Below are 144,179 nucleotides of genomic sequence, written 5' to 3'. Positions count from 1 at the left end.
AACGAGGTGGTGAGATCTGATAGATGCAGGTTCTCTGATCACCTTCACACACACACACACACACACACACGCACAGACACACACACAATAAGCTGAGTGGACAGTTTGTGGGCAGGGGCACGGTGGGCTGACTGCTGCCGGGCTTTATCCTGCGCTGAGTGGGCTCATTCCGGGCTCTGCAGACAAAGGTGGAGGGTTTAGAGGCAGAGAAAGGATAGCTGCCGACCCTAGAATAGAACTCAGAGCTGGGGACACTCACCACCCGGCCAGTCCTAATTTCACCACATCCGGAAGGAGATGGGAAGAGGTGGACACAAAAGTCTATGCTAGGGATTCTATACATCTGGAAAATTACTCATCCCTTAATTTATGCGGATGTCTGGCACTGGATTTAAAAGACTCTAAACCTACCAAGGTGTCACACAAAAATACATCCGTATCCACCCTGTTGCTCACAAGGTACATCCCAGTTTTCAGTGATAATAAAACAGCAATTCATCACTGTATCATCACACTAATAACGTGTTACTTTAATGTAATGTAACAAACTTTTGGTCCAAAATTCAGTATTAAGATCAAAGTTACTGGACGCATAGTTATCTGGGGAGGTTCTCAGTCATCCAGGTCATGGAAGTCCGAGGAAAGCGACTGAACTTTGACCTCTCGATCCAAGAAACTTCTCCTTGATCAAATGGTTATGCAGTTACATAAACCCTTCAAAAAACAGTCTCCTCAGTTTCCAGTTCAACGGTGGCAAATGTGTACATTGCTTGGAATTTATTGCTCATAAGGAAAGAAATGTGACAGTAATGTGCAAAATGTGCCGAGAAACACAAGGCTGGTAGCTAAAGACCACAGACCACCCAAATGTCTACTCAGAATGAGTGAATTTTGACCAGGTAACAAAAGCAGAGATGAACAGGCTTTTAGCATCGGACAAATCTGTGGTACTGTAGTTACTTCTTTTTTTAGTTCACTTCATTTCACATTAAATAAAATACTGTTTTTTTCCAAAGTGAATAAAAATCAAGTTACATCCTAATAGGAGGAAGTGTCAAGAGAAGGTTGTGAAGATGCTGAAGGGTCCTGTTAGAACCACAACCCAGACGACCTGTAGACCTTCTAAATCGAGAGCATGAATGAGTCACAGACCCTGTGAATCTGTATTAATTGGACACTAAGAGGTTAATTTGGGAGGTTTCCATGAAGCCTCTTCAGATAAGAACAGAAAGATCTGTGAGTCCAATTGTCCAAAAAACAACATGTGATCCCTTCTGAGGCAGAGGAGACAAGGGCAGAAATGAGGCCAAAGGTCAGCAGTGGGCCTATTGTCCAGGGCTGGCATGGTACGGCCCGGCTGCCAGTGAGTGGTACCAGGATAAGACAACAGATCCCATTCAATTCGTGTTCCTATCAGCAGCTGCTAGATGGTGGGGTGGTATAAAAATAATAGAGGCCTTGTTTCAGCTGGCTCACCCCACCCCAGCCTCCACATCCCTCAATTTCACATCTGGAGACGTTTGCCCCCACACCTCAAACAGCTAAATAACCACTCGGGCTCATTTCCAACACCAGAACAAGCCTGAATTCACCAGGGACAAAAACAGGCCTGTGAAACAAACAGGAGTAAAATGGAGGTGTTTTTTAAATTCCTCAAAGTAGTAAAATCTAAGCCCTGGTTCTTGTTCTGTCTCCAAATCTTGTGCCTCTCTTCCTTTAACAGCTCGGTTTCTTCATCGTCTGCTGTCTCTAATCAGCCAGGCTTGTTTTCTCCCTTTGTCTTTGTGTTCATTTTGCTCCGCTCAACCTCGCTGACCCGCAGCCACAGTATGATTGGCTTTATCTCTGAGCTCAAATTGGCTCTCTCCTGAGTTCAGCGAGTTAAAGCTAAGGCCTTCGAAACCCCTTTAAATGCCAGCTAGGATGAAATGGAGACCATGTGTACTATAAAAACAAACACAAAGTACTTTGTGACACTAAGCCCTGAAGCACAAATGGTATTTTTTATAACATAATTCAACACTTTTAAACACCTTTAACATTTAAGGCATTTTCTAGTGTTTCAGGGACCTGCAGACATCTGTGACTCTCACCTTGACGTTAGTGTGCAAAGCGGATTCTGGAGGATAAACGATGAAGTGGCGTAATGTGAAACCGAAACCCTGGGAGTTCTTATGGAGGACCAGCGTCCGGGGACCCTTCCAGCCCATGCCGACCCCCTCCCTTCCCGGCCGGGTCGCCATCGGCGGCCGAGGGTTGTCACCGGCTGAGGAGAAACCATCCCTCCGCCCCTTAGCCTGTAAACACAAAGAGATCTGGTTAAAAACATTACCCCCAGCAGTAAAAGCAATTTTATACAAAAAGACTGCATTTTGTCATTTAGTAAGCAGGAATATATGCTTCTAATAAGATTTACGGGCATCAGAAATGTCAGCAATATCAGTTCTTTCCCATTATTCGCACCAACACTAGAGAAAAACCTGCAGTTGTCCAGATTTATGGCTCACTGGAGAAGCACAAGGTGCCTCTGTACTCAGTGACATTAACTCCGCCGCTGCCGGACTGCTCATTAGCAGCTTCCTCGTGAAGTCCTGTCTGCTAGCCTCTGCATGCCACCCAGCCTCAGAACAATAGTCAATAAACACACCTGGGGGAGGGCAGGGGGGACTATCAGAAAGAGGCCACGTCTAGACGGGGCCAAGCGGGAAATGCGGGTATCACCAAATTCAGACTACAGTGACCTTGGTCGTAATTATAGGGAGAGAAGATCCAGGGACTCTGAGAGTGGAGAATAAAGGCAGATTTTCAGCACAGCTCTCTAAATTTCTCATTCCTGCTGCCGAGTAAATAAGTCAGGCAAGCTCAGCTGACAGACACACGTGAGAACTATCACCTGCCTGCTGCCCCATCGACCCACATCTGTCAGTCAAACACAATCACCTGACCAAACAGGCAGGAGTGGGAGTGAGGGAGAGGAGGAAGAAGGGAATCTGAGTGCCAGCTCACAGCTTAAGTCTGCTGCACACATCAAGTCACTGCAAAACTTTTCTTAGTAAAACTGAACTCCCTGCACTCTCACACTCTCCCAAACTTAAATTAAAACACTGTAATGACTAGTCCGACCAAGTCAGCCCGGTCTTTCTTTATTTTGTTTAAAGCTGCAATCTTCTGCATACTGACGGTAAAAATAACTTCTTAGCATCTTACTGATGGACGCTACAGCACGAAAATGCAATGCAAGGCAGACAAAAGTAACATTTTTAACAGTTTCAGAAAGACAGATTATAAACAGTCGGATAATTTTTCTTCTTAGTAAATGATCATTTAGACAAAAAAAGACATTGATTTGTTTTTCATTAACTAAAGATGAGGGCTCACACTGATACGAGCAAACCAGGAGCTGCACGGGGATCTTAAATCACATTTTTACGCCTACGTACTGTTTCGGTTAAATCAACGATGAGCTCAGGAGGACACCAGATTAAATTATGACATTTTATCTAATCTTACTTGAAGATTAGATTACATTAGATGAAGTAAATGATGACAGAGGTAAAGGCAGCCCAAATAAGTTCGTACACTGGTTAAATGCTAACGTCATACACTCTGAGAAATGCTACAGGAGTCTATTAAAAGTAAATGTGATCCACCTCTCACCTACCAACTGTTACATTAATGTACAAAACTGTCAACAGATACAAACAAGTACCACCTGCTTGACCGCCTTCACATTCACCTGGGTTTTGCACATTTACTAAGGCATGGGGCAACTGCTGCTGTGATTTGGCACAATATAAATAAAACTGAATTGAATATACATTTTTAATTTGTGCTATAAGCCTTTAAATTTTTACTCCCCACACAGAATCTTCAGCACATTTTTCAGTTTCAGAACCAAAACTGAACTAATTTAATGACTAACAAAAACATCGGTATACTGGACGTTTTACTTATCTAATGATGTTTTTTCCACAGGTTTTATTGATTTAATATTGGACGAACACCCCTGTCAAATGTCACTTTGTGACATGCCATTACAGCCCTAAATATACGATAAAGGGACTTATTTTATGAGTGTACAAGCCACGAATCAACATACAGAGGCCACAGATGTCATTTTAGGTGTGATTTGATGTGCATGTCACTTGATATGAAAAATGATTGAATACTCTGAGATTCAGATTACTCAAACCACACAGAGATATGAGTCAATGTGCCCTTAAAAGTCGAAATCCTAAACTGTTTTGCGCGTCTTCAGATTCTGTGATTGTGTATGTTGCGTACATGTATGTTTTCGTGTCAGTGGGTTAGTGTTTCTAGACCACATCATCTAGATGCACACCCCACATTCTGCTTCCTGTCCTCCCGATAAACATGCTTACACGCAAACACAATAACGCGCACAGGCCTGTCCTGGCAAATCTCCGCATGGCCACAGAACAACAGGAAGTGGCAGGCTCGAGGCAGGAAGTGGGGCAGCACTGTGGGGCGGGATAACCCTACAAATATAACCACGGAGAGTTATGGAGGCACTTCCATTCTTCACCCCTCTTTCTCCTTCCTTCCATTCTCCTTTTTTAACCTCTCCTCCCTTCCACCTCTTCTTCCTCTCTCTCCACTTCTATTCTTGCAGTGGAAACCTGGCTCTGCCGACATTTACCGCACATGTTCTTTTCCTCTAATTTCACATTCCATCGAGGGAAAAAAAAAAAAAAAAAAGTTTGCACGTATAGGCTACTTTCAGAAACATCAAGATGTTTGCTGGTTAAAACTCTTAAACTTTAAGAAGTATGAATATAATTTTAGTTAATTTTGGCTATTTCCAAACAATCACAAAAGATTATGTTGGAAGATATGATGTGCACGTTTCGCAGACTGTGATATCCATAGATTCTCAAAGCCGGATCTTTAGTCTGGCAGTCTAAACATTGTAAAATAACCCTTCTATTTTCTTAGAGAGGTGTGCAGCGAGGCCTATTATGCGAGCCGCATAAAGAGGTGCGTGAGGAACGCAGGAGAGTGCTTGGAGTGTCAAATTAAAATGATAAAGAAAAAGAAAAGGCCAAGAAAGAAAAAAAAAAGAGGAAATGAAAGAGCAACGGGGTGAAAGGAGGAAGAGACAGAGTGAATTCCTTGGAGGGAGCGGTTTGGTTTTGGACAAGTTGAAACACACACAGCAACTGGCACAGGAGGGGAGGGAGCACAGATAGAGTGAATGAGACGAGAAGGATGAGGAGAGAAGGAGACGCAGAAGGAGGAGGAGTATCGGGCCCCAGCGAGGGACAGGCTCCAGCACGCCGGTTTCGACCACATGGCCCCTCCCGGCGCTGAGAATACTGAACCCTGTGATTACCCAAAACACACAGGGTCTGCCTGGGTCTCTGAGCCAGGAGGACAGTTTCCCACTCTGCAGCTCTGGACTGTGTGGGCTGTGTTTCTGCTTGACCATCTGCCGAATCTAGACTCAACCTTTTCCCCCTAAAACAAGACGAACCCCCTCTCATGCCCTCTGAGCATGATTCGACCAGTTTCCTCTGCCACCACTACCAAAATAAAATGAAAAAACAGTTTAAGCTTGCTGACAGGCCTCTCCAGGACAGGACATTCAGTTTAACCAACAAGGAACTTGGAAAATTGTTTCTGCGGTTTTGCAGTCTAATCTTGACTTCCTACGCAGGCTGGAAGCGCAGACGAGGGAAACCTCGCTCCTGTTTTGCTGAGAAAAGAAGACATTTGGTATTTCCTGCCCTGCAAGTGGGCATTTAAACTGTTTCACATTGTTTTCGCCGAAAGAAGTATTACCTGCTGAGGCTGATTAGCAAATAAACTTCAGTGAGTACAGAGAACTGAAGCATCCTGTTATCACCTGTAGATGATGTCATTAAAATAGAGTAAAAAAATGCTTCATTGGAAACAAGTGAATATGCAGAAAAGCTTGTAATGTCACACCACAGCTTCCTCCTTTGAGTGAATGTTTAGTGGGTAAAGCGGTGTGCTTTGACAACACACAGCAGCAGCAGCCGGCTCTTCCCCGAGGACATTTTCCTCCTGATTTCAATTAAGAACCATATAATTAAGATGCAGGACTGATAAGACAAGAAAGGAGCAGCTCAAGGACAACATAGCATGCTGCATCTATAAAATCCAGAGGAAATGTTTGATGTTTAAATTGCGGCGCCAAAATTTTAGAGCCCCATCAGCTTTATTAGAGAATAAAAACGCTATAAATAAACAGCGGCGGTGGTAATCTTCCCCGAAATCCCGTAATAAAGGATTTTTGAGTCTTAAGAGGCTTTTCTAGGACATGACAATATTGTAAAGCTGACGGCATAATCGTCGGGAACAGCGTACGTGTAGGGTAGCACACGTACACACAGACACACACTCTTGTCCTCGCTCCATCCAGAGGTAAAGCAGTTCAGAGGAATGCAGTGACTGTCAGGGAGCCCGGCTCCTGCTAAAACCCCAGCAGGACAGAACAATAATGCTCTTTTAAACAGCTGAGAGCTGCAACCTGTTTGAAAAGTGGAGCTTTGCGGCTGTTACAAATGCTGACGAGCCTTTAATCCCGATGGTCATAGCTGTCTGCGTCCGCAGCCCGGAGCCGAGCTGCCAAGAGGGAACAGGAGAGGGGACGGCGTGGAAAAAAAAGCCAAACCATCTCATCCTGATAATTCCTGGACTCACCGGCCACACACAGGGAGCGCTCCCCCACCTCTGCACCTCTACAAGCATCCTATGTCTCACAAATGTATGACGTACACGCGAATATCCACCTTTACTCTCTTAAGGAAGCCGGCGGATTCTGTAATTTATATAACGATATGTTTAAGGGGCCATACTTGCAAATGTGTGTGAATACAGAATGTTTGCTGAAAAACCAGTCCAGCCCCACAGTCAGTTCAACCAGGCCAACAGGTGATGATGCAATGTCTGTTAAACAGGGTTTCTTTCTCCTGCATAGCAAAACATGCCTATTTGTCCAACTGAAACCTGCATCACTGGTAGCAGTGAAGTTCATTTAAGCTATTTTAATTCAATCCAAGGCCTAGAATCATTTCCAGGAGGAGCGGTTTTAGAATAACTTTTACAGCATGACTTGATAGCTGAGTGGGCAGCAGCACATGGCAGTTAGTGTGTGACGTGGGTTTAAATCTGACCAGGGACTTTTTATCCTCGCTGCCTCGACTTTTTGCTTTAACAAAGAGGTGAAAGTGCAACAAAACACTGCACTTTATCACATTCTGGCATCCGAGGACCCCTTTTACATGACAGATTTTCACCTTTACAACTCGTGAGGGTGTTGCGGTCGTGCGGGCAACTGAATGTAAAGAAAAAAAATGCAAAAAGAATTGAATGCGCCAATCCTGTGATCCCTCAAACGCAAAAAATCTCAACGATAATAAAGCAGACCAAGATACCAGACATATGATGTGCCAGAGAGATAGTAGAAGTGCATATTTCAGCTTAAAGTAACTGATAGAGACAGCTAGGTGCAACTGCTCTTCCTCCCCCTCTCCTAAAATGTAAACAGTGTACAGTGTCTGTTTGTCCCAGCTGTGTCCGTACAGCCTCTCCTTTTCCTCCCCCCACACTTACATTCCTCACTATGGCATTTTCTAACTGTGTCAATGAGTCTGGGGAAAGGGGATGATGAGAACCATTAAAAAAAAAAAAAGCAGTAAAAAAAGATGCGATATTCCACATAAATGATCACGGTTAAATGAGGAAGTGATGGCCTGGATTCTGAGGGCATTTGGGACTTGGGGGGTGGGGATGCACAGCTGTACAACTGCATGACACCTCGATCAAAGTGGTACTTAGAAGCGACCTTAAACTGTGCTTAGCCAGTAATTAGAAGCTCCCCAGAGGAAGAAAAGGGTCAATATGCAAGCCATTCCTAATCCAATGGATGGAAAACGTGATTAAGCTGGGAAAAAATGAGAAAAAAGGTGCACAGAGAGTCCCACGGTCACATTTATCCATATTTTTATTTGCTAAATGTAGCTTATCTGATCTTAAATTCATAATTCTAAGTATATTTTTGTTCAGAATTAACAAGTCCACAACAAATTCAACAGTCCGGTGTGTACGTGGTCCTGTATAAGTCTTTGCAGGCCAACTGCAGCTAAAAGCCACCTTGACTGTAGGTAACAACTACACTTTCTTAATTATATTGATCCACTCAAAGAAGTCTAAACAAAACAGAAAAAAGAGCCTGAAGGCAACACAGGCATTTCTCCAGAAATGTTAAAGAATCTACCAACAGCTGAGGGGTTAACCAGCTCCAAACAATGAGTACAGTTACAGAGAAGCATTGCTGACATGCATGACTAATTGCACACAGCGGTTTCTGGAGAGTATTGCTGATATCATTGTTTACTGTGTTAATTCTGGAGAACCACAAAAGTCACCATGAGCACGACAAAAAACATCTCCGATGTCTTGGAGTGTAAAGTGGCAGAGGATTTAGCAGGAAGTATGTTAAATGAACAATCTGGTCAATTCATTTGACAACAGAAAAATTAATGAGAAACTATTCAAACAAGCAATGTACAGTTTTAACTGATAAATCTTATCTTTAAAAAAACAGATAAAACAGGAAATTCCTACGAATTTCACATCTTGCTATTAGAAGTTATCTAGCGAAAGCATTTAATTTGGACTCAACTTGTCATTTAACAGCAGCCACTGACTGATGCTTTTAGCCACAGTCACCACATCTTAACGTTAGATGGGTGAAGACCGGTGACCCCTTCTTACCCTGGGCTGATGAGAGCTCTGGCTGTGCCCAATAGGCATGGCAAGTGGCGAAGTGGGTGGCTCCGAGGTCGTGGCTCCACGTAGAACCGCCAGCCAAATGCAACGAGGTTCAGGGGAGCTGCAGTCCACCCCCACCGGGTTCTGGAAGCTCCAGTCAGACCCGGCTGGCGCAGGACACGGGAGCATAGCAGCGGGCATCGGAGCGCTGAGTTTGGTCAGATTCGCATCGCTCGCCACCAACATGGGCTGCACACACTCAAGCACCAACACAAAGTCCTGGACGATGTCCAGACACAGACCTACAATCAAGCCAAGACAGGGTGGCTGCTTTTAGTGTCTTCCGATTCTCCAGTCATTTAACTTCACGCCTCCTGGCTCCAGTCCATTGCTGCTGCTGCTGCTGCTGCTGCTGCTGAGCCTCGGGAAAGTTTAATCCAACAAGTTACACATCACAGCCTGACGCTCCTGACCTCCATCGGTCAGCTCTCCAAGACCCTCATTCGCACTATTGGGGGGTTCAAACCAGAGGAAGAAAAAGGCAGCAGATAGAGGAGTGCGTGTGTGGTGCAGGGATCAGAGGTAGGTCTGGTTTCACTACAGACACACACACAGAGACCAACTGACAGCAGCCCTCCTGTCGGTGTCCAGTGATGTTCTGCATTCAAAGCCACTCTGTCCACCCCCCAAAACACACAACTGCTGTCCCAGAGGGCTGGATCTTCTGTCTCTCCTCCCTCCCACTGCCCCCACTCTCTCCTTTCACCCTCCCTCTCTACCTCTAGTGCCAGACAAACTTCATCTCTCTCTCATCTTAATCCCGAATGTTTACTTTATCACAGCGACCATCAGCTACTCGATCTGTTGCTTTTGTGTTGCTTCTCCTCTTTTGCTTTCTCTTTAGTCCTTGTTTTTGTTACTCGGACTGTATCCAGACAGTTACTGACTCCTTCCACATGAACCGGTCTGGCTGTCATCAGTAAACAAACACCTGTGCACTGTAAAGCGGAACTCTTGAAGCCATACGTTGGGAAAAACCGAGAGCGGGTCAGCTGTTAACAGTCCAGGTGAAGATATCTCCTGTAGGGTTGCTGCTGGTAGGTTAAATCCTCGTTGGATCCTTCCTGTGCTGCACGTGTGCTGCATATGTGTGTGTGTGAGCGACACAAACACAGTGACAGAGCTTTGGTCCCGCTGCTAAACTCCACAAAAGCCAGCCCTGCCTCCACCGAATCCCCTCCACTCAAAGAGGAGACGAAAAAAAAAAAGAGAGAAAAGAGAACGAGGCCAATTTGCAGCACAAAGAGAGAGGAAAAAAAACATTTGCGGCTGCTATGCTTAGTCTTCTACTCCCTTTTTCTTATAGTTAGGAGGGGAAAACACAGAGGAGGGAGAATGATAATGAGAGAACATGGAAAAAAGCTGCCAAAGACAGAGAAGGCGAGCAACGGGCGCTGCTGTGGTTGTAAAAGCTCTGAAAATAACACGGTCGCTACTGGATGTCAACATGACCTCTTTGTCAAGCCTATACTCCCACTCTCACGTGCAGACACACTCCTTCCCAGAGGATCCACCCATATACAACACAGTGACACCTAAAAACCTCACCACTAAATCAGTCAGGGGTGAGTTCTCACCAAACAGCCAGGCGTCCAGGGTACGTGCGAGAGCGGCAGACAGGTAACCATGTTGTTGTTACAGACAGCCAACGTTCCCCTCCGGTTGTCGTCACTGTTAACCTGCCGAGCATCCGTTACCGATGAGGTTAGACAGGTTTCACCTGCTGAACAGCGGGGCAAGTTCCAACTCGACTGGAGAAGGCCGTCATCCGTAAGAAACACCGTACCCTCTGGATATGTCGCACTATGCCAACAAGAACACACACTGCAGGCTTTGATAGTTTATACTCACTGAGGAGGTGATAAATTAACGAGTCTGTTACTTTCACAGGCAGAAACATACCCCAAGAAGAGTGAATAATAGTGGCCTGTCCAATAAAAGTACCAAAAAATATAAAACACAGTTAATATAAAATATGAACTCAAAGCGTTTCGGTGTCATCTAGCACTTTAATATGATATCCTGTGTTTTTCCTCCGTGTGGGTCACTTTTTCTATTTTTTTTTTGTTAATCTTGTGCAAACACACAAGGATTATACATGTGCGTTAGGAAGATATGTTACATTTACTCCAGGAAGTTAAGATATTGTGCAATGTAAGGCTGCAAATGCAAGGCTGAAAAATGAAGCAAATCTGGAAAGGCTAAAGATACTTCCTTGCTGTGAAGTTAAACACCCCCCCTTTGTAAGATCTCTACTTACCAATTTAAATTTTATTATGATGTAAAATTATGCAACATTGAGTGACAGGACACAAAAAAATCATCTGACAAATAGAGTGACTTCTTGTGTGGTCTAACAGTCAGTCAAAGTCTACACGCCAGTTTTGGTGAATGAAATTCAAGCAGCTTATTTTCTGCGCATCATTCTTTCACAAGTATCTGCGTGATGCTAATCGCTTTGCTAATCAAGCTAGCTACGCTCTCATCCAGATGTGATCACTTCGAGATCCCTGCAGTGGTCCTACGTTCAATACAACCATGTTTTATGTGCAGTCTGTGGGATTGGTCATTGAATGATGTAAAGAGTAATTTATTTACAATAAAACTCTGATTTACATTATGGGAGATCTTTGATCAAGAGTCCAGAATGTTATAATTGGCCTGCAGTCACCCACACATCACTCACAGCCATGCTCTTCATGTTCTCAATTTTGCATTACAGCAAACATTGGAAAGGCTTTAAAAAGCTTTTTTATTAATAAGCTCCATGTATTCATACACAGCATGCAAACATCTGATCTTGTTCAGGCCTATTAAAGCAGCAAGGCACTTGAGCTGTATGACTTATATGCATGCTTAATAGTTGCTTCTAATTCGTACGTCATCATAATAACGAACATCATTATTATGGGCGTCACACATTTTCTATTTTTCTACTTCCAAGAGTCACATAGTGGCTCTTTTAATGATCTTTCCTGCAAAAATAACAAACTAGATTGAGGTGGATCCACACCTCACTTTATCCCCAGTTAGTTTATTGAGTCAGTAGACTTTCACTTACACACACACACACACACACACACACACACACACAAAAACCAGTAACATGTGAATACAAAAGGCTGCTTCTCTTGTGCACATGCATACACACAAGCACATGCCACATGTCCCACTGAGTCACTGCTGAGTATAAATACACTAGGCTATGTAATTATGGTTCCACTTAAAGTCAGAAGGCTGTGGCTGCAGGGGGGGTTTGTCTTCTCTCTGTGGTTCAGACCAGAGCTTTGGGTTCAATGCACCACCAGCCAGAACCGCCCTGCTGGATCACCAGGGGGAGGTCCGATTCATCACCAGGAGGGGGAGACGCGACAGAAAGAAAAAGCCAGACGGGGATTTAAAATCTGCATCCATTTCAAAGCGGCAGCACTGAGGTGGGATTTCATATGCCACTTTTCACAATAACAGTTAGTTTTAGTGAGATGGGAGGAGTGCCTAATTTGGAAACAAAAGGTTTCTGGTTGTCTCACACCCTCTCTTTCTCTCTGTCACCCTTTCATGAACCATGACGGCACTTACAAAAACAGGAGGTTAAGTGAGAAAAAAAGAGAGATGGCTGGCAAAAGAAAAATGAAAATAAAGGCATTGAGTTACAGTTTATCTGATGTGAGCCACACGTGAGGAGCTCGAACAAAAGCACATGGTCTACTGGTTAGCTGAAACATGCCCGAGCAGGCAGACATCACCTGCATATGGGCTTAATTTAAATCATAACAGCATACCTTTTTTTTTTATCTAGCTTGTAACGATTTGAATGCTCAGTAAACACACTCGAGGTTTTTTCTTCCCCCTGTTTCTTTTAGATCTTAACCTGGGAGCGCGAAACTCCTGGAAATGTCAGGAAATCAAAGCCCGACATGCACCGCAGCTCTCAGAGGAGCGATGTCTCTGCCCCTCACTGCTCTCCGACAACAAACACATCTGTGGAAAGTGAAAACTGCCCGCTGGTGTAAGGGACAGATTAGTCTGGCGATATGTTTTAATCCCTCTCATAGTCGGATCATGACTGTGAGCCAACCGATTAACACACAGTGGCCTCCCTACCCTTTTTGTTTTCCCCACTGCAGCTTCCTCGCAAGGCAAAACAAAAGTCTGTCTCTTCTCTGCTGCATCTACAAAACAGAGCTGTGATGAGGAGAAAAAAGGCAGGAAAGAGCAGAGTGAAGCCATTCAGAGTGCTGACTGAGCGCTTGGTTGGCCTGTTGCTAACAAACCGCGCTGCAGACACAACCGTAGGGTGTCTTCTCTAAACACAGGCTGCAAGAATTGAGAAAAGGCACAAGCAGGGTCAGAAAAGGACAGACAGGGTTTGATGCTTACAATGACTGACACAACAAAGACAATACATAGATAAAGAACTTTAATATCATTATGATCTGACGTCTGGAAACCCTTGAGGAAAATCCCGTCGCCTTCTGCTGAGACACACTCCGGTGACACACTCAACATGTGCCAGGAAAGGCGATAAAGGAGCGCCCACATGAGTTATCTGTGTCATCACACTGGAAACTAAGGAATGATTCAGATTTTACCACAAATATATGCACGATGCACCGCCGCGGTTACCAACCTCCGAGGGGGTCCCCCAAGATGAGTAACAAACAAATCAAAGCCACACTTTTTCCTTAAACAAAGCTGTTTGTCTTTTCCATTTTCCCACCAAGAATTTGGGACTTTTGTTTTTGCCTTTGTGCTTTAAGAAAACATTTAAAAGAGTGTTCGCAAAGCGGCTGTGAAAAACCTTTCTGTGCCTCAGTATTTCTTAGGTTTAACTAAATATAATCTACAGTTACGAAACATGAGGCTATTTTAATAAAAGAATGAGTGAATAAAAGTTTTATTAGAGCACATTTTACATGTAGCGGTTCAATAATTGGCTCTAGATGGCATCCGCATGGAGTCGATTTCTCCGTCTAGACAGACATTAAGCGTAATCTGCTGAAGTGGATTGTACAAAAGCAAGCGCTTGTGTGAAAAAAGGGGATGTAGCTGATTTAAGATGGTTAATTTTAACTTTAATCTCCAGTAAATCCTCATGCCATGGAACCTATAGGCCTATGTAACAGCATTCATGATGTAGTGAGCAGACAGCAGACACTAGAGGGCAGCTGCAACCCAGAGTCTAAGAGCAGATGGGTGGGGGAAAAGCCCAGAGGGCACTGGGCCACATGGGGAGAGAGCAAAGGGTGATGAGCTACATGCAAATCTACAGTTTTACAACAATAGGTGGCATGAGTGTGCGCCCAGGGCGAGGAAGTGCAAGAAGTCGACCTGTAAGCCGTTATCTGCGATTTGTGGTTGTAAAAGAGTTACAAATGGATAAGCTCGTAGTCGGGGTGGGAGACTGCGGCTGGATATTAGGGAGGTCACACCTGTTGTGGTCTCTGTTGTGCAAAGCTCGGAGACGATAGCAGGTGCAGAGCGAGACGAAACGTGCAAGGGTCAGATATCTAATCAACACACAGCTGAGGTGGTACCAGGGTGGTCTAACCCTCCCTGACTGGCCAGAGGACTTTTACAACAACAACAACAACAATGCATGACTCAAATCTGCAAACCAGAAGAAGCGTCTTCTGTGTTAAACCCACTGCATTATGCATGCACTCCACATGACATCAGGCCCAGTGAGCTGGCTGAGAACTGAAACACTATATAAATAAATATCAACTCTTTAGTCACCTTTTCCCGCCCACTCACTCACACACTTAAGATATTATTAGCTCCATGAAGCTAATAATGTACAAGAAGTCTGTAATTACTGATATGAGTCAGGCCTTTAATCTGAACAGTGCTTTAAAACTGCTTTAAAAACAGGCCACAAAAAGATTATTTCTATAATTAACCAGGTTAAGATTAATGTCTGTTTAGTCCCGAAAATAGTAAAAAAACATTTATGCCCAACAGCGTGAAATCTGAAGCTGTGGTGTATCATAACGGAAGTCTTACAAAACCTGCCAAACCAGTGAATCTTTGGCTTTCAGTGTTATAGCTTGTCACTCTTTTACTGCAGTGTTAATCAACAATCATTCGGCTGGCTTAACACATCAGATAAGTTGATAGTAACAACACATTCTCAATTAGTGACCTAAATCACAGGTAATCATTTAGCACTGATAATAACTTCTTAACTCATTTAACTAGGTGAGCTAAAGCGCTGACTCCAGCTTCCCAAATGTGAGAATCTGCTCCTTTTCACAAGAATTGATTAATCAATTCAATTTATAGGCAAAATGATTCATTCATATAACCCATTTTTTGGAAATTATAACACAAAAAAATGTGACCAGCTGACTCAGGATGGTGGATGTGCCTATTGTGCTACTTCTGCCACAAGGGAACGCTGGGATACGTGAGTCAGCCCGCCGGCCTACAAAGCATCTACGTGGACAAAAATGCCCGATACAGAGCAGGAAGGAGAACACGAAAGGGTGGGGGCGTTGACAGATGTTGGAGAGCGAACACCAGGGTAAAGGGGGGGAAACTTGGAGGGAATAAAAAATTAGGACAGAGAGTGATCTAAAGCAGAAGCAAGAGTCAGGAAGTTGAAGAGAGCAGATGGAGAGGAGACAGGAGAGGACGATTTAAACATCTGGGCTCAGACAGCGGCGGCACAGGCGCGTATTTACGCAGAGACGCACTCTAAACACCTCCTCTATTGTTTCATTTAAATAAAGACTTTAATGCAGCACATAAACGATGACAGTCCAGACTGCACGACTGGAGGCTAAACCACAAAAATGTCACTTCTTTGCTCAATCAAGCTAATTAAAGGCTAAGAAATGAATCCATTAACAGACAGTGGCATCCCAGTCTGCTGACAAATGATTAAACACACTAAGAGATGTGCAAGTGAGTGTTGGGAATGATCTATCCTATGGATTTTTGCCCTATTTTACAAGCCTCTTTCCAAAAACATGTTGTATCGCCTCTTCTTTTAACGGAATTCTGGGAGCGCTTGGGAAGAGAGGTGTAATCTTTAAAGCAAATAAATACTCAAGAGTTTGGGGACTCCTCTGGTATAGATTTTTTATATAAGTCGTCAAATTCTGCTAATGGTTAACAGGTTTGAGTTGCAGGCAGGCAAACTGAGCACATGGACACCATCTTGGTATTGTCTTGAAAAGCATGCTGGCGGAATTGCAGCATATGTCGCTCCAAAACCTGTATGTATCATTCAGCATTAATGCTGCCTTCACAGATGTCCAAGTAAGCCATGAAAAACCATAAAAATAATCTCAGGCACAAAGTAAGTGTCACTGTTTCTGAGTTTGTTTGAATTGCTTCGCTTACGATAAAAGAACCAACTATTCACTGACATGGTTTTCAAAAATGCTCCTGGATCTATAAAATGATTTTCCTGTAAACAGCCTGAATATCAAAACCATCCACAGGCAGTTTACAAGATTCAGATTATCTGAATCTTTATTTAATCCCCATATATAGTTGTGTGAATGCCTCTTAAGTCTTCCACAGTGATGAACTTCTCCTCCAATTACATGTAACGTCCTCAGCTCCACTGGGATGATCTTCTTCATGTTGTTGGCCGGTGTTTTGTTTTAACATGACACAATCTTTGCAGACTTTTGCTCTTGCTGTCTGAACTTTTTTGGACGGGCTTTCTGGAAGCAAATTCAAAAAGTTTCAACATCTGATAGTGTCGCATTTATACTTCTCAAATTTAATGGGTGGGTTTCTCATGGCTATAAATTTTTCATAGCAAGGAGAGACCTGCAGGCCATAATGCATGGGAGCAAAACTGGATGTATGAAGGAAAAGATGGTTTCTATTTGTGCATGTGATAAAGAGCGATGAAGCATACAGGCAAAACACACACACACACACTATGACATACACTAAGTGGAGAGACGGTGCTCCACTTTAACCTAATTAGCGAGAAGTGGCTCCTCTAGTCGACTGCATGTTTTATGTTCAGGTCACTTCAATAATAAAACGGAACTAAAATGAAGAGGAAGCTTCGTCTCTTACTGGATATTTCATGCATGTATTAACAGTTTAACTTTTTGTGTCCGCTTATTTTTTTAGTGAAGGGTGAGAGGGAATGGCACATTAAATAGATGATAATTACAGCTCAAAGTTGCCATGAATACTATCAAGTTGCCTATGTTTGACCTTAATAGTTACTATAGGTCTGAACTTTAAGACACTCAGACTGTAAAACCACTTGGCTCGTTTTAAAGAGCCAGGTGTGAATGCTAGATCCTTCCTCTCTTTTCAGACATGTCTGAAATCTGGAAGTCTGAAAACGTTCCACCTTTTGATGCATGAAAAATGTGTGACAGCCGAGCAGTCACCAAGAATGCTTAAATCAAAACACACTTGCTCCTGCTAAAGATGTGCTCTCTTTCCACAGTGTTTTTAGTCATGTGGCGTCCCCTCACGCTTAGCCAAAGAACATGAAACAAAGAGGACCGAAACAACAGCCACATCCTGCTGCTTCTGAAAGCCACTGTGAGGCGACGGCTGGGTTTTATCAGGTAAATTCCCAGCTGCACCTTATAACGAGTCTTCTTATACTGACGGGATCTATGACGACATCTGGCAGAGAGCTAACTTTGCTCCTTGCACTGTATTCCCCACCCCTCACCGCTCCACTGTACTGACCACAACCGCTGGGAGCAATCAGAGCGTCACGTCTGAGCTCCACTGCAATAAGATGCCCTCCCTCGCTACCCCTCCCTTCTTTTTCCCCTTTTTCCCTTTTCTTCTCTTTCTTTCCTGGTTGTTTTCAGAAGCAGGCCTCAGCAACAGAAAACCACAGGGCTCCAGCAGGCCTTTTGACTCTCTCCACCCCCCTCGCCTGCGTTTGGAAGAAGCGCGGCCGTACTTTGAGCCCCCTCTTCTCGGTTGCTTCCCTCTTCCCTCTTCAGACCCACATGTATATATTTAGCTCATCTCTGCTTCTGTATAATTAACAGATGAAAATTATAACTTTGGGACTCGGAGATGACGTTGCTGTTCTCCTTGGCTGAAGCTGAACTTAAGCTTCAGCCCTAGGGGGGACAAAAACCAGGCGGCGGTCCAACATGTGGGGCGTGGTGGAGTGGAGGCGACGCTAAGCCAGGTTGGGAAACTGAGCGAGGCAGTTAAAAAAGAAAGAGAAAGACGACTGCAGAAAGGAGTCAGAGTGTTTATTAGAGCTAGCGAGATGGCCTGCTTGACTGCCTCCATCAGCCCTGGAGTTTCCATTTGAGGTCATCTGGTTTTTACATTCCTGCCATGCACCACCGCTCACACCACGCCGAGGAAGTCTCCATCACTAAGTTCACACAGGACTGTACAATCCAGCAATTCTCAAAGCTGAGTCTGGGGTGTAGAGTAGCCATTTAGGGAGCTCTCAGAGTAGTGAAGAATAGTTTAAGTTAATGAAAACTTTTCTTATGTTTGGGTCTCACAGATGGAATCTGATCACCTGGGAATCTGTGGGTTACGTCTGGGTATTTGGGGATGTGAAAATAGTTTTAAAGACTGCTTTTGCAGATGCACGAGTACACTGATGCAGCTCTTAACCCAGCTGGACAAATTCCCACTGTCTAAAAGTTCAGGAAGATTTTCCAATATTTCACATAGACCATCTCAAATTGAGATCAGTGTTCTGATTCACATGACTCTCCACGGGCTCACAAAGTCTCTCTTTAACAGTGTACGCATGATGCCACCGGGCAAAAGATAGCAACTGCACATAATCATTTACTACAGTTTGAAGGAGTTTGGAGGCAGACACATCAATTTTTCCCTTTTTTTAAAAAAAACAAACATTCAAATTCTTCTCAATCTAGTCAAATCTGAAGCACAGCCAAACGCATGTGATGCAGAGGTCAAGCGAAACTTGCTAGGCGTGATTTTTCTGGCAGTAACTTCAGCTTCTGTTCTCACTTTGAGATAAACCTGGCGATCTTCAGATTAAATCCAAAGGGGCTTTTGCAAACCATCTCTTCTCTTCAGCATTCCCCAGCAGAGCAAAGATGCTCTGCAGATACTGACTGGCATGTTTCAAATACAGGGCGATCAGCCCACGCTATCACTTCATCTGCTCCTTCCTGTTGACTGTGATGTAAAACCCTGTTTAGTCCTAGTTTTTGAGCAGATCCCAAAGGCACTGCCCTTTTGAGCGCTCCAAGCAACGATGAGATCCATATGCCAAGCTGATGATGCTATGTCTGCATCTTTAACCTCTGTCACTCTGTATTAGCGGCCTTTTAATGCAACCCAGAGACTGTTCACCCTGCAGAAATAAACTGTCCTTTTGTAGCCTCATGACTTCTATCACCTCAGAAAAGAAGGTCAAATTTGCCACCTGAAGGAAATTAGGCTCACGCTTGTATTCTTATTTTGCTTAGCTAATGGGACGCCTGCAGAGGCCTCCAACTGTTAACACAGGAATCATACACTCGCATATGTTTTCACTCTGTTATTCGGATTAAAGACACGTTGCCATTGCTTATAGTAAAGAGGAAAGTTAACAGAAACACACTGGACTGTTAGTTTTCACTCTGTAAACTCAGGGCGGTGGGGGGGTGGGGGGGTTGGATATACAAGAACTGTACAAAAACAAACCCTTCATGGCAAAAACCTACATGTGAATACCCACTGCTTTAAGGATGACATTCTGCTCACAGACGGCACATACAGACAGAATTGAAAGCAGCGGCGGCAGCAGAGTATCCTGAAAGGAGATGCCCAAAGAAGGAAGAAGAGAGGGGATCAAAGCAACGAGTGATTCACGAGGAAATGAAAAAACAAGAAAGCTTCAAATTCGGAAGAAGCCAGAGAAGAAGAAAAAAGTACTACTCTATTAATAAGAACTGTGGCACACGCAGTCACACACAGAGAGGGAAAAAGACCAACAAAGAGTAGAGAAGAGAAGGAAGCCGGAAGAGATATGAGTGAGAATAATGAAGCTCAATGAAGCAGAGTTAGAGTTGAGTTTGAGTACATCTGAATTCATGCAAACCTTCAGCCAACAGAACACAACTGCTGTGTATTTGCCTGAGCAAGTAAGGCTTCAGTCACATCAGCCTAGAGACTGGTCAGCGACCCCCTTTTAACCCCAGGTTGCTAGGGAAAAATGTCTATTTCCTGCTCAGCTGGTGAGTGGTTGTTGGCTGATGCTATGTGAAATACGTCACAAAGAGATATACAGTCTGGAAAACCTCCTTGCCATTGCTTTGGTTGCAAAAAGACTGCCAAAGTTACCTGTAGTTTGCATGGAAAATGCCAATTTATCTGCAAACATTCTTTCACCAGTTGTTAATACAAATTTTTCCCAGTTATCAGGGAGTCACAGAGGTGACCATATCCCAGCAAACTAAATGTTGTGCTCTACTCTTCTTATGCTCATGTATTTCTTCTTTCATCCAAAAATAGCTTTCCCAAAATTTTAGTTGATATCTGGTAATCATTTTTGGATTTCACCTTTAGTTTGGCGGCTTTGATTTTGAGCAATCAGCCATTTTTTTTAAGCTTTTGTGTCTCACATTCTTAAGCCACATTCCTTTGTTTGATTTCACTTTCAAATTAAATCCACATATCTGGATTAAATATGGGGTTTTTTGCTCTAAATTTAAAAGAAAGAAAAATAAGGGACCCAAATTTTTTAAGTTCGCAAACTCCATAGTGTAGTAGTTTACACTTCCACCAGACAAGGATACACAAACCCCTCAATGTTACATTAGGACGGGCATCTGGGATAAAAACTTTCCCATATCAAACAAGAAGGTACAAACTGTAGTGACCTCCTTGTAAATAAGGGTCTGTAACAGCTGGTCACCTATCAGAATCAGCTGATTCTTTCTTTACAATACTTTTAGCATATCTAATGATATTTAAGAGAATATGAATATTTTGGGAGGTGTAGGTTGAAATTTGCTGCTTTTCAATTAGCCTTAGTTGTCCCAGCTTTCTGTGACAGACTGGCGGCCTGTCTAGGATGTACCCCACCTCTTACCTATAGCAGCTGGTAGAACCATGACCCTGAAGTGGATAAGTGGAAAAAAGGATGGATGGATGTCAAAATTTGAAGCTAAAACTTGGATATTTTTTTTTAGCAGGGATGTTTTTTTCTCTTCTGACTGTAGTTTCTTTTTAAGTGTTGAAACACTAATACAAGCAGCATCAAGCTACTGATTTAAAGCTGCACAATAACAAAGAGAGACAACATCTCAGAGTAATGTTACACACAAAACCAGCAAACCAAATAAATCGTATGACTAGGATTATCCATTGAGAGAATCTAAGCGAATATGTAAACAGAGACGATGTTGTGCTCAACCACCAGGCATCAGGAAAACCACAGCGCTTTATCTTTTCCCAGCATCCTTAGCTCATTAGCCTCCTGATAATCTCTGTCCCATGATTTCGCCAGACTGTCAAAACAGCCTTCCCGTCTGAGACCGCTTACAAATAGTACGAAACACACCGTTGCTGTTGTTGTTGCGCGTGCGTGCACACTGCAGCACTGCGGCCTGGGATGTTTGGGAAACAGAGATAGAGGTTAGTGAGTCAGCGCTCAACCTCTAATGAAAAAACAGTGATCTACCGTGTGTGTGACCTGCAATTCACAGTTCATCAACTCACAATTGCGTCTTTGATGGACGGTACCTGGCCGGCTGCCATTTACAGTATAAACAACTCCAGAGCAGCATTTCTGAGAAGTTAAATACAGTGAGCAAACATCATCTCACTAATAAGCAAACACAACTCTTCTTCTTTATCTTCTTTGGATGCTTTAACATTTCGCATCACACCGAAAAACATAAAGTTACGTTAGCGCTCTTGAGACATGATGTGTAATTGGAGATTCGTATCATGAAGACACACTGAAACAAAAATAAACACAATTTCTGATGTTTTCTAATCAGCCTGGTTGGTTGAAACTAAAAGGATTTTAATGGGCTCGTTATGCATCCACTTATGCAATCAGTGCAAATGGTGCATATTATATGATGAGAGGGAGAAGTTGGGTGGTTATATGGTAGTTATAGAGGAACAACCTCTTTTTCTTTCCTATTTCTTTACCTTTCAGTGCTTCCCCCCACATGACTCATCAGGATTCTCCCGATTTTGTTATCTTCCCTTTTTCTTTACCCTTCCTCCACCCTAGTCTCTCTCACATTCCAGTGCAATCCCCACTGTTTGCAAAAAGAAAAAAGAAAAAAAAAAAGAAGTGCACAGCTGATGAGAGCAAGATGCATCGCTCCATATAGTGTTCTGCAAACACACACTTGCTCTTTGCAAAAACAGAACATGTGCAAGAAAAGTAGAACTGTGCACAGTCGACACCGAGACGAAACAACACGCAGGATCAGATGATGTGAATGTAAATCAGTCACGCAGGAGCCCTTGGTTAACCCCTGTGCCCCCCTGCTGCACACAGTGACAGGCGTTCCCGCCTGCCTCTTTAGCCTCTTTACTGGGGGCCAAGTGTGTGACGAGCGGGGCCCCTAACCTCTGAACCTTGACCCTTAGTCAAACCTCACCCTGAGCTGCTGCCTTCAGACTGATCCTGCAAGCAGATACAGACAGAGTCAAGTCTGCATTTCCAAACAAGACCTGGCGTGCTCTTCATTCTTCAATATGTCAACAATAAACCCCTCATGCAATGTAATGTGCTGTACAACAGCCTCATATTTTCCTTCACAGAAACAACACTTCGAGACACACACCAACACAGCGTCTTTGTAGGCACAAATACAAAGAGGTACTGACGCATGCCAGACCATCGACAGGCTGAATCTAATTAGCTCTCATCTGTTTCTGAGAGAGAGGCTTTGTTTTACACCAAACCTCCCACCGCCTGCCAGTCAGACGCCACAGGAAAATCTCCCAGTTGAGGCACAACACAGGCCGAGCGTGCCCTGCAAGAGAAGGGCTAGGTAGGTATGAGATAGGGCTGTGCGATATGACCAAAATCTCATATCCCGATATAAGAATTCTATCGTCCCGATAACGATATAAATCACAAAAATGTAACATTTTCTGTAAATTCTGTGAATCTTGGGCAGCTCGTCTTGCGTGAAGTGTTTCCAGCTGCGCGTCATGTAGCTGGAGTCGAGTGTTTTAACCGATGCATGAAACTATACATTTTTAGACATAAGTTGTAACGGCCGCCGTTTTCTTTGTGAGTATTTATTACACGGCGTGCTGCGGGGAAAAGCCTGTTCTAACGTTTTAGTCTAAGGTTTATTTTTTAACACCTGGCGGCTCTTTTTTACTTCTCATCCGTAAATAATCTGCTCTTTCACGTGATTCAGTTTATTTTGAAAAGTCTCAACAGGATCTTGAGCTTTATTGTGAAAGGTTTATGTGGAACATAAACAAGCGGACACGCGATGCTGTTACCGTCGTTGTTGCTAACCACAACGCATAAAAACAGGCGCTTGTCCGTTCGTAGTGTGGTTATATTAAATATAAGAGAAAGAGAGAACTTTAAGAAATTAATATAGCCACTACAGTGACCATCAAAACGATGAAAAAATATTGCCGTAAACAGCTTATTTTGCGACACCACGAAACAAACGATAGTGTAAAATGAAACGATAGACGATTTTATATCATCATCCGATATATATCGTTATATCGAACAGCCCTAGTATGAGATCCATCACTTTTCACCCAGCAGAGCGTCTCACCAGTGTGTAAATAATTAGAAATTCTCTTAATTCTTTGGCCAGTTTTAGAAAACAGCAATGCCTCCCAGGAAGCAAAAATATCAAGTTATTTGATTATGATGGTTTATATACAAACTTGAGTTCCACTTCCATTAAACTTAATCAAGTAGTTTTGGGCGTCTAAACCTACCCGCTGAGTGAAAGTGAACATAAATAGCGAGTGAAAGCCCAATAACAAAGCACAAAACACAAACAGGACGTGATCTGCAGACTTATGACTTGTGCTATCCTGTAGCTCTTTAAAAATGAACTCTTATCCCTCACTGTCCAGTGCTGCTGAGGCTCTGCAGCAAGAGATCTTGTGGATCTCTACAACTCCCATAGCACCGGGACAGAACAGCAGTATCTACACCCTGGGATGAGAACATGTTGCACATGTGCACAGAGCATCATGCACACCCTATAAAAGTCCTCACCTTTCACCCACTGCATAATAAACAGATACAAATGTAAAATTTTTAAAAACAAAACTAAACCAATTACTGATGCTTAACCGTGGCAGAGAGAAATGCAGACTGGCTGACTACCTACAGGAAGATCAATAAGGAGCCATTAGTAGCAGAAACACGCCTGCTTTGCAGAGCTACAACAGCTGCTCCCCTCGTACCACAGCAAACAAGGTCAATGATGACTGATGTCCTTCGCCTACCTTTATACCGGCTGGCCCATGTTTGTACAACATCAAGGACTTCCTCATGCATACATGGGGGAGAAGGCCAAATTAAAACTCTCACAGAGCTAGTTTTCAGACTGGCCTCCACGCCAAAAAGCATCTGCGCGCACGCGTGCGCGTGTCTGTTGTGTGTACGTTTCATGCACCTGCGCACAGATTATGAGTTTTAGGTGTAACTCTGACCCTTTAAGTAGGATGTAAACAAGCAGGAGTGGCTAATTTTGCGAACACCTGTGTGCTTGACTGTGTCTGAGTGTCATTAACATGTGTCAACAACACACACGTGCACTCACAGGGTTAATAACTGTGGATGTGAGGTGTGAGAGCGGCGGTGCAGCTGTTGTCTCTGGGTTAGAGGAATGCAGCAGGGGTGACGGCGGAGGGGAGGAGGTGTGAGGTACGAACTGACTGATGTAGGATGGTCTATTCAATTTAAGTGATTTTTTTTTATACAGCACCAAATCTCAACAACACATCCTGCAATAATACAGAGAAAACACAAACTTTACTTTACAGTGTGCTCTGTGTAGCTTCGCCGATATTTTGGGTACTGCTCGATTCTGTTTGATTCTGTGGACAATCCTGTCCCATAATGCAATGCACAATACAAGCAAAGAAATTACTTTCGTGGCTGGAATAACAAAAACAAAAGGTGCACAACAATCGTGGAACAGCTTTAATGAGAGATTAATACATTTTGGGGCTTTTTTTGTATAGTTTCCTGACTTGGCTTATCTTTTGACTCCACTGTTAACAATTGAATCGTTATAATAAACAATTTAATTGCAATATATGGTGTAATAAAGAAATATTCACAGCTTATATGTCGTATTAGCCTATGAGTTGTAGTATTAGTACATTGCAACTGATCCTAAACATTTTGTTTTACTATCCTCAAAATGAAACAGTGTAACCAAATGACTAAAAGTACAAATATCGATACGGTAATTTCATCCTATCACTTCCTCAGTACGAATACTTTGGATCCAAATGTGGATATTAAAACTTGAAGGTCCTGTTAGCAGATTCACCTACAGATGTGACTCACAAGAGTCACTGCTTCATGGTGGTGGTGACACTTACCACCTCTTTGAGGGTAAAGTGAATCGACGTTTACTTTAACAGTACAGAGCAGTGAATGAAAGCAAAACATTTTTTGGAAAATGCATATTTAGTAAAATAAAAAAATATTAATAATTAGGAATATCAAATATGTTTCACTTACAGCTACTCATATGCAATTGATAACATTTCAAGTTGTGAGCCAAACATTAGAAAACATCAGTGTGTATTGCAGTCCAAGAAAGCCTAACCGTTTTGAAAATCTCTAAAATACTCAGCACTGCAGCATCTGCTATGCGATGTGCCTACTACGTGGTGAGGCCATCTGCTAATGATCACTGAAATGCTTTCCTCTGCAGCCTCTTACAGCTGCTTTCAGTTAAGGTTCCCTTGACCAGGAGCTGATCCTGGACCTGCAGACTGTTCTGTGGTCTGAGGTCTGCAGCCTCTCTGAGGTGGTTGTCCTGTGATCCACTGGCTGATCCACCAACTGAGAGTTGGTGGATCAGCCAAAGCCTCTGCCAGAAGAGATTTTCTCTGAGGCAATAAGCAAATTCTGAGACTGGACCTCAGTGTGATAACTGTCTCCAGATCAGTAGATAGAACTGAAGGATTTGCACATAATAACAGCTACAGGGTGATGCTGCATTAGTCTGCAGTGTATCAGTGAACAAACACAGGCGTGCCGCAGGGACAAACGTGAGCTTTAACATCGACCAGCTCAAGGCAAGATTTTCATAAAAGTGCTCTCATGTTTCCCATCATCAATATATTTCAGCATCACGTGGCACAATGCAGCATTAGACATCAGGAGTGCCGCTCATCCTGCCCTCTTCCCCCTCCCTGCTCTCCGCTGCCGGTATCGATCTCACCCGCAAACGCTGCACTGCTACATTAGAGCAGAACTGCTAACAACATTAAACCAGTCCCACTGGACATCATCATAACTGCTCTCATCACACAGACACTTTCCACCCTTCCTCTTCTCTGTGCTCGAATGTTGGAGGAACACACAAAGCCTGATTCACTTTGCGCCTCATTTTGACAAATTAGACATTTTATTAGATTCTAGTGTCATCCTGCATCTCGCTAAGGAATAATGTTCAATTGTGCGCTTGCCAATACTCGGGCAAGAGAGGAGAACAATCCCGATCATTTCCATCTGTGCTGATGGATGTATGCGACTCATTTCCTGCACCATCGCATAAAAAATAAATAAAAAAAACACTGCTAAAAAGAAGAGCAGGGTGTTGGCTGAAACACAGGGTTTAGAACAGATCAGGGACTGAAATGAGACGAGCTGAACTCAGCACAGAAGCCTCTGCAACAAGAGACAGCTAAGGCAGTCTTTCTGGGGGATATCAAACCCTTTGAATTTTATGAGTTCCTGTTCATTTCAATTACAGTTTTATGTGGGAACACGCACGGCATCAAAGTGTTTCATGTTTTACTGTGATACTACATAACAGATAAAAGTGAATTCAGTGGGTCCGAAGGGGCTTTCGCAGCTCTGTTGCAGTGACATAAAACAGCAGAGGCTCAATCAATGTGCGACCACACAAGAGGAAGTGTTGCTCTTTGCTGGAGGTGATAAACTCTGCAAGAACAGAGTGGAGGGAAAAAATGTAGAGCCGAGATATAAAAACAGACAAATTCCTAATTACAGCAAGACTGAGCGCGCCGCGGAGTTACAGCGGAGGTTGATTCCTTCAGAGCAATATTGCAACACACGGCAGAGATACTGGCAAACGTAACCTTGTCACACACACAAAGATGAATGCAATTTACTAAAGAACAAAAGCAAATATCTGCTATTTCAGGGAGATAAGGACCCTCAGAGGTTAAATCTGAACAGACACACACAGCACCCGGCCAGTAAACCGAACGCAGCTGTGTAGATCAGGAATGCATAAGTTGTTTTTCTTATATTAATCTCTAGTCCGCATTGAGCCGGCTTTAAGAATGCATGCACACTTGGTGCCATGGGAGTTTGGTCTGGGATCACTGGGTTTAGGAAATAGTAAGACGGGTTTTTCGCTCTGAATTCATTCATAAAAACCCCCTCATGGGGTGTAATATTTCAAGACACTGTCATTTTTCAACATACAAGGTTAATGTCAGCTTTTCAACCCAAATAACATTTTTTTTCTAAACTTAACCAAGTAGTTTTTGGTGTCTGAACCTAACTGCTGAGTGGAAGTTAACATAAATAGCAACACAAAGTGCAAAACACAAACCAACCAAACAGAACATGAACTTCAGTCTTATGACTTGTGCCACCTGATGTGGATCCTGTAGCTCTTTAAACGTGAACTCTTGTCTTTCAGTGTCCAGTACACCTGAGGGGATCTGTACAACTCCAGCACCGGGGCAGAACAGCAGGGAATAGGTACTGCTGAGAGGGCTTGGAGCCTCATGTACTTAGCAAGCTTAGAGAGTGACAGCGGAGGTTGATGATTTCAAAGCAATATTGCAACACACAGCAGAGATACTGGCAAACATAACCTCGTCACCCTGTCAAACACAAAGATGAATGCAATTTACCAAAGAACAACAGGAAATATCTGCTAGTTCTGCATTTTCACGGTGGAGCCATATCACACAAGAACACAAGGACCCTCAGAGGTTAAATCTGAGCAGACACACACATGCAAGCAGACCTCTCATCTCACCTCATGACTTCACTATGAGTGCTTCAATGCACAGCTCCAGAGCCACACCAACAGACATCCAGAGCATTGCTCAGGAGAAAAAAACAACAACTTACCATTGCATGTATATCTCTGTAGGCTTAAAACAGCTGCTGTGTGTGAGTGATGGTGGCCGCGGTATCTTGTGATGCTTATTGAGACCAAGTCACACCTTTCCCATCTTCCCATTTACTGTTACACCACCACTTCGTGTGTCAGCAGTCATCTCCCACCACTTTACAGCTTATTTGTAACAGATTAAAAGCAGCAGGCCACCAGTTTTGATTAAAGGTAGCATCTCCTGATGGAGCTAAATCAATTAAGACTCCCCATGCAGCCAAATCCGCGTGATTAATATGTTTGATTTATGAGGAGAAGCTCGGTACTACTGGAGGAGTGACGCACAATCCCCATTTGGGACGTCCCGTCTGGACTGACAGCCCCTCCGCGTCCTGATGCAGCGAGACGCGGACAAAAGACTGAACCCACCCGGGCGTAAAATGGGTCCGATCGCTTTTGTAAAGCGGCTGATTAAATTCATTCGATTGCGCACCACTTGCGTCCACAGCAGCGACTCAAAAGCTGCAGAAAAACTCTGATCAAACACTCAGTTTCTGTACAGTATGACTGTGAGTGTGTGTGTACACAGTGGCTATGTAAACTACAGTTAATCCTCTTAGGAAATCACGCTCTCTGACCGGCCCGAGCGCGCACCGCTCCACACTAATCAAGCGCAATATGTCCAAGTATCAATACCTCTAACGATAAGTAAGGAGCAAGACCACACTGTCAGCTCGGCGTACTTACGTGGTTCTCAGAGTAGGGAGGTATTCCAACAAGGCAAAAAGCAACTCCATTCATTGGACAGCAGAAACTGTTTGGCTGCAACGAGGAGAGGCAGATTTGTTGCCGCACAGGCAGACGGGGAGCTCTGAGGGTAACAATGCTCCAAACACAAACTTATATATTCGACACTTTTCCAGCTTCCTTCCTCCTAGAAGGAAAAAAACAACTCCCAAGTCTTTTCCCGTTGTTTGGGGCAGTCCGGTGCGCTGCCCCTCCGCCTCCTCCTCCTTTTCTTCTCCTTCTTCTTCCGGCAGACCGCATCAGTTGTACATATCTAAGTCCCTGCGAACTCGCCCTGCCTGGAAACTGACTGTAGCGGCATCAAAATACAAAGAGGGGGTGCACAGGAAGTCAAGAGACTCCGCCTTCAAAGTAAAGCCGGACAGAGGAATGTGCCCAAATTCCCAAATTCAAAGAAACAACTTCCAAAAGAAAAATATTTCTGGAAGCTGTAGATAAACATTAGTGCTGTAGTCATTTCTCGTAAGATTTAACAGTCTAGTTTTATTCGCTAGGGGGGAAAAAGGCAATTTTGGACTTGCCATCAATAGAAACGCTCTAAACGCGGATGAGTTTGAGAGAAGGCATCTAGTCGATTTAAAGCCGTTTTCAAGCTTTTATGGTTGCTATCTGCACCGGAAGTGACCCGTTTTAGAGTACTATACTTCACACGGAGAGAGTCAAATTAAATGAGGGTGCGTTGGATAAATCTGTGCGCTCCGCCCTGCAGACGCGAAGCATGCGGGCTCCCTCTGGCTGTGCGCTGAACGAGAGGAGGGCTCCAAGCCAAAAGCACACCCAACACAGCTCTGATCGGAGTACCTTAGAAACTGAATTCGAGAACTGTGAAAATGCAAAAGCAGCGCCTATAAAAGTCACTGTGGCACAATAATTATCGGTGAAATTAAAAGTGAAACTGCGTCTTTATCCCCGGTTGACACCTGACAAACTAGATCTAACCAGTGTTGTATTATTATATGCAACATTTTTATGGTCTATCATTTTGATGTGGTGCTATTTTAAAAAGTTTTATGTCCTACTAAATATTAAATTCACTGTATAAAGATGGATTTAAATTTAAACGTACTCCTATAATCTGGAAAGTGATTGTAAATGTATAGTTATTACACATTACTTTATATTTTGCTTTCAAGTAGCCAGACTTTCTTGTAACTTTTAAAGTGGCCTTGAACAACAGTTCTCCAGGCTTTCTAAAGGGCTTTCAACGTTTTCCTTTGGGCTTTCAAGCTGCCATTTCAGTCATTTTCAGTCCACTCCTTGTAACTGAGGAATTTGTTGTTGTTTGTTAAACCACTTATCGCTGACCTATGAATCCTTCAAGTATGAAAACAATACATACAATATAAACGTCCCATTTCTTTGCTGAACCTATGAAATGTCAACAATAACACAGTCTGACACAGTGTGTCCCTTAAAATGTTTAAAAAGTAAACTACAGTAGGCACTACAAGTATTTGTCTGACTCTACATTACATCTTATTGATTAAATTGTACTGTGAATGTTGTCATAAGGGAACCAAATCACCTCTGTAACCCAAGGTGATGTGTTTTTTTGTCTGTTTGTCAACAGTCCAAACCCACAAAATACTGACTTTATTCAACAGAGCTCAATTAAACAGAAAATATTCAGATTTTGATAATGAAATGAGTCAGTTTCTGGCATTTTGCTTAAACAAATAGTTAGTTGCCTAATCATCATAGATCACACAGAAAAGCAACCTCCCAATGAGTATTTACTGTAAAAGTAACCACAGGGTTGGGAAAACAATGCATTAGGTATAATTTCAGGAGTAGCAAGAATCTCGGGAATGTGGATATGACAGAAAAAAAAGGCTAAAGAAAGACTGAAAGGATAATTCATTGATAGCTGTTCTAATTCTTTCCCCACCCAGAGCAGTCTGTGTATTCTCGGAAAAGTGTTGAGATTTGTATTTTTGGATGCAGTTCATGTGAATCAATAGACGTAGTCAGAGGAAGTTTACTCATAAATAGAAAAGGAAGTGTAGTCTGCTGCCAGGAGGATACAGTGAAACTACATATGCTCCATGGCATCATATAAAGTGCAAACAAAAACTTCAGCACGAGCTATGGATAAAAAATAAATACAATTTTTAAAAAAGAAGATAAAATTGTTGAGACTGGGGTCTTTGGCTGCTGTGATGACTCAAAGCTAAGGGGGGGGGGGACCCATGTGGCTGCTATTACTCTGAAGGGGTATGAGTATCAGAGAGCCACTTCAAAACCTCCCTGCCTGTGAGGAAACCAACTGGAATCATAGTGGGAAAAAGCTGCTTACGGGACTCTTCCCACGCCAAGAGCCACAGCTGCCAATTCAGCTTTCATCTCTGCGTGTCTGCTCAGTCTCCATTCGTGGACTCCAACCTCTGCTTCAAGCCTGCCTGGAGACACACAATCCCTGCCAAAAGCTTACAGGGGACACTCTTCGAAAGCCAGAGCTATGACCTTCACTCATCCCTCATTTGACACAGACAATTACCATATGTGTCCTAAATCCACCCCCAGGTTACACATCTACAGCGGTCAGAGTAGTTTCAGTGAATATCAGATTGTCTGTAAATCCACCATGGCGGAGCAAGAGACTTAGCTGGAGTATCTCCGTCTTAAGGTGGGAGAGAAGGGCAGATGGTCTCCGAGAAAAAGGGTAATGGTGCAGACGGTCTGGTTCACAAAGCTTGGTTTCTGGTGTGGGGAAAGGGGGGTTTCATGGAGTGTGAGGGATGTGCAGCTGGACACTTTATATCTTCTCTCTGACCTGGAATCAGGATCTAACTCTGCAGCCTCTTTCTGCGATCAGTATGTTTTTAATTCAAGCAATCGGAGGCATAAATCAGTCTTTGCCGTGACATTCTTCTGTGGGAAGAGCGATCCTATGTTGGAGACCCCTCCTGAGTTGGGGCTTGTCCACATCTTATCCCAGATTGCATGCAGATCCACACTCAACACATTAATTTCCCTGTCAGGCAAGCAAAATGGGCTTTCTATTATTGATGGCTGCTGGTAGGCTGAGAGTAAAGAGGTGCAGAGAGGGAGGGAGGGAGAGGGAGAGAAAGATTTGTGTACTTGAGGTGCTGTGTGTTATATCTGAACAGGTGGCTATAAAAGGTTGTTGTTGAAGGACAGGAAGGAGTAGTAAGTGCAGGCAGAAGAAAGCATTTTTTTCTCATGCACTTGATGGCTAACACATCCCTGGGTCAGGCTTACTCACTGACACACATCCTCAGGCGCTGGGTATGTCCCCCACGACTGACTGAGTAAGCCCCGATCTGTGACTGTGATGTGAGGCGACACCCCTCCCTCCCCAATCTCTTTCCCTCGAGGGTCAGCTGGGGATGAGCAGAGAGCATCCAGAGCCTCTCCTCAGCCGTTACATAATCGCGCACACAGCCCGACGCCTTGTGGGACCAACCCATAAACAACCATCATCCTATTTGCTCGCTCGACCGCTCCCCCACCCCTCAACTCCCGCCTCCCTCCGCTGGCCCTCCGCTGCCTGGCTGAGGCTGTAAAGGCGGCAGGACGGATGGATGGAATGGTGGGTGGGCATTCCTCATACCATTCTAGGCCACCTCGCACAGCTTGTGCACTAGTATGCTACTATTCATTGTTATCACTCCATTTATTCCAAGCTAACCCCGCCCAGTCCTCACGCCCAAGGCTTCTATCTCCTAATTCTTTCATATCTCCTCTATTTCACTTCACTTCCCCTAAGTTACTGTGCCCAGCCTCTTGGTAAATGTCCGTAACGCCCTCTGCACACGCTTACTTTATGTCTGAGGAGTCTAGTTGCCAGAACTTCTCAACATCGTTCTCCTTAAGCTTCTACAGAGTCGCTCTATATCCGTCTCCTTGATACTGTTGCATTTAATGATGGTACTTGGAGGGTTTTCCTACTGCTAAGAGCCAAAAGGACACAATGTGGAAATCCTGCCAAGGTACACTATCTCCCACTCGCTTTCAAATCTAATATAAAGAGTAACCTTCTTTAAATCCTTGTTTCAAATGTAATAAAAGGCTGATTAACATGTTCTCGGTTTGATAGCGTGAAACATGTCCGGTGATGATTCTAACCTCCCATATGCTTACGCTGTAGTAATTCTCTCAGCTGCTCATTGCTAAGCACATCTGAACATATGTGAGCGTGTGACTGCAACGCGGGTGTCAAAGATGAGAAAGAGACAGGTTGAAATATTTATGTATGTGTGAGTAAGATGTAGTTATGCAAGCAATTCTGCTGTATGTCTCACTCTGAGACACAAAAGCTCCCGTGGCACTCCTTTGAAGGGTGTTATGGGAAGTTTGAGAGGGAGAGCGGTGACCCTATGGATTCCAACCAGAGCCATAACCCCCACACCCCCGCCCCCACCCCCGCATGACAGAGGAGTCCTCTTTGTCTGGCCGGACAACTGGCACGAGAGGAGGAAACAGCTGACCAGGCAGCTTAAACGGACAGAGAGGGACTGTAACTGTACCGCATACCGCTACATAAATAAAAGTAGTTAAACACCGAGCCTGAATTGCAGCCTTTGCCGCAGCTTTTGTAATCGCTTGATGCTGTGCCAAGCGACTGAACTCCATTCAGAAGATGCTTTCTATTCACGCTACACTGATTTCTAAGAGCTTCATTTACAAAATGATGCAGACCTTTCATTTGTGCTTTTGGATTTTGTAGCCATTTTGCAGTTTCATTTATTTCTGCATGCTTAAAGAGATTGTCAGCTATGCCATTCATTCACACGAATGAATGTGACATCATTTGTAAGTGGTAACGGGGTTTACAGGAAGGTTAACAGGGAAAGTGTTAGTAATGTTTTTATTAATATGGATAAGCATATATAGACTAAGCTTGTGCAATGGTCATATCTCAGTTCCCAAAAGTTGCAAGCTATTCCCTTTTCTCTGCTCATTTCCTGTCATTCTGCACTGTGCTTGTCAAAAAATAATAAACAGCCATTTTCCCAAATGAACTTCAACTTTGGGAGAAACATTGTTGCCCTTCCTCACATCAAAAGATAGTCTGCTTCACACTTGTTCTCACTATTAACCTGCTCAATTTCACTATTAGACGGACTAAGTAGGTAACATCACAGGTATTTTGTGAACAGGTGCTAGGGATGGAGCATAGTCACGACTGTTGAATTACCAGTTCGTTTGATGCCCCTCTGTCAGGTAATGCCCAGAAAGCTTTAGGGTTACACCAAGAGCAGAGGGAACAACAGCTTGGCACATTGAAAGCTCATTGTTTTGTTTTGTTTTTTGTAGCTATGGTCAGTAACGAACCTCCTTGATATTATAACATAGCATATACTCTTTTCCTTGTTTCTCTATTGACCTGTAGACCTCCCTCACCCATCTCTACATTTCACTGTAATCCCCACTCGCTCTTGCAGCTGCCTCGCTCATTCCTCTATAAACAACTAAAGGCCTGTGGGCACCCAATCTGCAAAGGTAGAGACAGGTTAGACTCAGAGCTTTTGTTGCTGGAGCGGACATTGAGCTGGGTGTAGGATAGAGAGAGTGACTCATTGCAGACACACACACATGCAAGCCACACACTACCGCTAGCCTGGGGTTTACACTGGACATGCTGATACGCCATATCCTATAGTGCACAATCCAGTTTCCACCACAGAAAGAACCCTTTGTATCAAAGATAGAGGTTTATGGGTTTTTATGCGTATAAGCCTTTTGTAAAGAGAGTTTAAGTCCCATCTTCCTGTACAAGCTTATACATTATCTCATCTCCACTCATGAACTGCTGGGCCTCCACTTCTTGGAGTTTTCTTTTTGATACAGAAGCAGGCCTTAACATGGAGACAGCTGATAAGAACAGCCATGTGGGAGTGTTTGAGATAAAGGAACAAAGAAAAGGAAATGCCCAGAGACTAATCGATGTTCAGGTGTGAGTGTCAGTACACATGAGTGGAGAATTAGCATCCTGAGATCGCCAGTGTGTCTCCCCATCAATTTATTCCTCAAAGTTCCAGACAAATACAGAAGACAACAAGGGCTGAATAACTTCCAGGGGTTTCCACTATTTCTATAAATGGCCACTGTTACTATAAATGCTTGGCACACATTCTTCAAAAGGACAACCTCTTCTTTTCCCTTAAATCTCTTCTGAGAGACAGAGAAATAAAATAAACAGACACTCATGGTTCCAGTAGCAGAGCATGGAGTTTCCTTCCTGCTGGCTGAATGTGTCTGCTGCCTCTTTACCTTTCACAGATCTTTTTCCTCTCTCTCATATCACTTCCTGTGGCATGAGGGAAAACAATGGCAATGAGCTCGGACGATGAGATATGTTTTCCAGTCACATTCGGGAATCAGTGAGTGCAATATCATTCAACATGTTTACATCAGATTTCTCTGCTGGTTACCGATGAATCAGTAGGATCCAGAAATAACTCGTATATTAATAGAATGACATAAGCTCCAGATCCAGAGGCAAATGTTTGTTCCTTATTTTCATACCTTTAAAAAAAGTCCTGTAACTTAACGTCACATGGTCACATCCTTAGACTTTAGTATTTTAGGCATCTTAGGATGACTATTTCCTTCTCCTAAAACATTTGGGGGATTAAAGTGTGTTTTGTCTTTGGATCTGAGTCTTTGAAGTTAATCCTCTGCCTTCACGGAAGCACTTATTACAAAAAGATGGAGCAAGTTTTACCATAAATAACTCCGTTCAGAATAATCAAGCACCCCCAAGGTCTTCATAACTTATAATCTACAACATAAACATCATCAGACTTTCTGAAGCAGCAAGAAAAATCGTCTCAAGGACCTTACGGCCATGACAGATCTGCTTTGTGGTGCACATAAAGCCACACCTCTTGCAGTATATACAGTAAACTGAATAATCCCGTATGCCTGAAGGGATCATACCCTAATCCCAGCATTTCTCTGGCCTTAAAACTCAGAGATAAGTTTGTCTAGACATGGCCTTAAAGGAGGGTGTTCTCATTTCGGAGGAGACGTGAGACCACACAAGAGAAACGTTTTGACAGATTTCTAACCTTCAGAGAGGTCACCACTTTTTTAATATAACCAACTATAAGTGCTTAAAACAGTTGGATCACATGTGTTAAATGCTTTTGTCACGATTCTAAACTAAAGTCATAGACTGAGATAAAAGGAGTGGATTTGCTCACTTGTAAAATCTTTGAATTCAAAAGGAAAGTCAGCGCTGTTTTCCAAAACACAGATCACTAATAAAGATGTTGATCTACAAGTATAAAGCATAAATCTGAGAATGAGGGCAGTGCTTTTTTATAACAAACTGAGATGTGACACTTTTTTCCTGCAGTGTTTAATGGCCAAGACAGAGAGGATTATATACTTTGCTCGTGGAATTAATGTAAATGTGCACCATCATCATTGTTAATAACAAAATAAGCACACATCGTCTTATTCTAGGTTGGATTCTGTAAAAGGATAACCATCTGTTCCTTTGCTGCTCACCACAGAGATTTCCCTAAATAGATAATCCTCGCTCCCAACCCTGAAAGATAGAAACTGAGCCACAGTGGCATCTGGATGCCACAAGGGGGCTCCATACCTATAAGAGATGGTGAGATACAGTATGAGGGTGGAGAATAAAAAAAATTAGGTCCTTGGATGTATCTCAGATGAGTTTTTCATTTTATTCCCATCTATGGGGTTTCATGTGATTTAAAGTGATGACAAGGATTTTAATGAGCCCTAAAAATGGAAAGAAATATGTGGCCATGTGAGAAACGGGGAAGGGAACAGTTTATTCTGGACATGAGAGCCACAAAATACAACAAGAGAGTCTGAACTCATGATGTGATAGAGTCGGGTCATTGCGGTGAATGAAGGAAAAGTTGGACAGTACAAAGGAAAATAGGCCAAGAGGTCAGCGGGTCATGAAGCTCAGTTCATTACTGATATGCTGCCGTGGCGCCCAGTAACTTTAGAGCATCCATTTAGCTTGTTAGATGATCAAAGTAATGAAACAGCAGCTGTTCATTACAGACTGACATCCTCGTGCAGCACCTCAACCGCTGAAGTCAGCTGCTCTGAGACTCAAGGATGACAGAGCAGGAGTGGGAATAGATAGGGAGTCGAAAACATGTCAAACTGATAACTGAGCACGCCAAACAGGCCCATTAGGTTAAATTGGACTCAAATGGCCTCCTAATTGGACGGCCTCCCAATGCAACCGATAAACCTCATTCCTCTGTTTTGGCTGGTTTATCCCTGCTCAGCTGCTCTCGTCCCGTGTCATCATCCTGCCGTTCCCTGAAGTGGGCTGGACTGATGCAAAGTGCCGCTGACAGGAAGGGCTTTAACCACACTGGCTAACCTTTGACCCCTGCGGGAGAACGCCCCCCCTCCGCTCCTGCCATCTGCATTCATTGCTTGCCACTTAAGTGCACTGAGGTTGAGGTCCTAAGCTGAGCGGGAGATGTTTACTTGCTGGAGATGGGTGTCCTACTTTCTTTCACGGGACAATCTGTGCATTGTTTGCCTGCTGGCCTCTAACAGTTGGTTATCTCCAGCCTTAAAAATTCAACTGAATTAAGAACATGAGCCCTGTGCTAAGATACTCCACATGCACAAACAGCTCTTTATACCTGACATGAACATGATATTTACAATATGTTTAAATGCGTTTCTGCATTTTAAATGTCTTAAAAATGAGTTGAAAGGATTTCTGTGGAAAAACAGAGCCTACAGAATAGATACAAATCTACAATTTTCTCTTTGAAAAATCAACGAGCCAGTTCTTCTAGACTCCCTCAGAACAAGTTAATTTCTTTTGTATATTTAATCAAATTGTGCGAAATGTTACCTTCATGTTATGATAAAATTACTGAGCTACATCTCTCAGTATAGACACAGAGGTGGGTCAAAAGCTCACACTTCTTCCAAGATGTTGGAGCCTAAAGGAAAAAGGCTAACAGGATGCTATTATGCACATATTTCATCATATTCAGGCTCAAAAGTAAGTTATAGAAAAAGTCATGCTGAACAAAAATACGAATTTAAGCTTCGGATGGTGATGCTTAATGTTGATTTAAAACGGGTTTGGTGGCCAGCTTCTGTACACAAAAATTTACAAGAGATTGAAAATGCTGGAAATAATAAAACGACTTCTGTTTGTCTCTTCTGAGCTTCTTTTACTATGACAGCAACGTTTTTCATAGCTTTGATAAATATACTACGGCCACCCACCCATCAATTGATTTTCTTAATCACTTATCCAATTCAGGGTCATGGGTGGGCGGGGGGTGGATCCTAATCCAGCTGGCTGCCAGTCTATTGCAGAGCTAACAATGAGAGCAGACCATTGTGCCGCTCCACAAATAACTAACTGAAGCTGACTACAGGTTCTGAGAGTTCAAGTTTAATTTTTTCCTTTTATAGATTTGGTTGATTTTACATGAAATGGAAGCCTGCATGAAAAGTATTACACTGATAAGCATGTAGTAGTACTGGAGCCTACTTGCTGATGTAGAGACTGTGCATAATATGGTGACAGCCATTTTTACCATAAATGTCTGCAAGGAACTATGTACCTCTGTGAACTCTGCTTTCCTACAGCAGTGTGGATATATGTTATTGTAACTCCCCTCTATTCAGTGTTACAGAACTCATACTGAGACCAGAGAAGCTACAAAAGCTCTAAACATGGGTAAAAATATCAATATAAACACTGAATGACTGTATGAATGAATAGTATTAATCATCTTAGTAGAATGCAAAAACGCTGCTGGGAAATTCTGGGTCTTTGACACTACTTCAACACACAGAAAACTGATAAACACTTCAGAACAATGCACCCCTAAAAGACAGCAACATCAGCAAGATCGGGAGCAGCTTGAGAAACACAACACGGCCAGCTGTAACAAGCATCCATAGGAGGATCTGCCGCCAGACAGAGATCCCGACTCCATGCTCTGATAGGTCAGGGTAGGTCAGAGCTGTTTTTGTGGCCGTGGTTTTAATATCACGTCTGATTACTGCAAGCAGGTATGTGACTGTTCGATTTCAGTTTGGATGCAAACGCACATTCAAAGTTTATCTTTAACAGTCTCTCACTGTTTGCTGCCCCGCGGTGAGAAATTCTTCAGAGTGCAAAGACTGAAGGGCTGTAGACAGGAGGCCTCGGGGTGCCATGGGTGGGACATCAGATTAGACCACCTGTTCTACCATGAAGCACACACACACACACACACACACACACACACACACACACACACACACACACACACACACACACACACACATTCTTTTTCTTTATCCATTCCTCTCACACATTTGTCTTTTACATTCTCTCTCACTATCTCATTTGTAACCTAATAAGACCCTTTCTTCCCTAACACGCACACACACACAGACACACACACTTTCACTCTCATAAAATATCTCCCTCCGTGGCTGCTTCGCCCTGAGCTAATTCTGACTGCATTCCATTTCAGTCACATCTATGGGAAACAGACAAAGCAATTTGCCAGATAACTCTGGCTGACAGCCACAGGAACTTACACACACACACACACACATAGATAAATATATGCACACATATACACACTAAAGTTAGACATGTCGCCCAGCCTCCTTTACTGAGCCTCCAGGGAGCTGTACTCAGACAGCAGCACAAACACAACAGCGTCACCCCTGTCCACATGAATGTGCCTCATCCAGTTGTATCAGGGATTCCCTCTGATGTAGTGACACACTTTTAAATGTATCTATCATGCTCTGCCTTATTTTCTGTCATACACAAACAGCTGCAGTTGTGGATGCTCATATTAAGTTTCACATAATGAGTTCAACATATGTGCAAATAGTGCCGGTGAGCCAAAAGTATAAATTTTTTTTAAGATAAGATAAGATAAGATAACCTTTATTAGTCCCACACGTGGGAAATTTGGGGGCGGGTTTCATCTCTTGGATCTGAATGATAAAAAAAAGATAGTGGATATCCTTAAAATAGCCATGTCAGGCACACAACTAAGACCGCCTGCTGCACCAAAAGTTAGTTTGCGAGACGCAAACAATCAGAAGAGTAGGCGTAAAAGGAGACGAGCTGAAACAACTTGTTTTAGAGAGCGGATGAAGTGTGGGGGGGTGCAACAACGCCAAATGTAAGATAAATAAGGTTTACTTTAAACTGTGAATCCTGCAAATTTACTCCAGTGGAGTCCGAGGATGTTACAGTAGAAAGAGCGATGTGGTTCTGCGTGATGGATGTGGTCATGCAACTCCATATTCGGCCTTCGAGTTCGCACGCCAGCAGTCACCACAAGCCCTGCCCATGTCTCCCTTAATGACTATTGATCACAAAGCACTAATGACCCACGCTGATTTGCAGTTAGTCTAATAGTTTAATCATCCTCATGGAAGAAGTTGCTCTGACTGAGAACATTTATAAGCCTATAAAACCAGAGAGTGCAGTGAGGATGAGGATTTATAGAGCACGGAGCGTGGCAATACTCGGACACAGAAGAATGCATCGCAGACGGACTCTGAGAGTAAGAGGTGTCCTGCTGCTGCCCTGGATTCTCTCTCACAGGCACTTTATCTCACAAGCCTTTTTCCTGTTCCTCACTGAGCCTCTGCCCCCTTTATCACTGTGAATGTACATGCGTGTCTTTCAATAGACAGCTACAAACAGAAAGAAGGACAGAAGTGTGTGACGATGCCGTGTAAACTTTGCAAGCCTTTCGATGACTGCAGTAAAGCCCGCATGCCTCTTTTGCATCCACACAGTGATATTAGTGCATGCTGAGGCTTCCAACTCTCACTGTATCTCTAAACGTTTCTCAGACTTAGACTGTATACCAAGAACCATCTCGCGGCTGCTTTACTGTAAACACACCCAGGAAACAAACAAAAACAGCAGATAATGCTTCACAGTCATGTGAACAGGAAAGTGCTACTGTATAATCATACATTACATCACAATATAGTCCATCTATTAAAATGACACTGACCCAGCTTTAGCACTGCACCAAGGCCACGCCGTGTCAGCATTTCACAGCACTGCGGAGTCTTATAAATAGTTTTTGTTTCCTGTGATCTATACTGCACAGTAAGTGACACCATTCTCTTTTTTGTCATTGTTGGTGCAAAGGTGAACTGATACTTTTCATGAGAATGTGTGTGTAACACTTGGTTAATAAGTCATACGTGACATTTTTAGGTCCTCCAAACACATCGTGAGCTCTCTGTTACTACCTGAAGTTTGCTGCTTGAGTTGCTAGCTTATACCCCTGCCTCTAAGTATATCTCCACCCACAATAACAAAGACACTCTGACTGTCTGGCTAGCAGCAGTCATGACATCATCCCTGCTGTACCAAGGGGGCTAACATCACCCCAACCTGAGCAGGCGGACACATACAGCACAGGCACGCCCCCACCCATGGACAGCATGAATAATTAACCCCGAGGCAAGGGCTGGGCTTTGGGTGTGTCACCTATTTACGCCCGTAATCCCTCCTCTTCTTCATCGCAAACCTGATGCTCACACCAGATCCCCTCTCAGGAGAAGAGAGGACGCAAAGCAACAGAGTGAGACAGGGGGAGGGTGGACACGGGGGATGAGGTAATCAATGAGAAGGAGACACATTTGAGGGCAATGGAGGGGAGATGCGAGAGGGAGGGAGACTTGATTGGTGTTGCTTCTTGTCTCTGCTCCTCTAAACCATCCATCATTTTGCTAAACTACCGGCAGCTGCTCGCCTCCACCGTGGAGACAACACCAAAAGACAGCTGCAGCAATCAGCCTGCAAACAGAGCTCTGAGAAACAGGTCATAAAATACACCAAAGCAGTCACAAACACTGTCTGTTTAGGGCGCAAGAGAGGGACATTCGACATGCATCAAGTTACAGCGTTGAGTAAACATGTGGTGCAGGTGATGAGACCTATTGTAAAGGCTGTGACATGAGTACACAATATTTCGGCTTGCCTCGGTCTCTATCAGTAATGCTCTGGATGTGAACACTGTTGCACGACATCCCATCCACTTACTCCTTCCTGTCTGACTCTAGGTGAAGGTGCCACTCGCTTCACGACATGTTATCCTGTAAAAATCAGCCACACCCCTGTTTTTATTCTGTTCTGTTGCTCATCTCCAAAGTGTTCACCTAAGATACGAGCCGGTGATGTTTTGAACTGTGTCATCTCTCCAGCCTGCCACTTGCCGGTGGCGACACCTTTGCCGGCCCGGCCTGTCCCCCCCCCCCCCCCCCCCCCACCCACTCAGAGTGAAAACCAGCTCGCCAGGGGTGAATCAGAAAACACACACCGTGGGTTCGGCAGCATGCTGTGCAGTTTGTTTTTGCCTCGAGGGAATGAAAACAGTTGTGATGCATGTTATGAATAAACCAGGAGCCGCTGCTGCGTCTGCGCTGCGTGCTTTGTGTCAGAGAGGTGTGGATATGTGGAGCACATTAAAGGTGCTGTTCCCCTTCACTTCCCCTTCACTTCCTTCCCTCCCCTCCTCCTCATCTCCATCCTCACCTGGTCCATGATTTCAACGAGTCTCCTCCCTCCTCCTGTTCCCAGTCATGGCACAAGATCACCGGCTGCCTGCCTTCTCTCTTTTCTTTTCCTGGTTTAGTATTCCCAGCAGAAATGCAGTCCTGCTCTCGTCACACAGGCGAGGCAGCCTGGCAGCCGAGCGCTGCTGCTGCTGCTTCGCCTCTCCACACAGGCATGACTCTGTCTCTGAGTGTGACAGCCTGAAACATCCAGCTAGACACTCATCTTTTGTCCTTGTCTCTGTTTCCTCTTCTTCCCCTGCCGCTCTGGGTGACAGCTAGAGGGGAAACAGTGTGCACGTCCAATCTCGCCTCTCTGCTTGATGGCCACACAGAAGGAAGAGACTCCCGCTCTCCGCTTTCGTTCTCTTTCACTCGTTCCCTGTGTACGCTGGCCTCGCCTCCTTTCCCTCCCTCTCCCTGTCTCCACTTCCCTCCTCTCCTTCCATCTCCCCTCCCCCTCCTGCTGCAGCTGAAGAGAACCAGAACAGCAAATGAGCGAGAAAAAGCAGCCGAGAGAGGAAGGCGGAAGGCTTGAGATTGGCTGCCGGGAGCTCATGTGACTCCTAGCAGAGGACCCTCTACCAGCTGTCCAGCTCATGCTTCCCTGCAAACCTCTGTTGCCATTGACAACAGCTGCCCGTGCAGCTCACCAAACACAAATCCCCACACGTAAAACCATTGGCTGGCAGGATTTATGGCCCCCGCCTCCTATTGTGAGGGGAGCATGTTGGGACGTGTAGTCCAATCTCTTGTCAGGATCTGTTGGGCGTTTAAGAGCAGATATCCCTGTGCCCCCAGGGAGAAAATAGTTTACCCACAATGCATCAGTGTTCCAAATGAAATGAAAAGAAAACGAGGAGTTTGTGGTGAGATGTTTGTATTATTAACACTAAAAACTTTGGCAAAAAATGACTAAAAACCACACACGAAAGGAGAAAAGACCTCGAGAGCCGGGCATTCTCGGTCAGCCAGGAAAAAGACATCCTCTGCCATTTCCCTCACCGCCGCCACAGAGGGAAACTCCCACCCCACAACAACAGGAACTCTAACACTGAAGGCCACGGCTATAAGCACAGAGGCACCCCATTTCCCTTCCCTCATTCTCTTTTCTTTCATTGCCTGGTTTTTCTTTATTTGCTCTGCCTCTATCCTCTCCACCTCCCTCCATCTTCACCTATTGTATTATTATCACTACACTCTCTATCCTCTCAATCCCAAACTCCGGCTCACTGGCAATGCGGAAAAAAGTTGCCGGAGGTTAAAGGTGCCACAGATACGAGATGTTATTACAATCTAGTCACACGGGTCCTAATATTTGAACTTTGAACACATACGTATACATTAGATTCATCATATCACAACATCTATTATCATCACCATCTAAAATCAGGAGACGCCTTCATGAATGGAAATATAGAGATTTTTGAAAAAGATGTAAACTTATTATCCTTTATTTAAGCAGGCAGTAGTTTATGCATTACGCTGTCGATGTGCATTTGTTCCTCCTGGCTTTTCATAACTGTGCAGGATCAATTTAAAGGAAAACTTCACATCGGGAAGGTCTTTCCTTGATCATTTGTTATTCCCACTCCACTGTCCACTTCCAGGGGTTATTTTGGAACGACTTGATGTGTTTTATGATTGTGCTGTGTTCAGTTTGCTCCTAGTTCTCTTCCAGTGACTGATTACTTACAGTTTATTTCCCAGAAAGGCTCCTTAGGTTCATTTTTTTCAGCTGCAGAGTTGACAAATGGAGAACAAGGTGAAAAAAAGCATCAAAGAAATTTTCTGACAGTAAGAAGTCTAAAACGAATGACTTAAAACACACCACGTTATTTGTCTTTAAATCCTAAAAACATTTAGGTTTTAAATCGATGACATTTCAGCCATCAAAGTCCGCACCGGAAGCATCTGGACATGATGTAATGTTGTGCACATTCTTCCAGCTATCCAGAGAATTAAGCAAAAATATAAAAGACAACGAAATATCCTCAGGAATGCCAGGAATGCTGTCAGCAGCTGTAGCAGTGCTAGGGTACTATATGGATTGTTTTTTTCTCTCCTTTTAAAGTAATTATAAGCACATATAAATGTCCTGTGTTACTGCATTAGACCAAAACTATGGCTCCGGGGGAAAGTCAAGGTCTCTGCAGCTGAAAAACAAAAGAGCACCTGTTTCTGGCCTGTCGAGTTTCAGGGGACACAAAACATAGCTGTGACACAATCTGATATGAGGCGAACAGGAGTGTGATTGAAATCTTTCCTTTAGTCCAGCTTCAATGCTTCATTCTCTTTCTAACCCAGATGAAGACTCACAAGTGTAGTGTCAGCTTGCTGCAGTGTCATTTGATCTGGCTGTGCCAAAGATGCTGTTTGAAGTAAAATGACTGCACATGTGTGTGTGTGTGCTCTCTGATAAAACAGTGGGTGTATTGTAATGGTGAGAGTGGTAGCTTATACTATCAGCAGAGGAATTCTGATCATTCCCCAGAGGGGCTCTATCTGCCTATGTGGGAGAAACTTTAGCTAAGTGCTTTGAGGAGGTGGGAAGGAATAAATTAATGAGTAGTTTAACATTTAGAGCAAAAATTTCTGGCACAACTTCACCTACTTCCAAGGTGCATGGAGAGGATGAAACAATTCACAATGCAGGAACTCCAGCAACACCTAAGGGAAGAGGAACAACTTTATTGACTGACCAACGCGTTTCGGCTTGCGGCTTTCATCAGGGTCATCCCTGATGCATCCCAGTTTAACATTTAGGAAATAGATTTATATAGTTTCAGAAAGGATATGATTGAAATTGCTACAGTTTATGTTTACACTGCAGGGCTACAGATATTTAGCTTATCTTAGCATAAAAGTGAGAACAAAGCAGGAAAAAAAGCCTACTTTGTCTTGTCAAAAGAAAACTAAATCTACATACCAGCAACTCTACAGCTCGCCAATTAACATATTATGTTATATTTGTGTAATTCATACAGGTTAAACGTTTTGAGTAAGGGATGAACCAGGTTAGCCATGTTACCATGTTTCTACACTTTGTGCTAATCTAGCTTAACTATCTTACGTTCATATAACTTCAAGGAGACATTACAACGTGTTTTCAGGATTCATTAAAAAAATTGTTAGGGTAAGATATCCACTGTTATGCAGAAGCTGACCTGTGACCTTGCAGAGAGATGCAAATGTTCAAGAGTCCTCATTGAGAAATAAGACAGAGGAGCCTTCATCTGTTGATAAAATAGAAAATTATGAATAAATCCTGTTTTGTGTAACAGTACACTTTGGTTTGAGTAGCGACTAAAATATGCCTTTAGCTGGAATTCAAGCATTTTTGTGATCAACTTGAAAAACTTCACGTGAGTATTTTCTTTATCCACCCACCTCCTGTAACTTGTTCTTCCATATATGCATCTGGATTGTTCTGATCTATTTACAGATAAGCTGCTCTCAGGTCAGGCCCCACAGCCTACTATAGGTCAAGAGCACCATCTGCAGGAGAGCATCTGGCACAAAAATCCACAACAGCTACAGAGTGTGGGGCGGGTTTGGCAGGAAATGTGGTGCATGGAATATGGTACTGTTAGTCATCATTCAGGTCATACCCATTCTTTTTAGAGAAGAATGAATATTTTTCCAACATGCTCAAGGCTTAAAAATATATATCCTGCTCAAATGTTTTCTCAGTAGCTGAGATGTGGATGTGATGTGCAGATATGCCAAAGTTTACAGCATGACATTACTTCACAGAACACTCGAGTGGAATTTTTGTGTGTGAAATATGCCTTTTATTTAGAGAAATAAACATACCACACTAAAAAAAAATACATAATTGTGAAGTATATTGCCTAAGAAATTTCATAATAAAAGCATAATGTACAATTAGGTCTATTTTATTTTTTTGTAATTTTGCCTTTGGATACTTCCCACGGTGGATTTTAAATCTATCAACATGTACTTGAAGAGCAGACTTTCTGGTTTAATTCAATAAGTTTGATAGAAGTTTTGTATTAATTAAAAATTATAGAGAGTTTTGTACATAGTCCCCCATTTTCAGAGGGATGAAATATGCTCTCTCTATATTCAGTCGTGTCTCGAGTGACCAAAAAGCGTACGATGCTATGTTCATGAGCCACACTCTGCTCTTCAATCTCCTTTTCAGAACTCTGTGGGCTCATTTAGAGGTTTTCTGCTAAAGTTTAACCTGACCCTATTGTTCTGGACTTTAACCATTGGTTTGCAGCATGTTTTAAAGCCTCTGCCTTTACATTCAGCTCTTGTTTGGAGACCTTTCTAATATTGAATTGCGGAGGACAACAGTTATTCTTATTCCCCCCCCCCCAGGATTATTCTTTCCTGTAATTTCCAGCTGTGGTTACATCAATATGGCAACACAATCCACTTTTAGTGGTCTGGTGCAACCTCAGCCCTGCTTTTGCTTATTAACCACTCAAGCAATATAAATTTCAATAAAAGTATCTGCAGACAACAACAAATAGTGATTTGGTCTGTCACTCCAACAGCAAATGTATTAAACTTAATACACCTAAGAATAAGCAGGAAAGCCTCCATCTATTTGAGAAGCTCGAACCATGAAATGTTTGTCATCTTCTTGAAAACTGACCGTGACAGTTGTTAGTGCCCAAAAAGGCTGAATTCAACGTTGCTTTCCAACAAGCGAAAGAGAAGGCAGCTGGGTTTACTGGAATCATCTTTATTTGACATTTCACGATTATCAGAAAATTGTGTGTGCATCAGTGAACATTATTTAAATATAACAGATAATATGAAACTCAGATATACACAAACAACACCTCTTTGTGGATGTCATCTGTGGCCAAAATAAATAAGGACAAAAACAGAAAAAGAGCAATGTAGTTGCAAAGCTTCAGGACATTAAAGCAACTGATATAGTGCAACAAATACCATTCCATTCCTCTTAATTTAGTGGACAATGATGATTACAGTGAGAAGGACAGTATAGTGACATCACAAGTCTGAGGCTCTCTAACTGATTGCTGAAACACAAACCTGTGCAAAAACAGCTGATAAAACATCTGAATAATACTGTCAAACTGAACACTTCAAATCAAATCTATCCTTAAAAAAATAAAATAAATAAATGAATAATCTCACAGTGTAAAAAAAAAAAGGCAAATTCTACACATTTATGAATGCCATCCTGGATCCTTATGTGCAGGTAACATCGCTACTCCTCTAAACAGTAATACTGACACAGAAGTACCACAGAAAATGATGATGAGGGTTAAAATTTCTGTTTGGGCATCCTGGTCAGATCTGACTGTTCCAAAGAAGGAAGGAGGGGAATGATTGCAGAGTGCAAAACAGTTTGGCTTCCACTTCTTCTTCTTCATTTGTTTTTCCTCTCTTGCCTGGATCGCTCCTCTCATCCCCACATGAAAGCTCCAAAGGGAACCATCATGGCCTGGCCGTGGCTCTACTCCCTGAAACATGGGAAGCATTAACAGGTCTGTCGCTGGCAACTTAGTAACACTGACGGCGATGAAAGAAACCAATCATCCCAAAATCGATACATCAACAGGAACACCGGCCTTTCTCGGGTATATGCACTTATTTTCCACCACAGAAGGATTTCGCTTAATAACGCCTGCAAATACAACACTCACCTCTGTTTGTGGTGTAAACCGGGGATGCAGGAGAGGAAAAACAAACATCCTCCGTTAGGCTCCAGTATCGCCTGACCAGGACGCATCTTCATCACAGCATGTAGATGATGTAGGAGAGGAAGACGAGGCCCATAACGGCGAAAAACATCAACACCAAGATGTCCACCATGATGGGAGCTCGGTCGGAGACGGACTGTGCGGATGTGAGGAGAACACGCAGCACGAACAGCGACCTTACCACCGGGGTAGAAGATCGGCGAAGATCGGAACACATCGGAGGAACTCGGAAAGCTCCACAAGCCCCGCCCTACATAGAAAGCGAAGGTGCAAGGGGGAAAAGAAAGCACATGTGATTTTCTAACCCGGAGTTTTGGCTTTCAGGCGTGTTTGGCCTCCATGGATCACTTCCCCCCAAATCTTTATTTTTTGACCAAACGGACAGTTTGTAGCTTTAATCAATAATAAGTCAATAACAATGTCTAAAGTCAGGAGAAGCAAGAGAGAACATACAAAGAGTAGAAAGAGTCTATGAGTGTAAATAACTGGGGTCAACCATCCAAAGCAACGGACAGTCGCAAGAGAGGTGAAGCAGAGAGTGTAGCCAGGGGGTGGAGACGAGTTTCAGGGGTGATTTGTGACAGAGGACTAGCAGGCGATGTTGGTGACCTGCTATGATGTATGGTTTTGGAGATAAAGTCTTTGATAAAAAGACAGGAAGCTGAGCTGGAGATGGCAGAGTTGAAGATGTTAAGATTTTCATTGGGATGGCCAAGGCTGAAATTAGTACATTGGAGAGACAGCTCAGGGTGGGCGGTTTGGAGTCAAAGAGGAAAAGCTGAGATGTTTTGGACATGTGCAGAGGAGAGATAGTGGATATACTGCTCAAAGGATGTTGAATATGGAGCTGGCAGGCAGGAGGAAACGAGGAAGACCACAGAGAAGATTCATGGTTGTAGTGAAGGAGGACATCCAAAGGGCTGGTGTGACAGAAGTAGAGAACCTTCCACAAGTTGAATTAGCTTGATGGGTTCTTTTTATTTCTCACAAGATCAACAACAATAGCCAATCAGGATGTTCCACATACCACAACTGAACCAGTAATTCTCCCTGATAACTACATCGTTTTGACCTTTTTCCTGCTTTATAAGTAAACTGGCTTCAATCAAACTATGTTCAAATCTTGTTGCCTAATGGAGCAGTAACCGTCCTCAATGAAGATCCCTTTTAATCTGCACAAATCCCCCATTTACCACCACATTTTCCCCCATTATGCTTGAAAGAGGTCATAAAACTCTCCCCAGCATCTTTTCAGTTGTCCCACCTCTCACAAGTAGGTTCAGAATTTTCCTTTTCGAGGTCTTTTGTTTTTTAAGCACTTGAAATGAAGGCAAATGAACTTCTTTCTGCTTTGTGAAGACATTTTACTTTTCATCCAAGTGGCTTCTTTAGTTCTAGAAACTAATGGAGAGTCTTGGGTATTTTACCCCTTGTGAGATTGTCTCCATTGAAGAGATCCTGAAAGTCACCATCTTTGTCATTGTGAGTCACATGAGCCCAGGTGTGAATCAAGGTAGGCCATTACTGTCACAGAGGCAAAGGTGTGAATCCCATTGTCCTACCATCTCATGTCGGAAATTATTAAGGTCACATGGGTTATGTGACCTTAATAATTGAATCACCTGGAAAGGGATCTCCAGACTGTGTTATAGGTGACTGATGACTGGTGCTCTAGGACACCAGCAGTCTAATAGTGGTCATTCAGTGTGGACATAAATAGCCTCCTTTATTCCCGTGTCCTCTCTGCTTTAGCTGAAGATCTATAACTGCGTTGTGTTACGGTTCTGAGTTTCTCTGACAGACCTGCCAAATGAGGGACAACAATATTAATCCATTTCTCCCTGGTTAGGGCATCTCCACTGATTTAGTGTAGACCCAATTTCGTTTTTGATATGGAAACATTCCCGATTCACTTCTTCAATGCTGAGAAGGGTGCTTTGCAGTTCATATTTAATAAAGCTAGCAGTTCAGGACCTGCCAGATTCTCAAGGTCTTAAATGATAGACTCTGAGGAGCCTGTGTTATCAGTTATGCACCAGTGTTTCCCACTTCTTTTGAATTCTGGCTAGAGCCGGTTTTCCCTCTTCTGCAAGGGGAGTGGTGAAAATTGTTGTATGAAATACTGTTTCTTCTTGTCCCACGTGGAATAGCTTGAATTTATTAGCACAAGCACACTAATGAAGGTCCTTTAATGAACCATTTTGCGACTTAGAACCAAACCCCCAAAAGACTCAGTTAGCTAACCATATTACTTCATTAATCAGCACAATGGTTTTTAGGTATGACAACATAACATGACAAAGTTTTCCTATTTAGCAATTGTCCTTTTTGCATCATAAATTCGTAGAAGCGACATAATGTGACATTTGCTGAAAAAGGCCTTGCACACCTATGTAGATTTGTACGTTTGCGTTGCTATTCATGTGCCCAAGTGAAGAGACTGTACAGACAGAGCAGTCTTGAGAAAAAAAATGACATTTTATTGAATCTGCAGAATCATAAGTACAATTTGAAGTGCTGTATCAGGGCAACAGGAGATGATATCAGGTCCTTAATCTGAGGATGTATTCAGAGTGTTGAATACATGTGTATGTCAATATGCATATGGTATATTTATTTTTTTTCTTTAAAAAAATAACAAAATTATATCAAAAACAATTTAAGATGGAATGCACAAAAACTGGTCTGAATGCTAAACCTGCAATTGTGGATTATATGATTTCACTCTGCAAAGTCTACAGTATATAACCAGTATCATAGAAGCAAGGGATGATTCATCAGAAGAGCAGGAGCCTACGATGAAGGCTGGAGGAAAGAGGGACTGCAGCAGGAGGTTGGACAGCATAAGAAGACAGAAACTGAATGGAAGCAGGGTTATGATATGAAGTTAGGGTTCAGTAGTGATGCCAGAGCAGAGGAGCGGTATTTGGCGCAAAGAGGTTAACTCCTGACTAAAATCCAGGTCAGACAAACAGCTTGCCGCCTCTCATAGACTGGGAAATCGAGAGGATCGCCACCCTCAGTCGCCCCCTCTCCCCCCAGCCTCGCACGCTTACATTTTCGCACACTTAGATTTGACAGTGCCTTAACAAATCCATCCTGAGCCACACTTAAACAACACTGGCTGTCTTTGGCCATTCCCCCCCTCCCTCATTTCATCCACACCACCACCTGACAACAATCAACACACTTGAGATAAAAGAGTTTGGACTGGACGCAATCCGGAATCTAACAGTGTGAGTAGTTTTGTTAATAATTAAATTTGAGCAAATGCACCATCAGCCAGGAACAACAATCATTTCACTCAAAGCCAAACCACAAAATTCCTCAATTTACCCCAGAGATACACACAACCGTGAGCTCTAAACCAGCTTTCCAATCTAGCGTCTGTTTTGCAAATATCCTGTTGTCGAATAGAGATTAATGCAAAATGCAGGAAAGATGCTGTACAGTGTGTTCATTCGTTCTCATTTATTAGAAGATTAGAAGAGTCTTTTTTCTAATTCAGTGACTTTTTTTTTTCATCAGCACTGTCACAATTCATGACATTAGAGACTTTGATTGTTCAACACCAACTGACAACGTGAATCAACCGTGAGTCAGCTTTTAAAAATCACAGAACTTCTCCACCTTCACAAAAATATTGAAACGCTTTTATCTGCAGGCAAGCCACTTCCCAGAGCACCGTGACCTGTAAAAACAATTCCCCCTAACTTACATTTATGATACATATACAATTGTACAATGTCATCTAGCTACATAGTGAGAGCCTCGTTTCACTTAATGAAGCCGAAATCCCCTCCCTCCCCGCTCCCCAGCTCCACTGTAAGGATGACCCCACCCTGATCGCTCATGTCTGTGACAGTCACAGTGCATCACAGGAGAATGAAACTGCAAGAAAAGGGGAAAGGTGCATAAGGTCAGGGGCCTGTGACATTATTTACACCACGGAGGAATGGCAACAATAATGACAATTTCACGTGTTATGGTTTTAACAGAAATACTGTGTCGCAGCCTTTCCGTGGAAGAGCCAGCAACGTAAACGCTTCATTTTACGCTCAAGAACCAGCAGTTTCAACATTTAGTTGCCAGCGAACGGGGGCTGGCTTGTAGTCGGGATTGGCCTGCCACATGTGCCGCCCTAGCTCAGGTGGCACCTGCCTTTAAATGAACAGAGCATACAATAAAATCAACTTTCAGGTGTATTTTAAATGATTTTTTCTAAATTCTCCCTTCTTTGAAGCTGCAGAACAATGAAACGGGCTTTAACAACAAGCAGTTAGCGCGGTCCTGAAACTCCAAGTAATTATCCCATGACTGATCTAATACTGTGACTACAAGAGTCTCCATAAATACTCCTTTTCTGTCTTGCAAACTGAGTTGCTGGTTTATTTATTAAATACACAGATCTGTTTTTTTTCCCTCAAAACAAACATCTAATAACAACAAGGACAGTTCAGGAAGAAAAGAGCGAGAAAAATGACAACATCTACCACAGCCATAAAAAAAATTCTCACATTAAATGAAAAAAAAAGAAAGAAAAAAAAAAGACTGGAATGTACTCTTTCAAAAACAGTGGAATGAATTTCAAATAAAACGATTCACAATATCGAGTTGTGCTTGGCCTCGTCTTTTATAAATGATTTCTGTGATGGTGATTTCTTTTCTTCTTTTTTTTTTAGCAAAGGGGAAGAGCCATTTCCCCCCCAAACAGCTTAATCTTGATCACCATATCTTTGTGATTCTCACAGGACTGAAGGCATTTAGGCTGCAAAATCAGGAATAAAGGTGTATACTGTACATGCAGGCGTGTGTTCAGTGTAACTGCAAGAGAAAGACTGATGAAGTCCCCTAACGTGTCCCTGATCCCTCCTGTTTCCAGGAAGCCTATGTAAGGCTCTACAGGAGGTGCTCTACAGTTAGGTTATGATTCCAGTTTGACAACAGCACAGTGCTGAACATGAGGGTGCCTACTTGAGCAGACTGGCGAGATGTGCGTCCATCTATAAATATATTTAAAAAAACCCTCTCTGTTAAGACTGAAAACTGGCTGACTGATGCAACAGCAACAGCGTTGGAGGTTAAAGGAATGTACTCAAGTGAAAAAAAACTCACGCTAAGACAGACTGAGATTCTATACACTGTTTTTCCCGTCTGGCCAAGATCACGCTGCAAAATTAAAGAAAGAAAAAGACAAATAAATGGGCCCATTTAAAACGCCACTCAAACACACTTTGAGCTAGTTTCTTTACTGAATTGTATCTACAGGTTTACTCACTTCAGGGATATATTTTTTTAAAAAACCAAACATTTTCTTCTGTATTTTTGCATGTTTTGGTGGCAGGATTGCTAAGTGGCGTAGCTAGGATGGAGCTGTGTGACACGGCACGGACCCCTGACATACTGCAATGAACTGTGAATTCATCTTTGAGGACTTTCCATTCCCACTTGCAGTTGCATGAGAGTGGAGTCAGGATGGGGACAAAGACAAAGAGGATGACGAACATCCAAACAGAGAGACATCAGCACAGACGGACGAACAGAGAAGCAGGCAGGCAGATAGACAGACAGAAGGACAGACAGCTAGATAGAGGGTGTGTCTGTGGCTGTTGAACAGTGAGAGCAGAGCAGGGATGCAGAAGGGGAAGGGGTTCAGGGTCTCTCAGGGCAGGTTAGGGAACAAGAGTAAAAATAAGAGAAAGCGGCGCTAAGATGAGATGGCACTGGGCTTTTCCTTTCCTACTTTCCCTCCCTTTCTCTATCTCCTCCTTTTTCTCTCCCTCTTTTTCTTCTCCTCTAGCTCAGATGGCCTCCACGTAGTTGGCAGGCAGCATGCCCTGCTGGCCGGTACGCTCCACGCGGCCATACATCCAGCCTTCATCAATCTGCTGCACGTCTACGATCACATCTCCGTCCATAAAGGAAACTTCATCCTCATCGGCGGCAGAGTAGTCATATACTGCCCTGTATCGCTTCTGTCAGCAAAAAAGCAAAAAAGAATGAGTATGGTTAGTTTATAAACGAGTAGCTGCGGTTACAGTCTGCTGAAAATGAGCTTAATCATCTTGGAAAGAATGTGTTTTGCTTTTGTGTTATTAAATTACAACAAATCTTCTGATTCTTGTTAGGTTTTGGAATCGGTGAATTTAATTAGAAGAGTGAAGGACATACCCCAGCACTGGGAGGCGGGGCAGCGGCTGCCTGGCGCACTGGTTCAGGAGCAGGATCATAGTGGTAGTTCTGAGTGGCTGCAGGCTGCTGGTAACCACCTGGTGAAGGAGTACAGGGATAATGAAGGAGTTAGAATCATAAGTAGTACTACTTATGATTGGTGCTTTAACCTACACAAAAGGTCATTTATGGCTGTATGCGGCTCTGTGATTTTTTTTAAATCATAAAAAGTAGCATCAAATTCTGCTACCTTGCAAAGTTTTAAGAGTACTTGCCCATTACTGTGGCAAGGATGAAGGAGGGTGGGACCACTTAATACACAAAATATTTTAGTTATTATACAAGCTCAAGATGTTTGCATACATTTTGTTTTAACTACAAACAGAAAGTAATAAAGGATGCGAAAAATAAAAACAAAACACTCTTAATACTTTAGTCAATTTGTTGTTGCTAACGTTATTAAAGAGTCACCAGTTCATTGTTTTGGTGCCACTCAAACACATGTTACCGTTTAAAATGTATTTCTTCTCTAGCAGTTCTAAAATGAAGAGAAACTGTCTTTTAAGAAGCGAGATAATAGTGTAAATAAAGGTCATTTTTTTGTACAATACCATATTTGCATAAAAATGACAGAACTGTAATTAAATTAAAAAATCTCGCTTAACAGGTAACAGTATAGTTAATATAAACACAACACCTATTAAAAATGTTCTCCTGTATAAAATAATGGGGTCAGAAATGACCTGACTTGGTCATTTTTGTTGATAAAGGGCTTAAAGGCTTTAAAAACATTACACACAGTAGGTTGCACATACATAAAGTTCACAACTACACAATTCAGGTACACGACCCATAAATAATTAGATAAATGACTATAAAAACTAATAAATATGTGTAGGAATATTGAGACGCAGGAAAAAAAAGAAAAAAAAAAAGCACTGAGAAAAATCTGACTACTGAACACTGAGAAAATGTAAAAAAGCTACACAAAGGCTAAATTCAGAAGTTTGTAAACATTGACTCAGTACAGTCTATAATTAGGCATTCATTTCCATGTATTTTCTATGCATACAAGCTGTGTATTTATTGTTTGTTTGTGCAAAAGCTCTTTCACAGTAAACGTTAAAAAAAACCCTACATGGCAAGCCAAGGCACGCATGCTCTTGATTCACAACCCTCTAAACAATGCCCTTCTGTGTAAAGGTGTAGAACTGGCACACGAAATACAAATAGCAGGCTGACTAGTCATACCTCTTCACTTACTTCCTAATGCTGAAAGCACTGTTCTGACATAACTGCTCCTGTTGTTGTTTGCAATTATTACTGCAAAGTTTCTGTGCCTGAGCTTCAGCAAACAATAGTTTGACTTGAGTAATGAATAAAAACAGATTACGTACAATTATGATTTCAGCTGTGATTGTGAAATAGAATTATGCTTGCAGTAATGTAGTCATTTATGGCTAAGAAGATTAAAAAGCAGAGGAGTGCAGTGAACAACTTGAGCTCCTATAGCCTCTGGGAGGGAGGAACCAAGCGCAGACAAGCCAAGAAAGCTAAAGAAAAACGTAATGCTTTTTGTTCTCTAGTCTTTGTCTGTACATTTTCCAGCTCAGAATCCAGCTACACAGATATTTTTGTGGATTCAGATGGTGCTTTCTTCACTTCTGCCTTCTACTTCTCTGCTACATTTACTGGTAATTGCTGGTCATACCTGCACTGGGGTTGCTTGGCAGATGTTGTGGACCCTCTCCTCCGATCTTCTTCTTCTCAAATTCCTCATGGTACTTAATCTGCAATGCACAAACACAAACAGGTCATTCATGAAGATGAGGAATAATGCACCTTCTCTTAGGAGATTCAAATCCTTTCAAGTCTTTTCTAGATTCAAAAAGGACTTGTAGCTATGTACAGTTCCTTTTCTATCCACCAGGGGTCTCCCACTTGCTCTCTAGCTTCTCAGTGTCTGTGGAGATAGGTGGGGCGCACTATTTGCAGCAAATGCTCAGGGAAGCAGCTTGATGTTGAGAGGAAATGACATCTCAGGTACCGGAAGCAGTGTAAGGACGTAGGTGTATAGCAACGGCTTGTTGACACATCAGACAGGTGAAACATACACACAAACACACCAAAAAAAAAAAAAAAAAAAAAAAAAAAAAGAGCAGAGGAGGAGTACAGAGAACAACTCACTCAAATCCCCGAGTCTTACACACTCTCTTGGAATGACAGAGCAAGACTCAAAAGGAACTACTGAGAGGAAAAGGAGAAGGGTGGGGTTGTATGACTAAGCATATGACATGGAATCAAGTTTAAATCAAAGTACTACAGTCTCAAGTGTAAGTGAATAGAGAAAAAATAGATTTTTTTTCATTCTGTAAGCCATACGCTGAGTTATAACTGAACAAAAACAAAAAAGCAGCACAATTAGATGTTTAGGCAGACTTTATGACCATTTCTCCAGCCAGTGCGACAAAGGCTGTGTTCAGTGTTTCAAAATCAAACAGGCAGCACTGATGAAACAGAAACTGAGTGACTGCTCTGTATAACCCGTCTCCTTATTACCAGACTGATAACAGACTTACTCAACAGTTCCTCGGTCAAGATTTACAACCCTGTATTCTGTTCCCGCTTATGCCCCGGCTCAAAGAGCCCACTGTGCTGCTGGCGTCAGTGAGGAGTGTATTCACCGACTGGATGGGATGACGGAGTGTTTGTGCAAGGACAGTGAAGCGAGTGACTGCGAGAACACAGTGGCTATTCTCAAGTGCAATATGCTAAGTGAGAGTGTGTGAGGGAGATTATTTTAGTTTGTTTTGAAGAAGCAGGTTGAACAGATTGGATTTACAGGACTTGCCCTAGCTGCTGCTGAACTACCCCCGACCATCCCCCCTGATTCCTTTCAATCTTTGCTGGTGGCAGGAAATGGAGAAGGTTGGCCCAAGAGATGTGGCAAAGAGAAGGGCAAAACAGAGAGATGAGACTAGAAGAGGGTTTATAGCACTTTGTTTCTCAGTGTCCAGAGAAGAGAAATAAAAGACACTAATGTTCATCTGCAGTGGCTCCTTTATGATTGGCTGTGAATGACAAATTGATTGCAAGCAGATGTCTCGTTTATCAGCTTCAACTAAAGCCACTTCACGATGCGCCTAAATCTATCCTTAAACAGTGAAATTGTGGCTTGTGTGCGCGCCCATAAACGCATATATGTGTTTGTTTTCCTGCTTTGCAGACTTCCTTAATCTCCAACATGCAAGATCTTCATCACATGAAAACTGTAATTATCCATCACCCTCCACACCAATTATGCCATTAGCGAGGCCGGTGCAGAGCTCGGTATGTATGAAGAGGTGTCTTTGTTTTGTCAGTGTGTTTCACACAGAAAGAAATGTCTTTGCAGCTGACTTAAGCAGATTGGGGGACACAAGGTGAACAATATAAACATTTCTACATTCCTGTCGTGTATTTACAGAGAAATGGCAAATCAATAACAGGGGCAGAGGGAGAGGAAAGTGAAGGCGATTGGACCCAATGAAAAGTGAATGGGAGAGAACTCCTTTACCATGTATAAGGAGCAATGAGAGCAAGTAAGAGGACAAAAAGATTCTTAAAAGCAACAGTATACAAAAAAATTGTAGAACTTGAGATCTTAATCTGGGGAAATTCTCTGAGGCTTGAGCTGGAGGAGGCGAGACCAATTAGGTAATGTAGCAGAAAATGATGACAAAAATGTGCCACGTTATTCTGGTGGCTTCCAAAGAAAAGACTAATAAAATACAAAGCTTTCCTTTGAAGCATAATGACTAAGCTTTAAAGGAAATCAAGTTTTTTTTTTTAGTTTAAAAAAACAAAAAAAACAAAACCTTGGCTTTAATTTTTCACATTTTCTGCCACTTACTTTCTCTACTCTGCTTCATCTCCAGCACTCGCTAAAGGGCATGTAATACGTGTTTAAGGGCAAGTTATTACGCGCTGAGATTATTTCTAAAACAGTATCAAAACACTCATCTGAACAGAGATCGTAAAAATGCTAATAAAATGAAAATGTATTGTTGTGATTACAGCCTGGCGTGGCACAGACAGCTGTCCCCTGGGATTTACAGTTGTTTTGCAGATGCCTGTTATCAGGATTGGTGCTGTTGCTCCTTCCTCAATATAAATTGCTACATTTTTAACAAATTATTTGGTTTGCTTTCCTTGTACAATTTTCTAATTTCCCATGCTGCACTCAACAAACATGGCATGCTCAGTTGCCTAGCAATGCTTATCCATTAGTAAGAGACATTTTGATAAGCAGGCTGTCATATCTTAAACCATAGATGACTAGATTAGATCGATAGATGCATATAAAGTGGTATTTATTTTAGTGAGATAGAAGATTAATAATTATGGGAGTTGTAACTGAAACTGGTAAGAGTAGATGACTGACCAACGTGGAGAACCTAGCGAGTTAAGTACCACAGTAGCTGTCTCAGTAGACTCCGAGTGTGGAAAACAATTCAGACTAAGTCAAGTGAACTTCGGAGTGGACTAACTGAGTCTGGTGGATTCTCAAGATTCTCAAAAGTCTTTAGACAACGTTCCCGGTCAAGTGGAAAAGGAGGTAATGCAGAAATATAGATTTTTTTTAATCGTATTGGCTGATCTTAAATCTTATGTTGTGGTAGCCATCCAGTGTCCTCACTCAATAACTGGACCCATTCCAAACATTTTGGTCCCAATTAAAAATTTACACCCAAAAGATTAAAAATGCCACCGCTTTCCTTTAAAGCATTGAAATCAGTAAATCTTAAAGAACTGAAGAGCCGTTTGCAGAGTACTTCATGTAGACCAATCATCCTCCACAGAAGAAATCCTCAGTTCAATATTGGCAAAGAGATTATAGTCACACAGGGAAACTAATCAACACAGAGCAGACTGGCTTCATACCAGGCTGTCAGGGTGGGGGGAAACACAGAAAGAGCTCCAAATATTCAGTCTGCTTTATTATTAAGATGTTGAGAAATAAACAGACAAGTGGAGTGAATGAAGTACTTGTTTTGGTGACACTTACATTGCTGATTTGGTCCTGCGTTTTCTTAATTCTTTGCATCTCTGGTGTGTCTGCGACCACGCTGAAACCCTTCCCTTTATTCTTCTCAAAATCCTCCCTGTAAAGAACCTGCACAACAAAACAGGATCATGTTAGAAATAAAAGCAAGGTCAACACGCAAGGCAAATTACATGTAAAATGAATTATACATTGACATCAACAATTTCAGTTTAGTGAGTCAACAAGGAAAATCCAGCAAATGCAGTGGAAATGGTTATTTATAGATGCCGTGACCTAGATTCTTTCAACAAATCATATTCAACATTTTGAGGATTCATAATAGAGACTTGGTATTTTCCTGCACCTTTGAAATTAATTTACAACTCATATATAATAGTAAAAAGTAAAAAAAAAATAATTAAAAATCGTGAAAAAAAATTCTTGGTTTTGCTAATGCACCAGTGCTTTGCTGAACTAAGCTTTGGGTTGATAAAATTCTTTGGAAGGAAGGAAGAAAATTCTTTTATTGGCAGCTCGATCACAGCTCGACCACAGCTCAACAACATGAGATGGACTAACATGATAATGTTGACAAGTCGTCTCTGGGAAACTGACATTCGTTTATATTTTGCATCTTCTTCCTTGGGTATTTCCAAAAGAAGGCTAGCTGAAATTTAAACAAATGTACCAGATTCTACTACAACAGCAGCCCAAATCTACACACCGCCTCTGAGGCTGAAAATTCCCCCCACACCACACATGATTCAAGTCCCTGGATCCAGAGGGATATCTGAATGTGGATTATTTTGTGATATATTATTGAGATCGACAAGATGTCTCACATTTTTTTCCTTTTTTCAGTTTGATATGCACACGAAAAGCACTCCAAAAATTACAGGACACAAACATCCACAAACTGGATCAATCACATTAATTACCAATTATAGTTTTATGACCATTTGATTGTATTAGTTTACTTATATTTCTCACTATAAAGCAGAAGCTTGACAACAATATAGCAAAGTTGCTTTGGCCTTTACTAGTCAAATCTTAAGTTTTCTGCAGAGGTTTGTAAATTCAATAATCTTCTATGCATCAAGTAGGCTCTCTGTTTGTGTTTTATGCACAAACTGAGTAGGGTTTGCCCTGCATATATTGCTTTGTCTTCTGTGGTGACGTTAACTTCCTGCCTGCTTGAGTGAGTGAAGGCCTTACATGCAGGACGTGGTAGCAACCATATATGGTTAAAATGAGAGGTACTGTGCAACAAACAGTGTCAGCGCGTGTGTGTGTTATTTTCCAGCCTTCCCACCCTATTCTGACCCTAAGGGGCAGAGAGGAGGAAACGTCCTGCCCATGTAACGTCAGATGAGAATCAGAAATTACAAAGCTCTCCCTCACTGCTACACTGTGGGTGATCACTCAAAGCCACAACCACATACACCACTTAACAAACCTGAAACAGGAAAACACGTTTTATTTCTGAACTAAAGCTGTAACACATTTTAGCGCTTCTCTCTGTCATCTTTTCTGAGAATTTTAGACTCCACCCCCCATGGAGGCAGTCCCTGCCTCCATGGTGACTGCACTGATTTCCTGCACTCCTCCAAGACTGAGGGCGCCTGCTTGCACAGTCCATTACCAGGAAACAAAGCTTCACCCTTGCATCCTCTCCCCCAGATATCCACATAATGCCTGACACTGCTCAATACAGTGACCAATCCTCCCTCTCATCTCCCGGAGCCTTGTGATGACACAATGTTACTGTGATTCACAGCTAATGTGTGCGAGTGCGTAGGTGATGCGCTGTAATTGGTCCATATCTGCCGTCACCCTCGGTGTGACGTCCACTGAGAAAATGAGGCAAAACTATAGCTGATCCTTGTTCAATGAGGAATTGTATACAGCTTTGAGGCATGCGCACACAGATAAGAAGATTAATGTGACCTCGACCCATCTTTGTCCCTCATTCCTTGCTCTTCTCTGTTCAATATGTGAACCCCCTTATGTTTTTTTATTTCTCAAGCCTGTCTCCTTTGTCTTTTGGGATCTATGCAACAGCTTCTTCTCCTCCAATCATACCTCTGCTTCCTTTCCCCACCCACACTCTGCTCTTGCTGTGCTCCTTTTTCATTCATTCATATTTTACTGCTTCAACGGCAACAGTCAGTCATCCCATAGAGCTGGAGCTTTTCCTCATTATAATCTTTCTCGTTGCTTCTATTTGCATTCCACCAGCCTTCCTTCCTAAGGGAATTTCACTTTTATCTCTTACTCTCTCACCACACACTCCTCCCTCTTTCTGGTTGGTGCCGTCCCGTCTCTTCTCTTTTTTTCCATCTCCCCTTGCTCATGTGCAATTCATAGCTCTTCCTCTCCTCCTTCCCAATTCGTTTCTCTCTAGTTTTTTTTTTCTCTTTTTCTGTCTTGTTTCTTTCTGTCTTCCCCCCACAAAGTCTAGTAATGAGGTGTGACAAACGCTGCTACCATAGCAATAAGGTTTCGTAGCAACGCAGCAGCGGCAGCGTGGTGGTGGTGAGGGGTTAGACAGTTACCGATCTCCACAAACAAACCTCCCCTCAACTTTAATTTGATGACACAGAAACACCTAAAAAGCGCCCTTAAAAACACAACTTTAGCTCAAAAGATTCAGCAGTTAACAGGACGTTTTTTCTTTAAGGGTGTCTGCTGAACTGACAGCACAATCAACCCCTTCAGCTAAAAAACACAAAAATGTCTGAACGAAGGTGACAACTTTGCTAAAGGGATTTTTTTTTTTTAAAAAATTATCTTTTTGACAAATTTACCTTTATGTGTTTTTTCCCCTGTGAAATCATATTTTCCTGTCCACTGTGACATTAAACTGCAAATGAGAAGAGAAATAAAAGTCACAACATCCCACACTACTCTTTGTCCATCTCAACCTCGATAAAACTGAAATTCCTGCCCCCGAAACTTCCACCGTGGAGGTCAGTGCTTAAACTGACCCATCATCACCAGCAACACTTTTCCTTTTAACTGAGAAAATCAAACCTTTACCGTCACCCAAAAACTTGGGTGTACACAGTTTATTGTAGCTCACTTTTCACATGTACTTCTCAGTGGCCAGACTTCTCCTTAACCAGCAGATCTGCGAAGACCTTATTCCTTGATCATTTTTCACATCCAGAGGCACTTCTAAGGTTGTTGCACCTAAATCTACAGTTCATCAGTTCAGCTGACTCAGTGGTTCATTTTAAAACACCTGCTGAAAACTCGTTTTATATGGTAGCCTTTCTTTAAACATCGATTTATATCATAAATAAGAATTCATGCTTGAATGCATCTCTGTATTTACTGCATTTAAGGCACATTTCTGATGTTTGTGTTTCATTCAAATCATGAAGCATGTTATAACTGTTAAGAAATGCTATACAAAAAAAATAAATATTAAAATTCACCCATGCACCAGCATTTATTATATGGATCTTATTGGATACAGTAAACCATTAGCATAACACTCTCTCTCAGTATTATGGAGTCTTTGTGGGGGCTGTTTGGATGCACAATCCATGTAGAAAAACACCATCTGTCCCTTGATTCCTCAGTCATCCCCCTCCCCATATGACCGCTATCCAAACCCCTATACTCTGCAAAACCCCCTGTCACATACACACCCCACTCATCTCTAGTGTTTGACACAGACTTTTGGATAAGATATGGATAAGCCCTGCCTGCCTCTCTGTACAGCACTCTCTCTTCTACAACAAGCTGCAAAAACAAGCTTCTCCTTCAGGTTTCCTGGTGGATTGTGTGTCGTTTTCTTTCTCCAAAGTAAAGAGGCTTCAACAGCTGTACCTCTCACATAGTTTTTTCTAATTAGAGACTAAAACTGTGCTGAAAGATTTGTTCTAATCTTTGTGTAAGTCTGCGTTAATGTGTGTTGTTTTTTGTGTTTTTCTGTGCTTACTTTAGTGGACTTAGACAAGTTCCTGGAATTCTATTATACAAAGCCCAGACATCTTACTATTATTTGGAGAAGTGAAACTGAAAATGACAAATTTTAAGGCAGTGGAATGCCTACTATAACAAGTTTGTGGACAGAGATAATAATATTTTAAACTTACTCTATCTATGATTTGACATCCAAATTTAACTGCAAGCAGTTCAAGAGGAAAACTGTCTTTAGCGAGCACAAATCTCCCCGACTCTCTATTATAGCTTTCTCTTTTCTATTAAGGCAATAACGAATGACCCAGTTAAGGAGGATATTTTGGTCAGTGAGGTTTCGTTTTCTTTTTTTTAAAAAACATATTATAATTCATTTGGGTATTTGTAATTTTAGCAACTGCAAGAACAACCTTAGTGTTTTCTGTGGTTACAAATTAGACCAAGATAAGCTACTAATTGCAGAAAAATAGGAGCAGAGAAACTGGGTAGATCAGTGAACCCTGAGTGGAAAAAAAAGCTGTACAACAAGTATTCAAACTACATTAATAATTTGGTGTGGTTTTAAAAGTACAGGAATGTTGGCAAATTGTATCCACATCAATATGCTATGCCAGCGGTCCCCAACCTTTTTTGCGCCACGGACCGGTTTGTGCCCAGCAATATTTTCACGGACCGGCCTTTAAGGTGTCGCGGATAAATACAACAAAACAAAACTAGTACCGGTACCGAAAAAAAGAAGATTTATTCATAACACACGTGAAAAGACCCAGGAAAACCGAGTTAACGAAAAAACGATAACAAAATAACGCTAAAAACCCTGAAAACCACACATTTCACACCCGAGTCTCAACTCTCGCGGCCCGGTACCAAATGACTCACGGACCGGTACCGGTCCGTGGCCCGGGGGTTGGGGACCGCTGTGCTATGCTATAAAAGCGCAAAAATGTAAGTCCATATAATCCAGTTTGTAACCATCATAAATAGTAAACAAAAGGCTATAACACATGAACACTGGTGAAGGGGAATCCTCAAACAAGCTGGTTATTAAAAAAGGCCTAGATACTACATCTTATTTTCTCCCTGTTTACATCCTTCTACAAACACACTGAACACTTTTAACCTAAATGTTTTGAAACAACCGCACGGACAGCGTCCAATGCAACAGTCTGCCCTTCTTGAACCAACTCACTTTGTATACTGCTAAGCTAGCATATTTTAGCATATTCTTTTTAGTAATTTACATTTGATATGAATAATTTGCAAAATAACTAGTAACCAAAGCTTCAACATAAAGGTAGTGGAATAAATTATCTTGCCCACTTTAAACACTGCAAAGTGGGTATCACTGCTAGAAAAAGTGAGGTTGACTATAGCTGTCAGCCTCCAGCCTAATTTACAAAAAAAAAAAAAAAAAAAAAAAAAAAAATCAGCTAAATTTAAACTATTTAAAATAAGCAGTTAGTCTTTTGTTTCGTGGATGTTTATGGGAGCAGGTCAAACACTGACACAATAGCACGCTCATGTACCCACCCAGCTGTGGCGGAAGTGGACAATACACTAGACAGCAAAAAAAAAAAAAAAAAAATTCAAGAAGTAAGGGAACAACAGAAACAGTGGTTAGAAAAAAAGTGGGCAATTTGATGTGAACTTTGACTAAATGTCGCAACGTCTTCTTGTCTAACAAGACTTTTTCTTTTCAAATCTCAATAAAGGGAAACTGAAATTCTTGCAAAACACATTTAAGCGCGGCCCCTTTTCATATGTTCCAATCTGTACATCTTTTCATTATAAATGCTGAGTTGTTTCTGTTCTAATTTGTCTCAGTTTTAGTTTGCATGACTATGGGCCTCCCAGCTTCAAATGTGTTACTTGTGACAATTTCATGCTTGATTTCTCAGGGCTTTGTTTTACAGCTGTGAGCATGCAGACGGACGCTGAAATGGAGCAAGACTGAATATGTTATCTGAAAGCTGGTCGTGTTAGACTTACTACCAAGTTTAACCATCATTGAATTTTTAAATTAAGCATACATTTCTACTGCCTCATATGCACAAACACTTGGCACAGTGTTATACTCGGTATGTTGTACAGCTGAAGTTTAGTTCAGCAGTGAATATTATGGATATTCCCAATGGGTTACCTGGCTCTGTATCTTGCTCTGCTGTTTGAGGCGGAGGTTCTCTGGAGTGTCAGTCACACAGGTGAAGCTTGACTTGGGGTAGTGTCTGTAAAATAAACACAGAACAGCAGAGATTGTAAATACATAGTAGACACACACAGGCAGCTGCCAGCTTCCACTGAGACTCTTACTGTGACGCTCAAGCCTAGAAAAACAGCACAAGTCAAGCAGTGTGCAGTCTGTGGCCCCACTCTGGGGTCATTTGTTATTCAAGGTGGTCCTGAGGTTGAGTTAAGAGCCCCTGCATACAAAAAGCATGTCAGTATAACACACAACGCCTCTGTCAGTGAGAGCCAAGGTACTCTGAGAAAGAGGAAACTAGGTGGGGGTTCAAGGTTGCAATGTTTTGTGGTGAGCCATAGCAGGTGTGAAAAAAAACCTGACACATATATGCACATATAGGCACACTAGAGGAACAGCATGCACCCAACACAGCAACAGAGTCAAAGAGCTCATGGGCGAGTGTAAATGATGTCATAAGCAGCCCCTTCCAGCAAACCGCAAAGGGACCATTTTTTCCCTCCTCAACTGACTCTGGGAATCTTCTTGGCAGTCTCAGATCCGTGACAACCATCGGAACTCCAGCTGCTTAGGAGAAAATGCTCTGTTTGGAAAACATACAGCAAATATAAATACTGTTTTGGTCAGCATAAGCATGCTCGCATGCAGCACACCAAGCAAAAGCTGTTCATTACATACTTACATAATGACTGCATGAACTGCAATCACTAGTTAATGTGTGCATGTGCGCATATGTGGCATAACTCAGTGTTTTTATACACTGGAGGCTTCTGAGTACAAGTAGCCTTCAGGTCCACAAATAATTGTGCCTGCCAGTTCAGTGTGGTCCTTAAGGCTGCAAAAGAACATGGCAGTAGTCCAGCAGGAGCGGAAGAGCCCAAACAGCTTATCTAACTGCTCATATGAACTGAAGTTCCCAGCCTGCCTCTTAGCACTGGGTGACCTCGAAAAATCTTTAACCGGTCTCCATGCCTCTGGGTAACCCACTTAGGCAATATGTTTACGGTTTCCTTGACAACAGCTAATTACAGCATACACCAGCTAATTTTAAAAAGGGACAATTTTAGAGAAGGGGAAGTAGAAAAAAGTAGTCAGATCTGGACAACAGCAGAAACTGGAAGTTAGAATTTCAACCCAAACAGCGTTTCTGTGTCCATCTACACACAGAGGTATATGGCTCTCAATTTCCTGAAGCAACATTTATCTACACATTTAGATGTAGTGGTTTGCTATCCTAGCAGCTGAGGCTAGGTGAGCTAATCAAATCATGCAAATTAAAGTACACTTTCACTGCTCTCAGACATATAGTGATAAAAGCGAAAAGGCATTTTCCTACAGAAGCGCACTAACCTCATTTGTTTATCGTACACAAGCTCGTTACAGCTGAGTGCATACATTAATTACCACATTAAATCCTAAATTAAGGAGCAAAAAAAAAAAAACAACTTATGGTCTAAAGGGAAAAAAGGCCATGGTCCTATTGCTCTAATTTTTTTTATCCATCAACAACATCACAGATCCTTGACCCTATATAAATAATTTTTAAAGAATCTGTCCTTTTAATAGCAGTACTTAGTACATACTAGCAATTTTCTGAGAATATGCTAGTTGCACTGACAAATGCCTATTTGTATGGAGAAAATTTTACAAACTGGCTGCTATCAAGCATCCCTACAGGTCATTTTACAAGCAATCTATCTTAAATTTGTCCGGTATGTGTGCCTTTATCAAAGCTAATATGTGTTTTTTGTTTCTAAAGCTGGGCGTGTCTAGTTTGCACCTGATCTGTGTTAACTGTGTTTATGTCACCTTTGTATCTGTAAACTGTTGCACTCAAGGGCCATTAAATTTCAGATACAAGCTTAGTGACTCAGTGAGATCTGAGAGGTGTGTGTCTGTCTGTCTGTCAGTGTTTGTGTGTCTTTCTGTCGGTGTGTGTAACCAAGCTCGTGATTCTGTGCAAGTTTGAGGCTATGAATGAGTCAAAAGAACACTCATCTGTCTGTCAGCTTGTATAACAAGGTAATAAGTCGCGAACGGGAAGGGGTGACACATGCACAAATGCTAAACAGGGAGTGATCAAAATGGAAGGGAGTGGGGTAGTCAGGAGGCCACGCATGTGTAATCACACACACACACACACACACACACACACACACACACACACACACACACACACACACACACACACACACACACACAAGCTGCCTACTGTGATGGAGGAGAGGGCTGTTTGAATAGTGGAACCAGGAGATGCTGTGGCCAGCTTGACCCTGTGAGACCTGGAAAGGTTGTAATGAATCATTCAGCAAGAACATTTCATCTACATTTACACAGCATCCTACTCAACAAGTTCAATGCCTAACTGAGGGGCAGCTAACTGTGAAATCTGAACAGCAGCCTCACAAAAATACACACACACACACACACACACACACACACTTGCACTATGTGCAGCAGATAACAGTCTCTTTGTCAGTCAGCTTCCAGCATAAAAATAAATCAACTTGAGTTATCTTGTGACAATGGACAATAGAGTTAGACAATAAATCAGATTTTAATATCAATTACATTTTTTTCCTGCATCAATTATGAACTCAAAATAATTTGCTTAAAAGGATTACTCGTTCGTATCCATTTTAGCCATGAAGCTCTCATTTCTACCCGGTGCTCGACCGTGGCCTAGGACTTTCTTCACCCCCATCTGTACCCGGAAACATTCAAACAGTGGAGGCGAGCCAGCAAGGACTAGAGGTGCTATTGTGAGCCAGGGTCAAAAGACACAATCATCAAAACCTACTAACTAAAAAAGAAAGGTTTTCAAGTGCAATATGATTTGAACGAGCATACTGACCAAAATAATAGTAATTATTATTTTTACTATAATCAGCTACAGTGTGGCAATCAAGGGGATTTTTTAAAAACTTGTTGTTACATTTGTACATTAATTCCACACTATCACCATTACTATTATTGTTATTATTATTACATTAATGCAAAATTTAATGTAATAAATTTCTAACTGACACCTAGGACATAAGTTTGCAACTCTGCACTCTTTGGAATGAATGAGCTTGTAGTGCTTATTAAACGTTTCCTTTTGAAGAGTTTCTCTCAAACTCTTTGAGGCACTGATAGTGTGTGCTTGGCCGTGTGTGTGTTTGGGGGGATAGCATGGTGAAAAGCAAAGAGGGTGTGCAGTTTAATGCACATAAAAATGTAGACACAGATACTAGATACATATAAGCCCAAAGAATATGGGGGGAAAGTAACAAGAGCTAGACAAATGGAGGACTTACAGTTTTAGTTGTTGAGCTTATGGTCAAGAGTTACAGTAATCTAAATCACTCGTTTTATGTAAACACATTATGTATTATGGAGGGTGGTTATTGGTTATGAGTGATCTCATGAGGGTGGCGAGATACTTAGACTATAGAGAAAATTGCCCATGTCCAGGGGAAGTAAGGAAATTGCATTGTAAAAATAACAGTAAATCAAGGAATCGTGAGATGCTATAACAACACTGTGTGATGCTCAAATTAATATCACATCAGTCATTAAGGTAGTATCCTATTATTTGGCTCCTTTAGTCTCTGGGGGGAATAATGAATTATCCTCTCTACTTATCCTCCTAAATCTCCCACAACCATCTAACTATCTAACCAGAGATTCTCAGGGAGGAGGTGGATGGGAATACAGAGAAAATAAACAGCGCATATATCACTTACTAAGGACAAATATAGAGGAGTAATGATAAAGTCGTTATCCCACAGAATAATAACAGGGGACGCAAGCTGCATTCCTTTCTTGAAGTAGCAGCAAGCTCTTCCACTGATGATGTTTACTCAAACAAGGCTGTTTTAAACAAACGGAAAGAGGCATAATAAACAGGCTCTGAAGGGCCTCCCTGCCTTACCAAGGGAACATCGGAAGCAGAAACTGGGAAAAGAAGAGGCCACTTTAATTTTTAGTAAACAAATGGGATAGTAGGATGAGATGTCACCTGCTGTAGGAGGCCAACAAGCTAAATATAAATGTGAATGAAAGTAGTGATAAGAGTCTTAGTTACACACTAAAACAAGAACAGATGTTTTACGACTAATAACAGTAGTTAACATTACCACATATTATCATCATATATAAGCTTATAATTAGGTCTACAAACAGGTGTTTACACTCATTGTGGCATAATTAGACCTCTGCTTTAGCTGAGGTCCTGCACAGCTAGGCTAACAATTTGCTGTAGTCACGGAAACTTAAATAATCAAAAATCAGAGCTGAAATTAAGCCAACAGGGAAAGTCAGAGGAGGCACAGTTGTACGAGTATACAGCACCTGTATGGCTTTATTTTAATTGTATTTTAATTGTTCTGCTTACATTGCAATTTTGATTTATATACAGGGACAACAAAAATGTAGATACGATGTAAATGTTTCAGTAGGAAAAGCATTAACTGTTAAACATCAATGGTTGAATTCAATTTAGTTGGCTCAGTTTCAAAGTCCACTATAGCTTGGAGCTATTTTTTGTTGCAGTAAGACCTTTGCTTCTCCAGTTAAAAAGGGTCAAAATATGAGGATAGATACACGTGTCTACTGTATAAACTGGCTGACCTACACACCAGTTTAACCCAGAAATGATTTGCATTTAAAGGCAGGTTTTGCTTATCACATTTGGCAGTTAATCATTTCTAACTCGCTTTCTCAGGTTAAATCGCAGCTTCCCAAGTAGTTAGACATTCCAACGTTCCAACTTCAGAGAAGAAAGGGACTCAGATTCAGATCCATGAACAGAAAGACAAGGAGACTTGTTTTAAAAAATGGCCACACCAAGCTGCCATCACCTGTATTTCCTGACAGGGCACATGGTTGTTAGCAGCTTATGTGGAAATAAAAACAAAAACAAAACAAAAAAACATGCACAGGCAACAACTTTTAGCAGCCAAATACACTGAGAAGAAAAATGTGCTTTCAAAACAAAAAATGAAACCGTAACATTTAGGATTTTCCTTAGCAGTTGTATGTTTCTACCAGTCGATCAAACTAGACTCTACACCCGTCTGTTTGGACGGTGCAGTTCTAATCAAATTACCAAATCAGTTTGGGTTTCTTGCCTCAGTTTCTTTTTTTAACAGGGTGGGGCAGGGAATTTCTCAAATGCCTTTCTTACTGTTTCTGCACCAATACGCGACATGACATGAAACATACGACACGTTTGTGTCGTATGCTTCTTCACTGCTCGAGAGATAATGTGTTTGTAAGAACGGGATATGCAAACTCCTTCTGACTTGACAGTCATCTTGAAACCTCTGGGCACTTACTTGCAGATACTTTGAAGCATTTAACTCTGGAATGTCTATATTATAATGTCTATGTACACCCCCAAAACCCCAACAAACAAAGGTTTTAATCACAAAGGAAGCTAAATCCTACATGTCACTGCTGACAATAACAAGCATACTACTTCTATTTTCACACTGAAGTTGAAAGTGACAATGGTAGCATGTTGTCTTGAGTCATTTCCTCAACAATAAACTGGCAGTTCAGCAAAAGAGCTTGTCAGAACATGAAGCCACGCCTCCTGCCTTCATTCCCTCTCTGAACATCCACTCAAGCTCTCACAAACACACACAGAGGAGAAGAAAATCATTATAAGTAATGAGAGAGGGGAATTCCACAGATTCCTGATGAGCCTTTAGTGCTTAAGCGTGAGCGGACATGGTAGTTTTCACAGTGTCCGCCTGTGTCACTGTAGAGGAACTTCAGGAATTTCCTTTGTTGATACCCCCCCTTCCCTACCGAGGAGAAGGGAGGGAGGCACTTTCCCACACCACATCGAGGCGTTTTCTCTGAAGGGGGAGCTGGAATAGTTACAGATAACCGACAAGGGAGGGAAAGAGGGGCCTTAGTTGGGTCGCAGCACACACACACACACACACACACACACACACACACACACACACACACACACACACACACACACACACACACACACACACACACACACACACACACACACACACACACACACACACACACACAGTCCCATTTCAGGCTGTGGACAAATTAAACACTGCTGTCACTCTGTCTTAGGGATGCAAGCTGAATTGCTTGAGTACAAAACAGGAGACATGTTCACTGACACACACAAAGTGATTAACTTAGGGACAACTTACGCATTGCAGTATGGTCTCTTCTCGAAGCCTTTGTAATTCTTCATGTTTAGAGTCATTTTGCAGACCTCGCAGCTGAAGCATCCTTTATGCCAATACTGTCAAAACAGAGGACACAATAAGTTAAGCAAGGAGAGTTTGATTTATTTTACTTGTATACAAAGAGACACTGATACATCAGCAAACAGAGGGAAGTGAACTGACGGAGTTAAGACAACTGTTAGGTCTGTCTGAAAAAAAGTGAAGCAATACAGTTTTGCGTCAGCTGGCACTGAAGAGTCAGAAACAAAACAACTTCTCTTTTGCAAGCAAACTGTATTTGCTATTTATAAGCAGGTCTAGATACTCTTGTGTGAGCAAAAAAGGTTAGCTGTACAGTTTGTGTTTATTTTCTTGTGGTCACAAATTTTCACACCTATACCATTAGCTATGAGGTTAAGTGCAAAGAACGCAGGGACATACTTGCTACAGAGACTCTGCTTGGTGTGCAGGCCACTCTTCGACTCCCCTACCATTGTCACAAGATGTTGTGCCTCCATCTCCCTAGCCACCCTTTCTCCCTTCCTACCACCCACTCGCCCTCATGCCTCCTCTTCTTCACTCTTCTGGCACTGGGCTGATTTGCAGCCTGAAGATTGGAGAAAACCGAGAGGAGGGAGGAAACATGAAAGTAAGGAGCCGGAGAAAGCAAGAGGAAGGGAGCATGTTTGGGAGGGGTGGGCAAGAGAAAGAAAACGCCAGACAGTGAAGCAATGATCTGGCTGTTCCTACTATCATCAAGGGAATGAAGGGAGGAGTGCAGAGACATAAAGAGAGAGTGAGAGAGAAAGAGTGAGTCCTTATTAACATGGCCTTGAGGCGCTTTGCCATCCCTCTCTTTCTTTCACCTACTCTTTATCACTTTCTACACCAACTGCCCATACACTAAACACTAGTCTTCCAAACAAACAACAAGGAAAAAATGATTCAAAGCAGAGGATAAAACCACAGAAGCATATGGAAATACAACATCAGGTTCTGTTGTGTGCAGTGCAATTTGATGTGTTACAGGGTGCTTGGAATAAATCACTATGATGTTGAGGGTTATTGCATATGTACGGTGTAGATTGACAATGCAATCCTGGCACTATTATGAATGCAAACATGCAGCACAATGGAGGCTTCAGAAATTATCAAATCAAAAGAGATATGGCTTCAGGTTGATTTTGAGATCAACCTTTGTTTTGTCTGGATGTTAACAGCCCACCCAGAGAGGTGTGTACTGACAACAAGCAAGTGTATGAATGTGTTTGGCATGGGTGTTTGTAGCTCGGGGTAAGCAATACTGTACTGAGGCATACAAAAGAAGCAGCACACAGTGGAAATCAGGCCTCGGCTCTCCTCAGCGGAGCTGTGATCCACAGCCAAACACATTGTGCCAAGCCTTCGAATGCAAACTCTTTATCCCACTACAACCCAGCTAAAGCCTGGGGGAGCTGCAGATGGACACATCATGTAACTTTTTCCTGCTCTTCATTCTTCTGTCTAGAACTGCAATGGCAAATCCCCTCACAAACAACAGCAAGCAGATTCCATTTCCTATAGCTTCAGCTGATCTGCAGCTGTGCTGGCAGCCATCTTTGCAGGTTGATCTACTTCCAACGCAGCAGCCCAGTATCATAGTCACTATTATTAGTCTCTATTATTATCCCTTCCAAAATTCCCCAAATCTTTAATAATAAACGAGTAATAAATTATCCATGTGGAGCCTAAATAGACAAGTGTAAATGAAAATTCTGTTGGGTCACACACGTGAGCTGAGCATGGACCTTGATACTCCCGTTGTTTCCCAGAATAAATATTGACCTTGAGAACAAGTTTGCTGAACTCATCTGTTTAGCAAACTGTCCCTAAGTCTTGCCCAACCTGCTAACCCAGATTCCACCATGGCAACCCTCATCAACCTAGACCTTTGCTTGGACAACATGACCCTCTTGGGTGGCAGACACCCTACTCAGGCAGTTCAAAGCAAACAGTCTCTTCAACTGAACTAATCACTAGCAGACGACTCTAAACAGGTGCTGAAATGCAATGAGGAAACAAAGCCTTTTGAAGAGGGGAAATTATACAGCTCCAGCAAGATCTAAATATTCAAATTTATAGCCTAAACATCATGGACAGAGTAAAGGACCACCAATGACACTTTAAGTGTTTATTCAGTATGCATTTAGCCTACTGCCCAGAGCAGACATATCTTTAGGCGTAGCAGTGGCCATAGATGACATCATAGTGGTCACTCAACACCAATATGTGATACAATGCAAATATCAGCCACTCGTCTTGGTGTAAACTGAACATTCTGAGTAATGGTATGATATATGAACACACTCTTTATATATTGACTTTACTTGGGCAGGTCACCTAGTTACAATGACACTCCTCCAAGTGTGTTTGGTTATTTTTTTCATCTATCTGAGAGAACAAAGTGATTGATTTACTAGTGGAAACCCCCTCTTTATTTGGAAATGTGTCATCTGCCTGTAGCTGGGCAAAAAAAAAAATATACTAGTTGATATTCTTCCACAACTATTTAACTTCGAAGTTCCCCCAACTATCCCAAAGGCAGATTTGGAGCATGATAACCTTACCTGGTACATTTCATGCTGGATCAAGTTCTCTCTTACTGCTGAGTTTTTTATTTCCTCTGAAGTCAAATATCAGAGTTGGGAGTGACATCATGCCTGAGCTGACTAAGTTTCAGTGGTATAGTTGGAAAAGCAAGGAAAACAGGATTTGTTTTGCTTCTAGAAATCTATCCCTGGCAATACAGTGCAACACTTGTGTTTTTTGTGGGTTTAAAAGACTACTGACACACATTCAAAGGTAGAGCCTGGTAGGTTCTCTGTGAATGGCGTATTTATCATGTCACAAAAACACTGCGTCGAAGTTTAATTCCTGTGTTCTTTTGGTAATGAGCATCCAACCAGACACTGGTTAAAAGAACATTTACATTTTAGACAAAAAGTAAATAAATACTGCAAGAAACTATTATAATGTTTTAAAACTTAAATATCATTCTACTGTTTGAATATCATGGTCATCCCTGGTCCTAACCAGCTAAACCAAGGCCTTCCCCAACTGCTGGGTGACCAATCTAGTACACCAACCTCCATCTCCACCATGCTGGACTGCAGCTTTTTACATGACCTGGAGAGCTACTCTAAACAAGAAACTGCAGCAGGTGCAGAACTGCTTCAGGTACTGCTATGTCACTGCTATGTCACGCTTGCTGAACAAGGACTAGTGCTGCTAATGCTAGTGGCATCGAACAGCAGGATTAAAGACTCACTGGGAGGCAACTGATAAGATTCCCTTTTGCGAAAACCCATACATGTGCACAGAACCATGGGTGAACCCTCAACTCTACCCTGCCTTCTTTACCACCACCAACAAACTGCTATCACCTATCCTATCTATGAAAAGATGAGTAGGCGGCAGTCAGAAAGAAATGGACAAACAAAAATATGTGAATGAGAGAAACATCCCAGCCATGTGTTAGCGAGGTCATCCTGCAGTTAGCCCTGTCCAACTCCAGGAAAACCTGGCTCTTGGGTGCCAAGACAGGATCTGGCAGTCAGCTGTAAAATGAGGACACTGCAGAACTAGAGCCCTAGAAATAAAACACCACTAAAAAAATGCTCCGTCTCCCTGCATCAGCACAGCTCAAGGGCAGTTGTGTATGCACGCCTGTGTCTGTGTGTGCGTGAGAATTAACCCTGTCGGTGGATCTGTGTATTACTGTATGTAGGTTATATGTGTTAATGCATGATGTATTTGTGTCAGCGTGGACCCAACGATCAAGCCAAGAGCCGAGACGTTCACTCAGTCTCACAGCTTCCTCTCAGTAAGAGTCAAATACAAATGGACCAAGTAAAAAATCCCATGTAGACGTATGGAAGGCCAATAACCCTTTAAACACAAAGTCTATGCAGACAAATCAGGAGGAAGCTTACTGAGAGTCTGACCAGATGCATACTATAACATACTAAAAATATTCTGATAGGAGTGCCCGGTAAAGCATTAAAATACCCCAGGCCTGTTGTGTCAACCACTTCTGATTTCACAATTAGCACATAATTAGGGCAGATTACTCACTCACCATGGTCCAATAGTAAACCAAAACACAAAACCAAATGACTGCTTTCAATAGATTTCAATAGAAATATTGGTTGGAAACCCCATTTGGGCACCTCTTAAGTGACACTAAAGCAGACACATTTTCAAGGGCTTGGCTGGTGTTACTTTCCCATTTGATTAATTGACAGTCTCTGATATTATCACTTTAACACAAAAACAGTATCATTACTATCTATGTTCCACATTAAGTGGATATGCATGTTCCAGTCCTCTGTTAATCACCATATTAGACATGTGAGGAATTTCGTGCACCCAAGGATGTCTCCTGGTACCATAATGAAATATTTCCCTACCTATGGCTAAATATCCAGAAATTAAACTTCAGTACAGACAATTTAGGAAGTGGTATAGTTTGAAACATGCTGTGAGGGCTGTTTGTCTCCAACAGTGGCCAAAACCAACACACCACACACCACAGTGCACAGCAGCTCTGCGAGTGTGAATGATTAGTCTTCCACAAGACAGCACATGCCTAAAGACAAAGTTCACACATCTGGCTGGTGCTATTATAGGAAACTAACTAATTAATGTAGGCAGGTTAATTATTAGCCCAACTGATACCATTAATTTTTACCCAGGCCCAGAGCATTGCTGCTGACCAGCAGGCAGACTGATTTGACAGGCTATGCCCCAGTATGCAATTAACTTTTCAAACCACACCAGACTGTAATGTGCACTTAGTTACATACACATATTTCTGTGTGCGAAACAAAACTACAGAAAAGACAAGAGACAGAGTTGATAAGAAATGCCCAAACACTTCTGCTTAAGTGTAAATAATCTACATATAAACTCTCTAATCATGTGAAATGTGCGAAATTGTGTGTTGTTCAGAAGAACACATTTATATTATAAGAAAAAAGATGCTTTCATTTCCAATAATTATTTCCACTAGTTTTTAATTTCCTGCAGAAAAACATTTGTATATCATTAACTTTCTCTAACCTAAGATTCTTAGATAGGTCATTTAGATTTTTGTAAAACACTTAGTGGCAACTATCTATTTAAATACATGCAGGAATTTATCAATGCTGTCCCTTGGTGCAGACAAAAATAAACAATATATGTTGGCTAATGTTCACAAGAAACTAATCTCAAAAATGCTGAAAATCTCATGGCCAAGTATTCTTTTTGAATTTTGCTATGTACCATGAACAGATGTTTCCATGTTTTTTCCAGGTTCAAGAAAATTCATGAACCTGAAGAACCCAGGTGAGCTGGTATTGAAAAAAGAACATACTTCTTTGCATTCCTTTAAAATTATTTTGGTCAGTAATTTGACTAAAAAGCAGCTGAAATCTTGTTTTTTTGTTCAGAATGCAATCATGATCACGTCATCAGATGTATGGCAACACTATTTTTCCCTCTTTTTTTTTCCAATCCCTTCTAAAGGAAAATCAAAAATATGAACAAAAATTGTGGCCCAAGAATCAAGGTGTAAACCCCTATAGTCAAGAAATGTGTGCAGGTACAAGTAAGCATGTAATAAGTTGGGACAACCAACCCCACATGTGCACTGGCTTCTTCACACCAAGCAGAAGTACCTGGCCACTTGATGTCGAGTCAACACCTCAGGCGATTGTGAGTATAATGCGTGTTTGTGACTCTGAGTCATCAAAGAGATGTGACTGGTGGCGGCGGCTGCACAGAGTCCTCACCTCTTGTGGCATTTGGATAACATGAATCAGCTCTCAAAATAATCTGTCTAAATATAGGCAAAGGCAGCAGACAGGTTCCTCTGAAACTAAGGTAAGGAGCAAAAATTGGAGCAAGAATAACAGAGTGAAAATACAGACATTACTTTACCTTTCAGATTTTTTTTTAAACCTACACAACATTGTGTAGCTTTTGCAGAATTACAAATTTGCATAAGACTAACCTACAAACAGTAAGGCGTTTAATGTTAGAAGTAGGGAGACTATTCTGCAAGCCAGAAAATCGTTATTGTGATTTTTAATAGGAGCAATTTATAAATTATAAACCACATCTCGGCACATAAGAAAAAAGTTTATATCACGCTTAAGTATAAACTGTACAGAGCACCTCAATTTGAACAACATTACCATTAACCAGATTTCTAACAAGTTCCAGGGATTGAAAGGGAGCAGTACAATTGAAGCTCCCATCTTAGACACTATTGTTCCACAGCAGAGGAATTACAGACCAACCACATTGTTAACAGTGACAGTAAAAAAAATGGGACACAAGTTAGCCATAACTCTAAAAGATTGGTTAGAGAGCAACAAAACGTGTCAGATGCGAAGTTATAAACCAGACATTAACAAAGAAATTGCTCTTTTTTAAAACGACCAGACTGTTGATGAAAACAGCAGTTCTTCCAAGCTTCCAAGCTTCCAAGCAGGTGGTATTGGTCTACTGCTGTAAATTTTTATGTTTAGCATATTAGTTTGGACCCAAGTTACCTTAATAAAAAACTAAAGTCACACTATAACATTAACTGAGCAGAGACTGTGGTAGATCAGCATCTCCCATTTTTCACAAAGTAAAAAAGGCAGTGTTTTTTCAATGGAGACTGGTCGCTTTTACAAGCACAGCGCCTTCAGTTCCTCGTTTGAAAGAGGTGTCTAACGGTGGATAAAGCAGTAAAAAACTTCTAAATATAGCATACATATAAAGCAGTATTGATTTTTCAGGAGGATAAATGCAATTTGGTGTGGACTCCATCCACAGCAGTACGTTGGTTAGCTTCTGAGCCGCTAACCATCATTGTAGGTAACACACAGACTGTGGATCAGATCCTCAAACTGTCCCACTTCAAAGAAACCAAAACGTGTCATTGGGAAACTGCCTGCTTTTAAAAACAAACTATGAAATGTTTATGAGATGTCAGTTTTAATTAGAGTGACTGCAGTATTGCATGTCTATATTTACTTATATGAATAAAGAGATATGCATAGCATCATGTTTTGCCATGTACAAATATTAAGACATGATATTTGTTCCATTTTACCCAGGCACACTATTTTCACAGTTTAAATATGTGAAATCATTTATACATAAAATAACCAATAAACAGCACTTATAAAGCACATGCAATGTTATTTCTTCTTTGTTTGCTCCATAAAAGTGTTCCATTTCATTTTCATAGAAATAAAGTTCCCATCTGGCTTTGGCTAATCTGTATTTCTTCTGGCTTTCTGTCAAAAGGCTGCTTGTTCAGAGTTAGGCTGAGACTTACCTACTAACCTTGATGCCATGTGGGAGATAACTGGTTGCATAAAAGCTGTGTCTGACATGCTTCAACAAAAAAATTCCAAAGAACAATCAAAATATGTTGACCCAACTAACAGGCTCACAAGCCAAACATGTCGAAGTAGTGCGTGTTTTACATACTTAATAAAACACAAGCCGTCATAACGCACAAGACACATTCTCACAATATTTACATATATTTGAAAAAGCTTTAAACTGCAGAACTAATTAACCAGTTCAGCTAGTTTGTGAACAAAACCACACATACGTCAGTGTTAATTATTAATGAACCCCCTTAAAGATGTTCAAGGACTTTCATTTCACCTGTGGGTGGGAATAGTTTGCATATTTCAGTCATACAAAACGCAGACAGCATGCGGAAATGATAAATTCACAGACACTCCTGCAAAGCTTGTTTGAGTGTTTCTGCGACTCTGCACAGATACTCAGTTTAACTTGAAAATCCACACTTCCTGCTAAAGTGTTGAATCTATCTCTTAATAAAACACACCAATAATTTTATTTATCCAAGTATTGCATATCAACTTAAAGTGGATCTAGTGTGATTTGCATATTAGCCTGTGCTTTTAAAAAACACTTCCTTGTTAAAAGTTTCATTGGCTACAGTTCAAAAGCTGCCCTCAACTCGAGCGACAAAAAGCCACTCTGGTAGATATGAGTCGGACACTAGAGCCAAATATGCATCTCGTCTCATTACTACCAGCAAGCATTTTAGGTAGTCAAAGGAAGCCAAATGACAAGGCAAAACCGTTACCAACGAGAGCTTGAACTAAAATTCACTTCCTGTCTTTACGTGTGTTCGGCTGCCCGCGGGGCCTAGCCCCGCTATACAGGAATGCAGCTGTCAGACAAAAAAAGCATATGTGGTTTAGCCTCTCAAAAGAGAGATATTAAAAGAAGAAGCTTGTCAGGTTAAGATACTTGGTTTAGATTAAAAACACAGAAGTGTCAGAGCCCTTAGGCCCCTGAGCATTCACCTGAGCTAGCCTGGTACATGAAAAAATGTTCAACTCTGCTGCTTAAAACAAACAAGAATGGCAATGTGTGTGTGTCCCATGGAGAAGGGGAAAGGGAGGTTGTTTTGGCATGTCTAAAAGGGGGTGTGCGCTGATGTGGAATGGCAGCTAAGACAGACGGCGGGCTACACTCCTGTGCTCAGTTCAGAGAAGGGAGATAGCACAGCAGGCCACTGACAGAGCACGTTTTACGGGAGTGTCTGTCTGCTGGAATGCACGCTCCTTCAGGCTGAATTCCAGCCTGCATTCAAGCTGTAGTTAAGGCAATTTGACTCGCATTTACACTAACTTTCTAGCATGCTAAAATGACTTGTACTACGGTGCTTATGCAGGAAGACGTAAATGTATTTGAATACAGGGCACTTGGGGAAGACAACCGTGAAGCAGAGCAGTAACGTATCCAGTCAGAGCTGATGTTCCTTTAGATAAACTGCTTTGTGAATGTGTCTTTCTACACCTTTTCCATCTGTTAAGCCCAACAGATAAGACACAACTCAACAGGCATTGATTTTCATTGACGATTCAGACTTCCATTAGACAAATTAGGTACTTGCCCCAGGTCCTTCTTTGGTCAAATATAACCTATGGATCATATACCAAGCAACCAGACCCCACCCTGATCAACACAGCGAGTGCAATATCTCTTTACAGATTTACATTAGAAGTGATTGCTGCAATATTCAACACATTCTGGACACCTTTGCCTCATCAAAGCTGAAAGGGAAAGAGGAAGACGACGTGCAGCACCATGTTAACACCAGTTGTTGCTCCCGTGTAAATTGGTAGCTTCGATAGATCCACTGTGGCTACAATTGATGAGATTATACGTCTACTTTGCCTAAAAACTAACTAGGCTGCTCGACTAATCATCCCTGACCTGGATTAGCCAGTGAATTAGACACAGACACGTCCACATCAGTCCACGTTGTCTTCAACAACAGTGGACACGAAAAATATGACAACGGGACTATACCGTTCTCTTTATAAATCGTGCGTTAATAGATAAATTTTTTTAATACACACAATGACTCTGCCATCGAGGTTAAAAACGTTGATTGTCAGGTTTCGTGAAAGCAGCGGTTGGAGCCAGGCCTAGACCTAGACTAGACATGGCTCTCCGGAAGCACTGTGAAGTGCTGGTTGGGGTAAATCCGTACCACAGCTTGAGGCTATCATCTTTGGGACAAAAATACAAATTCCGGTCCCTTAAGATAACCCACCAATACCACAATGCGGTTTAATTTGATTTTAGTGTACGCACTGTTGTGCCGCCGCCTTCCAGACGTGAGTTAGCCGTTAGCCTGCAAGGCTAGCGAAATACCTGTCCAGCTGGGGTGTTCGATTCATTCACAAAAATATGTGAAATTTGTAGTTTTTGGGGTGCTGAAATAAGTTGAGTCACTGCACCACTCCACGGCAGTGTATCAGCATTAATTTAAGAAAGAAAGATACGAAAACGAGACGGTTTCGGTTCTTACCTTGTCCAGACAATTCACTTTTTCCGTGGGGTAAACGACTAGATTACATCTGCTACACAACGGATTCATGTTGGAGGAATGCTCTTCTAGCTAGTTAGCACAGAAAACGCCGATGATACTGGTCGTAGCTGTGTGCCGTCGAGTGTTTGCTCCGAAAAACAGCTATAATGTATGATTAGAAGCAGTAGCAGACCAACTCTAATCTAGTTGTATGTAGGAAATCCAGGAGGTTGTTGTCGTTGTAGCTGCACAGCTGGCTGTCAGTCCACTAACCAGAGACGGAAAGCGCGCTCCCGCCGCCCCCCTCTCTTCCTCCCTCGACTGCGCGTGTCCGAGCAGAAAGGGAAGAGGTTGTGTAGGAGGATCCGTTTTTTTGTTTTTTTTATGTTTGTTTTTATTTCTGAAAAAGAAAAAATATTACTACAAAATAAGGAACGAGAACATTCGTACATTTATATATTTAACTGGGACTATAGCACTGTTTTATTTGGAAATGAAGCAACATTATTTCAGTTTTCTGTAACAGTATGAAGGTCCAATCGACGCCTGTGCATTGGCATATCAAACTTAACTGTATTTGCGCCATCTGTGCTCGCATAGCAAACTTGTGCGATCATCTTTATAGGTTTTTTTTTCCCCTTTTCTTTTTTTGTGCTTCACCAGTCCAGTTTTCTCACATCAAATTTTACACATCTGCCACGTTCACTGCGCTACATGCCCTACTTCACTGCTCATGTGATCCTTTTGTTTAGAGTGACATCTGCTGACAAAAGAGTTGCACTGTATCTGCGTATCGGCCTACATTATTTAATGTGTGTAGCCAGCTGCAACATTAGACTATTTCTTTACACTTATGTTATGTACAGCATAGAAGAAAAATGCAGAATCTTTAGTTAAAACCCGCCAACAAAGCATGCATTTCAAGCGGGAGTACTGTTCAGGAAATGGTAGGGTTACATTTGAGCAAGACAAAAAAGTGGAACTCAAAAGCATCACAATCGCAATCAAGAGCAGCAGGAACTGAAAGTGAAGCTCACTCTCTCATATCTTTGCTTATCTGATGAAAAAACTGCAAAGTTTATGAATGTGAGCTTAGTGGCATGCATTTTACAGTGTAATGCAGTGGAGGGACTATGAAAACCTTACATTTCTAAATAACGTTCAACAACAGCACCATCCCTTTAAGGTATGTTTTTAAAAAAGACTTTTAATCCTTTATTTGGAACTCAATTTGCAATGTAGTTATTTGCACAACATGCATGATCCATAATTCCCTTCACATGGATTTAACATGGCCCGGCTTCAACAATGCTGTCTTTTTCATGACCGCCTCCTTCCACTTCCGTGTAACCAGAGTCTTGCTTTTGAAACTTCAAGGAGGGCCAGTAGCTCTTGCGTCGCTGAAATGCATCAAGCAATAATAATACTCATATTATTATCATTGTTTAGAATATGAACATCAGCTTGACTCAGACTGAACATGTATAGGATATGTTTTGAACTCACCTGAATGAGGTAAAGTGGTGATACAGCAGAAGGATGGTAGCTGATGTAAAGAGATACCAGTATCAGGGCCAAGAGCAGCACCAGGGCAGATGCTAAGCCAGCGATCAAGCCTGTGTTAGCAAACCCAACGCTCTTGGTTGAAGAATCAGTTTTTACATCTGGAACTAAGACAAATTCTTAAGAATCCATTCCCAAACCTAATCTTACCAGTTTCTACAAGTGGTACTCACCATTACCAGTCTTGAAAACTTGATGTTTAGATTCATCTGAAAGTAAAAGTTTAAATACTTATTCCATTGTAGATTCTGTTTGTCGTTTTTACTGAGCAAACACACAGAGTTTAGTTCCATATTCTCACCGTCATTGTCACAGCCCTTTTGTCGTGGAGTCAGAGAGGTAATGTCCTCGATTTCTGGCGTGATGGAGGCCCCAGTGGAGTTGTCATTCCTGGAGTAATCCTCACATGTTGCGCCTTGGCTCTGCCAATACAGTTGACAGTGCAATTAATGATAAACACATGTTAAAACGTGGACAATACAATACAATAAACTGATATTTAGTCCAACTATACCTCTTCTGCACAAGCATAATCCAGCCATTCTTGTCTGTGTCTGTCCATGCCGTCTGAGCATCTAAAACAGGAGACATACAGGGTTAAATGATTATTGTGCTAACACTGTCGGTTTGCAGAATTCCCCACTCACCTCTGCAGTACGTGACACCAACTACAACCAGAGGTTTGGCTGGCTGAGAGGCAGAGCTCACAGCTGTTATGCAGAAGGCAGGCTGCACAGGAAAAGAAAAGGAAAAGGCTGCTGATTTTTAAATCTTTGACTGAAATCTCTGGAGATTTAGATATTCACTTACTAGGCAAAGGAGTGAACTCAACAGCAGAGTAGTTGGTAATCTTTGTAACATCTATCTCAACTCGATGGTACTCATAGATCATTTGCCGTGGGAGATCTGGAATGGAAATATTAGGATTTATATGTGGGGGTTTTTTATGGTAGCACTTTATTGTAGTGCACAATTATTGCTGACCTGCCGACTGAGAAGACGGCGACATGACCATGAAGGCATCAGATAACCCAGCTTTCACTGGGTGCTCAGCTGAACTGATCACGTCTACTGACAGAGGTATCTGGTAAAGACAAAAAAAGAAGTTTCACTTAATGCTTGCAAAAATAAGATCAAGTGACCTGATCTGAGAATGCCAGTAAGAGCACAGAGCAGAAATGTTCCTCACATCTCTGTAGCTGAAAGTGATGGTTCCTGTTTTGTAAAGAGCAACTTGAAAGGTAAAACCTCCTACTGACTCTTTGCCGGGGATTCTGACATGCTCCCACTGGACCACAAAGACCTCACCTGAAGATAATGAAAGCCAAATAGAAATCAAACAGAAAGATCAGCCAATCTCATACTCAAGGACATGTTCAAATGTCAGATGGTATTATACCATTATCAAGGTATTGCACAGTGGATTCTTTGGAGTAGCTGGGGTCGAAATTAGCCATTAAAGGGGCGATGTACTGTGTTGCAGTCAGCATACGGTGAGTAATGTCCCCTGTGAAGATAAACCCTGGAAAAAGGCCAGAAGGAAAAATATGTAAGACTTGTGTACAACTTACTGCACTGCAGAAGGTCACTTGAACATCTGTTAGAAAATCAAAACGTACCTCCGGTTGCTATGGTAATCTGCCTCAGGTAATGTCCATAAAAAGGAAAGTCAAAGGACAGGGCAACTCGCTGCAAAAAGAGAAGATTCAAACAGACACAGACAAAAGAAGAGATTTAAAAAAAAAAAAAAGATTTATCTGTCATCTAAAAAAAAAAAACAGATTGAAGAAATTTCTTTGTTGTCACGTTTTGATTTGTTATTCTGCAGTTAAAAGCACCCCAACTGCTCCTTATATGGTACAAAGAAGCGTCAAAATCTCTGGGAAAACCTTTGTTTTGGACAAATCTCTCAGTAAAAAGATTTGTTCTACTTTCTTTTTTAAAAAGTCTTTCAGACTGCTCCGTTTCACACGGTCTTTTCTACTTTTCTTCCTCTGAATGAGAAAGAACAAAGGAATATATTTAATATGGTCATCTCAGGCACACAGCTCTAGCTATGAGCACAGAAGCAACACCCACTTGCTGTACGTGAGGGGCAGCTAATCAGAAGAAATGATGGCCTAAAAGGAGAGTGGCTTTATGGGAAAGGAGCTGCATGGCTACATGAAAGATCATATAAGATAAATATGCAGCATTCTGAACTGGGCAACATGCTGAGCTTCTCTGATAGAGTACAATAATAAAAATATGTAACTGTAAATGAGCACAACACTCAATTTTATAACCAGCTGTATTTCTAATGTGATGAAAATCCTGTATGTTATCTTACAAGAACTACATCAGTTTGTCATGACCAAAATCTAAAGAAGGGGGCACCCGGATTTGAACCGGGGACCTCTTGATCTGCAGTCAAATGCTCTACCACTGAGCTATACCCCCTACATGTGAGCTTAGCAACTGGTCTTATCACAACACACTGGGTGTACAGGATCCGGACATGTGACTGGAAGCAGCCTGTCTGTGATTAACATTTTCCCAGCATGCTGTCTGATGTAATTGTTTTTCAGTGGACTAGCTGAATTATAGCGACAACTTGGCTTTGTAAGTACAGACAGTTGAACTGGCTGGGTGTTAACTTTCCAAAACAGATATTCTTCTAAATAACTAACATTCAAAACACTATAATTCATGCCTAAAACTCACATTATCATGACTAGGATCAAGAGTGGGAACATGATCCTGCTGTAACCAAATATAAAAATTATCATGTTCAATTTTAGTTGCAGCAACATCAAAACACGCTTAAGCTGTTTTGGGACTTTCCAAATGGCTGTCAACTCTGTCTTAACAGAGGTATACATTTTCAATGTGATCTGAGAAGTGAAACAAGTCCTGTTTCACCATATATAACCTGGACATCTGCAGTGCCAAAGTACTGCAGTTCCGTTTTTTCCATCAGTCTTCACTCTTTGTAGTTTTCACCTTTCTATATTTAAAGTGTAGTATTATATGTCAGTTTTGCAGCTCCTCACATTTACCAATATGTTAATGTGCCTCAGCTTCCATGCAACCACATATTTACGAGGGAACTTCATCTTGACTTGGTCTCATATCAAATGTTAAAGGAAATTTTCAGGTATTTCTAATTAATGCAGAACTATTAAGTATTTGCCAGGTTGCAGGAACATATTATTTTTATACTTCAGCTGGATGATGAACCAAAACTGTCAGTTTTAAAAGAAATACGGTGAAAAAATACAGTAAAAATGTGGAGCAAGCGACACTTGCTGGCCAATTTGTTAGGTACAGCTTGCTAGTACTGTGATGAATGCTTTGCCTGGATTCAGCACTTTGCCTGCTTTAATTCTTTGTGGCACAATTTCAACAAGATGCTGGAAACAGTCCTCATAGATTAAGGACCATATTGTCATTAAAGCACACATTTGCTGCAAATTTGTTGAATTTCAAAAGTATTCTATTGGATTTAAATCTGTTGATTGCAGAGGTACTCGCTGTTGTGTTCAAGAAACAGGGTTGAGGTGATCTGAGCTATGTTGTGGCATGTTATCCTGCTGGAAGCAGCCATCTGAAGATGGGTGCACTGCGATCAAAAAGAGATAGACATGGTCAGCAACAATATGCAAGTTGACTCATGTAAATAATGCTCAGTTGGAGTTGGTAGCAAGGGGCCCAAGGTGTGCCAAGAAAATATCTCCCACACCATTACAACACCACCAGCCTTAATATTGGTACATTGCAGAAGGGATTCATGCTTTGACATTGTTAATGCCAAATCCTGATCATACCATTCAAATGTTGCAGTAAAAAAGGCAATTTTTTTTCCAAATGTTCTATTGTCCAATTTTGGAGAGCTCACATGAATTGTATTGTTTCTGTCACCCATTTGCTTCCAGCAGGTTGTCTTGAACATGTCTAAATAAACTTAACTGGTTCCATGGAAGTAAAGAAGCAGTGTGGATATATGTAGGGGGCACCCAGAGTTGAACTAGGGACCTCTTGATCTGCAGTCAAATGCTCTACCACTGAGCTACACCCCCATGCACAACTATTACCTCTGTAGTCCAGGTGTAAAGAAATGTTGTAGTGAGCCACTTAGTCTACAAACCAGGAGAAATTCTATTCAAGGGTTCAAAGCATTTTAACTTTTAATTCTGTAAAATTTTACTTCCTTAATATACTTTTTTATGGGTTAAGAAGGAAACAGAAAGTAAGACAGTTCACTTATGTCTGTGTGTGAGACTCACCACAGCCTGTTTGTATGAATTTGACAGAATGCCATGGACTCTGACTTGGCCATGCCGGACATCATTCATGTCTATCCACAGGTTCTCAGTGCGTTGGTCCTCTGGACCAAAGATACGCCATGTGTAATATTTGCCAGAATCCTCCTTCCATGCAGAAAACAGAAGAGATTAGAGCTTTAAAAGCATGATGTGTGTTGACAGAGTATGTCGCAAAAGGATCAAAAGTTCCCAGAGAACACGGTTAAATAATACATTTCAGGTGTTGGGCACAGCTTCTCCGTGTAAGCAGAGAAGAGTAAATGTTTCTTTCCAAAAGAGGGCAGTGTTTAACTCCAACTAAAACAAATACAACCAGGTAAGAGCCAAGAACATATTAAATGCCACAAACCATTAGAGTAATAAGGAACACTGTGGTGTATAACTTACCACTACACGTGTCATGTTGTCTGGGAGGGTGGTGATGCTTAGTCCTCCACCCAGAACTGCCCTGCTTACTCTAGTGTGGCCCGAAGATGACCTCAGGGTTCTAGAAGCATTGCTGTCACCTCCATTAGACTCTTCGTGGTGCTGTGGGACCACACTGTACCAATCATCTGTCCAAAATAATGCATATGATTTTACAGTGCCGCCCTAGTCAGGATGCATTTCAGATTATAAACCTGCTGGTTTCATTTCACTGCCTTCAAAAATAGAATGCACATGAAACACTTCATTTTTATTCAGACTGATGGTGTTACGGTCATGCTTAGTGCTCAGTCAGTCAGCCAAGCCGGTATCAGCTGTAGCCTTGTCAGTTAAATGCCCTTGTTGAATGAAAATAAATAGGATACAAATAATATTTACTGATGCTCGGAAAGAACTGTCAGACCCTATAAACAAAGAAAACCATACTGTAGTAAGCAAACTGGGGTAGGTAGGACTTGTTTTAAAATTCTGGGTGTTTTAATTGACAACTTGTCTTTCTTTCAAGCCACAAATTCCTGGTTAATTTTAGCACCATCCTGTAATTTCTTATGGAGTGTGGAGAATGCATGTCTGCTGGTATGTTTATACTGAGAGCTGGATGTAAACCTGTGGACATCTTTGTCCTTGCACAACCTCTGGAACCAGTGCAGGTCTACACATGAAGCCACACAACGAACAATGTCTCCTCTCAGCTCTAAAGAATCAGTTCAAAGATAATGGCAAAAATAAATAAATTAAATTAAATTAAAAAATGGCTCTAAATAGTCCTTGCATAGTTTGCAGCTGCCATTGACCTGTTGTAGGAGGAAACTGGCTTCATTATGCAGTTCAGATAGTTCACTTTGCTACCAAAGGACCCCCAATCAATCACGTGTTTCTATCATGCTTAACAGATGTTACTAAGTTCTCAAAATTATTTCTAGGCCTATATTTAAGTTCCTCTGTCTTAATCTTTTCCTTTTATGGCCTAGTGAAAATACACTGCTGTGTTTTCAGCATCCTAGAGTGGTCTCCTAACTGTTAACCTTGCCCTTGGTGTTTTGTAGGTGCCATCTAATGAATTTCAGTTGTGGACTAGCAAGTTTCTCAAAATAAAGTGATTTAAATGCGTTCCTGCTGGCATTTGTCAATCAATTCTGGTTTGAATCAGCTTGCATTGTTTAGTTAGGGGATAACATCAAGGGCAAACCCTTTTGTGCAATATGTTTTGTTTTGCCAGTTTTCCTGCCTTGAAAAATTAAACCTGGAAAGATACATTCATCTGTCTACAGTCATTGCTCTATTTACGACAGTTGATTGCGGGATTTTTACCTAGATTACGGGACACGACGATGACGTGACGCAGCAGCCTATATAAACCCCCGGCAGTGCCACTTCTTTGCGGGGTGTCTCATCTAACCCTAAATGAGGGTCGTCGCCTGTACTTAACGTTTGCTGTTTTAGGCTTTCAGCAAACTACAGGGGATTTTTTTCAAGTAGCGTTGGAAAGGTCGCGGGTTATATTAAAAAAAGCCTACTTAATCACCCCGTCAAGCTCAGTTTCCTTTCAGAATCACCGTGAATGTATTGCCGTGGTCAGCCCGGCTGCCGCGAAGAGTTCGTCTCTGTTGCTCCGGTGATTTCTTGAGGGAGTCTTCGCAATTGAGCAGATTAAAAATGAGCAAGGTAACTTGCCGGACCTGCAGTGGTCCGGCTGGGAAACCTACGCTCAAACACACCCTAAACTAACATTCAAACGCCATAATTTAGGTTGTTACTTAGGTAATATGGACCTGCTTGCTCTCCAGGTCACGCTAATCCTAGCAAGCACTGCTAACTCATCCATGAGCTAACGTGCACCTAAAACAACCACAAAACGTGACAGAGAAGATCTTAAACGTTAACACACCTGAACTGCTGAAATGTTGCAGCTTCATCGTTAATTGAATTGAAGCTGGGACAATACTATGCATTTATTTTTCTTTGCAGCAGTAGAAACTAGTTTCAGCTTAAATCAGGCTAGCTACCTGCAGCCTACACTCTTTTGTATTAGTTATCAAAATAGAAACTGCTAGTGCTTTTGTATGGAAAAGAATGATAGTCATGTTTTAAAAGCAAGCTAAAGCCACCTGTTGCAGTGACTCAGTCTTGCACACCTGAGTTGAATATACCGTAATGCAGCCTAACATCACGGCTGTGTATTGTAATTTAACTAGAAATTTCAGTACAGATTTTACTATTTTCAAAAGCTCAGAAAGGGTGTATGTAGCTGAAGAGTGAACTCAATCTGTTCAGTGTAAAACACCATGTGTGTTGTTTAACTCTTGTTGTGCTCATGTTGTCAAGTCTAATTGAGGACAATGGGAGGGCTCCCTTGCATGCAGACACCTCCCACCCCAGCTTGTGTTAATGAGAAAATTAACAGAGTAGATCTGAATCCTTTCTTGCTGCAGTTTTCCATAAAGAAGCCTCGGCAAAGAAAAATCAGACAATCATCAGGAAAGCAACATTTATATATTGACTCAGACATTTTCAATTTGGCCATAATTCCGTAACCGAGTTTCAATGGGTGCCAGTACCCAGTGGAGCTCCTCTCTTGCCAGCAAAATGTCAGTTGATGTTGGTTTGATGCCTGCGTTTCTGTCTTGAGTGTGGGAGGAGAGCTCAGGCCTGCTGGTCCCTCAGCTTTGTCCTGTGCCAAACCCCCAGAGTTCAGACTGTGTGGGACACTGGCGAGGCCTGCTTTAAACATCGCTCTGCATTCACAGTTATAATGCTGATGTCTTCCAAAGCTACAGTGTGTCATTTAACAAGTTTCTAAAGTGGCAGCTCAAATGTTTTGACCTCATAGGGAACTCATTGTATTTATGCTACTCTCCACCCTTTCAATCAATTAAGTGCCGCGTCAATGTGTTCGTGGCAGCTTGTATATTACGCCTAGACGTGTGATTGCTGAACACCAGATCCACCCTGTAGTGGCATCTATGAGGTAAGAGCACAAATGATGTCTGCAGTGCAGCAGATGGACATATTCTAGTATAACAAAAGCTGGGAGGAGTGCATGTACTGAATATGAAGCTATGATATCTGCTTGGGTCATCATGACCCCCACTAGGCATTTTATTGAATTTACTGGCAGACAAAGCAGTGAGATTTGAGTCAGACTCTGCAAGTGAGCTGAAACTGCATAACACAGTCCAGTCTGCTTGGTGTCTAACAACATTTCTTGGAATAGAAGATTGTGCAGTGGAAGAAAATAGAAACCCCCTTTTCAGTCATGCTTTGAGATTTAATTTCAAGATTCACTTGAACTAATTTGTAACACTGGAATTGTCTTTGGAATTGCAAGATATAGCTATAAAAACTGTTTAGACTAGTTAGACCGATTCTAAAAAATTTTGAGCCTTTCATTAAAATGTTTAAACATATGGCCAAACATTTTAGAAAATGAATGGAAACCTAGCATATAAATGTTATTACTTCACGAAAAGACCCACACAAGAAAGGAGGTGCAACAGAGAGAGGATTGAGCAGTGACTGTGCATCGAGATTTGTTTTGTGCGTCTTTCTGGCTTTGTGAAGTTTCGGGTGATTCCGTGGTTAGAAGGTAATACCTGAGAAAATTAACATTTGCACAGAGTTTGGATAAAAGGATATTAAAGAAGGAAGCCACAACTGGTCACGTATATAGATGGAGTTTGGTCTAACTTGATTATTTTAAAAATAGTTTGTTTGCTGGGTTGAAGTTTAAAAGAAAAAGATAAAGGATAACCAAATAAAAGCCTCATGAGGTGAAAGAGAAACCTTTCCTCCCCCCCTGCACTAAATGGGCAGATGTTTTGGAATGAAAACTGATCTCTGCCCACTCTTTTAGGAGCTACCAAACCACAACATTTAGCTGCCTTTTTCTGCAAGTGGTCAGCTCAGAGTGGTCTGAGAGGACACACCCTTCCTGTGCAGAGGCTGAAGGAGTTGGCATGAAGAACCAAACGTCCCCTGGTTCATTTCAAAGAGCGTGTCTGAATTGTAGAAGTGCAGTTTCAATAGAAAGCACATATTAAACTTGAAGTCTCCCAGTTCTAATGAGATAGCTGATAAGTGGACTCGGTCTCATGTGCTGGCATGCTGTTGCAATAGTTTAATGATTTTAGAGGAACGTCCTTTAAAAATAACACCCAGAATATAAAACATGTCAAACAATAACCCCAAGAGGGTGCAACAAATTTCATGTTAAGCCTTTAAAGACAAGAGACAAGTCTTTGTTAAGAAAACAAATGTACTGATTACCTCACTTTTCTTCTGCTATGGAGAAACAAAATCTCTGCGTTCAAGACACAAAAACATTATTTCTGCTTTTCATTTTCAGATAAGAGAAATGAATTAAGGAGACAAAGCTCAGACCGCAGCCATTTCATATACAAAGCCTTCTCCAAATAACTACATAATTCAAAGTTGCTCAGCTGTTGGCAGATGGCTGTTTTTGTTCCTGCCACTTTCCTAAAACACATCCATGTTTTGCTATCGCCAGTGACATTACACATGACTTTTATAAAATAAGGGCCCGCAGACAATAACATCCTATCTGTGGCTCAGTCTTAGAAAACAATCCGTCACACTTTGTTTCTCTTTCTTGTAATATTTTTTTTATACTTTGCTCCAAAATGCCTGGATTAACTTCAGGCTATTTGTTAAGCAAACTTCTCAGCAGGACAAAAGATGAGAGGCCAAACACTGAGGTCATTTCTGGGTGCACGATTCATTTCAGCTCAGGACTCTGTGTTTTTACAGTCTGGTTCAGATGATGTTGATGGCTTTTGGGCCAAAATCATTTTTAAAAAAGGTTGAACTGTATATAATGTTGAGTGGCAGTGCAGATAAGAACCAATAAGAAAAGGAAAGGAGGATTATGCTAGGTCAACAGAGACAGTTGACCCCTAATGTTGCAAGAACATGGAGTGCCTCCTTCGCAACACTATGATGCAGAAGAACTCTCAAACTTTCCGCTGTTTTAATGAAATAAGCTTTCTGATGAGCTCTATCCCGAGGAAGAAAAAGTATGACCAATTTTCAGTTTATATCATATCTCTTTCTCAGACAGCTGTTTTAGCTCAGGAATCGCTGAAAGGATGAGCTGGGATGCAAGAAGGGAGTTTCCAGAGACTAACCATTCAGACTCCCAAATCAGCTAACATGTTTCCCAATCATTACTCGACATACTTGCATTTCCATCGAGAAATATACAAGTGATAGACTCACGTTGTCCATGCAGCAGGCTCGTAAAAAGTTGTGCCAAACTGTTGCAGGGATGCAAGAAGAAAAACAAGTCTAAATCTAATTTTAACCTGAGACGGGCTGTTTGTGGGTTGCTGTTTAGACTCTGTCGCATGCTTGTGGAAGAGGGTATTTTTATTGTGCCCTTTATTGTAAACTAGGTCATTCACTTGTTGTGTGTAAAATGAAAAGGGCATGGTATACCCATTTGCTGCTCCATAAAGATTCCTACTGAAGTTCTGTGGCTTAGAGCAAATTAAATTAACACGCAGAGTCGCATGTGCAACATCAGGATAAAAATTTTAAAAACACACATTCCATAAATAAGAATGGCAAATGTTCACTTAGCTTTAGAGTAAATGGGAAAATAACTGTTATTGCTAATCATAAATACCAGTGCACAGGCTTCAAAGCATACAGCAAATGATTAAAAAAATGTGTGTGTGTGTGTATGTGTATATATATATATATATATATATATATATATATATATATATATATATATATATATATATATATGGAGAAGCTGCCAGAGAAAAATCACCTGCAGGCTTAAGCATCTTTGCGACAAAATCAGGCAAAATAAACAAAAGCATTAATAATGATGCATGAAAAAGACACCGAGCTCACCTGTTTGCTGCTGAACCCAAACTTCAGCAAGCTCTGTTTGGGAGAGACAGAGAAATAGCATCACCAACCTCAGACACATGTTTGACCTCAAAAAGACAAAAGCAAAAATGACAGCCTCGTCTCTGCTCCTCTTTTCTCCTCTTTCTCCACTCTCGATCTCACTGCCGGCACACACCACCCTGTTTGTAACTACACCCCTTCTCTCCTCCTCAACGTTGTTCCCCTGCTGCCATGGTGATTGCAAAGACACAGAGATCAGCTCGCTGGGGTCCACAAAAGGTCTGGACCTTGAGTTTTCCTCCTTTCTGTTTATATTAACCACACAGCAACTCTGCTCATTCGTCAGTGAAGTTCCCTGGAATCACAGCATCATTCAGAGAAATAACAAAAGTAAGACCAACAATGGCAGCAGCAGAATGGCGCCTCCCTCTGTCCAAACGGGCTGTGAGGACAGTCAGAAATCTGACATCTTAGATTAGACGTGGCGATCATGATGCTAACAATGCCAGACCTAAAATCTAAACATTGTCATTAACCTTTCGTAGCCCACATGGCACACAAAACTTTCTCTGTAGGAATTTAATTTCCAGCGGTTTTGTAAAAGGCCTGCTTTAGATGACATGCAAACTGGCAAAAAGCAAAGTTTTTAAGTAATGCAGTTGATTCCACCGCCTCTCTATTTAATTATCTCTATCTGCTATGCGAGCAAACATGGAATCTTTGGCAGGGAAAATGACAGCTGAGAGTTTATTAGATTCACAGCTGGAGAGATAATCAGTACCATGTCTCATAATCCCGATCGTAAACACAGTATACAGCATGACAGCAGCAGGTGGCAGTTTTCACACAGTGACAATGTGAGGACAGCAAATAAACGGATAATATGCATCTTCCAAATTTTCCTCTGTTAAAATTTTGGTGTGCATAATATTCATGATGGTTAAAAACCTACTGCATTCAGAAAGGGTATCCTGTTATTTGAAACTTACTGCAATTACGTGCAAAGAGGAACTACTGCCTGCTAAACATCCCTTAGGGTCATTTGGGTTCATAGGCTCTCTTTAAACAATGCTGACATACCCATGTGCATTTTAAAAATTTGCTATTGTTTTTTTTTTCTGACTTTCAGTTAAAGCTAAAGTGAAGCCTCAGACAGGAACCTTCCAAGCTCAATGGGTATGTTTCATAAAAGACATTTTGACATATCACCTTGGAAAAAAGAAAATAAGTGTGCAAGATTCTATTCCATTTCATTTATATAGTGCCAAATCACAACAACGGTTTCAGTAATAATAATACTAATAATAGCATTATTAATAATAATAATAATAATAGAGGGAAAATCTTAACAATTACAGAATTTCCTATGAGCAAGCACTTGGCAACAATGAGAAGGAAGAACTCCCTTTTAACAGGAAGAAATCTCTGGCAGAACCAGGCACTGGTTGGGGGTGAATTGACAGAGACCAGAGAAAAGAAGAGCACAGAGAAACCAGGAATAACAAACAGGACAGCTACAAAAGTTAATGACGTGCAGCAGTGCAAAATAAAAGCATTGGGAGTGAAAAGGTATGTGCATCATGGAGAGTCTGACACCAGCCTGAGTATAAAGATGCATGACTGAAGGATAGCTCAGGGTCACCCGATCCAGCCTAGGCTATAACGTTCATCAAAGAGTTTATTCATGTGCTGTAATTCAAGTAGCTGTAGCAAAATGCTTCAGGTAAATTTGCTTGTGTCACTTGGGTGTGGATTTTGTGTTCTGGTCAATGACAGCTTTCTTTGTCAGTTCTCCTTGCTTTGCATTTGTCTCCATTGCTTTCATTAGTATCACCTGTGTTGAATTATTAGTATAGTTTTTGGTATATATACTGTGTGCACTGTTCCAAAACATAAAAGAACATTTAAATCACACATTGTTTCTTGATTAATTAAATATTCCACTTTTATTGACATGGACTGGGAAAGTTGACGACAGCGTAATGGTATTTTGCTGTTGTCAGTTATTGGAAACCCTCTGATGGCTGCATTTGTCTGCTCTCCCATTTCCTCTTTTCAGTTGCCTATCTATTTCAGTTCCTGTTCTCGAGTCCTTGTTTTCTGTCCTGATGGTACTTTTCATGTTTCTAGGTATTTCCTGTGACCTTTTGGAAGTTTTAGTTTGGCCTGATATGTTTTTAGTTGTATATCTGTGTTTATTTTAGCCAATTGATTTAAGAAGAAAGTAAAATTTATTTATATAATGCTTTTCAAAATAAGAAACCAGTCTCAAAGTTCTTTACAGCAGCATCAATAAAACTAGCTTGTGCAAGGTCAAAATGAGGACACATCAACCACGAAAAACAGGGCATCACAACATTCCAAGCAAGAGGAGATGAACAGGTGAGTCCACTTGTTGAGAACAACTTTTTAGGAGTTTAGCAATGTTTCTTAAATAGAAAAAATAAAAAAAGAGCAGGTCAGAGACTTGATGTGAACATCAAAAATCAAAGATTGATCAAAACTTTACTCAGCTACTTGTGATAGTATGACACTATCACAGTGAACCAGTTTAGTATATGTTAAATACCAGGTACCACAACACAAGGTCTCATGATCAGCTGTATCGAGGGCTTCGCTGAGGTCCAACAAATCAAAGAGTGAGGGGACAAAAAGTCAACCTTATCCTATAAATTTATCCTGCACATATGTGTATTTCAGTAACTTGAAAGTGGTATATCAGAATAAAAGTCTAAGAAAAATGTTATTTGGCAATTGAATGTGAACTTGGAAAACATTCCTGACTTGATGCTCCTGTCAGCATGACTGTTTACAGTTGAAATTTTAAAAAGGACAGAAAAATTGTGGCTTCATGTCTAAAGAAAAAATCCCAAACTCTGCGGTAGGTAAACATGTGTGACTTAAGACGTACACCGGTTGTTCCTCAGCCACAAAGGGTACTTTTTCAAAAATCACAAAGTCTTCAGATATGGTGATAGTCACACAGTGCTGAGGTGACCACAGTTTTCACTTCTCACCTTTAAAAGAAAAAAGTCACTTCTGCACATCAATTTTTTCTTCATTTATGTTGAGTCATTGTTAAAACAGCTGATGATGTTTGCATCTAGAAGGATTGTTGTTGTATGTTTAATAACTTTCCGTCTGATGTTAAACCACGCGATGATGAAAGTGTGTAAGTTTCGTTGTTTTTTCATTTTCTTTTTCTTTTTGCCTAAATAAATATGCAAACTTACCCCCCTTTGTGCTTCTTGTCACGAATGTGACGCGTGTTCTTATTCTCGCCTTCCAGTTAGTGACAGCCATAAATGTAAGCTCATTTCTCCCTCTAGCGGTCAGAAAGCCGTCTATTATTTAGCGATTAAATACCACGGCTGTCGTCAAAATCAACTCCAATTTAGCTTTTCGAGTGATTATGAAAAACGAAATGTCCAAAACAAGAACATAGGATTATTATTATTGTATCTAAAACAGGAGCGGGCCTCCTGTGATAGCGTGCGGGGGTATAGCTCAGTGGTAGAGCATTTGACTGCAGATCAAGAGGTCTCCGGTTCAAATCCGGATGCCCCCTAAAATCAAATTTTCTCTTTTCCCAGTGAAACACTGTGAAAAACGCCACATTTGCTGTTGAAGTCGTGTTAGTGCTATCGTAACGTTGTAGTTTAGGCGCTATTGTTTAATAAACAAGAAAAACGTTATATAGAACAAAGGGTGTCAATACGAAGCTGTCAAGCAGGACAAAAACAGGAAGACCACAGACATTATTCATGAATGTATTTAAGGAGGGTATACAGAGGGCTGGAGGGACAGAGACAAGGATGGTAAGGACAAAGAAAGCCAAAGGTAAACAAGCGTTAGCATGCTGCCCATTGCTTATTAAAATAATAACACACACATAGCAATAATAACATTTATTTAAAAAAATCAAACTATACAGTATGTACATTGTTAAATTATGACTCATAGCAGCTAGCGCCTTCTCCCATTCAAGAAATCGCTGTCATATACAGTACATAGTCCAAGAGGATTTAAAAAAAAAGAATAAATTAATATAAATATTCAGGTTTAATAAAGCTAAAATCACTTGCTGGCGTTAAATTTAATTTTAACATCAGATGCAGGCTTGTAGGCTTTTGCAACATTGCAGAAATCCTGAGAAGGAAAACCACTGCAGCTGCATAATGTTCTTTTGTTTTTTTTTCTTTATAGTCTTACTGTTTGCTGGTAAACTGTGATGAATCAGTAGTTTGAGAACTAAGAACAAAAATCTTCATTTATGAGAATGAAGTCAAAATGAAATTATGATTGTCTTATTTTAAAGTGTCTGTGGAATCACTGGATCAGCTCGACAAAATTAAGATACTAACAGGAAAATATACGACTTAGTGTTATAAATAAATCTGCCTTATTGTTTTCCATTCTAATAATGGAATAATAACATTTTAGACACTTTTGATAGTTTAAAGTGGAATGTGATACTTCTGGTGAGGTAGGATAATTTGCCTAAACATTGTTCTCATTTACACACAGGCCACTTATGTCAATACATAACTAACACTTTGTAAGCACTTTTCCCCCCCTCAGTGCACAACCTCCAGATTACTAAAATATAATCAAATGACCAAACAGCTTTTGAAGCTTGTCTGTTGTCATGTTTCCGAGGCTGAGGTCCACACAACGCAGGTTTCTTCAGGATGTCACATAGTCAGTAAGTCACACTGTAGACGTGGCGAGGCAGTTTCTGTCACAGATGTCACAGTCACAGGCTCAAAACACTGTAAATAATCCTGACACTGCGGCCTTTGCGGTGCCCGAGAGGCTGGTTCAGTTTCAGGACTTTTAATCCATTGTTTTCTTCTAGTTTGCCACAACCCGTGACTTCATCCAGTCCAGACTGGCAGGTAGACTGCAGGGAGAGATCAGAAGCATTTTGATAAGCGTTTCAAAGGTTGTTATTTCAACAGAAGCTGTGGTATGCAGAGGCATGTTTCTGTCAACTACGTCACATATTTGTGAAGGCTGAGTCATGCTCGGTGATACTGAGAGCTGGAGGTGCGTTAGACTCACCCCTCTCCTGTCAGGGCGCAGCAGGCTTGAACATGCCAGGAGTGTGTTGTGATGGAGTTGAGCGTGAGGAACTGGGAGATCTCTGCCGCTGTCAGGGAGCCCTTCATGTCCTGTTTGTTGGCCAGGATGAGAATGGCTGCATTCTGTAGGTCCTAAAAAGAAGAAAAAAAATGGGTTACCGATACCGTGTTTGCACTCGGGTTCCACTGGAAACACATGATGTTGTTAAAAACAAACAGCAACCTCAGCGGAACACTGAAACGCACAGACATGCTGATTATAAGAAAGTTCCTCATCACAGTATGTCATGGGTGAGTAATCTGCTTTCACATCTATTACGCAATCAGTGTGTGTCTGAAAGCGGGAGGGAACGTCAAACACCAAAACACAAATGCCAAAAGAGGGCAGCTTCACAAAACAACAATGTGATTGAACGTCAAAGCAGCTCTCAAAGAAAACAGGCGAAACACTTCATATTTAAACAATAAAGCAAAGTATGATTAACCCTCCTCTACCTGTTTATCATCCGTAAGCAGTATTCAAATATGTTAAAAGGGACTTTAATATAGTTATGACCAAGTAGAGTTTCCTAACTTCCCTAAATGTTTTAATAAGGTCAGTCTCTACGCTATGTTTTACAGATCCTACCTCATGTGCGAGCATTCGGTGAAGTTCTTCTTTGGTTACAGTCAGTCGTTCCCGGTCAGTGCTGTCCACAACCAGAATGACGATCTGAAAGGGAAATAATAGTTATTAAACCTGTTATAAGGTCATTCTTATCAGGACCCAATTTATGGGACACTTGATTCATAAGACGGAGCAATGCTCTATTAAAGATACAGTACCTGTAAACAATGGATTAAAGGAAAAGTCATAAAACAGATGCAGGTGCAATAGCAGCCAGCACTTCAAAAGCTTTCACTTTCTCTGTATTCATTTTTGGGAACTGCCAATATCACTTCCAATGCACTTTAATGAACAATTTACTGTGTTTTAAAAGATTTTTAGAGATAGAAAGGATCCGAGGAGTGTAGGTGAGCCATACCTCCGTGTTGCCATAGTAGGAGTACCAGCTAGCTCGCAGGCTCTCCTGTCCTCCGATATCCCAAACCAAAAAGTGAGTCTTCCGAACGGTGATCTGCTCGACGTTGCTGCCAATAGTTGGTGATGTGTGGACGGCTTCTTTTGTCAGACTAGATGTATTTGAAGAAGGGAAAAGATGCATTTAGAATTAGATTAAACTGTGAGAATAGATTTTAAAAAACTGCTGAAAGACTCAGAAAGCAGTCAGATCACTCACAATTGATAGAGGATGGTCGTCTTCCCAGCATTATCCAAACCCACAATGATGACTTTGTGCTCTGTAGGAAAGTTAAACAAGTTAAACTTGCATGCTCACTGCAAATTCAGCCTCAGGAGATAAATGTACACACAGATAAGATAAAAGGCAGGTACACGAGGGTGATGTGCTGAACAGATTCACATCTCTTATCAAAAGACTGTTCTTGCAGTAAAACACGTCCAACACTTTGTTCAAGTGTCTTATATAAGAAAGGACTGAAACTTTACTGTGTCAGGAAATCAGTTTTTAGTAAGGTGATCAAACATTAGAGTCAAATTGTTTTTCACAATTATCACATATCACCCGACACAGGAGCTTAACACACCGACGGGCTTTTATAATTCATTTAAACAGCAACAATGCAGGCATAACAAGACGAACACAAGAATTAAAGCAGATGTACCTTTGTCCCCGAACACAGCCATCATCTTAGACAGCAGATATCCCATGTTCAACAGGTGTGAGTGCTAGGTGAGCGATGAATACAAAAGAAATCCAGAGGAAGCAGACTTCAGTATCGATTAGAAGCTGACTGTCAGACTGACTCTGCTGCGGGATCTATTATCAGTTTCTGCCTCGGCATACCATTTGTGGGCGGCGCTTCCTCCTCAGAAAGTCTGCACTTTTTGCCGAGTGAGTCACGAGCAGCGTAGATAGTAATGATGGTGCGTTCAGTGCTGTGGGGAATACAAAACGTGGGCCGGTGAGGGATTTGCCAAGGCCTGGATTATCCACAAAGTAAGTTGGAGTTTGTGTGGGACAGTGTGGGTTATGTTACAGATGCCAGTGGGTAGGCTGTTTTTTCTTTCTTTTTTTTGTTTAAATAATTGTAAGTTTTTGCTCAGATGAGATTTTCCCAACATCTTAAAAGCATCACTGGAAGACTGAGATTGTTTTGGGGTCATGTGAGGTCGTCTTTGTACTTTCACACATTTACTTGCTTGTGTTTTAGTAGGGATGCTGTCACAGATCAGCACATATCTTTTTGTTGCACGAGTGTGAGAGAGGTGTTCACTATTATATAGAGCCAATTAAATTGTGAGACGCTGACTCCGTATTTGAGAAAATGAATGAAATACTGGGCTGTACCAAATAAATGGGGTACCCTGTCACCCTGGACGGAAAGTATTGTCCAAGCCGTAATACAATATACCCTGGCATTTCTATATTCTACTATATAGAATTGTATTTATTCTACCCTCATTTTTACAAAGTGGAAAAAATATAGAAATAGCAGCCGCCTTTGTCCATAATTTCCTTTGAGATTAATAAAGTTTTTCTGATTCTGATTCTTTGTACATGTAATTATTTACTTTGGGGTAATAAAGTAATTTAAGGCCTTTAAGATTTTATTGTTTTGTTTTGCTTTGTTTGGGCCAAATATTTTAAATATATTTGAAATGTCTCCCAAATCACTTTCTTTGCCCCGTTCATTGTGTAGTGACCTCTTTGTGACCTCTTTGTCTGTAGAAAACTACTTGTGCTCCAAATTGAGGAAGAATATGTTTGAAAACGCCAAATAAGTACCAAAAAAATCCTAGATAAATCATCTTCCGTCATCATGAGATATTAGCTTACATCAAATGCTTCTATGTGTGCTGACAATTTATTTACCTCCTTAAATATCGAAAATCTGAGCTCATCTATAGTCCCTGAAGGCAACCTACAGGTCCTGTCACACCGACGGCACGAGTGGGATAGTGACGCAGTCGGTGACACGCGTATGTCCGGTCTATATATGGAAAGGGAAGTAAAACTGTGTACCTTCCTTTCTGAGAAACGCAGGAACTTATCGGCCTGTAAAAACCAACAGAAAGCAAAACTGGCTTCAACCAAAGAATTCCCCGGGATTTCCACTGAACCGTCCAAACAATTTTATATCAGTTCCACTCTCAACTCTCCAGTTACACAATCACAACACTGATGACCTCTCTGCATATTAGGGCCTCTGATCTGACAGATTTGTCTTAATTTCAAACCCATAAGAGATTCAGTAATGAGGCATACTTATATTCACCTCAGCCAAAGTATTGTACCTGTATTTATTTCCCTATAATTTATTTATAGCTTGAAGTGTTTTAAGTGTAATTAATTGCCAGTTTTCATTCTGTAAATGAACATATATTGAAGGTGAAAGGCATTTTCTTTAGTTTATTGAGGTAAAAATAATCACATAAGCACACTTTCTCATCAGGAATAAAGTTATGGTATCTGTTATCTTCATCATCATCATCATCATCATCATCATCATCATTATTATTATTATTATTACTGCTGCACATTTCTTTTCCACTATAATTAAGCATTTAATGTTACCTTATCAGTCTCCAGTATTTCTGTTTGCTACATTAAAGTATCTACGATGTGATTTTTTTAAATTAACTTGCATGTCAAACAGTATATACTTGAAATTAACTCTACTTTATAACCGTGATATGGCCCTTATTGTTAATACAGATGATCAGATAACAGTCATCAGAAACACTTTGAAAGATGTCATTCCACATTTGTACACTTCAAAATCTGAAGCACTGATACTTCAGATAACTTTTTGTGTTTTTCTTTAAAATTATCCTGCTTTAACTGTAATAATGGAAGTTTACCCTTTGACATAGCTTTACATGCAAACATGTGTTACGTATTTGTTCTGTCCCGTTCTGTCAGTTTTTAGCAGTTTGTTATTACAGTCATCTTGACCCTGTTAAGCAACGCTCTGATGTAAGTCTCACATTTCGACTTACAGATGGAAACCGTGTCTTAGGTCTGTGACAGTTCGTCCTGTGCAGAGCATCAGCTCGACGATGACAAAAACCACATCCTGGAGTGAGCCAGCTGCACTTCATAACTGTATTTTGTTTTGTCACACAGCAAATGCAGGTGTTTTGAAATGTGCTGCAATTTGATACGAGTATTTTGGAGATTACGTTTCTGTGAATACAAAGTGAAATGTTTTTTTTTTATTCTCGGAAATCTGTCAACATTCTTTTGGCTCATTGTTTTGCAGGTTTACACCCAGCAGAAGTATGGGATAGTTTCTACATTCAGGGTGGTGTTGACTTTTTTTTTAATAAGACACAGTCATATGAAAAAGCTTAGTACAACCTGATGAATCAATAGCTTGTATAACTACCTGTAGCAAGAATAATGCAGAGTAGTTGTTTTCAGCATGACTTTGTTAGTCTCTTGCATCATTATAGAGAAATTTTGGCCCACTCTTCTTTACAGCATTGCTTCTGCTCATTGGGGTTTACAGGGATTTGTTTTTGCACAGCTTTTAAAAGGCCTTAGGTTGATTCAACAAGTCAATTCTTTTCCTTTTCAGCCATTCTGTTGTGTATTTGCTGTTGCGCTTGGGATTATTATCCTGTTGCATGACCTTGTTTGGTCCAACGTGTAGCTGTCAGACAGATGGCCTCACATTTGTGTCCAGAATATTTTCGTATACAGAGGCGGTCATGGTTGACTACATGGTTGGTGCCCAGGTCGTGTTGCTGCAAAAACAAAATAAGCACAGTTTCCCCCTCCTCCACCACTGTGCTTCACAGTTGCTATGATGTTTTTGTGCTAAACTGGTGGTGTGCATTATGGGTAAACATCTCCACATTGGTCCCATCTGTGCATAGGTCATTATTCCACAACTCTTGTAGCTTGTTCAGATTCATCTTTGTGAAGCTATGATACTGTGTTCTTTTTAGAGAGAAGAGGCTTTCTGATGGCGACCCTTCAATTCATACCCTTCTGTATTCTAATTCTAATTCTAATTATTCTATGATGCACTTTAGCATTTAGCATTGCTAACAGAAGCCTGTCAAGTTTGAGATGTAGCTCTTGGGTATTTTTCTGACATTTGGCGAATTTGTTGAGACATCCATTCCTGGAGAAATTGTGGCATTGTGTTAACACCCACCTGAATGCTCCAGACCAGCAAACTATCAAAATATCTGCTTCCACAGAGGTGCTGATGATTAATTAATTAAGTGCATTTGATTAGCAGTACCTGGCTGCTACTTACCCTCTTAATTCTTATGGAAGCAGCAAGCCTGTCTTTTGCTTTTCATATCAATTTTGACTAATTGTCATGTAATTTATTGAAAGACTAATCTACTCTATGATTTGTATGGAACTACAATATCTTGGCACGTATTCAGTGGAATAAACAACACGACGCAGACACACACATACAGACATTTAGCATTTTTGACAGCTGTTTTTGTTCACCACATCTCACTGCAACAATGAAATGACACAATGGCATTTTCTTATTCGATTTTTAATTAAAATACGAATTTATCCACAGATTAAAAATGAACGGCAGAAAAAGCAAAATGTAGCTACAATCAGGCACCAATGATACATGTTATTTCATCATTTTAACAATTGCGATAACGCAACAATAACATTATTTACTGATCATTATTTAATATTTATTTATTCAACTGAAGACAGGGGTGGGCCAAAGCAGCCTACCAAAGACATTCATGGATTCTCCATTATAGATAACTGTGTAAAGACCAAAGCTGATCCTATCCCCCCCACTGCCCACTTTATACTCCTCTCATTAGCTCACAAGAACTGAAGATTTAAAAAATAATGCAAATGTTCACTGAAAAAAACAAAAACCCAACACTAATTCAGTCAGAAATCAGGAGTAAGAAGAGAGTGGTATTTAATATTAGACAAGCGAGCTGTTTGGGTGGAAGTTCGAAGTGATTAACCACACATACAAGTACTTTTTATATAACCGTTAGCCCTGAAAAACAGACGACGAAGCTGGTGCAAAGAAAAAAAGAGATGAGCAACGAGCTGGGACGGAGCAGCCACGAGACACAAAGAGACAGAGATATGGTATGAAAACAAGTGTAACAAGAGTTAAGACATCCCACCGCAGCAGCGGCGGACATGGCTTGGCGAGACATTCCGGCACTTGTGATTGGAGTTTTCTTGAAATAAGGGGTGGGAGTGACTAAGGCAGGACGTTTCGTTCACACAACTACTTTGAATCTGCACCACATTTGGAAACCAGAGAACAATTGGAGGTGCCCTCAGCACCCATGAAGAAGAGGATAACAGAAATGGGAGGACTGGGTCAGACATATACAGTCAGGTATGGTGACTGAACCAGGTCAGGGAAGAAGTAAACATCTTTGGAGTGTATTATTCATTGTTATCGCGCTGACATGAGTATAGCAACATCGATAAATTTACGTGCTAAAATATGGCAACTTCTCCACCAACTTTTTAAGGTCTGGGTGATAAGAAAGTGGAGGTGAGAGACTCAAAACTTCTGGATATCAGTATGGGAGGAAACCCTGAAAGCCAAAAGCACTGAGTGAGCGTAAGGTAAAGAGAAACCCTGACACTGTACATACATGGGAACCGTGACATTAGACCCTGTTTAAGACTGCAGAGGACAGACGTGATGCACTACGGCTCTACCGGCCTTTGCACTTTACAACTGAAGAGAGGATCGAATCATACAGATCAGAGTCGTAACAATTACTGTCCTTGTGCTGTGAGTATAGAAATCCATGATATTCATGCAGTATTAACATAAGAAACAAAAAAGACCAATATTATTTTTTCTAAATGTAAATAAACTGAATTACAAGAAGAACTTGATGAGAATGGCATCTGGCAGTTGATGTATTTCTTTACATTGTACTGGGATGTAAACAGATTTTTTTGTTAGCCTGACCGGCATGGCCCCAAACCTACACTTCAGTTCCTGTTGAACCCAAAAACCAGAGCATTTCCCCTCCATCCCCTCTGTCCTCAGTCTGTCCAGGGGCTTCCTTGGCTCTGTGGTATGATGACCGTTCAGCGGATGTAGACGTCCCTCCCCCAGTCATCCTGGTTCTTGTTGCGGCTCATGTTGGCCCCTGTGTCCACAGGGTCCTGGCAGTAACGCTCCCTCAGCTTGGCACGTCCATGCGGATGCGTCTGGCTCGGCATCGGAGGGTGGTTCCGGTTTTCCTGGTCCGGCTCGGCACCTTCGTCTTCCCAGGAGGCTTGTCGGCCGAGATGCTGCGCCAGGTGGAGGCGGCTGCCCCCACTTCCTCGGTAGGGCTCAGGCTCCTCATAGGGGTCGGTCTCAATGTCCATGCAGGAGTCGCCGGCCTCGGTGTAGGCCGAGTCCCGGCTGCCCTGGGTCTCCGAGTCGAAGGTGTCTTGCCGTGAAAGACCTCGCCCGCTGCCTCCTCGTAGCTGGCCACGAGAGGAGCGCAGGTATGCTTGCTGCTGGTGCTGCTGCTGGGGCTTCCCTCCCAGGTCTGTCTGATAGTCATGCAGCGTGCCGCTCCCACCACACTCTGTCAGAGGCCCTTCCCGCTTCTGCTCACCATGCACCAAGTACGCCCCCTGCAGCGAGCCGCACCCATGCCACACGAAAAGCATGCAGAGACACAAACAGCACACCAAGGTGTCAGCAGTTAATTAGCAGGGTTAGCAGACAGGGCAGAAAGAACAAAGATGCATACTTGTTCCAGCTTAAGAATCCATGACTTTAAAGGCATTAGTGCTGAAGATACTTATATGAAACACATTCCACATTAACATTGTGCATACACACACTAGTCTATACTCAAACAACACATACAATTTAATCAGTAAGTAGAAATTGTTTAGTTCTGCTAATTGACTGTTATAAAATGATGATATCAACCTACAAACAAAAACAGATCCCAGCAACTTATAAAGAAGCTAAACTGTATATCTACAATTACAATAGTGCCATCTGCTGGCTGTTTGAGCTCATGGCAGAACAAAGCAGCAAAATGATATAACTCACATGTTTATCCTGAAACAGTTTTCCTTAAATTTAAAAATTCAATCCAGTTTGAAGTGCAGCTGAATCTTTTTTTTTTTTTATATATATACTTTTCATTCATTTTTGTCAAGGATCCCTGCATAATTGTGTCCATTCGGTGCAAGACTGTCGCTTGTGTGCCATGTAATTAATCTGACAGCATGCAGCGCATGTTAGCTGATAAGGAGCCAGTAGCGACTGAAGAACAGAATGAAAACTGATTAGTATTTTGCTCTCACTCTTAAGATAAATTGATTAAACCGGACAGAGTGTTAGCAACAGCCTCCACCAAACTAAGCGTTTCTATTTGAAGAGGCGGACATGACTTGCTGTTTTCAGGGGTGGTACCATGGCAACAGAGAGGAGGACAGCAAACTGGATTTCAGCCTCTAGAAGCGCTGAAGAAAAGGAGGCCACAGAGCTGCAGAGGGCAGGGTGGGGGCAGCAGACGCTATTTTACTTCTGATTACAGTAAAATAGAAGGGATTGTGGGGGCAGAGGTACCTTATGAGGTTATCCCTTGAGTCCAGTGTGCTTTCAGCTGAGCTGTTTTCACAGTTTTAAACAGTGCACAGAAGGAAAAGCTGACCTGCTAACATGCAGACTACATCATTTTTACTCGTAGGTGTTCTTAGGCTAGCTGTTCATGTGTGGAAAATTGGATCCTTGTTGGTTCATTTGGGTGTTAATTTCTTGCACAGATGTATCTGCGGTTTCCTATATACAGCATAAACAGGCTATTACTGCACTCCTACTCCAGGGTAAAAAGAACAGGCTGCTCAGTTTGGGTTGAGTTGCCGGAGTCGCCCCCCACCCCCCTGTGCTACTGGACTTCAGAGAGCATGTTCTTCCTCTTTCCCCTCAGTGGCTACAGTGCCGTCCATGTCAGGCCACGGATCCATATTTCTGCGCAGGGAGGTGAGGACCTGTACCTGTAGGTTGGAGACGGGCTCTGGGGAGGCAGCCAGGGCTGCCGTAGCCATGGTACGATTCAGCAGAGGGTTGGGAGGGTTGCTGCTTGGAGGGTGTGTCGCCTTCCAGTAGGCTTCAAGGTAGTCAGCCAGGTGTTCGCAGGCATCCTCCAGCTGGTTCTCATCCAGGATGATGTCAAATAATTCCTGCAACACAAAACAGCTCTTCATTTATTTTACTGTACCAAAGTGAATTTTCCTTCTGTCTTTACGTGAATTCTAGTAACAGCCAATTGTTTTATCATAAAACCATCTGAGGCTAACCCAACAAAAGAGTCAGGCATTTAAAAAAAAGGTATTAAAAAGCAGATTCACAGTTTGCTGGAAAAAACTGTTTATATCTAGCTATCCCTTTCATAACAGCTGTATGGTATTTTATTTTATTTTATTTTATTGAAGTCACTGTTCCCCCTCACCTGAATTCTAATGGTGAAGTTCGGCTGTAAGTTACACTAATTCATACAGTTTGATAATGAAAAACTTAAACAACCATATCTCTGATCAGTTATTTCAGTGAGAGTTCAACCGAATGTAGTTATTCGGTTCGCTGCAGTTGAGTGCTTCTGCAGAAATCATGGCAACCAGCATCACAGGGGAAGACATTGAATGATGTGGCCTATGAAGGTCAGACTTTTCAACTTTTCTTTAAACCTAGGTAGCATGTGCAGCTAGTTTTAAAGCAAGACCCTACTTAAAAATTGCAAAAGGAGCGGAAATACGTTGTGGATATGTGAGCTCACAGTCAACATGAGTTCATTAAGCCACTTCTGCACCTAAAGAAAATGCCTCTCCGTCTGTCTTCTGTTTTGCCTCTGAATTCTACAAGATATTTTTGGCATTTTTATAACTGTACCTAATTGGTTTTTTTTTTTATAAATATGCAAACACCACACACTCACATCCAACCTAGAGTAAGTTAGGTGTCACCAATTAATTTAACAAGCATGTATTTGTATTGTTAGAGGATGCAGAGAACATGGAAACGCCAAACAAAAAGGCAAAGCTGTGAGGCAGCACTGCTGACTACTAAACTGATATGGAGGTGGACAGAACTCAAAATGCATTGTCCTAAACCAATGGCTGACACAACAGCCATATACAGACTACGGTCTCTATGCTCCTCCACACACAGCGACAGGGAACCAGCTGGGATGACGACTAAATATTACTCAAGACAGAACGATCAGGTTTATCGTAAAAGCATAACAGGCAGCCTGTTAAGGACCGATTCTATAGCTCTGTGCCAAAAATGTATCATTTGTTAGCAAAGCCTGAGAGTAGATCATTTATTGCTCTGTAAAATCATGTCAAAGCCCGCTCATGTAAAGATAGATGCATAAGTGGTATTCTGTAAAACCGGAAAGTACTGTGATACAAAGTTTTACATCTTTTCCTGAAATCCATCCAAGTAGGTTTTATGCCTAAACCCCCAAAAACTGTGATGGAAAAAGCACTTGCCAAGTGGTTGCTCATAAGGTGTAGTCTGATTGTTATTTTTATAGGGCCCCCACTAAGAATAAAAGCAGCCGTTGTTGTGACGTGGGGCAGTATAAATAAAATTGAATTAAACTGAATCGAGGGTCTCGAACCTGTCTTCTTTCAGCTGTTAATCGTCAGATACCATTGGAAAATAATCCCAAAGGGGTACTTGATGAGTTCAAATTCATTAGACTGGGTGAAATTTGACTGAGTGTCAGGGTGTGATGAGCCAGGGATGAGAATATGTTAAAAAAGCTCAAGTCGCAAAGCAAAACTCACGGGTGGGCACTGAGCCAGCTTGTCTGCTGCAACCATCTGGACATTTAAGTGTTTAGCCTGGGACTTCCCTCTGGATTTAATGAGCCTCTGGAGAACCTGCAGGGAGATAGCAGAGCACCGTGTCTACTGAAACAATATTTACTGCTATCAGAATCAGAAGACGGTAGAGTCATTCCAAAATTAAGAGTATGAAAATCGGTTTAAACGAATAAATGAAACAGGCATACCTTAGGGGAAGCTATTTTGATATAAACAATGATGGGAGCCAGGGAAGTCTTAGCCAGTTGAGAGGGGTGGTTAATGGTGTCGGCATCCAAAGCAACAAGCTGGAGAGTTCGGGCCAGCTCGAAGATACGCTCGATCTCACTCTGCACCTCAGCTGAAGGCCCAGGAAACAGACAAGACACGTGAATACAGTGAGACAAGAAAACAGACACATTATCTCTGTTTGAGGAGTTAAAGCACTGCATGTGAGCCAATCTTCCTTAACTTTGTGCACAAGTACATAACAGACGTGTTAGTTCTTACTCATGCATGTCGGAGTTAAGAGGAAAACAAAACAGCTCCAAGCGTATGAATCAGATCGGACCACAGTTAAAAGTTCCATTTATGCACAGCTAAATGGAGCGCTCCAACATCCTCATTCTCCTGCCCCCTCCTGACATTTCAGACATGTATTTAATGCTTCTCTTTTTTTTTTAAAAGGTGCAGAGGAAGGAGGCACTTAAGAATGAGATGCCTGTGGTACTTGAAATAACTTACAATAAGGGCACAATTTCTCACCATGTAACTAAAACAGAAACATCAACGACGAAAAACCAACCAAACAAACAAAAAAACCAACCTCATTAAATAGATGAAGTGGAACATTAGTTGTTTTGTTAGCACTAATAGGCACAGCGGTAATTATACTATCAGGTGCACCACTCAAGGCTGTAGAATGCTGAACGTTGTGTTCATTGTTCCTCAACAGCAGCCTATAAAAGCTGGTTATTTAGCATTTCGAAGACAGCTCCACCTTTTTATCAGCCTGTCGACGTGTAAGGAGCGAGATTAAAACAGAAAACCAGAATGTTCCTCGTCTGTCTGGTCAACCCTCAGCGCCTCCGAGGTGTGTGTGCGCTGCCAACCCAAGCGGCAAAGAGAGATAACAGGGGCAAGGCAATCTGCACAGAGACGTGGCCCGCACATTTCAGCAGCCTCCAGAGGGCTAAAGGATAGAGAATTAAAGTCGGAGGCGAAACGGGGTCTCTGCAGAATGACAAGAGACGTGAACTTTTAACTTGTACAAAGAAACAGCAGCCAAGGTTTCCATTAACCTCGACAAAGCCTTCTGCGAATTTGGATTTAACTTCAGAGAGACATTTGCTCCCCCGTGATGACAAGACTGAATTTAAAAGGCAAGGTCCAGCTGCAATAGATGCTATCCTTGGGTATGACTGAAGATAAACAGCATTATGAGTCACAACATAAGGGTGACAGCAGGATGGGAGAGTATCGTCTTCCCTCTCTGCTACCAGCCGCTCTGCTGCCCTCCCACGGATCTCTTCCTGCTTGGGTTTTGTAATTGGTTTCTTTTTGTTAAGAGACTACAGGCTGTCACACAGAAGTATGAGGAACAGAGAAACTGACAGGCAAGCAGACAGGCAGACAACGATGTATGAGCAGATGATGAATATAGTTAGAAGAAAAAGGGGAGGGGAAGGAAAGAGAAAGAGATGCTTCATTGTTTTGTTGCGGGAAGAGCATACGTACCCAGTACGTCTGAATCAAAAGACAGAGGAGGAAGAGGATGGGTGGTGGGAGAGAAAGGGGGGAGGATGGGTGTAGACAGGATGAAGAGAGAGAGGAGGCCAGATCAGACTCAGGCAATCAGAGCAGGTGTAAAAGGAAAATAAGTGACAGTCTCGTGTCTTTGGATGATACACCTCAAACTTGAAACTGAAGTACATTAACTGCTAGAACTGATCATTAGTAATTAACTAACCTAAAATATTCAGATTTATCATGTATACATTTGAAAGAAAATTCCTCCATGTGATGTCACTGTTAACCACACCTCTGACGACACAGATGCTGAAATAGTCCAACTTTTATAGTGTTTTTTTTCTCAAACAGCTTCATTTTGTGCTTGAATACAGACAGTATGCTATTTTACACATATTCTTAATGTGTAAAGCTTAAAAGATATTAAGTCTGATAACTTTCTACATTTGTCTTCTTATTAAGAAGTCGAATAAAAAGACTAAACCCAGCCATAGACTGATACCAATTTTAAAAAATCTATCGTTGTCTAAAAAATATAAGTTATAGCTCACCCCATAATCAAATATATTAACTTGTGCAGTGCCTGTAGTGCTTTTTATTTATCTAGGCCATTTCTCTGTGAGCTCCTCAGATTTCAAGATACCAGCCCTTGTGTGTGATGCTTACCTGTTATCTCCAAGGTAAATTGGCCATAGGTATGAGGGTGAATGATTGTTTTTTCTCTGTGTCAACCTTATGACAGACTGGCACCTTATTCAGTTGCCCTATGACAGCTGGGATATGCTCTAACCCCCCATGACCTTGATTTGGATAAGTGGCAGATGGATGAACGGATAGAAGTTCTAAAAAATGCTGAAAAGCCCAATGATCATATGACACCGTATGAGCAAGCATTTAGTGACAGCGGAGAGTAAGAACTCCTGTTTAACAAGAAGAGGCCTCAAGCAGAACCAGGCTCAGAGAGGGGCAGCCATTGGCAGTTGGCATTTGTTTGTGCACAGCTTGTTCAAGGCACCGGCGGGATTTCAGTCAGGTGGAGGTCTGGACTCTGACTGGGCCACTGCAACACTTTTATGCCTTTTCGGTCATTCTGTTGCATGACCTGATTTTGGCCAACCGTTAGCTGACGGCAGATGGCTTCACATTTGACTCTAGACTTCATGATCGATTCAATCACTGCCACCACTGGTGCTTATGGATTTGATTAGCAGGATCTGGCAGCTACTTTCCCTCTTAAGTCCTACGGAAGCAGTATTTTCACATGACTGTAGATAAAACTGCTTATAACAAGACTTCTGGACATATTTTGAGAACTGGGTCATGATTGAGGGAAATTTAAGCTGAGTGCCATCTAGTCTCATTATATGCAAGCGAGGGCAGACACCTTTAAAATCTTAAAAACTGGCAAATCACCATAACAACCTAGATGAATAATTGGCACTACGGACAAGAGGAAAATATGTAAATGTGATTTTGGGGTCAGTCATCCCTTTAATAATTCATAAGTCAGCTTGTGGGAGATATGACCACACACAGAAACACACTGTCTTTTTGATCAGTTCAACATTCCCTGTGTGGCTGATATAAAATAGCAAATGCAATGTTTCTCCTGTTTTAGCAACATTTGCTAAAAATGTAATTTCCCAGCTGCTGTTGAGTATTTAAAAAAACAACAACAACGCAATATTAATGGACTCTTGTCTGTCTAAATAAAAGAGAGACACACTTAAAGAAATATAGATATGAAGGACAGTGAAAGATGTTCAGTAACATGATGTGATGAACAAAAATACATTACACTAATATTCTCCGTAAACTTTAATTTGTCAGCTGTTGAAATAGTAAAAATAAAATCCTAATTGTCATGACCTGTCTGCGTTGCTTTTCTCAGTGTGATTCTGCCCGTTGTGGTTTGCGGATAACAAAAGCGTCCTCTTACCCAGGCTCGAGCGGGTACTGGAGCGCTCAATGATAGTGTGTTTGCTCGGGTTGTTGAGGACTGAACGTTTGGCCAGAGAGATGTCTGCTGTCACCCGTGTGATGGATATCCTGAAACAGAGAGCCAGCACATTACTGGGTCATTAAAAAGAAACCTATTAAATTTAGAGTCTATCATGGCTGCAAGGGTGTGTCCAGAGGGGGGAGGGGCATGGAGTGACACAAAAATATGATTGGCCTCCCTTTGTACCCCCAACTAGACTAGAGTACTGTTCATCTTACAATCCTCAATATCAGTGGATGAAGGCATAAATAGGACGTCTAAAGTAACTAAGAACACTTACTCATATACAGTTTTACTGTACTTTTATTTTATTTAAGTAATTATGTTACAGTGCTTTCCACCTCTAATGCTGATCTCTGTAATCCATCTCAGGCTATAACATTTAAGGGATATACACCTTAATGAATCAATATTATGATCCAGTAATGTCATATACACTGATGGGCCACTTTATTAGGTACAACTGTTCAACTGCTCATTAATCAACGTATCTAATCGGAGTGTTTTAGGCATGTAGACGGTCAGGATGACCTACTAAAGTTCAAGCTAAGCATCAGAATGGTGATGAAAGGTGATTTAGGTGATTTTGAATGTGGCATGATTGTTGATGCCATACAGGCTGGTCTGATTATTTCAGAAACTGCTAATCTACAGGATCTGCTGGGATTTCCCCACACAACCATCTCTCGGGGTTACAAAGAATGGTCCAAAAAAGAAGGTCCAATGGTCCAAAAAAGAAGAAATATCCAGTATATTGTCTTGGTACAAATGCCTCGCTGATGTCAGAGGTCAGAGGAGAATGACAAGACTGCTTCAAGCTGTAACCTGAGGTAAGTAAAGGCAACAGTAATTCAAATAACCCCTTGTTAAAATCAATGTTTGCAGAAAAGTATCTCTGAATCACAACATGTTGAACATTGAAGCAGAAGGGTTACAGCAGCAGAAGACCACACCGGGTGCCACTCTTGTCAGCTAAGAACTAGAAACTGAGGCTATAAATGGACAACAGAATATTCAGGGAAAAAAGTTGCGTGGTCTTACTGAATTTCAATTTGTGCTGTGAAATTTGGATGGTAGGGTCAGAATTTGATGTAAAAAACAAAACAAATAAAGCACAAATACAAACAAACAGCCTTCACAGTCATCAGATCTCTGCCCAATAGGGCATCTTTGGGGCGTGCTGGAACTGGTTTCATGTTAATCTGGACCAAAATCTCTGAGCAATATTTCCAGCACATTGTTAAATAAATGCCATGAAGACTTGAGGAAGTTATCGGGTGCAAACTGGTTAAAGGGCTGGACAAGATGTACCTAATGAAGTGGCCGGCAAGTGTATATAAGTATGGATAATCATTAAAAAACAAAAATCCTGGATGGGTGTAAGCCTCCATTCTTACCTGCCCTCAAACTTGTGTTTCAGGAAGTCAAAAAGTGCTTTCTGCATCATGTCCGTCACCTAGAAAAACACCAGACATCAGAAACAAGTAATATTTAATAGTAATATCCAATGAAAGTAGAAATTACAAGCCTCCTTACTTCATAGCCTTTGAGTGAAGGTCCGACCAGGACGATGGGCCTCATGGAGGGAACCACGTCGTAAGGGGGGACATGCTCCATCTGAGCACGGACAACACAGCACGTGAGTTGGTGTCACGTTATCACGTTTGAACATACACTCAGCACATTTCCAAAGACCTTAGAAGACCTGCAGTCACAGGGTTATACTCACACACAAATCAACATTAACTTGACACAAAACAGCCCCGCCCACTCCCCATAAACCCTCCTTCTCTTCTGTGAGCAGTCAGATTGATAGATGGAGAGTTCCAGAAGTTTGGAGTCCATTTGCGTTATTGAGTGTCTATGAATGTTCAGGGTCAGGGATCAATTTCTCACCGAAAGCCCTGGCTTCTACTTCTCAGTCTGCAGTCTCACATAATTAAAGTGCCCGTAATTAACCCAGACGCCAGGTTGTCAGGAGAAATCTCATGACTGCGTGACAGCTCTTAAGACAAACGTCATCCTTTGCAGCTCTTTCTTTTCCTTCTGCACTGTCACATAATTACTGCAAGGTATTGTTTGCAGTACGAGTAGTATTTTACAGTAAAAAAATCAAATTTCTTATATTTAAAGAAAGCTCTTAGTAAGGTATCCATTCATTATGTAATCTAAATGTCTTAAAATAAATAAATAAAGTAAAAACAACTAAAACTAAAAAATCAGTGTAGCATTTATAATCAAATTTCCACCTGCATTGTTGAACTTTAGGCTCATTTGTAAATTATCAACTGATCCATTAGTTTCTGTCCTCTGTTAGTGAGAAATGGATGGAAGGAGTCACATGTCCGATATACTCTGACAATGAAACTGGATGCTTTTTTTTTTTTTTTTAACCTTTTCTACATTTGTACTCCAAGCACGCCCCCGCCCCTGTGCATGCTGTACAGCACTTCAGGCAAGAGAAAGTGCTGGAGTGTCCCGCGCTTCTACATTACATTACATAAAGCAGAACAACGGAAGCTCATTTCACCCAATTTGTATTCACAGAAGCTAAAAATACATATTATAAAAGCTTTCAAATGGCTCTTGTCTATAAAGGGGCAGAGCTGGAGCCCTGAACATCACAACACTACTCATTCGTTCGGGAAAAACAGGAGCGCAGCGAACAATTTAGCACGGGGAGGAATGACATGCGGTTTATTGTTCTTCTCCAATCACACGTTATACAGTTCCAGCGTGTAGATATTCGGTTTCACAGTTTCATGTTTATACAACAGAAAATTTTTTTAATTTATATGCAATACTTTTCAAAAATGATGCAAAGGATGGCTGTGAATTTCCATCAGGTATCACGCAGAAAACTTGTGTGAGCTCTCGTAGACGAAAGATTAAACTGGAAAACTCTGATGATTACACGTATAATGTTGAAATCAAATTACCCGATTTACCCATCCTTTCATTGAACTTCATGTTAGATATGCAGTTTTCCTTATACCATATAGCAATAATAAGTAATTATATTATGATGACACTGATTCAGCTCCAGAATTGGATGGGAATGGAAGAATTGATGGGTATTAATCCTGGTTTCATTTTTAACTACTGTAACAAAGAAATTTCACAGCTTTGGCGTAAATAAAATATATCTTATTTATATTCAATGATCTTACATTTGCTTCTGCATATCCATCATGTCTGCTAATCCAGTTTAAGAGCCATGGAAGGACTGGAGCTTATCCCAGCTGTCAGAGGGTGAAAGGTGGCGTATAAACTGGATAGCTTTCCCAGTCTATTGTGGGGGCCGAGCCATATTTGTTTAGGTTTCAAACATGAATTGAAAGAAAGAACTTAAAGTATTTTAGTCAGCCAGAGAGAAAATGAATCCCATTTGCATTATTTTCATGTCACAATCTCAGTTTTTTTTGTTGTTGATATCATTCAATTTTGGCCCCCTTCCCTTTCTTCTTGTGATTATAGTAGTAGTAGTAGTGTAGCTTGAGGATTCCCTCACTTGCTTTCTCCTGTCTGTATATCAGTACCTGTTACTTGTTTTCCCCAGTTGTCATTTCCTCTTTTACTTTAAAGGTGGTTCTTCTTCTAGTTTTACTTCCCTTTTCTTTTCATAACTCATACTTTAAAGAAAAGCAAGCTTATGGTCTTTAGGAAATAAATCTTATTTTCTTATGACCTTTACTAAAGACATAGCCAGTATAACCAGTTTTCTCAATTTTACTCCTTGAATAAAGTCAAACTCCCTTCAATTCCCATCACTTCATTGCTTCAGCTGTGGGTTTAACACTTTGCTATTGTAAATATGAAACATTTTAGCATCCTATAGTACAAAATGAAATATTTATATAAAAACTTTTACACAAAATGTTTCACTTTGGCACTTTTGTTGATCGTCATGGTATGATGATGCATTGCTATGAATTCTGGGAGAGCTTATCTTCTTTCCTTGTCCAATATATCTGCTGCTAAAAGAGGTAATAAAGTAAGTACTGAACTACCTTTTCTTAGTATACAAAGAAGATGAACAGATGTTACTACGGCTGTTATGTAGATACTTCACTCAGTTAATAACCTTGAAACTGACCATATGACTGCAACCACAGTTGCCTCTTTCCCTTTGTCCTCAGAGCAGATGTCTGATGTCTGATCATGTTTTCTCTCCTGTTTGTTTTCCCTAGCTGTCTAGCTAAACTCCTCATTTTTGTGTTTTACTCTTGTGAATATAGTGTTTCTGGCTCCCCCCCTAGGTTAATAATAATAAGCTATAATAATGTCTTTTCTCTTCAGTGAGTGGGATGTTTGATTAAACCTTTCAGGCTTCTTTTCTCTCCTGCTCTGTAGTTATTTCATTTATTAGTGTGCAATTTCCATTTTTTAATTGAAATGACTGGGAGTTACAAATGTCCTAAAGTGGGCTAAAAGTGCATAATAAATAAATAAATTGCTAATAATATGTCGTGAAATGTTTTAAAATTTTAAAACTTATGAGATATTGCTGTGATAAGTATTGCTGTGCGAATGGTGTTGCTTGTATTTCTTACTCCTACCGCAACAGCCTTCAGCCTTTACGTGTGATTGAAATTGTGCTGAAAAGCATAAAAACAGCTGATTGTGGGCCACTGTGACTCAAATCAGCCATCACAAATGAAAATGAAAGCATGTCACGACGCATTATAGCCACGCGCTGACTAACAGGGTCTGGGACGGCTCTGCACCTGCATCTGCACACTAACAGCTGTGATACACGCTCTGAGGAAATGACAGAAGTGTCACCACAATTTACAAATGATCCAGTGAATATTTTTGCGCTAACGAGCATCAGAAGTGATACACAGAATAAAAAGAGGAGACAACAAACAGAAGACGAGGAGATGGAGGAAAAAAGACGAAATGCTAGAGGTTAGTCTTGAAGACAAGCCACACTCACCGACTTCTGTTTCTGTTTAGCCGGGCCACCTATAGTATCAATCCACACAAAAGCCAGAGGAGACAAAAAAAGCACAAAACACAAGAGGACATTTAGTTATTAACAGGTTTGGATTAGAGGGGTGGGGGAATTGGGAGAGGAGCTGTTTGTTGATTAAAGCTGAGTTTACACTGACTGCCTCCACTGTGAATTCATTTTCAAACAGATTCAGACTGATATCCAGCAGCAGCCATTTCAGAGAGGATCAGTTAGTTCAACGCCTCTCCCAGCTCAACAAACACAGAAACGCACATCCAAACATATCAGTGTAACCGTGGGAGCCTGAGGGGCCAAACAGTGTTAGATTTTGGATCTATAGCAGCAGCAGGGACGGATCAGTTATGAGAGGTTAGTGAGAGATGTAGAGTGGAAGAAGGAGAGCTTAAACCTGGATATCTTGGAGGAAAGGGGGGCAAATGCAGGACGGAGCAGAGAGATCACCTGGCCCTATAATGTTACCTTCTTAAAGAAGGGCAGTCGGTGGATGTTGGCCTGGGGGGATGTTACGCTGCCTGACATGCTCTTGGAAGAGCGAGGGTCACCCTGGGACTCAGGGGCCTCCTCAGCCTCCAGGTCGAGGGGGTCAACGTCAAAGGCCACTGTGGACATGTCCACGTGAGCTGATGATGGGAAGGGTGGACGTTGGAGAGACGGAACAAAAGAACAGGAGAAAGAGGAGAAAGCAAGATGAGGTGGAGTGAAAAGGGATGAGAGCAGAGAGAATAGCAGAAGGGAGAAAAGGCAAGAGGGGGAAGAATAAAGTGTGAGATGCATCCAGAGAGAGGCAAGAGATGGCACAGAGACTGGAAAAAAGTGACACAGAGTATGATTTAAACTGGAAATGACACTTACAAGAGTCTTAAAAAGAACACACCACAATTTTATGAGGCAGAGCACAGACAGTGAATTTGGTGCGACGAGAAAGAAACAAAACCTGAAGTAAAGATGTGAACGAACCGTTGAGAAGGATGGCTGCAGCGGGAACTGGAAAAAGGTACAGGTAGGAAAGAAGGAATCAAGCAAAGAGGGAAGTTTGGGGTGGAGACAGGGTGTGTGTTGCTATAGGGATGAGGGAGGGTGAATGGGGCCTTGCAGGTGTCTTGTTTTAAAGGTATATATTGGGAGGGTTGAGTAATTGTAACAAAATTGTACAAAAGTAGCAAAATCCACTTACTAGCTCATTAAAATGTGTGTATATATCTAAGTCTCTCTCTAGTATATCTCGAATCTATGTCAAATTCTGACTTTGAGTCAGAACAACAACTTAGGATGTACAAGGTGTGTTAGAGAGATGATTTTTCTGTTACACAGATATGCAAAGCCTTTTAAAGTCAATCAAGAGATGTTTATGTTTACCCATTTCCTCCACCGTCTCTCCTTCTCTCTGTCAGCCAGACATACTTAACAAGTTTAATGAGTGAAGTTCATTTTCGGCTCTATTTCAGTCCCGTCTTGTGTGCTAATGACAGACCTCCTAAGACCTTTCTCGCTTCACACAGCAACCCACTGAGACACGCTGTGATTCATCATCATGCCTGACTAACTAGCCAATTAAAATATTCATCTAAATATCAGGCGCCCGTCTCTTCTTGCTATCTCTCTCGCTCTCTCTCACCCTTTCAGGTGCCCACACAAACGCACACACACAGACAGGCACTATGTTTCCACGTGACAGCGCGACCTTGTGACCTTACCTGTTCCAGGTGGAGTAGGCCTGCGGGTTCCCGTGGCAACATCAAGACTAGAACTTCCTCCAGATTTACTGAAATACAGAAAAACGGGCACAAATCATAGCTTGGAGAACGATACATGATTCTTTTTGATTTAATTTTTATTTTCTACCTTAAACAAAGAAGAAGACACAAATTGTTACATATAATGATGCGAATGTAAACATTAAAAAACGAAGAGAACACGTGGAAAACTGCTTAAATTACCTGCTGACTGTGCAGAAGTTCATATTCAACTAATATGTATACTAAAATCTGTTTCAGCATTGACATTTAAATAGTTCAGTATTTAACATTCCTCTACTGCATGTGTAAATACAGAGACTATAGAGACTTTTGTACATACTATACTATAGATGCACTGAGGAACAGAGTGACTCACAGCAGTGCTTTTGTCTATTTCAGTATGTTTTACATTGCCAGTGAGTCCTGTGTGACTCATGTGTGACCTGTTTTAAAGAGTGGGGTTCTTGTTTGTGCTGCTGATAACGCAGACACAGAGAGCTCGCTCTTCATTGTTACCTGGAGCTGAGTCGGTTTTGCCTCATCCTCTGCTCCTGCAGCAGACGGGTGTTCTCCAGTTTGACCGGGCTGGGAATGAAGCCCACCTCACAGCCCTCTTTCACCAGACGCCCGATCCACCAGTCATTGTTGTACTTCTGTATTCAGAACAGACAGGCATCAGAGGGCAATGCAGCATTTTATACACATATATTTTACCATTTGACCCTTATTTTCTGCCATGGATATATTAAACATAAGAATCCACCATTGTACAAACATGGCTAAAGTTTCAAACCTTCTTAATGCCGGGGGAGGACTATTGAAGAAATGGCTTAAGGAGAGAGCAGCCTTAAAAGGAGAGGAGTTAAAGTGTCTCATCTCAAACAGAAGAGGGCCTGCACCAAGGTCCAATATAAGCTAAATAAGGCTTAATTTAAACTGTGAATCATCACTACTCCAGTAGAGCACAAGAGCATTTCTGCAGCCAGAAATCTTTCCCAAATAGGGCTGCATTAAAACTTTTGCTATTTAAAACTTTTTGGTTATGATTCTTAAGATTTTATATGGAACTTTACACTAAATATAAACTGTATGACAAGCTAAATGACAGCCCAAACTTGGTAAAAACGCACAATTCCGTATCTTGAGTCACTCAAAGTATTAAAGAGTATTAAACAAATCAGAGCACTACTTTTATTTAGCAAATATTTTCCCATTTTTTCCCAAATTTGGATCACCTATTTCTCACTGCACTGCAGCTTGTATTGCTGCTAACTCCCACTCATGGCCTGGCTAGGCTTTACAAAAGAAGGAGGCAGTGCAATAAGTTGTATCATGATCGCTCATTGGTTTCCCACCCACCACCACTGACAGTTTTTGGATGGGGCCAATATGCTACTGGCATTCTTTTCCCAATACCATCCAAAATCCAAAATATCCTCACTCGAACTCAAAAGCATTAACTTTAGTTAACGTTGGTGCTCTAAGCCACAGACATGTCTCTCAGTGTGAAAAATGTACTGAAATGACTCTATAATAAGAGAATGAAATAAGTTCAAACCTCTTTAATGTGCAAGAAGTCTTTGGCTTCAAAGGAGATGGCCATGCCCTGCACAGGAACATCATCATTGGGGCCTGGGTTGTAACCAACATTTGTACGCACAGCAAATGCCACTGGTTTGGTCTGGAGCCAAGATGGGAGAAAAGGTATTAGTATGCACAGAGCAGCTCACTAAATCGCACTTTAGAGCTGCCTGATACAGCTGAAGAGATATAACTGTGTCCAAACACTTAATCACGTGACAGTTACTCAATAAGGATGAGCACACAGCATAAGAGATGGATGTGGAAGGCTTGATCTCTGACCTTTGCTTTCTCGAGTGTGGCGAGAGCCTGTCTGTCGGCCTCCTTCCTCAGAGCCTCAGGGTCCTCCTCCAGGGACACGTCCGAGTCCGACGGTCGGCTGGTGTAGGAGTCTGCAGAGCCCTGAAATGCACAAAGAGTTCATATAACGAAAGCAGAGTTAGACCAAATGAGCATGAGGTTTGCAGTCTAACTGATGAATTGCATGCCCATCAGTCCACTTGTGTTGCAATTTAAATCCAGGCATGTATCTTTCAGCTGCTCCTCAATATGAAGAGTAAAGGTTGCAGCCTGTTTTTTTTAATATCCTGAGATTATAATATCAAGACTACCTTGTGAAGTGCAACCTAAATAAACACAAAGAGAACCCTGCCCATCACACTGCATGAAGCTGACTCTGTGTTATTCGAGGTTGGAAGGATGCATAACATTTTCATTTGCCGACACTTCCACCGCAGTATCGAGAGCGGCCGGGGTGTTAAATCTTATTTTTTGCACAGGCACAATAGATTCAGCGTGTGTGGGTGTGTCAAGTACAGACAGAAAGATGTGGAGAGGGAAAAAAAATGGCTCGAGGACTGTTTATAATATCAGCGAGGATATAAATTTCTCATGAAGTGGCTACAGTTTCTAACACATCCACCACTCATGCACTGTAACTCGACTCTCTCCTGCTGACCCTTATTCAGACACCCATGCCACAATCAAAAACCCGAGCCTCCTCTGAGCCTGCAGAGTCGACCCGCTGTACTGCTCAGCAAGTCCAGCGCAGGGAGGGAGGCAGCCTGAACTTCTGAAGTGTTCGAGTGTTCAATTTATATAACAATCCCACTTGTTCTCTTGTTGCTGTTTTCGTTTTTGAGCTGACAGGCTGCCTGATGCTTTGTGGGAGGTACTGACAAAAATGCGGACAGATGAATGTTCCAGGCAGAAAAAATGAGTCACTAGGTGTGGGTTTTTAAAATAGAGGTGAGAATGAACAAAGATGACATACAGCATATGCAATGATGATGAAAAATTCCCTGCACATGTGTACTCAGACAAACAGTGAGTATAACAGATATCTTTGGACTGTGGCTGGCTATTGTTAGGAATTTCTTTCAGTATTGATGCCAATATTAGAGTTAAAGTATGTCAACAAATATATATATATATATTTTTTTTATAAATCCACAGATTGGAGAACATGAGTATACTAGCAGTGCTTCTCACTGTATAACTACACTCAGTGCATTACTGGTCAAATATTACTGTTGGCGCTGCTGTTGCTTTCTGTTTTCCATTAAGCTTAGCAACCACCAACAACACAGGACATGTGATTTATCCTAATTTTGCAAAGAAGAAAAAAGTTAAACCGTCATACCTTTACATGAAGCACTTAGCTGCTTTGTGGAGTTAATGGTAAGAAAACATTAGAAGTAACTGTGTGAGTTTATTCATCTATCTAGTTTAATCCAACCATCACATAAGCCTAAGTTAAAGTATCTTTGTATTCTCAGTGATTATGAAAAACTGTTAATGGAAATAGACCCATTAACAGCTTTACTTCAGGCTCCTGATAGCTACTGTTACATCTGTTCCATCCTGTTACTTCTTTTCCAAAACTGACACAAGGCGAATCAGGACTGTATATTGTTTAAATAAGAAAGAATGATTTTCATGTAATCAATCACTTCTGTTTCTTTTAAAATATAACTATAGATATATAAATATATATCCTAATAATAAATATAGATTTTTTTCCTGTCCTATACTGGAGGACTTCACCTGCAGGCTTTTCCCACACTTTTATAATAACTGTTCCAGTGTTTCTCCAGTGGGTCTAATAGCACACCTAGTAGTTCTTTGGAGTACAGCAGGTGGGATGTTACATTATTTTTAAAATTTAAAAATCTAGTAAAAAAAAATAATTTCCCTAAAAGAATTAAGCTGTAATTAGTTCAATTAAAATAAACATTTTGCATTCAGTATTCCAGCGGCTTATTTCCAATGCCAATCAGTGAACTGTCAGCATGTAAGTTTTATGATCATAATAATAATACATTTTATTTATAGCTGCCTTTAAAAACACCCAAGGACACTCTACAATAAATGAACAAAAACAAGTTAAAATTAGACAGTGCAAATGATCTGATTCCTCTTATTAACTACAGAACATTAATGAGTGAGTCTAAAACTCACATATTTGCTTGAGGCCTCTTATTTTGCAATGACTGTAGAAAGTGTGATGACTTCGCCCACCTCTGCAACTGAGACTCACCAATTACAGACTCACCAATGCTAATATTAATACAGCTACACTGCCATCTTAGCAGCACTGCACAATGAGAAATCACAGTTGTTTTGCTTTGGTCAGTAGGTGCATACACACATTTATTAGGTACAATTGGTAATTACCAGATTGGACTCCCTTTAGCCTTCACAACTGCCTTATTCTTTATGGCATAGATTCAACAAGGTGCCAGAAACATTCCATAAGATTTTGGATTATATGATGCTCAGCTGGTCATAAGGATTGGCCCCTTCTTGTGCAAAGAAAATTACATTACACATTAAACAACAGCCTGTTCAACTGACACAAGGCAGGATGGATCCAAACGCTCATGTGGTTTACATCAAATTCTTACCCTACAATCCAAACGCAATAACAGAATTCAGCACTCATCAGACCAGACAATGCTTTTCCAATCTTCTGTTGTCCAATTTTGGTAAATCAGTGTGAACTGTAGCCTCAGTTAAATGTTCTTAGCTGACAGGAGTGGCTTGCAGCGCATTCCTCTGCTAAGGTAGCCCATCTGTTTCAAGTTTTGATATGTTGTGCATTCAGAGACGGTGTTCTGCGTAACTTCGTTGTATAGAGAGGTTACAATGAAGTTCTGCAGGTAACAAGGCAGATATCAGAGATAGTTTCTCATTTTTGAACCATCCTTTGTAAACTCCAGAGATCCAATTCCAATCCAATCCAATTTTATTTATAAAGCACTTTAAAATACCCAGCACAGGACCAAAGTGACCAAAGAGATGGTTTATGGGAAAATCCCAGTGGATGAGCAGTTTCTGAATTACCCAGGCAGCAACAACACCAACAACCACACCACATTTAAAGTCACTTAAATCACCTTTCTTCCCTATTCTGATACTCAGTTTAAACTACTTGATAAGTAGTTGAACACATGCACCCAATAAAGGGGCCAGTGAGTGTTTTTAAAAGGGATTGCATTAAAGATTGAATGAGGAAAATATCAAAGCAGATTATCTTATCACAAGAAAGTAGGCTGGTTTGGTTTTGTGTTATGTTTTTTTTAGAAAATGAAAAGAAGACGAAGGTAGATGTTTGATTTCATATTAAAAATGAGCAGAGAAACATGACATAACCACCTCTGGTACAAAATGCAAACACTTTCTTTGAGCAGTAAATTTAGAAAATATCATCCCTGGTGGTTTACTGAATTTGCATGGTAAAAGCGAGAGTTACGGGAACCAATCAAAATGCAGGCGGTGTTATTGTTGTACAGTTCTGCAGTCACTGCAATGTGCAATCAACATTTACTTTATAATGACAAGTTAGAGCGAAAAAACCTTCTATTACAGGTTAAAAAGAAAAGTTAACATAGCAGCACCAGTGGAGCCAACACTACTGCTCTCAGAAACACAAACTGTATACTCCTAAATCTTTAATTTGTCTGTATGTTCAACAGGAATAAACAACTCATATAAATTGTAACATATCTACTCAGAGAAAGAAGCTGCTCATATGTGAAGCATCATGTGGTGGTTGAATGTTTGCACGTCCATTTACGCATGGTTAATGCTCCTCTACGCCTTTGATTAGCATTCACGTGTCTCTGTATGATCTGAAATGAAACCACACATACTAATGTTGATTCTAGCTCTGCCACCTGTCATACCGAGGCCCTCTGTGACTTGGCAACAGCACACTAAATGTAGTTCCTCCCTGTTTCCAAGGCAATGGCCAGTGACTCCTTGTGTCCTCGGGCATTTACAAGCCATCCCCACTTCCTGTTTCATTTACTCGAACATTCAAAGCGGTGCGCCCACATCCCACTCAAGTAGGAAGAATGATCCTGTGAGTGGTACGCCGCATCTAATGAGGATAGCCGCCTGTACTTAGTGACTCTGAGTCATTTTCTACACCATAGAGGTGCATCCCAATGTGAAGCCCTGCCTAAGAGAAGGTTAACAGACACTGGAAGGGAACCCAGGGGGATGTTTTTAGAGAATAAGAGCTGAAATGACGTTGGAAACTACCTGTGAATAACACGCTCAGTACAACAGGTCGGTGATGCAGCAAAATATAGAGGGAGTGGGAGGGACAAGAGATCACTATGAAGTTGTGCTTGAATAACTTGATTCATGTCACACACAGCCAGAAATAAATGTGAAGGACACAAAAGTCAATATTTTATCCCAAAAAAAGTGGAAACGAGGAGAAGAAAAAATAGAAACCACTTGATAACCTTTCTACACCTTTCTCCCGTCAATTCCATCAAAATGTGTGGACAGACTGAGCAAACAAATGAACTAATTTCCTCCACCTCCACAGTCCCCTCCCTCCCCTCCTCCTCCTTCTCGTCTCTCTCTCTGAAGTCAATGAGTTGTGTCTCTAATTTAGCTGCTTGCTTCACTTCACATACAGCTCCTGTTCAAAATAGCTACAGGCCACCTGATGGCAGAGCTGCTTTCCTATTGGCTGGGCCCTAGTAGAGACCCCAGCAGTGTCATAGTAACCATGGCTGCAGCTTATTACTGGCAGCCACAGAGCGCTGTATTGCAAAGGAGATACAGAAAGAAGATATGGGAATCAATAGTAAATGAAATGCCCTGATGTGAAATAAGAGGCAGGGAAATTGTATAAAAGCATTTCAACAGGTGATCAATGTGGTATTTTCTCACACTGGGAGACCGCAGTCTAGTCAATAGGCCTTAGTATAACATGTCAATAACTGCACCCAACAAAACATTATGGGCTTTAGGTAAGCTTTGTAAGGGATGTAGCAGATATAATATCAATGTTTTTACATGCTACAGTTTCCCACATCTAATGGATGAAATTCCAAACACTTTTGTTTACAGAAGGAGCAGATAGTGGGGAAAAAAGAAAAGAGAGGGAGGTAAAGTTCAGTAATGATCCCGAACATGAACTGTTTTCCTTCCATTTTCTGCACAGTGGCTGCCATCATGATGAATTTACACCTCCTTAGCATTGATATTGAATAAATGGAGGGGGGGAGGTAAAGAGGGAGTGCAACAAAACGTAGGGGGGTAATAGAATAAGGAGCGACGGCGGGATGGTAAAAGCAAGTGCTTTGAATAATGAGGGTTGAAAAGAATCACCCCGCAGCAAGGAAATTAGTTAATACTACAGTAAAAAAAAAGAAAAAAAAAGAGCTGTTCTTTTCATCTGAAGTAATTTATATTTGGTGGTGTTTGCTCTGTTCAGAAACCTCCTTGCCCTTTCACAGGCAAGCACTGACGGAGAGACCAGCAGCGACAAACCTGAAGTTCCTGATTGAGTTTGGCCCAGCATCAAAAGGAGGAGTTGGGTTACAAAGTGGCATGCAGCTATTCCAGGCTAAATCACATTAAAGGAGACCTCTTGTGCTCATTTCCAACTTCATGTTTATTTAATAGACACTATTAAAGCAGCTTAAAAATAACCTTTTTAGCTCCCACCCTTCAAAATGTTCGAACAGCAGGTGGGTGGGGCTTCTGTGCTTACAGCCAGAGCTGTGTGTCGGAGATGACATCATAGAGAACTACAAATGTAGTTCCATATGTTGCTTTTGAATCATTTCCCTCATGGGGACAGTTTAGTACACATCGATCTATTATGGGGTTTTTATACATTGTACGCAGGACAATGTATGTTAAATGTATGTTAAAGGAAAAAAAGAGAGGTCCCCTTTAAGTAGCATACCGTATGTGAGGTTTGCTAACTGGATGCATTGATGGGTATTACCTGACTAATCATCTGATGTGGTTTTGCACTGAGATCAGTTGATCAGCTGAGTTTTGCAGTTACTTATAATTGGGAAATAAAGTAGTAGTAGTAGCAGATATATTTTAGTAGCATGCATTAAACCTCAGCTTACAAAATGAAATTCTTCGTTTGGCATTGATATTGTATTTGTCCCCATTTTTGTTCCTACCATCTTTAGAAAAACACAGCAGATCATCAGCAGTGTTTTTCTGTTATGCAAGGCAACAGTGCAGAGGTCAAACATGTTAATTTGTGAGTATCACAAACAACAAGAACACCACAGGAGGTGTTGTCAGACTTCACAATGGGTTAGACAGAAATAATTACCTTCAGAAAGCTCACACATACTGTGATCCTCTGCCCTGGTAATTATTCAGATAAAAATGCATTCACAATTATCAGATCAGAAGATGTGTAAATTTAAAAGAAGCATGGAAAAACCACAACATTTAATATTCTTTTCCTATCCGCTTTATCTCAGTGTCTCCTCGGGGCCACAGTCATCAAAGAGTTGAGAGAAGAAGAACACAATGATACAAGTAAGAAGTCTGAGAGCCAACCAGAATGTATCAACAGTCAGCTTCACCGACTGTGTATTCATACCACATTAAGGGGGAGGTTAACTCAGTGAAGAGAGGTAGGAGGGAAGAAATGGTGAAGTGACAAAATATATGTCTCACAAACCTACTATTCACAGACCAAAGATTTCCTGGCTGAAGCTAATGGCCAGTGGCTGTAAATGGCCATGGCCCCTTCTATGTCACAGCAGTGTCATGGCAACCAGATCGACAAAGAATGGAGATTACCAGAAAGATGAGTCATGGAGTGAACTCATCAGAAATCCCCACAAACAAGCAAACGTTGGAGTGTAAAAGCAAGTGTTCTAATACTGAACTGTTTGATGGACAAAACCCTAACAAGTTTAAACATTTATGAAATCTGATTTAAAATCACATAGTATTTAAATTAGGAGGGATTATCCAACTTAAATAGAATATTGGAGTTTATCGTTATTGAAAATTTTTCTTCATTGCTTTTGAGGCGTATAAATCAAGAAAGCACAGGCTGCCAAATTCTGACTCCAATAGAGAAAAGGTTGACAACACAAGCAACACAAGCAAAAGATCAATCTCAGGACATCTGCTGTTGTGATCCTTGAGAATAAGGGAGAAGCCAAAATTAGATTTTCTGTTATACTTTCACTTATTTTACAATAGAAACAAAACCGTGATCATTATTAAAGACATTTAAACTGCCTAGAAATCTAAAAATCTAATTATTTTAAAGTATAAAGATTATTATATCTGCCTGTATACATTAGATTGGGACCAAATGTATATCGTGTACATAATGAACCAATTGTGTAAATGTAAGTAAGATGGAAAAACAAAATAATTCTAAAGACATTACTGTGCAGTGCAAAAATTCACTTGTAAAGAAATTTGTTGGTAATATGTTTACATATCACTTATTAAAGCCAGCTTTCTTCAATTAGGACTTTAAAATAAAGTTATACAAATTCTTTCTATCAGTGACCTAGAGAAAGTTATTCATGCTTTAATTACATCTGGACTGGATTATTGCAACAAATTATACGTCGGACGGAGCAAAAACAGCTGGTTCAAAATGTTGCTGCTAGCCTCCTGATAAGGACACAGAAGCGTGATCACAGTTAATTCTTAAATCGTTTCCCTGGCTTCCTGTGAAGTACAGGATTAATTTATTAAATATTGTTGCTCACATATAAGTGTTTGGCTTGCATGAGCTTGCTCCTAGTTATTTATGAGATCTTTTACAATGTCTGTGTCTCATGTTGCTCACTTAGATCTTTTTGATGAGTAGCTTCTAATAATTTTAATTTCTGAAGCTTGTACAGCTGAATACATGAATTACCATTATTATGACTCTTTTCATTGTTCTTAAAAGATTTGCATTGTTTCTATGATAATTTTACTTGCTGTGCAGCGCTTTGGACAATGTCTGTTGTGTTTAAATGTGCTAGATACAAATGTGCTACAAATTAAAGCTAATTCTTATGCAAAAGATCATAGTTTCATTAGCAGATTTTAATGAGACATATACATGCTATAATACATACAAAATACAAACATTGTGTAAGTTAATTAAATACGTTAGCAATGCAACATAAACAGCCTAAATCAAGATCAAATTTAGAAACTCCTGAGGCTCAGTCCTTAGTGCTCACATGCATATAAATGAATCAAAGTGATGACTTGTGTATCGCATGTGCGTCCCTATGTACAAAACTGCTCATTCAATTTAGACAAAATAATTTTGCAAAACAACAACACAATATATAAGTTTCATTTGTCCATCTGTCAATACTCAATTTACAGAAACGTCACAGTGGTGCCATTTATTCTTTCTACTTTCTAATATAAAAGGTTTAATACAATCATACCTGAGATCAGATAAAATGACAAATCTCAGGATTTCTTTCTAGAAAATGGAAAAATTTCAACATGTATTTTCATTCCCATATTGTTATTTACTGACAGTAGATGATCAAATGTTTGATATAAATTGATTAATAAAAAGAGGAAACATTTTTTAGCTGCAAATCATTACAAAAATATTCAACTGAAGTTTAACTCAATTATTGCCCAAAAACAACTACAAACATAATGGAAACCCACACAACAAGGACGATATCAAGTCGTAATTCTCTTAAAATAATCTGGAGTTCCAACACCAGTGATCCACAGTTCAACCGACGCCAGAGACTGAGGGACAGCAGTAAAAGAAACCCCCCTGAAATGGCCACAGTCCTGGTCTGAGAGGCAGTCCACATAGCTGCAAACGCAACGGTGAGGACTGGAAGTCTAATTAAAAACACAGCGCCTTTCCAGCAGCTGTGGCCCGGCCCAAAATGGAATCACACAGTCGTATAGTCAGAAGAGGGGGAGCAAAAAAGCCGCAGAGCAGGGGGTATAACGCTATCAGGACACTACACAAAGTTATATTCTTCAGTCATATCTCAAAGCCTCTGCTGAATTTTCAAAAGTTAGTCCATTCGGAAAGGAAACTAATACACACTTGCATTACATACTTTGAGTCAGGCACAGCACAAAGTGCACAGCTTGTAGATTAATCCAGATCCTTCTTACCAACACAGGCCTTTGAATCCTCTCAGTCCTCTCCATACCTCGTTTGCCACACTCGCCACACCACGGCAAACCAAGGGGGCAACGCCAGAGACCGCCGACAGAGTAACGTGTATATCGTGGGACCTAGTGTGAGTGTCTGCCCATTAGCTTAACAAGTGCATGGGTGTATGTGTGTATTTGTGAGTGTATGTGTGTCTGTGACAGGAGAGAAAGCCAGAAAAGAGTGTCGTGCGCCCGAAACTAAGTGAGCGCTCTCTTAACCTCCAACCCTTTCGCACACACACACACCCTCACACACACATATCCACCCCCCACCTCCACAACCCAGAGGAACGTGAACCTTGTGTAGAGGAAGGGAGCTGGAACTGGCTGGGGGTCAGGTTGCAGGACTTGTGCTACATTTGCAAACTGGGGAAATATATTTAGCCCTGGCTGGGCAGAAACAGGGACGTGAACACACTGAGACCCAGAAGGAGGCTTGGTATGTAGTCGTCAGCCATTCAATGCCCCAGCTGACGTGGGAGAAGACTGGGGCAGTGCCCAGGGAAACCCCCTCCCCTCTCTCTTTTTTGCTTCAGTCCCCCTTGCCTCTGTCCTGATCTCATTCTTCCCAACCTCTCTCTAGCTCTCTCTGTCTCTTTGTCTATCTCTTGGAAACAGGGGTATCAGATGAGGAATTAATATGGATATGAGCAGAGGTAAAACAGACAAGAGAGGTAGTCAGTGCAGCATTAGGGAATGGAGGACATGAAGAGCAGCGATCTGGGCTGTGACACTTTGAAGCAACTGGCGCTTGATGACTCGAGCCTTTGAAGTATCTGTTGAATAGTTACCGCTCATACCCCATGAATGTACCTTCTACATTTTAAACATTATCCAAAATAGGACACTATTAAAAGGCTAAAAGGAGGCAGTTGGAGAGCAGATACTTGTAGGTGGAGGTAGCGGGTAGAAAAGTCTACTGTGTCCACCAGAGGGCAACCTTTGACACAATGACAGGGGCTTCTTTATGGCTATAGGCCCCACCACCCCTTCCTGACTTGTGTTTGTAACCGGTGACAACAGAGTCAGCTGAGGGACGGTGAAAAAACAGAGAGCTGCTAACACATATACCAGCTGGCTCCTCGAGCAGCCAAACACAGCAGCAACTGGGGCTCTCTGCTGGGATTCATATGTCAGATCTGACAGGAAGACGGCTTGCATCTCTCCGGGATCTAAACACTCAAAGTCTTCATATATGGCAACCAAGTCAGGATTTGTCTATGGGAAGATTAATGGGTCTTGGTATTCTGACGTCAGAAATGAATCTGTGTTTAAAGCAATACCACATGCAAGTTTGACTTATTTTACTTTTTAAATGATTCAAATAGTTTTTAAGACATTCAAATTGTGGATAAATTTTTCTATATGGCTTCTTTTTGATGAGTGAAACATATTCCAAATATTGCAAAACTCTAACTAACTAACTAATTGCAGGTCTCGTAATGCAAATTTGGTCCCAGGACCACAGGTATCATGATCTGGTTAACCTACTAAAATATGTCATATCTTTGCTGCACAGTTTTGCAATGAACTTTGCACTGAGGTGAGTCTTACTCAGGTGGAAGTTCTCATGTCACAATGTTGCTTTATTCAACAGCAGTTATCAGTTAGTTATCTATCACATTAATCACACAGAGTATGCTTCTGTGGAGTGTAAATGATGGGATCCTGCATATTTAATAATGAACTCACAACGCTATTCCATCAAGATAAAGCTCACATCTTGCAATATAAATTTGGTTATCAAGGGCCTGCAAACTGGAAGATCATATACAATCATGTTAAAAAGATCATTTTCATTTGACTGCAGGGACTACTGTGAGAAACTAAGCATAGCTTGAGGTAATAAGTTGAAGTGATTATTTTTTGGTATGACTTTATCAGTCTCTCACATCATTATGGGGCAATTTTGGCCCACTCTCCTTTACAACGTTGCTTTCGCATATTGAGGTTAGCAGGGATTCGTGTATGCACAGCTCAATCAGGTGGAGGTCCAGACTTTGACTGGGTCATTGCAACACCTTGATTCTGTTTTTTCATAGCTATTCTGATAAAGATTTCCTGTCTTGCTTGCAATCATTATTCTGTACCATGACCCAGTTTTGACTGAGCTTTAGCTGTTGGACAGACTGCCTCACATTTGACTCTAGAATACTTTGGTATACAGAGGAGTTTGTGGTTGAAATCATCACCCCCCCATCTCTGTGCTGACAGTTGGTATGGAGTGTTTGTGCTGATATGCTGTTTGGTTTTTTGCCAAACATGACAGTTTGGATTATGATCATCATCATTATGATCAACATCTTTGCTTTGGTCTGCCCAAAGGATATTGTTCCAGACGTCGGGTTTACTCAGATGAAACAAAGAGACTTTCTCCTGGGAACCCTTCTACATCAGTTATACTTGTTCAGTGTTTTTTTCTTATTTTACTGCCATGAACTTTACCATTTAACAAGGCAACTACATTCATTGGTTTTAGTACCTGAACCTACTCTCTGTATATGATATTTGTTGGTATATCAATAGCATTGAGTGTAGAGTTCGTTGAGCAAGGCTGGCCCACATCAGCTGGTGGCTCAGCCGATACTGTTCTACAAATCCAATCTCATAAAGAGCCACCTGGTTTCATTTTATGCACAGTTGCTATGCATCTCCAACCTACCTCCACCTCAACTCCAACTTTCATGCTTTGTCTGGTATAACAAAAGGACCTTTTGTGTTTTATCCCCACTCTGTTCTGTGCATCGGTTTGCTGCTGCTCTCTACTGTGATTTGTATGCAGACAAGCTCAAGGATAATATTTCAGTAAAAGCACTAATTGCATGCTCACTAAAGTAATGCAATAGTTAGTATTCTAACAGTGTACAAAAGATATGTTGTTTTACTCATTTTTCTAGCTCCAACAACTCAGAATGGCTTCTGGCATTTTCTGTCCTGTAGTAATTGTTGTTCAAGATTATTGGACTCCAAGTCCAATATGAACACCTGTGTTTTACTTGTGGGCAGGCAATGTAGACATACCAGCACACAAGTATAAATACAAACAACAACATTGTCCAATACTGTAGGGATCGAACCCTGTACTGTAAATTACACTTCATGGTTTACACTTAAGCATGTGGAGAGGTGGGGAGGCCCCCCCAACAGAGCCAGACTGCCAAATATTACCTCCTGCAGAGGGAAATAGAAGTCTTCTTTTGAATATAGTCATCCTCATTTAGCAGATTTTTTTTTCTTTTAGTTTGTTTTCTTTTTAAACCTAAAGTCGTATCAGCATCGGCTTAAAAACTAAAATACTGGACATCACTGGTGATTAAATCCGGAAAATACAATTGGTTTCATTCTCCGTAAGAGATGCTTCATGTAGATGTTTAGGGTTGGAGAGGAATAGGAAGTTCAGGCTGGATTTCACATTGTCCGAAGGATCTTGTTGTATCCTTATTAGAAGTCATGTTTTTATTATAACAGCCTTTCTAAATTGATGTTGCATCATGAAGCAGTGATGACTGTGTCTGTTTTTTGGGTTGTTAATTTGACAGACATTCAGTGTACAGCAAGTGTACAGGGAACAAAATTTCACTGCAGTTGGTTCAAAACAGGGTGGAAGTATAAACATCTATGCTAAATTTATAAAAATATATAGAATCCAAAATTACCACATAAAATGCAATGCTGAAAGCAACCGGTGAAATTAACATATAGAAACATGGTATCCAATTAGATTTCAGCAGTCTGATGACCTCGGGAAAAACGCAAGTGCATAACCTAGTGGTCCTGCACCGAATGCTGCAGAGCCTCTTTCCAGCAGGGAGAACAGTCCATGGTGGGGGTGTTAGAAGTCCCTGATGAGGGTGTTTTGGCTTGAGATCATGACATGATTGATCCAAAAAGGTGAACATATGCAAGTAAAAAGTATTCTGTTTACTGACATCATCACCAAATACTACTGGAGCAAATTCAATAATCCCAACTTCACACAACAGCAGCCGCAGCAGCAGACAGTCCCTGCCTGTATTCACACACCTGAAGACAGAGTGTGTTTTTGTTGAACTTGACACTGCACAAACATGTAGGCTGCACCCACACACACACACACACACACACACACACACACACACACACGCACAAACACACACACACGAGCAAACACAACCCCATCTAAACATGCTCTCCTTCGTCTCTCCATCCCACTGTGCCTGCACACAGGGAGAGATTCAGTAGCCCGGTTGCCATGGAAACCAGGCCGAGTGTACCAGCCGCTTCACTGTTGGCTGATTGTGGCTCTCGTCTATTTGTGTGTGTGTGTGTGTGTGTGTGTGTGTGTGTGTGTGTGTGTGTATGAGAAAGAACGAGTGTGCACTTGCGTAGGTGTGTGTGAGACTGTAAAGCCTATACAGGGCTCTGCTTTCAGTTGTTCAGCTAATAAGGGCTATATGTATGAAAAACCTATATAACGCCTTTATGCTTCTTTTTCTGGAATAAACACCTTTAAAAAATATCTTAACATAGTTTAAGAAATTGTGTGCATGCGTGGAAACACTCCATACACGTAACAGTTGAGTTGCTAAATCACTTTTTACATTATGTGCAACATTTTGACAGCTCAACATCAACCCTGACAACTCTGATGAGTGGATCTGATGTGCAGTAGTGTAAGGCATGGGAGCATATTTACATCATGAAGCATGAAATCATCCTTACTATGTAGGTAATGCGCTCGTTATACAGCTTGGGTGATATGAACCCTGTCTACCTGTAGTCCACAGTCACAAAGTTAATGAAGAACAAGGCAGTGGGAAGGGGGGTATGTGCAGGCAAGGGATGTGGCTAACCTTTAGAAACCACAGGGGAGTTGAGCTCCCTGTGTTCACCACACGGCAGTGAGATTTTTTTTTTCTGAAGAAACACCAGTACTGAACAGGTAAATGTCATTCAGCTCGCGGCGCATCATTTCCTCTCTCAAATGAAGAGGTCAGGTGGAAAAGGGGGGCTCATTTAGCTGCGGCGCAGCGTGTCTTTGAGAAATGTCACAGCCAGACAAGGACTGCTGCGTGGGTCATGAGCGTGTGATACCCAAACCAACTCCTTCAACCCCCTGAGGAGAAGAAATGTTCACAGCTGAAGAAGAAAGGCTTCTTCAGTCATTCCGAGCAGGAACATTAACATCTGCAGCTGGACAAGTTTAAAGCTATAACTTGTTCACTACATGCATTGATTGACAGAAAAATCCATGTATACACACATCAACAGGCCGGGAGGGGTCAGATCAGAGGGCATTGGTGTGGCATGAGTAAGACTTGGGGATTGGGATTCACAGTCGGACCTGGAGGAATCTGTCCAGATGTCTCTCAGCTCAAACTAGTTGAGAATAATGCTGTGACGCATAGCTGCATCCACAGGGGTTTTAGTAAGATATTATCATATCATGAATGTTTATTTATATAGTGTGTGCTGCCTGTGACATGCACAGGTAAAGAGAGAAAGAACTGCAAACATAAAAATGTAACCTACTCTTAACTCTGCAATAAGACACTTATTGGTTCCACACTTATCCTAGCTGCCATAACAATTTTTTTTATTAAATATTATGTTTGTTTATTAGACCTCCTGTGTACAACCATTACACTTAAATTTATATGTATGGGATAAAAACTATATTTTTTTACTTTGAAGAGAATGAAATATAAGTAATACAGAGAAAAATATACAGTGAGAATGTTTAGAATCCAAAACTGTTTCTTGTTTCTGATTTTCAGAAACAAACAGATTATGATGCAGTAATCCTAAATACTTCTGATAACTGGGCAATTTATGTTTCAGAAAAACATGTTTTCAGTGCTCACATTTCAAATTCAAATTCAAATTTTATTTGTCACACACACAACTATACACAGTATGACATGAGGTGAAATGCTTATAGCTGTGCAATGCCCGACCATTAAATGACAGTAGGTTTACAGTAAAATATACAAATTTACAGGTTACTACAAATTACAGATTTTAACTTAGAAATTTACAGTAAATTTCTAAGTTAAAATCTGTAAATTTGCTAAATTTGTTAAAGTAAAACTTTAAATGGGTGTTAAATGGATCAATGATGTGTTCAATATAAATATATCAATCAATCAGTATCAATATAAATATGTTGTAAGTGATGATGATTTTCCAGATAATATTACTTATCTGGAAAATTCACATATTCAAATAGTTTGTTTTGTGTGACTAAAACAAAATGTGACCAAAAATGTGGTTTTGGTTGTTTTTAACAAGTTGTTTTTTTGTTTTGTTTTTTAAAATAAAAGTGTCATTGTATGGTAGTTGTGAAAAACTATGATACTAAATGAATGAGAGGTTAAATAGAATATCTAACTACACAAGGATCATGGCAGATGTTTTCAGTTACTTGTGGATGCGGTGGATAAATTTATGTGCAATAAAGTCACCCATAGATATTGTTATTATACACATGTTAAACTGGATGAGGATTACTGTTGGCAGTGTAAATGTAACCTTCTGCTGTATCTAAACAACATTTTTGCAGGCTTTAACGCAGCTTTGCAGTCATTGTCTGGCAGTGGAAGACTCAGATTGGGATTAATTGTAAGGGCTAACAATTTCCATGGAAATTCTTATGAGCTTTGGACAGACTTAATACAAAGTATTTTTTTTCTTTTTTTTTTTTAGTATATGTGCTAAACTAATAGTACTACTAACTCATTTTATCTTCTTATTTTTTTTTCATTCTTTGCCCTGTTGTGTTTGACACTTTTATTTCATATTGTACTACAGATTTATGTTAGCTATTTTTTTGGTTATAATATGTTCACTGTGTTGTTTTTTGTATTGATTTACACATTTAAATAATCTCTTGTAACATTTCAATTTGCACATGTTAAAAAAAGGAAATAAAAACTTTAATAAATTCAATAAACTATGAGTTTTCATTAGCAACTCTTGAAATGCAAAGGCACTAAAAGTTCTCACTTGATTCCATTAAACTTGTAATTCTTCATTAAACAAGATGAGGCCAAGTCTGGCACCCTCATTAAGTCTGAGGGAAGGATTAAGTGTGAAATGTTACCTGTCGGACAAAGCTGTTTGAGGTGGTGTCAGATGAGGTGCTTCCATCTGAGCGCTTAAATCGGCTCTTCCTCTTGGCGTACTTTCCCTGAAGGTTTTGAGAAAAGAGAAAAAAAACAGAAAAAGTTTAATTATGTTCCTTTACGATAATTATCTTGACATATTTCTTGAAAAACCTTGTTTCCGAGGAGCATGGCAGCCATTAACATTTGGCGCAGCGTTTGTAAAAGCTTCTGAATATGATCAGGCGGTTAGATGGAGCCAGAGATAAAGCAGCCCAAGTCCCAGACCGCGGAGGAAGTCGAGCAGAGAAAATGTGTCCAGCGTGTTCGTGAACTGCCTTCATTACTTGTCATTTTTCATATTCTGATGCAAACTGGGACCTTGTAATCTGATTGGTAGACCCCTGGCAAACGGCCTGTCCGGGTTGTGCAGAGGCCACACATTGCATTATGAGCCCACCCTGCCCAGATTGTCATGGGAACGCAATGCCGACTAATCGCATTTGTCTGCAATCAGAAGGATGGCGTTGTTGTTTTTTCAGCATGAAAAGCAAACTGCTGATAAGAAAATAAACATGGTCGATTAATATACAGAAATGACATGCTACCACATAGAGAGCACATTAATATACACCTTAGGTAATCATCCTCCTGCTGCTGCATACGCACAGGGGGTATAGCTCAGTGGTAGAGCATTTGACTGCAGATCAAGAGGTCTCCGGTTCAAATCCGGATGCTCCCTAGTTTTCAGCATGTGTAAGCAGGAACAGCTGTGGCATTTCCCATTAAAGGACTGCACGGGTGTGTATTTTATCTTGTTTACAAAGATCATCTGCACCTGATGTGATTCCTGAGAAAAACACACTAAACGTCTATTTGATTCGTTTTCTCTTTTTTTCACATTAGTTTACAAAACAAACCCAACAGGAAACTAGCTCGAGACAGCCACTCCAAAACACTCACTTTAGTTTCTAGTGAAAACTATCCTCTTAATGTTAACTATCACAGGGCAGAATAAACTATCTCTCTTTCAGGATTGCTTTCCCCATAATCACAACATACCTCCATTACAGGTTCTGTTTATAACAGCTTTTTATATTTTTTCTATATTCCTATTTTCTTGTGTTCTTTTTGTACAGTGTGTTTAGTGTATGAACACACTGTACAATACAATAACACCATAAAAGAGGTCATGATTGCTTCAAACAGCCTGAGGGAATTGGCTGTGGAGTTTCTATGAAATGAGTAACACGGGCTAATTTTAGCTTAAAACTTATCAGTAAAATTAAAAAAGGATAAAACTGCCTGGAATAAAAACTTGAGTTTTCCTTTTTTGCCCTTTATTTGGATCCACAAAAGCATAAAGCAATAAAAACTGATATGGATTCCAATAGTATTTTGCTAGTGACTGAGATGCAATTGGCTAATCTGTCCATGTTAGCAGGCTGCTAATTTGAACCAATAAAAAGCCAGCTTCACCAAGAGATGCAAAAGTGAAAATTTTGTTTATTTTTATACACATATTTGACAAATGAAAATGAAAGAATTTTGTAAATAAAAACAAAAATGTGATCATCATAAATATTTCCAGTCTTGCTCGTGACATGAAAAGATATGACTTATGATTAAAAAAACCATAAAAAGTCAAAAGAGGTGTGAGTTTTCTTAAAAGGATACACAAAAGGTCAGCAATCAGCATGAAACCCTAACATATTCTCTTCAGTGTCACTCTAATAAACCCTCTGTTTGCTTTATCGTTCCCATGAGAAACAACTGCATTTACCTGCTACTGTTTCCAATCAGCCCCCCAGATCCTGTACACAAACATGCTCACCATTGTAAACACTGAACAACTACCTCAAAACTTCCCAAATGTCAGTATATAGTGGCTGTTCTTGGATTGGCAGGAGGGATCCAGAGACAGATTAACTACAAGCCAACAGTGAGTGTCCTCGACTCAGTATTTTACTATCACTGTCACATTATGTTCAACGGGGCAAACCGAGGCCCTTGGATGAATGATGCTGTCACGCCTGCTTTTAAACAAACATGACCTGTTACACCAGCGCCAACTGGTGCGAACATAAAAGCATGCTGCGGCCGAGAGGTTTCCAGTGTTAACAAATAAAAGGGAACACATCTGTTACATGCTCCTCTCCAAAAAATCCAGCTCAGGAATCCATTTCAATCAATCTTAAGCCTCCAGCAGCGCAAAAAAATTATCTACAGAGCCTTCTGTGGTATGCTTGATTTAGTATTTTTGATGGGATAGGATGAATACACCACAGGATGTTCCACAGAAAAAAAGACAACCTCTGATGAACCCACAACAATCACTGTGTTTCACTGTTCGGCTAACATGGGTAGTGGGTTTTAATATTGAAATGAAATATGAAGTGTTGATACAATATATTGTCAATGATGTGGATGGGCAGCTGTACTTTGTGCTGCTCAGATTTAAAAATAGAGGATGACATCACTGCTGGCAAATCTGTCCACCTACACTGACTGAAAGAATCCAAGAATCATGACTTCTCTGAAGATGTGCTGTGTGCGTTCATGAAAATATTTTGTCACGCAAAAATATCAAACAGATATTGGTTTGTATTCGGATATTTAACTTATAAGAATATTCATAATCACAATGTCAGTCCACATCAGTAAAAGGCATATAGGATGTGCTATTCAGGGTGCTTTACTCTGCTTACAGTTGCTGTTTTTCTGTAAGCCGCTTTGCAACCCACGTTCACATCAGCTCATCCTTTTCAGTTTATCTGACTTTGTCGGTATTTTCATTAATGCCCCCTCTGTTCCGTGCATGGGTCTTGCTCCTGCTCTGTCACATCTCTGCAGCCCGCAGTCTCTGTGCATCAGCTGATAACATTTAATCTTGGTGCTGCTCACATCACCCGTTTGCTTGGCTGTTAGTCTTAGAGCGTCCAACTGGCAAATCCCACATAGTGAAAACACAAATGAAATTTCTGGCACAACTTCACCTACTTCCAAAGTGCATGGAGAAGGCTCATCGCCTAAAGACGCTGAAGCGCCAGCAATAATTGTATGATGAGGAACAACTTTAATACCTTACCATGTCAGGTTGTGGCCCTCATCAGGGTCACGAAGAACTATATTGCAGACAGCATTTCAAATAGCATAGGCATCCAGCATAAATAACCGACAATCCACTCAAATGTATAATGTGTAATTTAATTAATCCTTACGATTTGGGGGGAGTTATCATCTAACATTAAGAGGTGATTGTGTTTTGATATCCAGGCAGTAGTAAGATGTATAATTTGGTTGGATAGTCTCAGTTTCACATCTTTCTTATAACAGCAGCCGCGTACTCACTGAAACAAGCTAAACACTCTTCGTTTTCCTAGCGATACAAGACAAAATCCATGGTTCTTGACCTGTGTGCAAATATACTGTCATGTTTATCTGTTTTTCTTGGTAATGTTCTGTCCTTTGAGTCACATTTTGCTGCTACGACACACACGAAAAAAGTCCAACAACGGCTGTACTTTTAAAGGAGTTTTTAATGTTTCACCTGAACAGTTTTATAGAATCTGTTCTAATGTTTTGTATCATTGCTTGGTATGGTAATCTGCCTTTCAATAGGACCAGACTGGTAAGATTTTAGGGAAGACTCAGGTCCAGCTTCTTCTTTTTTTTAAATAATAAAATATCTGTATTGTTTGATGAGTGGACATGCCACAAATCACTTTCTCATTGGGGACAATAAAGTTAATATTGAACCCAAAAGTAGCCTCACAGCCCGATCCCACTGTTTGCTATGCTGGAGAAGCTCCTGTGCCACCAAATATGTCAGCAATTAAGCTGGTAAATTTTATCACATCTCACAGCGTGTGTGATATTATGTGCATACATGCATTAGCATGCATGTTTTTAGAGGGATCTCTAAGATCGGAGCCATGATGGAGCTGATTGCTGTCACTAAAGAGCAGAGAAATGCCAAAGGAAGTGGGATGGGAAGCTTCCTGCTGGTAAACATCCTCCCAGATTAAGAGTATAATTAAGGAGGGTGCTGTTTGTGAAAGCAGGAAGGCAGGGAGTATAAAGGGTGGAGGGTGGCACACTGAAAGGTATCATAAACATATTCCATTCTTTTAACCAGAACCTTCTATACAATATTATGCTCAGAGAGCCCAACTGATCTGCAATGTGACAGCGGTCAGCAGACACAATCTTTAATCTAAGCTGCCCTCAGGCTCCAAAACTGGATAATTTCTCAGCACACAGTTCATTTCTTCTTCTGTGTTAAAGAACTAGCTGGTGAGAGAACTCTGGCCATTTCCTGCAGGATATTAGAAATGTGTCTTTTCTTTCTTCTTCTTCTCTCTCTACAGCAGAAACACAAGTGCATATAACAGCATAGCCCACTGCAGGTCAACATGAACTTTACATCTAATCTGCCTGGCACAAGGACCGTGCCCATCTGTTTCTCACCACAGCCTCTCAGCAGATAAAGATCTGATTTCTAAAAACAGACATCTCACATGAGGTGAGAAGGCGAGAGGAGGATGGGCATAGTGGCACATTCAAAGTGGATGGAGAGCTGAGGGGGAGAAGTGGGAGTAAAGAGGAGAGAGCGGGACTTGGCAGGGTTTGAAGCGCTGGTTGTCTGTGATGGTGAGGTGTTCTGTTTTTTTCCCCTTCTCCAGAGAGATAATGACTGAGCCCAGCGTGGGTGTGTTTGTTCTAGATATTCTCATCTTTTTTTTCTTTTTTTTTGTCATCCATTTATGTCTAAACATGCCCACAACGTCATGTCACTTCCTAAGAGTGACCACTCTGTATTTGTGGCTGTAAAACAGGTGACACCATGGGGAGATAAAGGCTATCAATGAGTTATTATTATTATTATTTTATTTTATGTTTGTTTGTTTATTTGTTTGTGTTTTGGGAGGAGGGGTTACAAAATGTCAACAACATAAACCAACTCCACCTATGAAAAACTCAAGTCGCTCTTTCATATATGGAAATTATTAAATCCCCCCCCCCCCAAAAAAGAAAGAAGCTGGTCAATTCAACATGTTACTCGATAATTAGACATCAATTAAACATAGGCGTGGTTTTCCTGGGAACCCTCTGGCCAGACGGCATATAAACAAGCGTCACATCACAGTTACATAGCACAGACTTATTAACGCCAGCAAAAATTAAACACAGAACAAGGATGTAGCTATAAATCAAAATCCGTAGTGAGGAAAAACTAGAATATTTCATCCATTTCACTTCTTCTTAAAATCATTAATTTGACTAAATTCATCAGTGCAGCGTAAAAGAGCATCTCGGCACCCCGAAGGCAAATTTATCGACTTAATTGGAGAGCAACCTGTTAATCTTCAGAAGTGCAGCAGCTTTAATGTTCACCAGCATTATATAGAGTATGAATTCAAAATAGTCAACGTGTGATTTTTGACATAATACTCCCATAATATTTACGCTTTACCCTTTTGCCGTGTCTTGGTCTTACCTGTGTGTGTGGGTGATGGTCGAACATGTCCATTTGGATCTCCTGGGTTGAGGTCGAAGGCGTCCTGGACATACTACTTTTCTGTACCATTTGATTTAACTTTTTAAAAATCTATTTTCAGTTTCTAGTTTCGTGTGTTTACGATGGTGTCGATCGACTCATCTTTTATTTTATTTTTTTCTTCGGAGAGAATGAAGCCGCTGATGCGTCTAAGCTGGTTGATAATATAATGGCAACAGCTGCCTCCTTCCAGCCTATAGCGTTACACACTGTCGCACCAGGCTTTTACAAAAGAGTCAAGATATGGGTGTGACGCACGGGTACATCCGGTTATCCTGCTTTCAAAACAAAATTCGTAAAATAGGAAAGAAGCATCACTACAAGTATTATTATTTTTACCTGTTTGAAAGTTTTCGATGTTTATAGCTTATAGCACATGTTCAAAACTACGTTTGTTATG

At 41.2% G+C, this 144,179-nt stretch overlaps 5 protein-coding genes, 1 long non-coding RNA gene and 4 other non-coding genes across 21 annotated transcripts in view; 2 read left to right on the top strand and 8 right to left on the bottom strand.

Moving 5' to 3' along the window:
• The window catches only part of arhgap23a (Rho GTPase activating protein 23a), a 67,670-nt gene extending 24,906 nt beyond the window's left edge, over positions 1–42,764 (bottom strand). For 7 of the 9 annotated variants that reach the window (XM_063472296.1, XM_063472297.1, XM_063472300.1 and 4 more), the window contains exons 1-2: positions 8,764–9,913; positions 2,094–2,297 (exon numbers count right to left, since the gene is read on the bottom strand). In XM_063472296.1, coding sequence (XP_063328366.1) covers positions 2,094–2,297; positions 8,764–9,006 — 447 coding nt within the window. In that variant the 5' untranslated portion in view covers positions 9,007–9,913. Of the gene's footprint in view, positions 1–2,093; positions 2,298–8,763; positions 9,914–28,799; positions 29,123–42,375 lie in introns of those variants that run through there. The other 2 variants (XM_063472305.1, XM_063472302.1) reach the window with 2 other exon arrangements.
• Positions 42,765–47,099: 4,335 nt separating this feature from the next.
• Positions 47,100–48,364, bottom strand: LOC134625565 (uncharacterized). Its single transcript, XR_010093735.1, has 2 exons — positions 48,050–48,364; positions 47,100–47,866 (listed from the first exon to the last, which is right to left on the bottom strand). It is a non-coding gene; the product is annotated as an uncharacterized LOC134625565 (long non-coding RNA).
• A 2,199-nt stretch (positions 48,365–50,563) lies between these two features.
• lasp1 (LIM and SH3 protein 1) lies at positions 50,564–81,810 on the bottom strand. The gene is made up of 7 exons (XM_063472295.1): positions 81,511–81,810; positions 71,610–71,704; positions 65,374–65,458; positions 59,325–59,432; positions 55,989–56,067; positions 54,278–54,375; positions 50,564–54,081 (listed from the first exon to the last, which is right to left on the bottom strand). Exons 1-7 carry the CDS (start codon positions 81,577–81,579, stop codon positions 53,908–53,910), a joined length of 708 nt encoding a protein of 235 aa, XP_063328365.1. The 5' UTR covers positions 81,580–81,810; the 3' UTR covers positions 50,564–53,907.
• A 963-nt stretch (positions 81,811–82,773) lies between these two features.
• LOC134626779 (plexin domain-containing protein 1-like) lies at positions 82,774–93,785 on the bottom strand. Its single transcript, XM_063472704.2, has 14 exons — positions 93,684–93,785; positions 87,765–87,931; positions 87,339–87,482; positions 84,693–84,762; positions 84,473–84,595; positions 84,263–84,381; positions 84,058–84,157; positions 83,884–83,979; positions 83,721–83,802; positions 83,588–83,648; positions 83,375–83,495; positions 83,247–83,282; positions 83,017–83,180; positions 82,774–82,910 (listed from the first exon to the last, which is right to left on the bottom strand). Exons 1-14 carry the CDS (start codon positions 93,760–93,762, stop codon positions 82,797–82,799), a joined length of 1,476 nt encoding a protein of 491 aa, XP_063328774.2. The 5' UTR covers positions 93,763–93,785; the 3' UTR covers positions 82,774–82,796.
• Positions 85,441–85,512, bottom strand: trnac-gca (transfer RNA cysteine (anticodon GCA)). Its single transcript has one exon. It is a non-coding gene; the product is annotated as a tRNA-Cys (tRNA).
• Positions 87,060–87,131, bottom strand: trnac-gca (transfer RNA cysteine (anticodon GCA)). The gene has a single exon. It is a non-coding gene; the product is annotated as a tRNA-Cys (tRNA).
• Positions 93,786–97,179: 3,394 nt separating the features above from the next.
• trnac-gca (transfer RNA cysteine (anticodon GCA)) lies at positions 97,180–97,251 on the top strand. The gene has a single exon. It is a non-coding gene; the product is annotated as a tRNA-Cys (tRNA).
• Positions 97,252–97,654: 403 nt separating this feature from the next.
• Positions 97,655–100,664, bottom strand: arl5c (ADP-ribosylation factor-like 5C). Its single transcript, XM_063470810.1, has 6 exons — positions 100,493–100,664; positions 100,048–100,108; positions 99,793–99,940; positions 99,396–99,479; positions 98,748–98,899; positions 97,655–98,586 (listed from the first exon to the last, which is right to left on the bottom strand). Exons 1-6 carry the CDS (start codon positions 100,536–100,538, stop codon positions 98,538–98,540), a joined length of 540 nt encoding a protein of 179 aa, XP_063326880.1. The 5' UTR covers positions 100,539–100,664; the 3' UTR covers positions 97,655–98,537.
• Positions 100,665–104,385: 3,721 nt separating this feature from the next.
• cacnb1 (calcium channel, voltage-dependent, beta 1 subunit) lies at positions 104,386–143,957 on the bottom strand. 4 transcript variants are annotated; one of them, XM_063472294.1, is made up of 14 exons: positions 143,720–143,957; positions 138,219–138,305; positions 121,970–122,089; positions 121,665–121,787; positions 120,623–120,759; positions 120,065–120,132; positions 118,830–118,990; positions 114,929–115,009; positions 114,790–114,848; positions 113,330–113,439; positions 109,851–110,002; positions 109,624–109,719; positions 107,827–108,012; positions 104,386–106,446 (listed from the first exon to the last, which is right to left on the bottom strand). In XM_063472294.1, exons 1-14 carry the CDS (start codon positions 143,807–143,809, stop codon positions 105,907–105,909), a joined length of 2,010 nt encoding a protein of 669 aa, XP_063328364.1. In that variant the 5' UTR covers positions 143,810–143,957; the 3' UTR covers positions 104,386–105,906. The 4 variants fall into 4 exon arrangements, with proteins under 4 accessions (XP_063328364.1, XP_063328361.1, XP_063328362.1 ...); XM_063472291.1 differs by lacking the exon at positions 118,830–118,990 and adding an exon at positions 118,332–118,360; XM_063472292.1 differs by lacking the exons at positions 118,830–118,990; positions 143,720–143,957 and adding exons at positions 118,332–118,360; positions 138,394–138,504.
• On the top strand, positions 138,890–138,961 carry trnac-gca (transfer RNA cysteine (anticodon GCA)). Its single transcript has one exon. It is a non-coding gene; the product is annotated as a tRNA-Cys (tRNA).
• Positions 143,958–144,179: the final 222 nt, after the last annotated feature.

The sequence above is a fragment of the Pelmatolapia mariae genome, linkage group LG4, assembly GCF_036321145.2.
Source record: "Pelmatolapia mariae isolate MD_Pm_ZW linkage group LG4, Pm_UMD_F_2, whole genome shotgun sequence".
In the NCBI taxonomy this organism is placed as follows: Eukaryota; Metazoa; Chordata; class Actinopteri; order Cichliformes; family Cichlidae; genus Pelmatolapia; species Pelmatolapia mariae.
This window is presented reverse-complemented; position numbering and strand designations above follow the sequence as displayed.

Bases quoted from the DNA above. Each gene is read 5' to 3' on its own strand.
- lasp1 (XM_063472295.1), bottom strand. From the start codon at position 81,579: ATGAATCCGTTGTGTAGCAGATGTAATCTAGTCGTTTACCCCACGGAA. The intron at 71,705-81,510 runs GTAAGAACCGAA...CTGTTTTGACAG, and splicing joins AAGTGAATTGTCTGGACAAG to TATTGGCATAAAGGATGCTT. The intron at 54,082-54,277 runs GTATGTCCTTCA...TTTTGCTGACAG, and splicing joins CCCCGCCTCCCAGTGCTGGG to AAGCGATACAGGGCAGTATA.
- LOC134626779 (XM_063472704.2), bottom strand. From the start codon at position 93,762: ATGTGTCTGAGGTTGGTGATGCTATTTCTCTGTCTCTCCCAAACAGAG. The intron at 83,803-83,883 runs GTAAGTGAATAT...TTTCCTGTGCAG, and splicing joins TGAGTTCACTCCTTTGCCTA to CCTGCCTTCTGCATAACAGC. The intron at 83,181-83,246 runs GTGAGTACCACT...AATTTGTCTTAG, and splicing joins AGTTTTCAAGACTGGTAATG to TTCCAGATGTAAAAACTGAT.
- arl5c (XM_063470810.1), bottom strand. From the start codon at position 100,538: ATGGGATATCTGCTGTCTAAGATGATGGCTGTGTTCGGGGACAAAG. The intron at 99,480-99,792 runs GTATGGCTCACC...TTTCCCTTTCAG, and splicing joins CCTACTATGGCAACACGGAG to ATCGTCATTCTGGTTGTGGA. The intron at 98,900-99,395 runs GTAGGATCTGTA...TCTTCTTTTTAG, and splicing joins ACCGAATGCTCGCACATGAG to GACCTACAGAATGCAGCCAT.
- cacnb1 (XM_063472294.1), bottom strand. From the start codon at position 143,809: ATGGTACAGAAAAGTAGTATGTCCAGGACGCCTTCGACCTCAACCCAG. The intron at 120,133-120,622 runs GTAACAATGAAG...TCTGTATTTCAG, and splicing joins CAAAACCGACTCAGCTCCAG to TAAATCTGGAGGAAGTTCTA. The intron at 108,013-109,623 runs GTGAGTTTTGCT...TTTGTGTTGCAG, and splicing joins AGCTGGCTCAGTGCCCACCC to GAATTATTTGACATCATCCT.